The 144,179-nt window shown below is 29.1% G+C and overlaps 3 protein-coding genes across 3 annotated transcripts in view; 1 reads left to right on the plus strand and 2 right to left on the minus strand.

Moving 5' to 3' along the window:
• Positions 1 to 36,155: 36,155 nt before the first annotated feature.
• LOC119687568 lies at positions 36,156 to 38,845 on the minus strand. Its single transcript, XM_038101918.1, has 5 exons — positions 38,588 to 38,845; positions 38,409 to 38,524; positions 37,908 to 38,314; positions 36,485 to 36,667; positions 36,156 to 36,422 (listed from the first exon to the last, which is right to left on the minus strand). The coding sequence occupies exons 1-5, from the start codon at positions 38,791 to 38,793 to the stop codon at positions 36,381 to 36,383; spliced, it is 954 nt and encodes a 317-aa protein (XP_037957846.1). The 5' UTR covers positions 38,794 to 38,845; the 3' UTR covers positions 36,156 to 36,380.
• Positions 38,846 to 44,433: 5,588 nt separating this feature from the next.
• On the plus strand, positions 44,434 to 111,834 carry LOC119687570 (neuronal acetylcholine receptor subunit alpha-7-like). Its single transcript, XM_038101920.1, has 9 exons — positions 44,434 to 44,733; positions 46,643 to 46,718; positions 64,314 to 64,508; positions 78,904 to 78,990; positions 82,389 to 82,498; positions 109,871 to 110,022; positions 110,129 to 110,251; positions 110,344 to 110,482; positions 111,682 to 111,834. Exons 1-9 carry the CDS (start codon positions 44,455 to 44,457, stop codon positions 111,832 to 111,834), a joined length of 1,314 nt encoding a protein of 437 aa, XP_037957848.1. The 5' UTR covers positions 44,434 to 44,454.
• Positions 111,835 to 134,417: 22,583 nt separating this feature from the next.
• LOC119688433 overlaps positions 134,418 to 144,179 on the minus strand; it is a 9,994-nt gene continuing 232 nt past the window's right edge. Inside the window, exons 1-6 of the mRNA XM_038103114.1 lie at positions 144,072 to 144,179; positions 143,079 to 143,977; positions 142,744 to 143,020; positions 141,909 to 142,668; positions 139,292 to 141,835; positions 134,418 to 134,625 (exon numbers count right to left, since the gene is read on the minus strand). The exon at positions 144,072 to 144,179 is cut by the window's right edge and continues 232 nt beyond it. Coding sequence (XP_037959042.1) covers positions 134,418 to 134,625; positions 139,292 to 141,835; positions 141,909 to 142,668; positions 142,744 to 143,020; positions 143,079 to 143,977; positions 144,072 to 144,179 — 4,796 coding nt within the window. The remainder of the gene's footprint in view (positions 134,626 to 139,291; positions 141,836 to 141,908; positions 142,669 to 142,743; positions 143,021 to 143,078; positions 143,978 to 144,071) is intronic.

Consider the following 144,179-nt stretch of genomic DNA (forward strand, 5'->3'; position numbering starts at 1 on the left):
TGCAGATATCGTCTAATACCTGGTTGGTTGGTTGGTTGCAGTGGCAGGTCATAAGATAACTTCAAATGTACCTCAATTAGCGATTTTTCGCCGTTTTGTTACCACATTCCTCGCAAGAACCCTAGTATAGAAGAGTAGAGACTAAATCCATCCCACCGAATTTAGGTAATTTAACAGGTCTTTCATCCTTACCATTGAGCAGTCTGATAAACTATCACAAAAGTATTTTCCTAAGAACCTATATCTTCTGGATGCTAATACCTAGGTAAGATAATTTAAAACCCCGTGACATGTCGAATACGTTCCATATTCAGCATTCATAGCTCCACAGTTCTGGCTTTTGTTCGGATAGCATAAATTCTTTAACTTGTCTGCAGGCAATCAAATTATTCCAATCAGTCTGAGATGTTCTTTCCAGTCATACATTAATTTTAAGTTTAAAAAAGCTCTCTGAAGGACTGCAGAATGGTTGTGGCTCAATAAGATATGAGGCCGTCCCTAATGTCCTTTCGTTGTGTATATATGGCCTAAAGTCAATTGTAAATTGCACACTTAATGTAAGTAACACTTAAGTATTTGATATTGTGTGCCTTTTAGTCACACAATATCATTTTAGTAGCAATATAAGTCTTAAGCATGCACTGTAAAATTAGTCTCTAGTGAAATGGTGTCTTGTTCAAATATTTTTTGGCAAATCCTAAAGGATTGTCAATCATATAAATTATTTTAAGAGCAGTGGCGGGACTAGTTGCTTTCGTTAAATTATTTGACATAATTTTTTTTGTAATGCCTTAGGATTAATTAAAAATAGCAGAATAATAAATAAATAAAAATAATTAAAGTTTCATTGTTTAAACCACATTGGGTAAAATATTTCAGATTATTTTTTTTTTTGTGTACCAAGTTGTGTTGTGAAAATGCTCACTCGTTCCAGTGCAATGCAATTAATTTCTCAATGTTGTCTATTTTCGAGCTAAGATTTATTACAAATCAATGAACTCTCAAGCTGAAAAAAAGATATATTGAAAAAAGGATAATCGCACACACATTAAACTAATAAAACCAATTTACTTTTTCTACTACATTCATTAGAAGGATGCAACCGAAACAAAAAAAAAAGATCGTTATATTACAGCGAAGAAAAAATAAAGACTAGAGAGGATGGAGACGATGGTGGGGATGCTGAGGATGCTGAGGATGGAGAGAAGGATTAATACATACAGAAATACTTTTATTGGCAATTATTTAACGTTCTTCGTAATACTAAAAGTTTTGGTTTGAAAATTTATTGCTTCTAACCAATTTGTTGGTTACTGAAACTGGCTAAAACTTCGTTACAATTCAATTTGCAGTGCTCAAGTGGTGCACACTTTCCCGGTATATTTTTCTTTTAATTCTTGTTTATTCATGTGCGTACATATGCACTTGTGTGCCAGCGCGACTGTGTGTGTGTATCTATGTGTGTGCGATGTTACATTTTGGTGAATTTTTTTTATCATGTGATTCCCCAATTGTTTTTCCAACTTTAGTTATCGCGAGCGACAGTGTTGCCAACCAACCGACATTGCAGTGCAAGGGTTCTTTGTGAAAGTGCTTAAATGAATTCAAAAGGACGAAACTTTTGGGAGTACAAAAAAGTAATCAAATTCAAAAGTTCACCAGTGTTGCTCTATTTTCAAAAATTCCATTTGCATTAAATGGAATAAAAAATCTTTACAAGAAAAACCTAAACGAAAATAGAAAGAATTTTTTTAGTGGTCACAAAAAAGAAAAGACCGGAAAATTGAAACAAACAAAGAGGTTTAGTATGTTTTAGATACATGTAGTTATTGTTCCGTGTATGTAGATACAATGTTTTTTACTTGTTTCGAGCATAGTCGCAGCAGTGGCAAATTTGCCATAGGTCAGCTAGCAAAGAAATTGTATTCGAATTGAGAGAAACCATTACTTTTATCGAAACTATGAAAAAAGAAATCCGTTGGCTTAAAGACAATAAACAATTGATTCATTCCCAAAAAAAAAGCATAAATTTAAATATTTAGTAAAATAATAAATTGAAGAGGTTGAGCCTTCAAAAATGTCGTTTTTCTTAGGTTGAGCCTCCAGAAAACTGATTTTACCCATCACTGCAATACATATACACACGATATTATTTGCACGTGATTTCATTATAATATTGATAATAGTTTATAATAGTTTACGTACTGCCTCTCATTCGTTCTGTCTCTCGTACTATGATTGATATATATATAGAATTATTTATAATTAAATCCTCTCAATCATAGTAAAACAATAACAATAATACTTACATATTAACAATATATATATGCTATATATTACATATATACATATATATATATATGTACAGTCAAACTTTCATAACTCGAACTTCTATAACGCGAATTTCTCTATAACTCGAAAAAAACTTTGTTCCTTACCGATAGGAATATGGGAAAGTGCATTCTATAAGTCGAATTTTTGTTTTAAGTATAAATGCACTTTGCTGTTAGGGAATGTCCCTTCATCCTAACCAAATATTTAATTTTTTCTTTCTTATGTTGCTTCTTTATGCATATGACAGTCACTGGCAGCGTGGTTTAAAGTAAAAAGAATAACTTCTAATGTTACTCTTAATGATTATATTGAGCTTGACAGTGAAATTTGTACATCAGGCTTTCCTACAGATCACATTGATCATATTATTGTACTATAGCTCTAAATTACTGGATCCAATTCTAAATGCAATGGAAAGTGATGATGAGGATTGGATGAATTTATTCATTAACCTTCCAAGAATGAAGTAGAAGACTCATTCAATATTCTGAATTTATATTTGCAAACGAATGATATTACAACTGATGATCTCTATAAGACTTGGAATAAGTTGGAATCCTTTTTACTGAAAATAAGAAAAATAAATTGAAATCTTAAAAACTAATTTCTGAATGTTTCACTTCACTATAACTTCTGTGAACTATATGTTCACAGAACAAAAAACAAAATAAAAAATTCTCTAACTCGAAGTCTCCATAAGTCGAACCTTTTCTTTGCAAAATTGAACTTCGAGTTATGGGGAGTATATACAGTCATATATATGTTAGAATTGTTTATAAGTAAATACTCTCAATCATAGTAAAATAATAATTTTAATACTTTTATATTAACAATATATATATATATCATATACTTTATATATATTATTAATCAGTAGCGAGGCGTCCGCTTTTTGGCAAGGTGTTCACAATTTGATTAAAACAGAATTCCAACTATAATGTATTCCCCCTACTCCTGAGTTTTGTCCTTTCCACAAGCAAATAGCGTACAAGACCAACAAAACAATTTATTTAAATGTTAAATGTTCGCAGCGCGGTGCAGTTTTTATTTTGAACCTTAGTAACATATATTTTAAGAGGAATGTGTTTTCACTTTTATTAATTATAAGTAATGTTGGGTGTAACTAACATATGTATGTGTGATTTTGTTTGTATTGACGTTTTGTGTTTATGTTAATCTGTTCGGAAAAGCTATTATAAAAAATGTTAAGTAGAAAAATAGTGACATTATTTACCTAATAAAAAAAAAGATCTAAAAAGGAAGCTTTGTTAAGGTGTTCAGTGAACACTCTGGACCATTCCACGCCTCGCCTCTGTTATTAATATATAAATATAATCATTACTGCTTTATTATGATTGAGAGGATTTCATTATGAACAGTTCTTTACATTTTTTATATATACAATTTTCCTTACGTCGTTATCAAATTTGTTTAATTATTTTTAATATTTCTTATTAATATTAATACAAATTTATTAATTAAAAGCTTTTTCGTTATAAATGGCGGAATTTTTTGTTGCATTGCCAACAAATAAAACTAACTTCTTAATTTTCTATTGGTAATGAACTCTAGAAAATTTCTGTATAATTATTGCTTTTAATTGGAAATACTTTCTAATGTAGAATTGTGAAATAGTAAAGTCTCTTTATTACTTAAGCAATTAAAAAACTCAGTCATTTCCTCTAACAACATACTTCCTTCTAAATAAAGGACACAAGGTCACTAACATACTTTTCCTATTAATATCTATTCGTTGGACACATTTTCCAGGTGCAAAACTTAACACATTTCATCGTTGCTTTCGACACCTGTGCTACTCCTAACAATCTATCTAAGCAACGTATACCAACGTATAGTGTCCAATCCCCAACCATAGAAACAATTTTTCCTTCAGGACTAAATTTAACAAACGCACCACCGCATCCGCAATATAGCTTTTTTTCATTAATGTCGCATATGTAACATGTATGCACATGTATATGTCTGTGTATGTGTATATATGTGAGTATCTGTGTGTGAGTTTCAAAAGCGCATTGAAACAAAATAAAATTGTGGTTTTATTTAAATCTTTTATTTTCTGCTCTTTTATCTTAAACTTTTTTCGTTTCGAAGTGAGAATGAAAATGAATTCAGGACACACACGGAGCTCCCTTTGAAAAAAGGTAGTAAAAATGATATATTTGAGGTTCGCTTGTAAAAAGGATGACAAATTTTGCAATTGTCCTATTTTATAACTGAATGTGTTTACGTTTGATTGCTAAAGTTTGCATGTGAGTGTGAGTGTATATACTTGTATGTAGTTGTGTGTATCTGTGTCTCTGAATATGCATTTGAATTAAACGCACAGCAGTTACGAAAAAGTAGGTTATTTTGAAAATTGTGTTAAATTTGTAAATTATTTCTTTTGATACGAAATCAGAGCAGCTGATATATATATATATATATATATATATATATATATTATACACACCAACACTGAGAATAAATTGCAAACATATAGAATAAATAAAACGTACGGAAAAATGTTCATATATGTTGATGATGGGCTGACTGACGGAATATAGTATAAATGTATAAATGTATAAATGTTATGTAGGTCAGAAAAGGAAATTTTTAAATTTTAATGAACTGATTTACATTATAATTAATTTTGGCCTATAAAATTCAATTTACAATTTTTGTTTAATTTTAATTAATTGCATTAACGTGCCATATTTAAATACCACAAATTTTAGACACTCAGCTTACAAAACATTGTTGAATAAAAAAAAAAAAATTAAATAGGTTACCGTTCTTTATTGTGCTGGGAAATTAAAGACATGCCTAATGATGTGCATAAAAGTCTAACTGCTTCTTAATACTACCATAGCAACAATCTACAATTATTATTGAATTATATCACTGACTCTCTACAAAAACAAAGATAGAAGTAAAGTTGTAGCAGTTGTGGCAGTTGTTGCAACGCAACAGCATATAACTTTGGTGTTAACTTCACAGACGCCAGTGAACCATCACAATCTCATTATCGACAAGTTAAGTACATGCTTGACTGCCTGCTGCCTGTCTGATGCCTGCCTGCTTATCTTGTACTGACATCACAGGAATCCGAGTCAATTAATTTTCACTCAAGATTTACTGTTCAGATACGTTGAGATTGCAAACGATAGTTTAGTGGTGTTTCTTGCAGTAAGGTCAACGCTAGGTATCGGCCGTCCGCTCTAATGCATAGCACAGGCCATTGTCAATGCATCAAAATAGACAGAAACGTACACAATGTTAACTTGTTAAAAAGCCACTTAACTAATATTTAATCAATTTCAATCAATCGACTTTGGTTTAACTTTGTTTAACTTATTTTTTCTCTCAATTCGTTTATATTATTTTTATTATTTTTCCGTTTATCCTATTCTCTTTTCTCTTGTATCTTTTAAATTTTTACAAATTTAATGCAAAATAATTCAAGAAATTTATGAAATTAAGAACTGCAAATAAATTTAACTACATAGAGTTAAAGCAAGATTCAATAAAAAAATTATTTATGTATTAGACTAAAGACCATACAAGGAGATATATCAGATTCTACACATAACTGTCAATGGTGATGTGCTCAGCCACAATCCTATGCCCAATTATTTAAGAATAATTCTACTTATAAACCTGTCATTTAAAGAGCATACTGCATAGAGAAGAGTTAGCCACAATCCTATGCCCAATTACTTAAGAATAATTTTAGTTATAACCCCGTCATGTTAAGAGCATACCGCATAGAGAAGAGGTAGCCACAATACTATACCTAACCTTATACTTAAGAATAATTCTAGTTATAATCCTGTCACTTAAAGAGCAAACCGCATAGAGAAGAGCTAGCCACAATACTATACCTAACCTTATACTTAAGAATAATTCTAGTTATAATCCTGTCACTTAAAGAGCAAACCGCATAGAGAAGAGCTAGCCACAATCCTATACCCAAATACTTACGAATAGTTTTAGTTATAACCACAATCCTATACCCAATTACTTAAGAATAACTCTAGTTATAACCACAAACTGATAAAAACAAATCTATATAAAACACTCAAAGATAATGTACTTAGACACAATCCAACGACAAATTATATGGAAATTCTTCTTAAAAGAAACTCAGTTCTTTAAATATACTAACGTTGCAAACCAGTCAAAAAAAATAGATCCAAAAACAAAAATTGACAGTATAATCCTAAACCTGCCCGGGACTTCAGGATTAACATCATATTCGTGCGCTCTCAAACGACTCGGGTTACCTCTTTCATGGTTTTCAGTAAAAAAATTTCTTGACTTTAAAGTCCATTGTCTCAAAAACTTACTTACGTTGACATGTGGAGTAGTTAATTAAACTGTACCTGGTTTGTTCAACAGTTGTCACATTAAGTAATTTGCCACGTATCTCACACCACTCTTAACGACTTTGATAGACCAAAGTATCCACATCATGGTACCATGGTACATTAAGACGGATGACTTCCTCAGGGAGTTCAAGATTGATTCAATCCAAAAATACATAAAAGAGAGAGCCCTGAAATTATTTACGAAAACTGACAGGTTTACTAACATCGCGTTATAGAATCTCAGAACGGTTACAGGCTCCTCGAAAAGGTATACAGATCTGAGGTCAGTTATTGCTTAGTCTGAAGAAGTCATAAACAATAACCCAGTCAAGGCGTAGATAGGGGTTATGAAGCAACCTCACAGATGATAGAGAGTAAAAGTGCACTGTCTCAATAATACTCTTTATGGATCAGTGCATTGCAAGTGCAAGTGATTAGCTTGCAGCTATTTCGTTTAGTATTCTAATTGTTATGTGAATTTATTGCCAAGGAAAATGAAATCCTTTCAATTCATCCGCAATAGTGATATGAAAAATATAAAATTAACTTTTCCCACAAAAGAAAAAAAAACCAATTATAATATAAAGAGGCTAGAAGAATAAAGTGTGAAAGTGTGGTTGAAATATCCAACCGCCACAAGGGAAATACTTGCACTTAACTGCAGTAAGTGCTGCCAAGTTATATTGTTTTCGTTACACAGAGAGATCCTTCATATTGTGCTCTGCACTCCTTGCCCGTCTCACCAACCAAAATCAGCAGCAGCTTGCCAAGCGGATGAGTTTTCATTTTGATATTCCATTTCGTCTTTCTGGCAGCTTTGTCTCTTAATACGGTTCCTTTACGTACAGCTGCAGCAATTGTTGTTACTGGTCTTGCCAGACTTACTAAAAATAAAATCCATAAAAAACCAATAAAACTTACTGCAGTGCAGTGCGGGAAATTGTTTGCTTCGAGAAGCATTTGAAGCGTAAGTCAAATATTGACAATCGCTCGAGTATTAAAAGTTTTGAATGACAAATGTTGACAATTGCTAAGATGAAGTGATGCCAATGCGCTTGTTTCTTTCATGTCTGTGTGTATATATGTGCACATATGTGATAAGAAAATGTGTGCATGTGTGTGTGTGAGTTTTATTTGTTATAATATATTATTCTTATTATTATATGTTCTTTCAAGCAAATACTAGTAAAATATTTAGAGTTAGAATATGTAGCAAACAAAAAAAAAAGTTTTTTCTCAATTTCTGTTTTTAGTTTTTTTTCATTTAATAATTTCTTTCTATATCCTTTGCATTGATTTCCGACAAAGAAATGGATGACTTTATTGTTAGTAAAATATAATAAATTAAAAATATATTTGCACTTGTGCAGTTTCATCTGTCACAAATTTTCCAATAAAAAACTTATTCTCCATTGGCGTGACGTATTGGGAAACCACTGAAAGGTTACTGTTCAAATTTAAGTTCATTAAATTAATTCGATTACTAAAAGATGATACGAAATCATATTGAAATATTAAATAATGAAAAAAAATTAGTCGTAAGAAGTTTCAAAAATTAGCCAGTGCGATGGGTGGAACTCTGCAGAAACCCCACAGCTATCAAAGAGTAAAAGTGCCCAAATGCACTAACTCGGAAAAGCTTAACATAGAAGTGGTAATGGTTTCTAGTAATTAGAAGAGTTAACTATAATTTGTGTTGTAAATAATCAGGTCTAAATCTATAGACTTTTATAGATCTAAAGATATAATATATATAGATATAGATATGTATTATATATATACATATATATATGTCGATATAATATATCTGTCCGTACATATAATATATCCATCTATAGATATAATACATTTATCTGTAGATATAATATATTCATTTACAAATATATTACATTTATCTATAGATATATCTATCTATATTTATAATATATCGATCTATAGATATAATTCATTTAACTATAAATAGAATATATCTATCTATATATATAATATATCCATCTATAAATATAAAATATTTATCTACAGATAGAATATATCTATCTATATATATAATATGTCCATCTATAGATATAATATATCTATTTAAAGATGTAGTTTATTTATCTATAGATCTAATATATATATATCTCTTAATATAATACATCTATCTATACATATAATACATCTATCTATAAATATAATATATACACCTATAGATATGATATATCTATCATTTGATATAATATATCTATCTATAGATATAATAGGTTGTTTTATAAAGTCTAACAGTTTCAACAATAAAGTTTGTTTCCGAGAACAAGTTACTTTCGAGTAACTCGTTATTTTGTGCGTTACTATCTAGTTTCTTTGCCATACTTATTTAGTTTATATTTTATCAGAGTCTGACTGCCACTTATTCCTCGGGCAGTACGGACAAAGTCATTATCCCAATCGGGCATTAGATATTGGACATTGGGTATTGTTCATCAGTAATATGTAAAATTTTCAACAGGCATGAAGTTAGATCAATCACGCGTAACGTTAATTATTGTAAATAAATAGTGTTTGCCTCTCTTCCCTTGAGCGATGAAAAAGGTATAACTAACTGAGTGGCCAGTGTTACTTTCATTACAAGGTTGTTTTTTTTAAATGAGAAACACGTTATCTAGATATAAGTTTATTGTTGTATTGATTGCAAGAATAACATAAAGGTATTAATCAAAACGAGTAATGCTTCGGAACTGGAAATTATTGTTTATTACTCTTTATTATTAAGAGTATTATTAATTATTTATTAAGAGAGCTAAATTCCATTTCCCTAGCTCGTGTCAATGGCTTTGTGGCCAGTACTAAATGGTTATAGTGACAGGTGTCAAATTCATAAAGGCATCAGAATGGACTAAGTGTGTCTACGGACGGCCCCAGTAACCTAACCTAACCTAACCTACTCTTTATTAGTGTTGCACATTCATTTGACTCTCTTTCAATAGCAAATTTCAACTTTGGCTTAAAAACTCTATTAATAAATACTATAATCACATCGCAAATATAACAGCCCTTTTTTAAAAGTTATACAAATGGTACAAATACAATAGCTAGATCCATATTTTGAATAGTAAACAACAGTGTTTGCAGTGCTTTGAAGGCATTAAGGAATAAATTCAGTACCAATGGGATTTTAGTGCGCCTAAAATTACTTTATTAAAATGAAAACGATATTCAAAAAGTACACAAGCAATTGTTTACACACATTCACACATATGCATACATACATTCATCGATGTGTTCACATTACGCTATTATACATAAGCACAAAAGAAAGTACACAAACACACGTGCACATACTAATACTAATACAATTAGAAACTTAATAAAATTGCTCTTTTGTTATCATTGACATTTACTCTTAGAATTGCTGCAGTTAAAACAATTGAGGGCTATTTATACACACCTTCATACATTCATACACATGCATACAAACTCAATCCAAATGGATTTACGTTTTCATTTGGACACACATACATATGCACACACACACACACTCACATATATCTCAACTTGTAAAAGTTTGAACAAAGCCAAAGCTCCATTCAATACAAAATGGCTGCAATTAATTGGTATTGCTTTTGTCTTTGATTTTGGATTCTGCCTCCATTTGGTAAATATTGTAGTTCAGTTTTAGGCGGTTTTGGAAAACTAATAAAGCCTTGTTATATAAAAAACGCCTTGCGTATATAAGTTTCGTACAAAAACAACAAAAGTTGGAATTTGCTTTCTCAGTGTAGATTCGAGTCTGTTTAAGGTTGTTCTTCACCTAAATTGAATTGCCAGGACCTCGGCATACACACCTCCATGCCCCACACCCAGTAACGCAGAGAATCCATTCGATGCGTTACGTGCACTCAAACAAATAGATAATGTTTTTTGAATGGTATTTAGTGCAATTTAGGAAGGATTAAGTAATTTTAAACGAATTCGTTTTAATACGAATTTATGCCAGTTTTGTTCGTAGGTCTTTTGTTTTATTTAAAAATATCAGATTAAGATAACAATGAAAATTTGTTTATTGTGAAATTGCAATGAGAGATTCGAAATTAATTTTTATATGAACTGCTTTTAATAAAACTAGTTGTTCTTATATTCTATATAATCCACTTTATTTTGGTCTTTCATTTATTCTGTGGATTAAATAGTTGTTTATGTATGTATATATCCATACAAAATAATTAGATTTTAAGCTGTCAATTTTTAATTATTGCAATATTTATTTATTTATTTATTAATAGTGATAGTTTAGTTTATAAAAGTAATACTAACATGTTTAGATATAGGTAGCTCTGGCTACTGAGACCTTCAACTATGTATTATGACAAAGTCTTACAACATATTTAATACTAATTATTACAATAAGTTTTTTTATTCAACATTACTTTATATTATTATTATTTCAGTCTATATAGAATCCTCAGATTTTTACACGAACATAATTTTTTACTCGTTGGACTTTCAATAGAGAATTCCGTTTTTGAAAATGCATCAGGGGTTTTATAACGGGTATGAAGAGGAACCTTTTAAATATACAGCAACAATATTTTAATCGATTGTATATAACAGTGTGGTAATAAGTGCCTAAAATGGTTTAAGTTAACTCAACTTCGAACAATGAATCGAACTCTTATAATGTTAGAAGATACTCAAAAGTTCATCTGTTCACCCTTAGCCTTTTTGAGAACTTAAGGTCCTTGTTCCTAAAAAGTCCTTAAGGCAGCTTATAATTAAAATGTAATCATTACTATTACACCATATGCGAAAACGGACAGATTTACCAGCACCGCGTTATCGAATCTCAGAATGGTTACAGGCTCCTCGGCGAGGTATGGAAATCTAAGGTCAATTATTGCTTAATCTGCTGAAGTGATAAACGTTAATCCAGTCAAGGCGTAAAGAGGGATTTTAAAGATACCTCGAGTTAATAAAGAGTAAAAGTGCTCAAAAGCACTGGCTCAAATAGCTTCAACATAATATATTAGAAAGACATCAAATTTGTAATATTTGGTGTTGAAATTGAAAAAATCTCATATGAAATGAAATGAACATATATTGCTTATCTATTTTAAAACTTTTGGAATAATTTGATTGACTAAGTATATTTTTTTAAATATATAAGAATTTAATTATTGTCAATTATTTAAAGTACAAAAATTTGAAGTTGATTTCAATACAGTTGAAAGTATATGTAATTAAGATTATTAGGGGAAAAAAAATACAAACGATTTCTCTATAAATTACAATCACTATTCAAGAACTTAGTCTATTCGCATGTACTTTCCTATACTATAGCCTTATAGCCTTACATGTTAATGCTCTAGGCTCGCTAGGATCGCCATCAAATCTCCATTCCTATCCGATGCTGCTCTTGTGAATACTGAAAACATTTGAAAGTCAAATACAGTGGCTGATTAGACCAAAGTATCATATTTTGGTGGTAGGTTTGCTACCTTACATAAAGGTTGTTAGATCCTAGGCCTCCGAACCTGCCACAGTTTTCATGTGGCAATTGTGTTTTCTCCCAAGAAGCAGATGTTGTAGAACAGTTAGAGAAAAAAGTGTTGACGTAATCCCACTTATGTCTAACCAAGACATAAGACTCCTGCTAAGTTCAAGTGCACGCTTTCGAACGTAGTCTGTATCTTAAGATATCTTCTTAAAAATATTATAAGGTAATGAATAATTTTTAAATAATAATACGCACTCTGCACTGGGTAAGTTTTGAGAAAGAAAATTTATAGCATTCTTAACGAATAAAAACTATTATTTACCGATTATATATAATTCCACTAGTTATAAATTCCCGTGTGCTTAAATATTTTCTCTCCTTTATTTAAACTTCCTTTCAAATAAACTTAAACTCTAAAAGCGTACATAATCTTTAATAAATATTCTTAATGTAAGGCGGCGCTGAACTGGGTTGCATTTGGAGGTGCGCACGAATGTGCCGGTACTGGCATAGGAATAGATACATGCACGGTTGCTCGCAGCCCGCTTTCGTATAGACACTCACATTGAAATCCAAAATTTGCATACGAATTTCATAAATATTTCAATTTGTCGTACAACGTCGGACTCTTAAGTAAGTGCATAAATACATGCAAGTCCTCTGCATATATATGTGTATATATATATGCGTGAATTCCTTTAATGCCAAATTGTTGCAGCTGATAGGTGAATCTCTGTTTGAATCTGTAATGCATTTAATGCTCATCTGCACACCTACACAGCAATGTAAAAAGTTATGAGTATTTGCATGTGAAAGAATTTTTGTAAGGATTATTGCATACTACTACCGCTTTTATACGGATAAATGCTAAAAGCGATATAAATTGTTTATAAGTATGCGCCAGAATTTGCATATGAATCGTTTGGTTTGTTCGAAATTACCATAATACTTGAATTTATTACACTCCGTTCACAAGCTCCTGCCTGCTCTTGAGTTGGTTGAGTATCTTATTGAGTTCCAGGACGATTTTAAGACTTTTTGCTAATAAAGAAAGGTTAATGCACTGTGTGCCTTAGTCAAAAGCTAAACGTATTAAATGGAGAGATAATTTCATATTATTTATCAAACATAAAGAATATAATAAGAAAATGGATTTGCATTTAATGCTAATTAAGAAAATACAATAAAACGCTGCTACGTAGTTGTTAAGTGATAATACTTAATTTATATTAAAAAATAATTCATTTAAATTCAAATAATTATATGAGAACTAGCTTACGCATTTCTTTATCATAATGAAAGACTGCAACTGAAACGAAAGGTGACAATGAAAGGTGACATCTGATATGAGAATTTTGGCATCTGCCAGATTTTTATATAGAACACAGCAGTGATATACGTATAATATTACTATATATAAAGGATGCATAATTTAAAACCACTTAAATAACAACGATATCAAGACTTTTTAAACAATTTGAATGTGAAGATAAGCGTGAGTTATTCAGAAGATTCCTGCTTTCTTCATGTAGCATGTAACTCATGTTACCCACTAACTCATGTTACCCTCTAACTCATTTTACCCACTAATTCATGTTACCCTCTAACTCATTTTACCCACTAACTCATGTTACCCACTTACTTATGTTACCCACTAACACATGTTACTCACTAACTTATGTTACCCACTAACTCATGTTACCCACTAACTCATTTTACACACTAATTCAAGTTACCCACTAACTCATGTTACCCACTAACTCATGTTACCCACTAACTCATGTTACCCACTAATTTAAGTTACCCACTAACTCATGGTACCCACTAACTCATGTTACCCACTAACTCATGTTACTCACTAACTCATGGTACCCACTAACTCATGTTACCCACTAACTCGTGGTACCCACTTACTCATGTTACCAACTAACTCATGTTACTCACTAATTCAAGTTACCCACTAACTTATGTTACGCACTAACTCATGTTACCCACTAATTCAAGTTACCCACTAACTCATGTTACCCACTAATTCAAGTTACCCACTAACTCATGTTACCCACTAACTTATGTTACCCACTAACTCATGTTACCCACTAACTCATGTTACCCACTAACTCATGTTACCCACTAATTCGAGTTACCCACTAATTCAAGTTACCCACTAACTCATGTTACCCACTAACTCATGTTACCCACTAACTCATGTTACCCACTAATTCAAGTTACCCACTATTAGAACTTATTATTTAATATTAAAGCAACTCCATTTATCTTGAGATCTTTATTATGGAGATGAGTGTTCCTGACATGCATGTTGTTTTCAATGACTTAAACATTAACCCTCTAATGCCCAACTCTGCCTTTATATAAACGTCTATCAAAAGCTTATTTGGTGTTGTTTCTAATATTGTATTGATGTCAGAAGCTATATGAAGAGCCACAACATATATCATATCAATATATTGCAATACTCTGATTCTATTCATATTTATAACTGTGTGAGCTAAAAATCTGGCATTATAGGGCTGAATAAGTCAAAAGATTTCTGACTTCCTTGTACTTTACAGCAACTGTGCTGATCTTGAGTTCACTTTGGACTTCGGCTTTTCTGACAAGGCACAGAACAGAAACAACAAATGGAATGCTTTTAGAATAAACACAGGAGCAAAACAAGGGGACTCTCTATCGCTTAATGTTTTTTTCCATGGTATTCAACAAAGCTTTACCGAATGTCGATGAGATATACCATATAGACACAATTATAAACAAATCAAAGCAATTGTGTGGATATGCTGGTGATATAGTTTTGATCACACGCAAAAATAAAAAAAGCGCTGAAAAATGCAGCATCCGCGACAAAAGTCATTATAGGGTAGATCCAGTCTCATAGCATGCCTCCATATTATGCAGTGCAGCCCGTTAGCATCAATACCGTAATGCTGAAAAGGTTCCACCTTAGTTGAAGCAGCTAACTGGTATGTGACACATGGGTTAGCTTCAATAAATTATTTCTAAAAATGAATTAACCAATAATAAATAAATTGAGGAATTCAAAATCTCGTTGAAATGGATGAAGATGCTCTAGCGAAAAAGGAATTTTAATCAGCACTTGGAGAAAGATGGCGTAAATGTAGATCGTATCTACCTCACTTCGGTGTAGTGATCACGTTGAGGGAACACTAATCGGACATGATATACAAGACTGGAGAAGACGCGCTCGCAGCACAGTTGCTTGGAGAGGCATGGGTTGTTACGACGAAACAGGCAAGTAAGGAAGTATGAAAGTAAGTACGAGACTGGTGAAGCGGTGCACGAAGCACAAGCGCCTAAAGAGACATGCTACACCAGGTCGAAACCCGATAATGGGTTCTTATGGCCAAACAAATAAGTAAAAAAGTTTGAAATTGGAATATCATTCCTGGGTACTAATGATGTATACTAATAATGTATACTTGGCGATATTTGCAATAAGAATTAAAAAAATTTTTTTTTTTATTTTTTGAATTTTATTTGCTTTTTATTAAGTCTTCTACAAAATTAACTTAGAACTAACAAAAAATTATTGCTGCTAATTGCTAACTGCTCATTTATGTAGATAATTAATTGTCCTTAACCTAAGCTTCGTTCAATTTCGTTTCCATGTCGGGCATTATTCTTGAATAGCCGGGTTTATATAGTTTCTTTTGAGTCGCTGAATTCCAGTGCTTTGGATAAGATATTTTGCAAGTTGGTTTTGGTGGTTCTTGATTTTGAGTTTGTACGTTTGTTTGTGGCTGTCAATTTCATCTGGAGACTGTGTTAATTCGAAGATCTTTATAAATATTCGTACCAGGAGGCATCGGCTATTTTCCGAAGGATTTTTGTTTGAGTTCTTTGGAGTTTTTCAATGTCTGATGGAGAAGCAGAGCTCCAGAGTTCAATTGTATTGTAAAGTTGCACTTAATGTGTAAGATTAAGTTTAGAATATTTGTTTATAAGCCAGTTTAGTGCACGTTGCTTGAGTTTTAATTTGGGTTACTTTGGTTTCTATGCATTAATTGTAGAATTTTAATTATAAGAAGAATTCAATTAAAACAAAAAGAAGCAATTTCATAATGGATTTTCTTATTATACATCCCTTTCTATTGAAAAATAGTTTCTTTGTCACAATTTTAATTAAAATCTTTAATCCTTTTGCTATAAGAAAAAAAAAATTGTGTAAATTATAAATTTCTTGATTGAAGCACAAAAGTCAAGTAATAAGCAAATCCGCACAAATAGACAATATTAATTACCTACTTCCATTATTTTTAGAAATCCTTGATTATATTTAACACTCACGAAATCAAATAATTTTTTTTTTTTTTGTAATTATTTTCTCATAAAATCCAATAAATTTGAAGAAAAAAATAATAATAAACAAAAGATAACATAAAACGCAAACAAGAGGCGACGCAGAGCATGAGGAAAAAAAATTGTTAATTATATTTTAAATTGATTTCATTAAAAATTTCGTTAATATTGTAAGCGTGCTGTTTTCACCGCCGCCAACGCCGAGCCGAGGCGCGCACTGCCTGCTGTAATTTTAATGACAACAACAACAACAACGACCAACAACAACAACAGCAGCAGCGGCGGCGGCAACAAAAGAGGACGATGTAGCCCCTCTATCCTAGTGGAGTCCTTGTATTAACTTGAAAGGCAAGGCGAATCGTGGCATCGCTTCCATCGTTACCAACAGTGCGAGAAGTGCACATTGTTAAGAAAATTGCCAGGATATTGTATAAGTAATTAGGATCAACGTAAGAAATGTAAAATATGAAAATGAAACAAAAAAAAAAAAAGTTTTTTATTTAATAATGAAAAAATATGATTAATTAATGAAGCAATTCCGAGCGCGCAAAAGTTGGAAAGCAATTTGTGGCAGCAATTGTGGGCAAACATTATAAGTACTTTCATATAAAAGTATATATATATATCCATACTATAGATTTTAATTTATTTATATATACATATATATATATATATATATTCACGTATATCAGAAATATGTTTCGATTTTTGTCAGATTGAAAATAAAAAAATTTTTAATATGCAATACATAAAAACGGACGTACAATCAAATGAAATCACGTAATAAAAACATAAATTTTAAAAATCAATTAAAAAATAGCATTTTAATAAGTAATAATAGCTGTGGCATGGCACACGACACAATCACGAGTTGGAGGGGGCAAATATGCTATAATAAATGTTATTGTTTTTAATTCAAGTGCACATCACATCAATTTTCATTAATTTTGTATCTTTGTCTATTAATGCTGAATGTGGTATTTTTATTTTAATTTCTATTACTAAACTGTGAACAATCGATAGTTGCAAAAAGCCAAAAATAGTTCAATAGTACTTAATAAATCAAAAAATAAATGACGAATTATGCTTTTCTTTCTTTTACATTTAGAACTAAACCCTTCCATACAATAATAGCATTAGTTCATAATTTAATTAAAATCTTAATTTCATTATTATTATTATTATTTCCATACTCCATTAGGTGCCATTGCTCTTAGCTCGGTAAATGATTTGCCCGTCTCCTGCTGAACTGTCCTTCTCTAGTTCATAGCTGGTCTACCTTTTCGCCTAGTCCGCTGGGGGTTCCAAGTAATTGCAGCATGCGCGATATCTTCATAAGGCTTACGCAGTTTATGTTCAATCCAATCATATTTCTTTCTTCTAATCGTGCTTTCTTCTTTCTTAATTTCATACCACAACAAATATAGACAAAAACGGAAGAGACGGCTCCTCAAGGGGGCGTTGCAAATAATAGAAAAATAAACTTATCGCTAATTAAGTCAATTTTATTTTTAATCTTAATTTTATTTTATTTTATTTTTAAAAATTCAGTTTCATATTATTTTAATTAATTGAATTTTTGCCTAACCATACAATTGTTTCGAGTATTACGAAATACCCATCATCAAGTAGTCTTGTCAATAAATCTTCTATTTAATTATTCGTAAATAATTTTTTTTTTGTGACTGCAAGTACCAGGAGTTGAACTCGTGTCCTGCCACATTTGAACCTCAGAGTCAGCGCGCATTTTTTTCTGTAGTTTTTTTAATTTGCTATAAAAGTTTTATTAACAAATTCACTTGCTGTGCTTATATTAGAACGCAATCATATAGCCGCTGTAGAATAATTGAATTGATTATATATATTAATTATATAGAACCAAAATCAAGGAACGTAATACTGAGAAAGTCATGCTAATGTTACTTCACGATTCGCACGGGCAAGACCAATATTTTATGAATTTAAGTACCATAATTTAACGTCAAATTTTTCAGACAGAATTGACTATAATATTTAATGAAAACTAGCATAATAGTACCTCATAAAGAGGTACTTCGAACAGTAGTGAACTACAACAACAAAAATTCATTTTATTTTATTTTAATTTTTGGACATTTTACAAAAAATTGAGAAACATATAATTCCATACTCTTTTAAACAATAAAATGAAACAATATATGGATATAATATTGACACTTTAAAAGTTACTATAGTTTGATTTGGTTTATAGTTCTATTGGAACTATGTATAAAATAATTGTTCAACTTTTGAAATAATTTTCTGACACTGCGCCAAAAAAATTAATTAAAGAACTACATAAACTATGTTTGTGTTATTTCAATATCACAAAGAAGTTCTTTCCATAGAATCGGAATGCTTTAGACCAAATAATGAAGCATATGTCTCGCTTAGGAATTTGCGGCAAGTTGTGATTAATTCTTGCATGCCATAACAATAATTTATAACATTCCATTCATTGTTGGTGGGTTAGTCATTGTTGGTATTGCACAAAAACAACATCGCCAACAACATTTGTTGCTTCTGCTGTGGCATTTGTTATTGCTACTTTAAGTAACATTTCCTGTTTATTTATTTTTCGCTTTAGTTTAGTGATTTTTTTTTTCTCTCACCGCACATTTGTTTTTTTAATTCGTTTGTAAACTATAGTTTGCCTTTTCCGTACCGCCACAAGATATAAATTTTCCATCGCAGCTCAACAAAATTTATGCCTACTCCTGTACGACAGCATATGTGCGCTGTAACAACATTTAACAGCTGCAACACCACCAGCAAGTTCAACGGGCTGGACTACAACTTTGCATATGTACCAAGCCGTACTCGCATGTAACCGACCATAAGGTTGTGGACATATGCGATTTTCAAAATATGCGATTTACAACTGCGACTACGAATCTGAGTTCGCATTTATGCATGCACATCGTACTTCGACAAACATGTCATACATAAGGATATACAGACCATGCGATACTACATAGTTTTCCTTAAAAACTGATTAAAATCTCACGACGGACTAACACACACAGTTCCATATGCATAAATTAACATATATGTTATTACTTGCCTTGATATGACAGCGTATGTGTATTTAGTGTACCTACCTAGTATCCAGTGATGGATTCTGAAATTCGGGAAAAATATATAAAAGGCATTCAAATTAAATTTCATTTAAAAATTAATCTGATATTAAAAATGTCTGATAATAAATTGAGTTAATCGAAGAAAAAAAAATTTAATTAAGCTACCTTTATGATAATACATCGAAATAGTCCTACATAGTATTTGAGTACTCCTTGCTTACTCTAACATTTTATATCATATTAAGAGTAAAAGATAAAAGTCTATGTGAAAAACTAATAAACTTTCAAAAGTTTCGACACTTTAGTAATTTATCTATATATGTTTAGGTCCTGCCTTCAATATAATTTTCAATTCAATAAGAAAAGTGCAATTCGACATAACATCAAAATTAAAAAAAAAACACTCATACGCCACCGCACACCAATTTCTGTATATTGTGTTATTTAAAAAAATAAAAGTTTAAGGAACAAACTAATATAAAATATATTTTAAATAAAATAAATAAATTAAAAATAAATTAATATAAAGTAATTACGAATTAGTTCGATTGTTTTGCAAATATATATAAGTACATAGCGTCTGGAAGGGGTTCTTAGTATAACCCAACTTTTTTATATTATGAACAAACTTTAACAAAAAATATGTGACTGTGAAATCATCCAGTATATTTGCAGTCACATTTATTTTTAATAAATTTTTTTTTAGCCGACTTCATCACATCACAAGTATTGCACTCTGATTGTATTTTTTTCCGAAATTTATAATATAAATAAATCTGAATTAGATATATGCAGGAATAAAAATGTGAATGACTAACATCAGACGTAAATATATCAGCTTGTTTATTATTATTAAAAGTTTAGATGTGAAATCGCGCAACAGCCGGTACTGCGGCCCGAAGTGTCCTATTGTACCAGAAACATATCAGCTAAGTTGATTACGAATATTTTGAATAACTAAAAACTGACATTGCCAAAAGTAAACTTGGAAAAAGTGGATCAATTGGTATAGAATGATCGTCGTATAAAAATCATAAAACACCTCAAACAGCTACCGATTTAAGTCAATTTAGGCACTAAGACATCAACCTAATAATGTGTTCCAAATATTTACATTTCAAGTTAATTTTAAGATAGAAAGAAAGTAAAAGGCAAGTAACTTTCTAAACAGAAACAAAAATAATAAGAGAATAACATAATAATAGGAAATAATAGAGAATAGAGAATATTATAATAACAAAAATTTATTTCAATTAAGTAAATTCACTGAAAACGAATTGAAGACATCGAACTCAGAGATAGCAATAAATTAAATTAGAAATCAATTAATAATATTAACTTATGCTATATAAATAGACTATATTCATAGACTTAATTCATATTGATATGGAGGCCGGTTATATATACCATGTGCACTTTAAGGGTTATATATAATGCTTTGTCATTGACCAAATCTTTTTTTTTTGTTTTTTGATATTATTTATTTTAATTAATTCTGTTTGGAAGTGTTTCTGTCACTTTTTTGGCTTATCTGTATATTTCTGTAACAACAACAATGTATTTGTTTGGAACTCAAATTAATCAAGATAGCCAATAACAGCTATTAATTATGGAAATAAATTCGAAATCAGTTAACTTGTTTATATTTATGTTATAATGTGTTCGTATATTAGGATTTGCGAATGTTACAATGTGTGACCAGCATTACGATGTTTAAACATTACAACATTCGAGCATTATGACGTTCAAACATTACTCTGTTCAAACATCATAATGTTCAAGCAATTCAACATTCGTGCATTATGGTGTTTGAGCAATGTGATGCTTGAATATTAAGATATCTGAACATTTTGACGTTCGAACATTTTTCGCATTACAACATGCGAGCATTATGACGTTCGAACATTACTCTGTTCAAACATCGTGATGTTCAAGCAATACAATGTTCGAGCATTACAGTGCTTAAGCAATGCGATGCTTGAGTATAAATATATCTGAACATATTGACGTTCGAACATTTCTAACATTACAACATTCGAGCATTAGAATGTTCGATCATTACTTTGTAATATAACGATGCTCGAACATTACTTTGTTCGAAACTTCACGATGTTCAAGCAATACTATGTTCGAATATTACGTTGTTCTAGCATTACAAATGCGCATTCGAAATAATTTAAGGGAATACGATGTTTGATCATTTCAGTCTACTAATATCACGATATACTTAACATAATATTCGAATATTACGGTGAGTTATGACCGGTGTTCGGTCATAAATATGTTGGAGTATTACGATATTCAAATCAAATCGAATACGTTGAATGTTTAAAAATGTTTTAACTGCTCAAGTACACGAAATATATTTCATGTTCTTTTAATTATATTTCGCACAAATACATAACTTATTTTACACTCGGTAATGTTAGCCTCCAAAAAAAACCACGTATAGTATATATGTTATTCATACATCATATTCTAGAACAAAATATGTTTTTCAAACATTTTTAACCAATGCACTCTGCTTAAGCATACATAACATATTATGGCCGTGTGCGAGTTCGAGTAAATTGATGGTAAATTAAGGGTAAATAGTAAATTATGTCGGTATGGCAGCGAATGTTGGTATTAACGAGAATTTCGAGTTGAGTAAATTAAATAAAAATTGTGTAAATTTTGTAAATTGTTTAATAAATAAATAAAAAAATTTGAAAACTTTTAACTAAAAATAATAAATAAATGCAGTAAATAAATAAATAAATAAATATTTACATAAGTGCAGTGCAAAAAATCTCTATGCAATTTTAGTTTACTTTACCTCAATTTACTTGAACTCGCACATGGCCTATATTGAAGTTACTTATAATATATATAGTTTTATATATAATTATAATGCTTGAAGTTTCGAGCAGCTTGAATGATATTTATTCATAAGTTTAGAAGTAATTTTTATCGCTAAATTATAGTTTCACACAAACGATAGTCTCTCTTTTTAATAAAAACATTGAGATATACAACTTATTTTCAGCACACCATATAATTTACTGTTCTGTTCTTGTAGTTTCTGGAATATTACATTAATTATGTGCCCAATCTATGAGATCAATTATGCAACCAATTATGGGCCCAATAAATGTATATAATTCCAACTTCACTGCAACCGCAATGGTGAAACTTGCAGGTCACTCTAAACGTATGAGCACGAACCATATTCCATATTTTTAGTCAGAAATGAAATTAATGAAAATGATATATTTCGTCTAAACACATGCCAAATTACAAACATACGGAGAGGAAGGCTGAGTGCATTTAACTACATAACCACTGGAAGGATTAAAGGTATGCGCATATAACGGGTATTTGAAGAGAAAATAACACGCTTGTGTCCTAGCCGTGTTATGTGTGGTAACAAGGGTAGCAGGAAGCGAACAAATACTAAAAATTTTCCACACGAAAAAAGAAATTGTCTAAAAAGTTTGGACGTGAAATGCTATGCGAACGCTATTTGCGGAGAGTTTAAGCGCTGCACTGCTAAAATGTGCAAAACTGAAATTAAAATAATAAAAACACAATTATATTTCCTTTTTATTTAGCTGAGAGTGTACAAACAAACAAACAAACAAATAGATTGAAATTGTTTACACAGTTGGGCAAATATTGAAATATTCTCATATGCGAAAATTTTCAACTAAACCAATTCTCGCTGACCGACCCAACACACGAAAGTCAATGAACTCGCGCCTATTTTTCATGCGAAAAACACTTGCCACATAGAAACATTCAAACATTCAAACATTCAAATACTCGAAAGTAAAAAAAATGAAATATTTTTAAAAATATGTAAAGAATTTGTGGAAGTGCATATTTCACTATATTTTAATGCACATAAGCTTCATTTTATCGCCTACAAAAGCTTCAGACACAAACACATTCACGAGTTTACGTATGCATATGGCATATCGAAACTTAAGTTAACACATCGCAACTTAATTAGAATATTCAGCTGAAACGACTGCTGGAATACTAGAGACGACATGGCACTGCACTGCAAAGTTTGGATACAACACGTTCGCTCCCAAGTACTCTATTCCGAAGGCGTCGAAAGGCACATTTTAATTAAACTTATTATTTTTCAAGTTATAATTGCAAAGAAAATAATAATTAAAACGCACAAGAGTTTGATGCACTCAGCCAGCAATAGAGCGGGGGAGCAAGGGAAAAGGGGAATGCGGCAACGCAGCAACGCGAAAAGGTTCGACCGACAAGTTCACAAATTGGAAACCGTAACGCAATGGCGTCGGGTTTATAACATACAATTTCGTATGCAAAAAGAGCTGTGAAGTATATTATAAAGTTTCGATTATTTTGGTGGAAAAGGTGGCATCCTTCATTCTCATTTTACAATCTCACAGAATATATGCTCAAGCACAATCGCTATTCATTCTTAAATTATACTCAATTTAACATGCTTAAAACTAGGAGTGGCATGACTGCCATAAAGGAAGCTTTAACTTGTCTAGTATTAGATATGTCAATGGGGTTTTCTCAGATGAACTGAATATATTCTCTTACCATAGGCTTCCAAATCACTGTAGTGTTTTTCAAGCAGCAGTGACTGTCATAAGGAAAGCTTTAACTCGCCTAGACGTAGACAATATACTTGAAATAAATACAAACATACTATCGGATAGTCAAGCTGTCCTTGCATTCGGTACAATTTACAGCTAGGTAAGTCTCTGACTGCAACACATCTCTAAATAAAATGTCGACGCAGTTCAAAATTCTTTTAAACTGGGTTCCCGGTTATAGGCATATTTTTGGGAATTGCAAAGCAGACATCCTAACCAGACGGAGTGCTAAGCTTATTATTGATATCATGCAAACTGACATTTAGTTCTTCCTGTGCCGAACTTCTTAATAAAAAAATGAAAAGACTCAACGATATGCAAGCATCTGTTTGATATTTTGACCACGTTCTAATAAAAGAAAATCAAACTCTCTCATTAGAATACCACATAGAGATATTAGTCCTTTTAGTAGGTTTACTTACAGGTCATTGTACTTTAGGTAACCTACCACCGTTGTGGTGTGGACGATGAAAGTACATATCACCTGATTTACTTCTTTCCAGCACATGCGCAGCGTCGCTTTAAAACTTTAGAGACTTTATTTAGACCGTTCTGTCGCATGAAAATTGCCAGTACAGTCAAAAATAAAAAAAACTATAAGGTCTAAAAGTATACTGATTATTTTCATCGATTCCATCACGAGGGAATCATACATATTGCATTTTTCCAGAGAGTTATTGAACGCTAAGTACCATCTGGAAGTTTTATCACGGTTTTGGAGTGGAATTCAACGAGTTCAATTGGAATATGGGTTGCTATGGTGTTCGGTTCTGCTGCATGGATAAATATATTAATTTTTTAACCAAATAATAAAATCTACGAATCTACAATGATGGCTCAGAGATGCAATAATATAGACGCATTGGTAACTCTGCTAATAAAACGCTAATGCTATTGTCCCTCTTAAACTTGCAAGGTTCGTTTTAATCTAAAACATGTAGGATTAAAACGCAGCCAGATTAACATTAGTTGGTGTAATCTGTTTATAAAGATATTATAGTAAAAGTTATGAAAAAGTGGTGAGGAATATATCAAATACATATCAATTATCCATCGCATTATCTTGAATTGACTACATGCATATTTAAGCTATTTTTCCAATTGCAATTCACAAGGAAGGAAAATCGTTTCGAGGCCCTCCTAGTCATCCAATGACTTCTTTCCTACTAATTCTCTGTCTGAAAAGTTAATAAAATATTTCAAATAATTCATAGAAGAAGAATATTTTTTTTGTTACCCATCTGATTGGTTGAGTAATAGATTATATATTCTTCTTGTTTATCCCAAATCGTTTGTATCTTAAAGATTATAAAAATCTTCTGTAGTATGGTACATCACTTCTATTCAGAAAGACTATGTTCGCTTAAATGTCATATTAATTAAGCATTTGGTATAGTTTTAAATGCAGACTAAATAAAAACTTATATTAAATATTTACTCCATTAATTTTTTCTTTCCACGTTTAAAAGCTTAAAAAATAGACGTTATCAAGTGCCATCCATTGTCTACTTGTCTCTCTGAAATAACTGCAATAGTGAATGTTTATGCCATTTTCCATTATTCTGATAAAGATTAAATATTTCTGAATGACAGGCATTTCAAGAACATAAAACTTAATTTACATTTTCGACTGACCACAACTTTAAACACTTCTGCTCCGAAGTAAATGGAGAATGTTTTACAATCCTCTGGCAAGGATTAAAAGTGTCTTTACCAACTTATACATCTAAACGTCAGTGTCACACCCCGAAACACACTCTGGGCTTACTATCCTACACTATCCTGCACTAGTCTGCACTATCCTGCACTTGCCCGCTGCTGCACTTATTTATTAATAAAAATGTATGTAAAAGTGTGTTTTAACAAAATAACGAAAACAGAAGTAACAAGTCAGAGGGGATCGCAATTGCATATTCATTTCTTTCTGGTCATTTTGTTTTTTTGTGGCGTTTTCAACTAATTCTCTTCGTTTTTTATGGCTTTTTTTGAGTCCTCCTGCAAAAAACAGCAAAGGAGCAAAGGAGCAAAGGAGTTGGGTCCACCACACAAATGCTGTTGTGCATTTTTATATAAATTAATATCTTCCTCCTTGCTCAGTGCCAAAGCGCAGTGTTCTACGAGCACACAACATTGATAAAACACATTTCTGTTAACTAAAACATTGGGTTGTTGCTGCGTGGAGCGGTACAGTAGAGAGCGGTACGGTCGGATGCTGCTTATTTTGTGCAGAGACCATAAATTGCTTTCTTGGTTTGTTGCAAAAGTTATTTGCATAAAATTACTTAAGGTTCTTTTTAAAATGGAAAAAAGGCAAATAAAAATTAGCAAAATTAAAAAAGTTTACTGTGGAAAATTTTCAAACGAAAAATTTGCATATTTCTACACTATGACGAACATTAAATTAGATCGAAAAAAATATAAATAAAAAAAATCCATCCAAAAAAAACAACATAGAAAGTGTAGCGAATTTTTAGGACTCCAATTAAGGGTACAGTAACTTATTGGTCACGTCAGAATTGGCATAAAATTAATTTACTTTTTTAATGTTTTGAAATTAAATTTTGTTTAAAGTTTTGATTTTCAAAAATCCAAACATTCAAATAAAATATATAATTATGTTATATTGTATTATATTAAAAATATATTGATTATAAGCTACCTTTATGAGAACAAACTAAACTGGGGATTGGATGCTGTACGAAGGCAGCAATTGCTTGCTTTTTTTTATTTTTCTTGATATTAAGATATATAAAAAGAACTGTCAATATAACTTACGGATATAAAAGACAATAAATAAAATAGTAATAAGTACTAAAATCTTATACACAAACTTGATATTACTACTGCTTCATTATTCTCTTTAATAAAAGTCTTTGAATTGAACGCTCGTATGCGAAACTTTCATATATCAGTATGTAGATACTTATCATAAACAGATACATTATCTGGTTAAACACAAGTATGTAAAATTATATATCGCTCCTCATAGAGCATAGGGCAGCAACAAACTCCTTCCAGCTTTGTCGATTTTTGACTCTTTTTCTTATTTCCTGCTAAGACCCTGGATACCGATCGTAGTCAGGTTATAATTGAACTACTCGTTTTTTGCGACCCATGCGGGTTCTATTACAGTGCTATTTTGACTATGTCGTTGCTTGGTTTCCTCAAAACTAAAAACAGTAGCTTGATTCCAACATGGTATGTTCAAACACTATTAAAACCATCCAGACCCGCAAAAAGTTTGTAAGAATACCTTTTATCAATCAGCCAGAAGTTCTTTATTTGAAGTATAAAGAGATTGTAGTTCTTTAGCTGGCTGTGCTGCAAAAATATGACCCCAATAAGACAGATAAAAAACGTTCCGTTTTAGCACCAACTCGCTAACTCAACTCTGCGCTTTTTCTTCACCTTACAGGGAAGAATATTCCCGAAGTAAGGCGTGCCTGTCGTAAGAGATAACTAAATTTCCGGCACACTACCATGGAGTGTACATGGCAGTAATTGACATGGCACTAGTACCACTCAACCGAAGGTGTAAATCTGATACTATTGGGGTCAGGCCCCCACAGCTTCGGCTGTCCTGGTTAATTGAGATTTTCTGAGTCGTAGTAACTGTGATTAATATCTAAAACTAACACGGATACAATTATTAGGTATTTGTTTATCATTCATTCGGCATGAAATTGTGTATTCACCATCGAGTGCTGTGATCTAAAGATCAGCAAAGGTAGGAAAGAGGAGGATATTCGAAGAGGAAATTATGTCGAAAACACATAACTTCATTTGAAACCGGTGAAAATTTATTAGAATTTCCAATGGAGCGTTTTTAGCGCAATATATCTCTGTGTGTGTTAAGAGTACCGTGGTGTTATGCTTTCAAGACAGATACTCACGTAAATAATTATGGACTTCTGTGCAAGTCCTCTCTGAATATTTTTTTTTGAAAATAAATTATCTAAAAGCGCTTACTCTTTCATTTATCTGATAACAACCCGTTTTTCGAATTGTAAGCCCGCTTCCTTATCACCCACCATATTAGAGTTTTTATTTACACAAAAAATTCGAAATGAATACGTTATTGTATTTGCATATCTATTTCACTATAAGCTCAACAATTTTATTACTAATAAATTTCAAGGCAAGACAACATTACTTCGTTAAAATTAATGAAAAATTTCAAAAGTAATGAAATCAGTTTAAATACATATTTTAAAATTCATTACAAACCTAATGTTATTTGTTTTCTATTGAATTATATTTATTTATAAAATGATATCAGGAATTTCTTTTCTGAAAAGTTTATAGAATTTTTTAATTTATGCAAATTATTTTCAAACAAAATTATTTGATGAGAGAAAATATTTTCTGCAATTTGTCTATAAAATTATCAAAGCTAAGCAAAAGTGCTATGCAATTTCTTAAATTCCCTGCTTCTAAAATTGTTCACTAACAAACTGTAAATAACCAGAAATTTACAAAAAACAATGAACAAATATTCAAGGAATTGAACATTCAACTGAGACAAAGGAACTCCGAATGCAGGACACACAAACAACAAACAACAAATTTAAAATTTTCCAATATTTTACTTGATTACTGCACAAATAAACCCTGAACTGATGCTACTGCCGAAACTGTTACTAACACAAGTCATTTAATTGCTGTAGAAGTGTTTATGTTGCTAACAGTAACAGTAACAGTAGCAGTAACAGAAATTCCGAAGCTGAAATAAATGCTGTTGGTCATACTGTACAAATGCATTTGCAGAGGCTGTTAAATAATGCTGAAGGAATGTGGTGAAAAATGTTAGCACTGCTAACAATAATGGTTTTACTGCTGCGGAAACAGGGCTGCCAGTGCTTTTGCTGATGCCAACGTTGATGCCAATGTTGATGCTGTTTATTTCTACATTAGTGTGGTTAGAGGCCGCCAGTTCGAATGGATGCATAGGTCCTTCGTTGCTTGCATTCATAAAGAGTAAGAAGAAAAATAATTGCTTCAAAACACGAATGTAAAATTCATGCTTCCTTCTTGTGGATGAGTGCGGTCATTCGTGTTGAATGTACATTAAAAATAAAATAAATTTAATGAACAAATGAACAAATGAACAAACTGATATTGGAATGGACAATCTAGCTAATTGAATAACCATACAAATGTACATATCGTCCATGAACTACGTCAGTTACTTTACAATGTTTGTTTATTTATCTTTGGAAATAATTATTATTCGTTTTCGTAGTGAAAGCTTCTCATTTTATTTATCATTATTTTAATTTTTTTTTATTATTTTTATCTATATATATATATATGTTATATATTGAGCCTTTTCCGAGTTAGTGCATCTGGGTACTTTTACTCCATGATGACTAATTTGAGTATTCCTCATAATCTTCACTATTACTCAATGATTGATCTAAGATATACGTACCGCCCTGTACGGTTAGTGATTACTCTGAGATTAGATAGTGCTAACTAGGGGATCCTGTTGGTTTTCATGAATAGCTTCAGAGCTCTGTCACTTATGTATTTTTTGACCGGATCTATTCTGAGGTCTCTTAGCATGTCATTTGTGCGGATGTACCATGGCACTTTAAAGACTCTGTCTTTAATCAACTTATAGCTTTGCGATAGTAAAGTCAGCAGCTTTGCTATACGCGACACATCCATAAAGTAGTGCTGGTCCAATTATCTGGCTATAGATCAGCTAATTTATTGTAATTAATTCATTTACTCATATATTATCTTATTTAAACTATTTTGATTTATTTACATTATATTATAGTACATTATAAACATCTATTGAACAATATTTATATTTAAATTGATTAGTATTTTATATAGATTTATCGAATTATATTAATTATATTAATTTTATTTATATTTAAATCGATTAAAATAGTTATAATATGTGGGTAAATAAGATCATCCACATAGAAATTGGTAGGACTGAGTATAGTTAATATATACTTTTATATCTATATTTTCTCTGGAGCTCCTTTTGCCAGTGCTTAGCCACCACTGTGTCCGGGTATTATCATTGCACAATATACTGAGGCCATGACTTTGTTACCATGATTTGGTTATGAGGGCATGACAGTGATAGAACTCCAGTTTGGTTGAAAAACTGAAGGTTTGAGCACAATAAATAAATGTACACAATTTAAAGCATTAGGTTTGAGATATTTAGTGCTATATCACAGCACATATTTTTTGGTTAGAATTTTTCTCATAGCCTACGTTCTTGAAAATATTGATAATAGATCGCCCCGATACGATTCTTTTCACCTTTCTGATGACGAAATTCATGTTTTTCCGAAGTTAAAGCATATTCTTAAATATAAATCATTTTATTTACAAAATTAATTTTTATCGTATCTCTTATTCCAGTTGTTAAGTTGAAAATAGCATGAATTTTGTGACTTTTTTGTGTTTACTCCAATTAAATGTTCACTCGTTGCTTACAATACTTCCTGAATTAATCGAATCGAATCGATTGCAGCAACGAGTTGGCATTTTTTAGTCCTAAATGGTCCAACAAACCATTTAGTCCTTACTTTACACGTATGGGGTATACGTGTATATCCAGAAATTAGTGCTGTTCCGGTTATTGGCGGGCAGTGATGTCGGGTGGTGGTGCTTGTACCGGCTTTCATTGGTTATCTAACAGTGAATTTGACTTCATTTAAATGCAACACTCAAATAAAGCCCTTAATATGGTTAACGGAGTACTTCGACTTTGCATAGAACTGCAGATATATTTGTGCAATATGTTGTGGTTGCGGATGACTGTATCTGACGGAGTGTGCTACACCATGCCGAAATAGTTCGGTTAGTGAATTTCAAATATACTGCTGCGCTTACGAGTATTGCTGTGGTCTCTTGACCGGTGTGACAATATAAAAATATTTAGTATAAAATCGAATTTCTTATTTTTAATTCTTGTCAGTTCTATTTGTAACTCAATGAATACGTCACAGTAATATTATTACTTACTTTGTATACAAAAATTTTTTTTCTTCTTTTTATTTTAAATGGTATGAGAATTTGATTTAATTTTTAATGTTTTTCCCTCTCTTTTTAGGATGAGAAAAATCAGTTACTCGTCACAAATGTTTGGTTGAAATTGGTAAGTGGAAAAGTGTATTTCGTTAATTAAAATCATTTCAATTATGTGAAATAATATTTAAAAATGAAACTCTTATAATTTAATAAAATAAATTAAAATTTCATATTGCACATTCATGAGTATTTTTGAAATTTTTTCACAATCATAAAAACCGAATGGAAGATTCTTGGTTCGAGTTGTGTGCAGTAATAATTGACTCAAGTGCAGTTTTTAATTTTTTCAATTTAAAACAAAATAAAATTTTTGAAATATTACTTTATTGGAAAATATAAATGAAACAAAATTTTTTTTTAAATTTTTAAATAAATTAAAATCAGAATACATTGAAACTGAGTGCACAATTTTTGTTCAAATGGAAGAAAAACCCATTAGACTTTTACTGAATTGGGTGTCTTGTTGAGGATGTTGAGGAAAGAATTGAAAGAATTTAATTTGATTTTATGAGTATAAAAAAAATACAATAATGGTTCGAAGAGTATAAACATATTGTACTTAAAACCCTAGAATCGGATGGGTATGGAAAGGAATTGTCATAAATTCCTGAAATGATTTTTAATTTTTCCAATTAAAATGAAAAATTTGGAAAAGCACCTGCTGTTTACTAGGCAACGCGAAGAAAAGAAACAACTCAATTCAATACTAAAACAAATTAAATAAATGATAACATTTAATCAAACAAAAAGAATTGGAAGAGAACCTAAATACTTTAAAAACAGAGAATATTTGCTATTTAAAGTCAATTGAGACTCAAAACAGTCCAAAAAGTGAGTCCAACCCATTAAAGATACTAGTAAAGAATGGGCTAGAACAGATACATAGAAAAGTTCTTTTTTTGTCGATGTTTTGACAAACGTTTCTATACCACATATCTTAAAAACATCGAATTGAGAAAAGAAAACAACTTTAGTGCATTTCTGGAATCACTCAATCTCCTAGTTTGTCTTATTACCAACCTCACGCAAGTCCTAGTTATAAAAGAGTTTCTTAAGCTTAACGAAAATTAACCTACTGTATGTAAATTTTTAACCTTAAAACTTGCAAAAAATCGCCTGACATTGGTTATCAATACATTCCCTAGCTTAACTGATGCTCATATTTTCCTTGTGGAAAACTTCACATGTAATAATATTTCCCAATCAACCAAGGTATGATTAATCAAGAATCCTTATGACAATAGTCAACAAAAAACTATTTATTCGAAAATTGAAATCTATCACTAAGTAGATGAATCTCAAACTCAAACCACCAATTTGGCTTCAGAGACAGTTCTTTCACAATATAATCGAGTACACAGAATAATAGAAACTGCAAATGCAAAGCATAAAGTATGTACATCAGTTCTTTTGGATGTGACCCAAGGATTTGATAAAGTGTAGCAAATACTTCGGAATCCATACTACGAAGTATTATACTCTTACAACTTAGATCGACAATTCTTAGTTACATTCAGTAAAGAAAACACAGAAATATATTAATATGCCCTCGACAGTGTTTTGGTTTCTATCCAAAAGGTGATCTGCCGGAAAGAGAGAAAAATTGTTGCTTTTGTCAATGGCAATGTTTTACTCGAAAGTCATACTAAATCACTAAGAGCCTCCTTTTAAGTCCAAAATGATTTTTGTAGCTTAGAGAGTTTGTATTGTGGACTCTAGTTTAGAAAGAAAAACCACTTAGTCTACAATTTACAAAGCACAAATTAATAGACATGCGTTTAGATCTTCTTTTTGCTACAAACTCCTTTTTTTTATGAAGTCGTTCTAAAATAAATATAGCTCTGTGATGTTAAATTATGGGTCATACCCACTAAATCTAACGTTGCGATTATTGAACGATTCTCGTCAGTGGTTCTTTTGATTATAAAATGGGACATATATTATGTTCCTAATAAGACACTCTATTGCGACTTGAGGAGTTGTAATACAAAGCCTTCAGTCCTACCCGCACTCCCTCGCCAATGGAACTACTACAATCTTTAAAGGACTGGTGTGGGCTGAAATGGGCTTAGTTTTAGTATAATTTTTTGATATTATCTTAAACTAATAGTATGTTTAATAGACCAATAGGTGACAGGCTAACTGATTTCGTTAATATGTTGAAATTTTATGTATTCGAAAACAGTACTTAAGGTCTAAGGATAATAATTTTATGAAAGGAATTTAAAAGTTTTTGGAAAAGTTTTTGTGGAATACTTATTGTGGAACTGTAATTATTTTTCTTAATTAGACTTAGTTTAAAATAACTACTTTTTAGTATAAAGAACGTGGTCTTTCAACTACCTAATATACTCAGCAAAGAGAGATCAACAATTAATTTAGTTAATAGTTAACAATAGTAACTATTTTTAAGAAACTTTTAAGTGAATATGGAAGAAAGACATATTTTAACCAATGGATATTTTGGCCTCATACCGGTGGAATATTCTTCAGGTGTCGCATTTGATAGTCAATTGTGGATCTGAAGAAGTGTTTCGAAATAATATATGTGGAGAGATATTTTTGTCATGCTTCTAAGGTACATTCATTCGTCTGATTAAGGAACTTTTACTGTGCCCTATTGCACACTGACTGACGGCCTTAATATGAAAAATTTCTTAGGTACTCGTTTAAACTATTTGTTTGTGTTTTGATAAATATTCCTTCGTGCGGAATCCTTAAAATCCTTAAAAATAGACTAAAAAGAAAAACACTAAAACTTTTACTCTACTTCAGTGCAACAAAGCTTTGTTGTTACTTAAACTACTGATGCCCCAAGGAGACCAGTACTTGGCACTTTAATTGCTTACTGTAGTTTGTGGAATTGAGATTAAAGGTTTTTGTTGAGATTACGGTGCGGTAAACTTTGTCAAAAGTGTTTTTAGTTAAATTGATAAATAGCAGTAAATGCATGTTTGCATATTTATGGCTCACAAACTTAAAAATGAAAAATGTTTTCAACTCGTTATATACATATATATATAAATATATATATATACGAGTACTGCATACAACATATAAAGTATCACACATTTTTGTTTACACTTAATGCAATTTTTGTTACAAAAGTATCTACATGTGGTACTTTATGTACATAGTCCCTCCCAGATCCGATGGGAATACTCTCAAAAAAAAAAGAAAAAGAAGTGGCTCTTATTATTTACATTTTTTATTCTTGTTCATTCAAAATACTCTTCTTTCGAGTTTGCAGAGGAAAGTGTTCAATTCATTTTTTGAAGCATTTTTCTTCTTATATTTATCAGTGGATGACCGGATGATGTTGACGCGATTTCCTTACATCGTCAATTTCAGCCCGATTTCCGTGTATTTAGAAACAGCCAGAAGACGTACAAAGTCAAATTATAGATGATCGTTTGGAATGACACCTTTTTGGTTAATAATTCGTGTCGACAAAAAAAAAAATTAATAATATTCAGAGTCGACAAATCTGAAACACCACAAATACGTTGTTGTCAATTTAAATTTTATATAAAATTCTCCAATTTTTCATAAGTGCTGAACGAATTTCGTTGAATCAATAAATAATAAATGAGAATAGACGATAAATCCTTAAGACGATTTTAATTTTTATTTTACTCTTTAAAGAACCAAATGGTTTTTGACTACTTGCCTGATGTCTATGCCACATTTAGATATTTTTCTTTTCGACTTTTTATTTGGAAAGACCATAAGATGGATGGGAATGGGAAAATAATTTCATTTCACAAATTCCTGATATAAACTCATTTCTGAGTTTATACCAATAATTAAAAATATAGAAATAGTAATCTAATGCCTTATTTTCACTATGTCATTTTCAATGTCAAATGTTGTCAGTATAATAAAAGCGGTAGTCATATGATGTCATATAGTTGTTTTGTTGTTGTTGTGATTTAAGTTAGTGCTATTACGCACTTTTACTCTTATGTGGCATATGCATTCATGTTATTTTTGACAAGTGTTTTATATGTCAAATAATTTTCAATTTAAAACAGCAAAATTTCATTTGACAACTGATATGACAGAGAAAAGTAAATTGCCTTCAGGTTGGCAATTTGTTTCCATATGACAGTTGCTTGGTAGACTTTTTAAAAATATATTGAAAAATTTAACACAGTTTCTACAATTTTGTTTTAATTGTTGTAATGTATTGAAGAATGTGTTATGTGAAAATATAGTTATATATAGTCTGATTTAAATACTCTAAACCAAAGCACATCGCTACCAACTAGTCTTTCTGAAGTACGAGTTTTTAAAATGCAATATAACTGGACTGCGAAACAAATACAGAAGCTTGGAAATAAGCTTGGAAGATGGTAAAAAGAGAAGACACCTGAAATATTTTGTCAAAGGAATTTAAAGGCAAGAATATTCGGTTTTAAAGTTACCAATACTCACAACAAACAAACTCAAGTACTTCAGAACAAACTTCAACGCAACCATTTTTTCTCCTCATTGCATGGGAACAAGATTTTCAATTCTAAAGATATCACTTGGATGGAGATGATGATAATGCAGTTGTCTTGTAAACATCTCATAGCTATTAGGAAGTGAAATTGAAAGGAAACCAGCTACGATCAGAGTCCAATAAAACTTAATCATTAGACATAAAACTAATAAACTTGGCAAGTTATTCTCTGTATAGGATGTCGTATATGATATTGTAAATGTTGAAAGCTGAGAGAGATAAGCTGAGATAAGCTTGATTGAACACAAGATTACATACAAGATTAGACAGGAATACTTATGTACAAACTTTAAGCTCTTGTCAATAGTAAGACTTGACAAGATAATAAAAAATAACATAAAGATATTTTTATTCAATGTGCGGCACTATTATAAAAATATATTTATTTTCTGCAAAAGTTAGTATGCGATTAGATATGCAAGTAAATAATTGTTTTTGTATAAGATTAATAAATGGGAAGAAAATTTAGTCGCCAAGACTTTGTTTTCAAATATTAAACTACATACTGGACCTTCTTTCTTCAATTAAACTACATACAGGACTTTCATTCTTCAATTGTAGTACTTTAAATTTAGTTTATTCTTTCGGCTTAGGCTTCGGTATGCCATTTGGAAAATGCTGCAAAAGTGTTCTATTATATGTAGTTTCACTTAAAATAAATATTATTTTTTAATTATTACCTCAGCCAAGAATTTATTGTACCATGCTTCGCGCCTAGTCCTACGTTCTTCGACTGCCCACAGGTAAGTTTTTAATCTATTACTTGTGTGTTCGAGATTCCTCGAGACTTGAGACAAGGTCCTTTCTGCATATTGAAAAGAACTGCAAGCTTTAGTTTGAAGATCCTCAAGTACTTCACTTTCCTTAAAGTAAAAGTGTTATAATATTATTAGAATACAATCAAGATAAGTAAATGTAATATAAATTCTAAATAATTAATTGATGTAAAGGCCTAAGTCTTACAATTTTATTAAAATACATTTCAATTATATACGATTTATAAATTTTTCGAATATATTCATCACGATACAAGCATATCATATAAAGACACTTCATGAAATTATTGAAACTATAATAAAGCATATCACTCCATTGCTTTTTTTTCTTTTTTGACAATTATCTTTATAACATTATTAATTTTTTCCATCAGTTAAGTATTAGTATTAGTTTACTGATGTGATTGATAAATTTTCAATTCTTAAGCAATTCTTAATCCTCTCTAGATTAAGACTCAATTTAATGTCAATTTACTTAGTTTGGTATTGAATTCGTTATGTTCCAGCTATAAATCACACCTAAGGATTAGTACTAGTAAACATAAGTACTTGAAGTACAATAGGCCCATTCTTCAAACTATGAGTTAGTACTAGTACTAGTGTTAGTACTAGTTTTCTTATCCTATCATTGAATTTTAAGTTTTTAGACTGTGAACTTAGTCTTAATGCTGATTTCCTTGTCTTAGTATCCTATATTCTTAATTTTTGGATTACGAATTATAACTTCATATTAAATATTTAGTCTTATAAAACTCATTTTTCTTATCGCTGTACTACATTACTTCTAGGACCTAGTATTATTTGCCTATTACTTCTACTATATTCGTAATCTTCAGACTTTTAATATTAATCAATAATTCCTAACCTGCAAGCGTAGATTAAATTTTAGTATTAGTTCGCCAATTTGGATCCTATTGTAATAAAAACAGGGTGCTGCTTTCGGACATAACGAGGCACAAAACAGCATATTTCGTATGTCATATATATTCAAAATAAAATACCAATATAAATATATATATATACATTTCGCTTGATATAAAATAAGCAAAATATATTGATTGGCTAAATTGTATGCAATACCAACTTATAATTTTGTTAATGTCCGCTAACATTCTGTTTCATCCCAACATTCAGATTGTATATTAAATCTTAGTACTGGTTACTTAATTTTATAATCAAATTCCTAATCTGTAAATTGTGTCTGTAATATTGAAGTTCAACAAATCAGGAGGACGCAAACCTAATAGATTTGTTGTATGGAAATCCAAATTTTTATTTTAACGTGTGAAACTTTAAGTAATATCTGAGAAATATTTTGAGATCTCACCTCTGTTAGCAATTTTTTCCAGTGAGTTTCTTCAGCTTGAGGTTCCAAACCACAAATTTTTGGGGTTAGTCCACAATATTTTTTGGCGACATCTTTGAATTCTTCAAACGGTTTGTTTGAGAATGTAATGTGCTCTGGTCCTTTGAAGTATTCATACATTATGTTATAGTTTAAAATATTGTTTCCTTTGTTATTTTTCATTTTCTGCTCAGCAATCTTAAGGTCTAAAAGATCCTGAAATTTCAAAGTCTTGTCATCCTTGGGAAAAAAACGCACTGCCTTCTCCAGTGCAATGTTTGAAACGGATTGCATCTTCGGAGTATCAAACTCCACTTCAACTGCGGTAGGATTTAATACATTTGGAACCTCTGAACTTTGTGCACGATTGACCTCTACTGGTACCTCAGCTTAATTAGGGATTAAGGTTTCATATTAAATAAAAGCAAATATTATATAAAAAGTCTGTTTATAATGTATAATGATATTACGGAGGTAACTTACCATTCTTGGAAACAACAGTCTGATGTGTAAAATTTTTCATTTCATTTAGGAGTTTCGCGTCCTTAAACATTGCATTGGCAATATCGCCAAAAATACTTATCTGTTTCGCTAATAATCTAAAAAGAATACAAGAATTTGTCATTATGCATCACATAATTTCACTGTCGATTGTTTAATACTTAGAAATAATACTGGCATCATAATTTTGAGATACTTTTTCATCTTTCGCAAGGGCCGCAAAATATTTATACAATTCCTCAAAATGTACATTGAGTTTATAGCTTCCCAAATTATTAATGTTGCATTCAACACTGAAAAGAGTCACAGTGTCAGAGTCAGTAGACTCAGATGACTCATTCTCAAGCTCAAATCCAGACTTCTCCATTATACAAGCAACAAAAATTATATATACCAAAAAGATGTAAATTTCCTAACTTTAATCAAAATTTTTATGTAACCATATAGATTTTTCCTGTCAAAAGTATTATTACATTTTTCTGAATTGTTGATAATGCAGTTTACTCAAAGAAACATAGATCTAAAAAAAATAACATTACTAATAAATACTATATATGGTATGTTGTTGTTGTTGTGATTTAAGTTAGTGCTATTGCGCACTTTCACTCTATTGTGGCTGGGAGGGAGAAGCCCCCCACACTAAACTTTAACTATACTAGAATCATTATCATTTATTTACTTTCTAACTGATGACGGGCCGTAGATCAGCATATCTTCCTATGCGTCCTGAGGTGGACTTAAGATTTGTTAGAGCGGGGTTGAGCAACGTATCAACTTTTGTGAATAATTTTAGGGCTCTGAACATAATGCGCGCAGTTAAGAAGTGAAACTAGGTGAATACATGAATACATCTAAATCGAATTTTTAACACAACCGAATCATAGAAATATGTGAACCGATAAAACCGGTGGACTCTTTATTTAACCAGAGTAATCCTATGTCCAGAGTAATGACACTACAGTCCAGTGTGAACCTTGGCCTCGTTCACTGAGGGAGGGTTGCTGGCCTTGTGATTAACCCCCAACCAGGAGGGTCAGATCTCCTTATTTGCTAACTTTGAGAAAGGATTGGTGTTTAGTAGATAGAGAATTTCAGCTCAACTAAATATTTTTAGGTTATATCACCTGTACTCGGTTGCTCGGTGTATACTCGGTGTATGTAAAAAAAAAATTCCGAAACAGAAAGGTAAGGTCAAACTAATTCAAATGCACAACTAGTTATTTGACAAATAAATTATTACTCATTTTATTTCACATTTTAAGTTTTAATTTAATGCTATAGATAATTATAGTTCTCAAGTTGTTTGAAATTTTTTTACTAGAAATAAGGAAATGAAAGTAGTTGAAAAATGTCAATATTAGATTAATACAGCAATAGCATTCAAGTTTTGCATAACACATTTATTCCCAAACAAAATAATACCTAGGTTCTGCTTTATAATAAAACACAAAAATAAATTCCTAGATATAAAATATAGTGATGAGTTTTCATCCAAATAAATCTTCCTGGATATACACTATGATTGCTCTGCTGGATTGGAATAATAAAACTAGTGGTGGTACCCTATGTGAACAGCGGTTAGAGTTTTACCAACAGCCAATTGGGATAGCGGAAATGGTTCAATATATTTTCAAATGCGGGTCTAATAAAATAAAAATATCCATATCTTCTGAAAGATATGGACTCATGGGATTTTGAGATGTCTGATTTGTTACTAAATTTTCAGTGCTGTTAGTGAGCACAATATTTTGTAGTTGAAGTGTGAATAAGTTTATTTCGCAAGCGATTTTAATTTAATTTAATTTAATTAAATGTGACAATTTATGAGATGCATTATTTGATTACTTTATTTAGTAAATGATGTTATAGATTTTTTATTAAGAAATAAAAAATTTATCTAATTACGGTCAAATCTCTCTATAGCGAACATTCCTACAATGAATTTTTCTCTATAACGAAGTTTTGTTGAAGACACCACGGTTGCCACTTGAAAATTTTTTCCTGTACCAAAATTGGTTTAAAAAGGTACCATTTCTGTAAAAAAAGGTCCATTTTTTTTTTGTTCTGTGTTTTTCATAGTGTTATAAATGACCAAAATATAAAATAGTGCAAAGTTGCATTTATAAAAAAAATTTATTTGAAACATCCACAATAAAGTTGGGTCGTCAAAAATGTACCATTTTTTGAACATGAGTACCAAACGTAAAAAAAAGTACCAATTTTGGTACTAAAGTACCATAAGTGGCAACCGTGGAAGACACAGCGATTTTCATATATTTGAACCTCTCCATAGCGAATCTCTCTATAACGAACCTCTCTATAGCGAATTCCTCTCTATAACAAAGTTTTTTGCCGACAACAACGACTTCGCTATATAAAGAGTTTTGACTGTAATTTAACCAGCATGTATTTATGTTTTTTTTTTAGAGTATTACTTTTTTGATGGTTTCTCAGACTGTTCTTCTGTAGAAACGAAGGATCTATTAAATGAACTATCTTTATTATAAACTAACTAAATTCAACGGTTCAACGATTCAACGGTATTTGGTTTTTGTCCTTTTTTATCTTAAGGAATCTTGCGACAAATATGGCAGTAAATCACTAATTATTGTTAGGAGAAATAAGTTTGTCCTATACGATGAATGCAAGATAGATGAAGAATTGAACTAAATCTTGATTTTTTGATATTCTTGATACTTGATTTAACCAAATTTGTTGATTTTGAATGGGCAGTGTCCAGGTTATAATATATGGGAAAGATACCTGCTGACCTGCCACAGCAACCAACCAATCATATCTTGTAGCTGTTCGAAACCCAGGTTTATCGCTTAAAACTCTAACTACAGCTGTGAGATCTTGAGACAGTCATAATAATTTCGTAGTTTCAATTCCTATTCATGAGCTTTTAGGTAGTCTTTTTTTTTTGGATTTTTTAAGGACTTTCAAATATAATTATCCATTACATGCAACGGGTAATTCTGCTTTTAATCAACTAATTACGCGGGCAATTATCAGTGAAATCTGCAATGCGATTTTTGCAGTTTTTTGCGGACTTCGCACATATTCTGCAACTTCTTCCGCTATAGAATTAAGGATCCTTTTTTGATAGTTGGGCTAATTTGTGAGCAAGTGTGCATCGCTGCCCATATGACTAAAATAAAAGGATACAATACAAGGATGCACATTTCCGTTTCAATTTGCAGCATTTTATACAGTTTTTTTTCATTGTTGTTGCTTGCAATATTGCTGGTGTTATTGTTGCTGTTGCTGCTGCTGCTGCTGTTGTTGCTGCAACGATAGTTGGTTATTGGTTTTGTTGGTAAACATAAATTATTTTGATTTTTTATAAAAAATTTTTAAACTTTTTTGCTTTTCGATTGTTTTAAATTCGATTTGTGGCGGCATCCTTTTGTGAGACCGGGTTTTGTTAAGCGTTTTTGTTGGGTGCTCTCAATTTTTTAACCGCTTACATTTTTCTCATCTTTATTGAAACATTCTATTTATTTGCATTTATATTTGCACAATGAAGAGAGAGCAATAAAAATTAAAACTTTAAAAATGAAACAATAAAAGAAATTAAAATTTTTAAATTGCGAATGATACAAAATTTATTTTTATTGAATTAATTTCGCACCCAAAAAAGTATTAATTGTGTTAATTTTTTATTGGCATAAAGATGGCATGTATCATATTTTTTTAAATAAAACATATGAATAGATTTTATTAAATTTTTTGCAAAATATTGTACAATCTGAAGTTTTTTTGAAATATACGAATCCGATTATTTTTCGAAAGAATCACCATTTGCTAAAGTAAGAAAGTCATCATATATAAAACATATTTCACTGCACATAAAGTGTCATATTAAACTATATTTAAATGAGTATCAACCTCACATTAAACGAGTTAACTTTCATTATTTGCTCAATCTTCTAAACTGTTACTGTTGTATATGCGTTTGTTGTTTCCAGACTCTCTTCCGATCTTTTTTCGCAAGGAAGCAGGGAACGCATAAGTGCCATCTAACGCTTTCAACGTTTTTACTTAACAAGTTTTAATTTTCTCCTTTCTATTCACTCACATAGCAGTAGTTTCATTGCAGGAACTCTAACATTATTGATACATTGACCCAGTTGCCTATCATTATTGATATGCTCTCTCTGGAGAAATATATAGGGTGGCTGATGGAAATTGCAACAAATTTTGCACCGATCTAGCTGAAACAACAATAATGACAGAAAGCTCAAAATTAATTAATTTGACAATTAGACAATTAATTAATTTTATGCAAAAAATACCAAAAACACACAAAATCATACAAAGCAATTTATGTTTATTTGTGTTTGCATTTTGTGCTCTCCCTCTAACTTTTGCTCACGAAATCTCCGTATAAGTTCACTGCGAATAATAATTTAAAGACTCCGGGTTTTCAAAAAAATCCATTTCATTTTCAACTCTGGAGATTTTATTGAAATTCGATCAATCGGATTCTCCAGATACTTCATGAAACCGAATACGAACAGTAGTAGTCTGTAGCAGCACAAGAGATCAACTATGATTGCGATGCTCCGCTTTGTTAGGAGCCGGTATCCTGTTTATTTCTATTCTTTTTAATTCTAAAGCCATTGAATTTGAAGAAAGTACATAATCTCACCGATGAACAGAAAAGAGTTAGAGTCGAAAGTGTCAAAGTATTGGTTCGTTTGGCTGAATGTGATGGGTTGCCGAATTTGGTTTTTTTTCTAATAAGTCACCTTTCGTACTTCAGCAGTACATAAACAAGTAAAATGATCGAAACAAGTAAAATGAGAGATTAGCTGAATATTTAAACATACGAATGACCAACAGAAAGCAGGCGCCACCGTTGGTGACGGTATGGGCAACCATAACAGCCAATGATCGTTCTACGATAGAGTTCATCCATTGTGTGGTAAATATAAATACCTAAATCTATCGGGAAATTATTTTAGTGTCAACCAAGAATGACTGAAAAACAACGTTTCGTGCTTTATTTCATCAACACAGTGGCCACCGTGTTCACCTAATACAAACCCTTTAGATTTCTTGGTTTGAGGTATTTTTAAAAGTAGAGTTGACATATAAAGCAAGCGCTAGGCCGAGAATGGGCTAAAATATCGCAGAGCCATTTGCGGACAGTTTGCAATATTGGCTGTTTGAAGTCCACAATTCATGCTAGGGATGGCCATACTGAACCAGAAAAAATTAATTCATACTTATCTTTCATTAAATGTAACAAAAATAAACAAAATAGAACATCTTACTTTATTGCAATTTTCGTCAGCCACCCTATAGAATATACATATAGAACTTTAGACCATTTCTGTAAGGAATCTGTAGTTTGGAGTGTGAAGATCATAAAAAAATAAATATTCCCAGATTAACTGCTTAAATATATAGAAAAAAAATTTCTAATCAACATTGTAAAGTTAAAAAAAATAGAGGGATTTCGAACAGTACTAAATTAAAATAACAAAAAATTCTGTTGGACTTCTGTTTTTGCTACTACCCATCAGTTGGTTGACCTTCGGTTTATTTAATGTCACATCTCTAATCAAGTTTGCTCACAGGCATTCTCGGTCTTTTGTTCCGTAGTCTATCCAGGGATATTTCTATCCCAGTTCCCCAGAAATATCCTTAACGGCGTTGAGTATATGGGTCCACTAAAACCCTTGTATCCTCTAAACTAAACGTCAAATGGTAGTCAAACTTTAAATATAATTATTTTAAGTTAATCACTTTTAAAAGAGATATGTTTTTTTATAGCGCCACCATCCATATGTCAACCTTGGTATTTTTTAGCCTGTAGTGTGTATGCACATTATAATAACTCCTATTTTATTAACTCAAAAATTTTAATATTCTCATCTCGGTTTAAGGTTGTATACTTTTTGAATGTACGTGCAGTTTCGTATAGATTTTTATTATTAATACAATAGTACTTTTTTTCTACGTATAAAAATTTTAATAATTTTTTTTCACCCTCTTCCTTGTACAGGAATGGAACGATATGAATCTACGTTGGAATACTTCCGATTATGGCGGTGTAAAAGATTTACGTATACCGCCGCATCGGATATGGAAACCGGATGTGCTTATGTACAATAGCGCCGATGAAGGTTTCGATGGCACATATCAAACGAATGTAGTCGTACGCAATAATGGTTCGTGCCTGTATGTGCCGCCGGGCATTTTCAAGTCAACATGCAAAATCGACATTACGTGGTTTCCTTTCGATGATCAACGCTGCGAAATGAAATTTGGCAGCTGGACTTATGATGGATTTCAGGTTTGAAAGAAAAAAAATCCCTTTAATAATAAAAATAAATAACAATGTAACGAAGCGGTACGAGAAGGGAGTCAAAACCAGAAATAAGTTTTTTTTTTCTTATAAAGAACTTAATTTTCTCTATTAAATTTATTGATTTTTTATATTATTTTTAAATATTTTATATGTTATTAAATCCATTGATTATTTTATATTCAAAATATATGTCTACTGATTAGAACAATTGATTGAGAGCTATGAAATTCAGATAAAAAACTTAAGTAGTTAAAACGAACTTATCCTTAGGTCCAAAATCCTTCATATTTATGATACAGCTTTCACGTACCATGTGAATATTATGTATATGTACACGTCACAAAAGGTATTTCCTTTCATTATGTCATTAATTAACGAATTGACTTCTTGCTTGGAAAAATTAGAAACATCATTCGAAACAACGGACTGTTCTTAGTACGCATATAATATAATACCTTAGCGAGATAATGTAATATGCATTACGATTATTACTTCTTAATTACCTCTAAACAGTCGTAATGTCAGTCTAAGAATATCAGTGCACCATTATATCTAAAACAATGTGAACGAAATGGGCTGATTTGCTTAAGTTTAGAATAGCTTCAGCCTTTACATTTTCAGGGATAATGAGCCATTTTGACTCATGCCTTCTTGGGCTCTCCAGAAGTCAGTTATGTTTCCTTTTCCGCAGTAGGGTTGCGGGCCTACGAAATGTGTTTCTGTTCCCTTTTTGATCAGAATATCCGTCCTTTCATTACCTTCGTGCCCCTCATGTGACGGTATCAATAGCAGAGTTATATATTCTAAAGAATTTCTTGTAAAATTCAAATATTTCTTACATAGACTTAAATAGTAACTCCCTGGATTAAATTAAATTAGATTAGATTTTAAACGGGTTAGGAACTTGTGACCACGTTACTGTATTCTTCAAGGATTATTGTGACAAACCCACTTTAGTTCCATAAACGTTATTAGTAGTTAAAAACGGCATTATGTCCTTTGGAGAGATGTTGCCTAAGTCCGTCATAAGTGTATAAGCTGTTGATAAGTACCTAAGTCTGAGTCTGGCGGGACTATCACAGTAAGACAGAATGTGTTCTACTATTTTCTCTTCTTCGTAACAACGTCTGCAGCTACCATCTCTTGTTACTACCTAGGTTAGTAACTCCCTATAAATGCTTTGAAATGTTATAATTCTAGTAAATTTTCTCAGTAGAAACTTTTTTGTTTTTCTACTTCTTCTCTTTTATTGAGTAAAAAATATTAAACTTTACTATGAATCATTAGGGTTCTGGATCAACAAGTAATGAACTTTGCTCTTCTTTTTTCCTAGCATATATATGCTAGCATATATTTGATTGTTTTCGATCCCAATATATGCTTCGGTGTCTGTTGAATCCCATACAATAGATTATATTGACCCAGAAAATAAAATTTATTGAGATTAGTAAAACTTTATAAGTATATGTATATTTATTATCATCTTTACGCCTCAAAAGGGTTCTACATCAACAAGTCACGAATTTTCCTTTTTTTTTGCTAGCATATATGGCTTTTCATTGTTTTCGATCCCAATATATGCCTCAGTATCTGTGGAATCCACACAATAGATTATATTGACGCAGTATATTCAGAAAAATATTTTCTTTTTCTACATTTCTTAAAAAACATAACTTAAAATAGAAAGATTTATGCAGATTAGTTAAACTTTATAAATATATATATGTGTATATATATAATTTTTTTTATTCTTTGTTTATGTTTTTTTATTGTAAATATTTTTTTTTTATTTTTTGTTGATTATATTTTATTGTGTATCATTTCTTAATCTTCATTGTTTATTTGATTGAAAGCAAGTTTAAAGAAAAAGATTATAACTCGAACCTTTCGACAGCTGGATTTGCAATTACAAGATGAAACTGGCGGTGATATCAGCAGTTACGTGCTCAACGGCGAGTGGGAACTACTGGGTGAGTACGCAATTAGTAGTAAATCTGCTACGTTTGCTAAGAGATGTTAATCATAGCAATAGAAAGCAAAATAAATAACAACAGATTATATATAAAAACAAAATGTAAAAGATATAATAAAACCAAAATAACAGAAAAAAATGTTAAAATTGAAAAGTGGAAAAATATTAAAGTAGAAAAATACAAAAATAGAAAAATACAAAAATAGAAAAATACAAAAATAGAAAAACACAAAAATAGAGAAATAAAAAATAGAAAAATGCGACAAATTATATTAAATTGCAAACAATTTTTTGCCATTAAACGAAAACAAGACAAAAATTAACAAATTATCAAAGGTTGCAAATGACTTGACAACTTCAGAAACAAAATAAAAATTATCAACAAAAAATATCTAAAAATTATAAACAAAATAGAAGCGGAAACGGAAGTAACTGCGTTTTTAAAGCCATTCACGTTTCCGGCGCACTTTTTCAACATTTGACATTTTTTTCGTTAACTTAAAAGTAAAAAATAAAAAACAAAAACCAAAAACCAGTAACCGAAAAACGAACAATATATAAGTGTATGTATGTATGTACGACACGACTCTATAGATACTCCTCACATATGTATCTATTACTTTGTTGTGTGTTTCAAATAGTTTAAGTTTTATTTTTTTTTGTTTTTTTTTTCTGGTAGGTAGTTTTCATAGAGAAGTATTTTCGTAGTTTTATAGAAAAGTTAGTGTTTTGTGTTTGCAGTTCAACAAGTACGTGTGTTGGTATCCGTGCACTTAAATTAAGGAAATACACGCAGGAAGTAATGAAAAAGGTAGCACTACAGCCCGATCGTACTTCTCTTCCCTTCCATACCTGTCCCTCTTCCCTTCCCTGCCATTCCCGCACAAACTGTTATGCATTAAGTTTAGTTTTATGTTAGGAGCAACATAAAAAGTTTTTCGTTTATTTGAAGATAGGAAAAGTTCAATTTGAGAAGATTTACACATGCAGATAGACAACGCACACGGTTTTCCAGATTTTTTACCATAAAGTATGTTTAGTATTTTTTTTTCCTTAACATTGGCTTATAGTTACATTTGACTAAAAAGAACTTAAGACTTTGTAGAGAGTTCAAACAAAGTTCATTTTTATGCAAAAAAATTTCAAATACTAACGAGCTTTTGTAGATAAAACAAAATTTAAGTAGGTAAATATGGCTGACAAAGACCACACATCATAGACCTAACAGATTAGAAATTATACCAAATAAGAATGCTTTAAGAAATTTTTTATATAAACACAACACTTAAAATATGTGCTTTAGATTAGTGCTTTAGAGTATTCGAGCATCGAACTGCAAGGGCTTGATTTTGAGTGTACTTGATTTTGGTTATGTAGCTCAAACCCTTCAAGTATTCAGAAGACATTATACTCTAACAACAAATTAACTTTATATCCTATTTCCTAGAGAAAACGACGAAATGTAAATAACTAAACGTGATTGACCAAACCCACACATAGACCTTACAGATTAGTAATGATGCTAGATCAGAGTAATTTAAGAAGATAATTCAGTAAATATAACACTTAAGAAACATCTATGTTGTCTTTAGGTATTCAGAGCGACTACTTCAAGTGTGTTTAGAAATGCTCGAGCTATGCTACGCACTTCAACAATAAATCTACATATAGACCTAACAGATTAGTAATGATGCCAGGTCATAGTAATTTAAGAAGTTGATTCAGTAAATAAAACACTTAAGAAATATCTATGTTAATGCTTAAAAATCTTCGAGCATCGAATTGACAGAGCAGCACGAGTGTACTTAAATTTGGGTATTCAGAGCGAACACTTCAAGAGTGTTTAGAAATGCAACAACTACACAACATAATGAAATGTTTTACTTCCTATAAGTTAGTGCTTAATTGTTGTAATTAGCACAATTTTTAATTTTGGAAATAATCAAAAGTCACTTATGTTTAATAAGAAATATAACTTTTTTAGGTTAACACCTGATGATCCCTAATATCCTAATAGCCTTATACAATGGTGCTCACATATTAATATTTCAGAGTGATCACTAACCGCACGGGGCAGTACGCAGAACTTAGATCAATTATTGTATAATCACAATGCTTATGAGGAACACACAAATTAGTCAGTGAGATGGGTGGACGTCTGCTTAAACTCCGCAGCTATCAAAGAGTAAGAGTGCCTAGATGTACTAATTCGGAAATGGCTCAATATTAGACATATTAATATTTAAGTCGAATTTATCAAACCCCTGTGAATTGTGCAATTAAAATTTTGCGTTCATCGTCAGGGTGTTTGAAATGTAGTCACTAGTCAATATTGTTTTAATTTTACGTACACCTTCAATGTGTTATTATAAATTTGAAGTCACACTCCGACGTTACATTTTCGATTCGAATTGAAAACATTAGATATCTTTATCAATTATTATACAACAGCTGATATATTTGATGAGTTCCTTTGATATATGGTTTTCATGTTTTGGCAATGTTCATTGTTCCAATCCCTACGGTCGTTCATCAGACTGTATTAAACAAAGCGTGCATAGACCACATATTAAAAACAACACCTGATATATTCTATGAGTTCTTTTGATATATATTTTTTTCATGTCTGGGCAATGTTCATCATTCCAGTCCGGACAATATCATCCAATACAGTGTATTAAACAAAGCATGTATAGAACACATATTTGGTTTGTGGACTTTGTACATTTATGTACAGCCTATTTAAGAAATAGGCTATATTTTTCGTTATTCTAGTTTACTCGTTAAAAGCTCTCGCAACACACAACAAAATTATAGTTTGCTTTCTCCCACTTTGGTACTCGTGATACTTGGTACTTAGACCAATGCTTTACGGTGTTCATGTTCGTCACTAAATAGGCCAAATCTACATAACAACAATTGCGGGGGATATTCATTAGTTCTCGTACACATTCTGCAGAATGTTGTATATTTTATATTCCATACTCCATTCTATAAGTATATTCCATACTTTTCAATCGATATATATTAAACCCAGTCACTGCGAAATCTACAGCGAGTTTGATCAAATTTTTATGCTAAATGATAAGGTAAATACCATTATTCACGATGAGCAAAGTACTTTTCCGTTACTAGTGTCACCGTTTCTGCAGCAGACCGATGGATATAATGATTAAGAAATGCTATTCAGATATTTGAAATAATCTCAAACTGCAGAGTGAAGAGGTAGCATGAGTTGACAGATTACTTATTTATTAAGTAGAAAATAAATCAAAAGTTGAACTACAAAGGAAGAAGCAGCTAGACGACTTGTCCAGATCATTGGTTTGAGTTGGCTACTTAATTATCAGTTCTTCGCCTGAAAAACCTATATGTATTATTTTATTATTATTGAAAAATTCAATTATTTTTTTTTTAATGTAATTTTATTACAATACTTTTGAATAAATATCTAAACTTATAGCATTTCTTTATTAATTTATAAAAAGTGGTCACAACTACCATTAAAGTTATGAGCACGAATTTTGAGTTTTGGCCTTTTTCCCATTGAAATAGAATTGAACGTTCCAGTGGGGCCAGTACGATGTCTTTTGAACTTAGTACAACCTTTTAACCATACAAAGTAAATAAGTTTATTTAACAAAATGGCCACACATATACCGAATGTATCTACAAACCGACACTTGGCCATAATCCATGAGTGCGATTTTTAACCATAACGTGAAATATGGACTATTTTTGCCATTTTCGGCGCTTAAGTACCTTAGACCATTTTATACGCATTAAAAAAAAAAATATATATATATATATATATAATAACTGAAAGTGTAAAAAATATATGTAAAAAGTATAAAAATAAAAATGAAATGTAGAACAGGAGCGAAATCGCAAATAATGTGAGCATAAATCAGGCTGTCGCTGCGGTTTTGCACGACGTTACTTTCGACGTATCCTTGGCGCTGAGTGTTAAGTACATTTGGTGTAAATTTCACATGCACAGGACTCCATGAATGTTTGCAAAAAAAAAAAATATATATATATATATATAAAAAATACATTTAAAAAAAAAATAAAATTCAAAACTGTATGAAGCGCATAAACTGAATCAGGAATATCGTTAAAGTCGAACTATATGAGTTTCAGTTGCCATATATTTTTATGTTTTAAGGTTTTCCACTAGCATAGAGAAAAAAAACTGCATATAAATCCCGCAGGAACATAATTTTGTTCAACATTTCAGTATATTTAATGCTCAAGACACGTATTCGCCCAAGAAGGCAAAAGCTGCAGAAAAATACAAGCTCGAAACCAAAAAAAAAAAGTGCACTTGATATATATTATAAGGATCACAAAAAAAATTTAGTATGAGGTTCGCTAAGATGCATTGAAGTTTAAAGACTGAGCTTTTGTTATGCATATTTAGTTTTGAGCCACACTGAGCAGAAGAAATTAATTTTAAAAATATATAAGTAGATATTAAAAAATAAAAATAAAATAGAGTGCATAAAATTCTGAAGCCAATAAACTTCAGGTGTGCATATCCCCGCTTCAGCTTATATGGGGTTTATCCACACTATAAGCTTATATAGGTATATATAGCTTCTATTATAACTTATTTATTTTGCATAAAAAGCCAACGTTTTTTTTATATTTTCCTACCCGCAGAAACAAATATGCAAAATATATTATTTCTTAATCTATAAATATATACTACATCTTTGAATATTATTTTTAAAAATACTTTAAAATTTTGTTTCTATATCTTATATATATAATTCTTCTGTACGTGTGTTGACAGTGAACTCCTCCTAAACGGCTAAACCGATTTTGATGAAATTTTTTGTGTGTGTTCAAGTGGATTCAAGGAAGGTTTAGATTCACAATTTGGCCCACTGGATAATGTCTTTTTAATCAATTTTTTATTTTTTGGTATCCATATACATTTATATTAGAAATTTAAAATTTATTCATGCTTACTTTGATTTGTTTAAAAACTTCAAAAACTCTAAAATGAATCGTAAAACTGCCGTTGCATAGCTTAAGTGCATTTAAATTCCGCAGCATAATTATAGATGAGCCAATTTTTAATCTTAAGTTATGTGGTGGTATTCCTGGTAAATCCAGCGAATTCAAAAATTCAACACACAAAAAAGAAAAATTATATATATAAAGACATAAATATCGTACAAAAAACAATGCCACGTCTTCGTGGACGAGGAGGAAATATTGGTCGACGGACTCGGAATTCACAATTACTCCAGAACCGTCGGTTAAATAGATCGGCAGAAAACAATGAAGATGTAAGAAACCAGGATACAATCACATGTGCTAATGAAAGTCAAGAGCAACGCAACGAACGCCAGGAAAATTAATTGCAAGGGGAAACAACGTTCGCCGGGTCAGCTAGTTAGATTATAAAAATTATCTCAAATGCTAATGTAAAGAAAAAAATTTTTTGTTAAAGTTAAGTACTGTACAATTCAACTTTTCATATCTAATTAAAATAACAATAAAGATAGATAAGTGAAGAACAGAAGACCACCCTACTTTCAGTCTTAGTAACAATCCCTATGTGAGAAACCTCGAACTAAAAACTGTCTCTGGCTAAGTGTCAACACAATCAAACCTGTCCCTTGGGATTGCCAAATCATTATTAGTATCAATGAGATAAATAAAAAAAAAATTTCAAATCCTCTCACAATTCCGATTAGAGTCAAAACAAAGGCAATGTATAAATCGCTGAGATCAGATATTTAAGAAAAAACTACTCTCTTAAATATTGTTACATGAAAGCATAGATATTCTGATCAATAGGTAATAAACTTGGAACGAAAATATCATTATAGTATTAGCAGACGGCAATGAAAACCATGTACTTTAGTAGTAAGTTAAAGCTAAACTGTAAAAGCTAAGTGTAGTTCCCATCAAACAGTTTTAATGATTTTAACGAAGCTCCAATTTATGGATCTCATTTTATGACTCCTTTAAAAATTGAGTCATATATGAGTCAATATGGAAATTGTTTTACACACAGATTTTTTTTACTGTAGTGTTTCTTACCAACAGCTTTATCATCGAAAGATGACTCATTGATCATTAAAAAACGAAAAAAATTGTATCCATAATAGATCTATTTTGCATCCATATGTATACCCAGTCCTGTAAGATGGTATTTTGTTTTACAGTGCTCTTTGTGATGAATTCCTGTGATGAATCCAAGTTTTTCTATTGATAAGTTCATACAATTCTGTTATCTCTTATTGTTATAGGTACCAATAAGTGATTTGGATTGTGTTAACGCTGACATATTATTACAGTAACCCTTTTCAATCTGGTTCTCCTTTATTATTATGACAGAAAGGAGCATACTATGTCCACAGAAAGGTTCCGGCCCAATCAATGGTATGGGTGCTCCTTTCCATGACTTGTCAATTTGTCCAGGTACACAGAGAATCAGCAACTGATTTGATTCGCCAAGCAGATTGAGCTTATCAGGATAGTCTTGCACCAGTCTTGAGATCACCTGATGCGAAGTTTATGTATATATATATCTCAACTTATAGGATAGTTTTGCACCAGTCTTGAGGTCATATATATATATATATATATACATATACTATATTATATATGTATGTATATTAATAAAGCGATTTATATTAATTTCTTCTTTTTATTCATTTTACTTATTATTAATTATATTATTTGGGCCCTTATTTTTTCTTTAGTTATGTTCTTATTTAAATATCTATATCCAATATTCTTGTTAATACACGTATGTCGACTAATGTTAGTGTCTTTGTTTTGTTATTAATTCATCAGATTTTTTTCTGTATAATTCCAAGTAATATTATATAACTTAGTGCCAATAATTTTATATTTCAATAAAGAGGAACAGTTTTCCAGCTATCACCACTACGATAACTATGACTACAACTACTACTACTATTACTAATAAAACATTGTAGGTAATATCAGAACCAGTGTACACAGAGAGTCATGGTCACGTCAAATTTGAGAAAATTTTGCCTCGACAAGCCAGTCAAAACAGTGTTGTTTATTAATAAATGTTAATATTTGCGACTTTTAGGAGAAAATGTATAAGTATATCTTAAGTAATCAAAAAAGTAATCATCTTTTAAATTTAGTTAAAAAAAAAACGTTCCAAAATAGTAATAAAGGTAGATAATTGACAACTGCGATATGATTTTCTGCATAATATGCTTTGTGTTTATTATCAAAAAGATTGTCTGTATATATATGAGCTCCTCGGGAAGGTATGCAGATCTGCGGTCACTTATGGCTTAGTCTAATGAAATGAATAACAATAATCCAATCAAGACGTAGAGAGTGGTTTTGAGGAAACCTCGCAGTTAATAGAGAGTAAAAGTGCTCAAGTGCACTGACTCAACTAGCTTCAACATAGATAATATATAGCATCACTCTTAATAATACTACAACAAATACTACTACCACTTTAAATTAGTTAAAAAATCATATTCCTACCAACAGTATTTATTAGTTCTGGATGGATGAAAAATGCATTAATTAATTAAAAATATACTTTAACAAAAGAAACATATACCATAGTATATGGAAATTATTGAATGATAAATCATACATACATAAATACATACATACACATCTGTATATTGTTCAAAAATCAATAAATAAATAAATATTAATTATGTGTCTAAAATATAATCACCAACTATGATAAGTTTTGTGTTTTCATCACCAACACATAAGCTTTTGCTGTCATAAATGTTATCATTGTGCCCTTACTTCTTCCACTAATAATCACTACTATGTATAACAACTGTTTCTACTATTATAATACTATTATATCTGCTGTTAATACCACCACTTCGCTGTAATTTTACTACTAATACTACTATTATTACTACTAATACTACTATTACTACTACTATTACTACTACTACTACTATTACTACTAAATCGAAATGTAACTACACAGCTTATCCAGTGTTCTCACCTCCCACAAAAAAATCGCTGTTAACATAACATTTGATACACTTATGTACATATAATATATATATTTATATATATATGTATAAAAAAAAATTAAACTACACCAATAAAAATAATTATTAAATAAACAAAAAAAAAATAGAAAAAAAATTAAATAGTAAAGAAAAATAAAAATGGGCGCTATAACTTTTCAAGTCCGAAATAGCCGCGTAAATGTTTCGCTTTGTAAATTAATGCCAACAAGAAAGTCATATTTTTGCTTAAAATTTTTTTAATTTTTTTTAATTTTTCTTAATTTTTTTTAATTTTTTTAATTATTTTTTTAATAATTTATTTTTATTTTTAATTATTTAGAATTTTCACTTAAGACTTTATTAATAATAAATATGCAAAAATATCAACTTTCTTGTTTCAAAACAAATAAAAGAAATTTTGTTTGGTTTGCATAAAATTTTATGTAAGCTTAAAGGTAAGAAAATGCATTTTGAAATTTTCAATTTAAATTTCTAATGTAAATAAAATTTTTTTAAATAATTTTCACATTTGCTTACGAAACTGTCATTGAATACTGTGGCAGGCTTTTTACATAAATAAATTTAAATTAAAATGCATCGAAAGAATTTTTGAACGAAGCGAAAATATATTTTACTGCCTTAATAATAGTTTATGAATGACATGCATATATTATCTACAGCCACATACATACAGAAATTTTATTAATATTCTATATATTAACTATGTGATGTATAAAGTAGCTATTTTTTTTAAAAATAATTCGAAAAGTTTTTCTTTACTAAATAAATAATCCATAAATAAAATGCAATTACCATTAAAATATTTAACAAAAATTTATTTTGCTTATTTTGCTCATAGAGCAATAAATACATATATGATAATCATTTCAACACAAACAATACTATAAATATAATAAAGTTAATCACGATCTTGAATAACGATTAACATATATTAGGTCTGTTCCACGAGCTACTCGTAGTAAAACTCAAGTAAAACACAAGTAGAGTACAAACTGAGAACGTAACCCAAATAAAGTAGCAAATTACGCTCTTTACACAGATTGGAACAGCTTTATGTAAAGCCTGGTGAGAACACCAATGCCTCGCAAATAAACAATACAAACATTAATATTCAAACCATAACAGCTGATTTACACATCACACAAATTTTACTCGAAACAAAATGTATGAGTAAAGTCTGTGTAGCATTTTTAAATTTGAACAGGGATGTTACGCTCTCTCAGATGCTCTCAATTACTCGAAAATTTGCTGATGGAGCGCACTTATGTATACACAGTGTTACTCAAAGTTACTACGAGCAGCTCGCAGAACAGATCTATTTTATATATGCTCGAAAAGTATTTTGTTGGCACCTAACATTGTTGCTATGTTACTCGATTACCGAACTCGTTACGCGAGATCGTGAATACCCCCTAATACATTTTTATGAATATTCACAAATTTTTATTATTATGCATAATATACTATACTACCATTTTTATTATTTTCTTAATTATTCTATATATTATAGTTATATTTAAGAGTGCTCAATTTGAATTATTGATAAATGAACTAGATCAGCCCTAAGGCCAGTTATTTTTACTATTATTCTTATGACATGAAAGCCCAACTACATACTAGAGATTCTAGAAACTTGGATCAAACTCATAGTATATACATAAAATTATAGTTAAATTTAAATCAGATTCTACTCTCTGAAGGAAGTCAAGCAACATACTAGAGATTCTATCAATACATTAGAAACTTGGATTAAACTTGGATAGTATGGACATGCAATTATAATTAAATTTAAATCAGATTCTACTCTCTGAAGAAAGCCAAACTGCAGACACCAATAAGCAATGTCCATAATACTAAATCATCGATTTTTTTTATTTTGCTTTTTGATTAAAACTCAAGGTTCTATATTCACGCACATCACGTAAATTCAATTAACAAATTAAAAGACAAAATACTTATGCAAAAACCAAATACGAATGCGAAAGTTTCGCACTTAAAATACGTAAGTCGTAAATGACAAACGTAAACGTAAAAGTTAAGCAAAACAAAATACGTAAACGTAAACGTAAACGCTGTCATAATCGCATTGCCACTGCGCCTGATTGTATGCAATAAACTATTTCCATAAACGTAAACAGCTACGGAGGCGGTAAAGTTAAGAGTTCAAAGATTTTCCTTTATTTTGACTTTGTTTATTGTTATTCATTCCCAATGTTTTCTTTTATATACCAACGAGTATTCGACAATCGTTCGAAATATAAAACAAAGCAAAATATTAAGTCAGAAAAAAAAAAAAAAAAAAAAAAAAAAAAAAAAAAAAGAAAAAAAAATAAAATAACAGAAAAATGCTCTAAGTATACAGAATACGATTTTCTGTTTGGTGAGGTATTTGCATTGTTTTTCATTGTTCTTTCTTCCTATGCCATAGTCTTTTTTTTTTCATCCATTCATTTTTTCCTTCGATTTCTGTTTATTTCGAACATTTTTTATTCGCCAAACAAAAATGTACAATGTTCTGGTATTCCTGCAATTCACTTGCTTTCAGCAGTACTCCGTACTTCGTATAAAGTTTATGCAAATGACAAAGTAATTTAGTTTTGTTTTGCTTTCTTTTATTTTATTTTATTTTATTTTGCTTTGTTTTGTTTTCTTTTGCTTTGTTTTGCTTTGTTTTTAGTTTCAATTTGTTTATTTGGATTTTCTAGCAGAGCTCCGTCGTCTTCGCCTTTTGCGAAATGGCGAGTGACTGCGACTAAGTGTTCCACGTTGCCATTGTTTCCACGGAATACTTGCAATAAATAATAACGTTGCTACGATTTTGTACTGATTTTCAAAAACACTTCGGATTCTATTTTTTTCCCTCTTTGTACTTGATTTGCTTTATATATAAAATATGGAAAATAAGCAGAAAATCTTTGCAAACAACAATAATAAACGAAAAAGCAAATCTTTCATTAAATGCAGTTCGAAAATTTGTTACGCCTATTCGCTGTTATCACGATATGAAATATGTGCTCAGTAGGATTAGAACTTGGCTTCCGGTCGCAGCAGTAGGTATATGGAACAAATTTCGATAGAATGGGTTTACTAAAATGAGTAGTAAGATTTTGAGGTTTTTTAATTATATTACATCTTAGGTTTTTATACAAGCATTTTCGATTTAATAACATTGTTTTCGCAAAACTCTTAATTTCATCTTCGTTTTAGTGAAATTAAGTTATTTTTTCCATACAAAATTAAGTTTTGAGATTAGAACGAAGTTAAGAAAATTTCGCTTAATTAATTAAGATTAATTTCGTAGAAACGTAGACTGAAATTAAGGGACATTTCGAATGCAACTAAGCGTAAGATAATTTTAAGCGAGAGATAAAGTTGAGATAATAAAAAAGGGAAATTTTTTTTAAATAATTTGGGGCAGTATGAACACTTTCGAAATTAGCTTAATTTAGTTTTCACGAAATTAAGGAAATTTGGCTGTCTAAACATAATATTAGTTTAGAAACTGTTAATCTTAGAATGTGTTTAATCTTTTTTTAATTTCTGGCAAAAAATATTAGATGTGTTTAGTTAAAAATAAAAATATTTTAGCTAGAAGTATGAAATGAAGAATTATTTGTACATATATATAAGTTCATTATTAATGCATTATGGCATAATTGAATAGTGAACAAAAGTATAGTCGATACAGCATAATCCAGTATGAGAAACTTTCATTAGTTATCCCTTCTCAAGTATATATCTGGTTAGAGGTCTGGTTGATCACTTCATCATAACATTATAACAACATTTTCCCTGGAATTATTTTGTGATGTTTTTAAAATTATATGCAACTGGAAACATCTTTCACATAGTGTGTTCATGTCATGTAAAACCAAGGATTAGTCGATTGATTATATTTGTTAAATTCTTTAGCAAAACCTATGATACCTTGCGTTATACAAATTATAAATTTAGAATACTCTTTAGATAGAATATATTAATCTCACGAATATATGTTAATCTCAAGTCGAAATAGGCGCAGGACTTTAATGTCAAAAAATGTAGGTAATTCTTTAGCTTCTTGCAAACTGACTATGAATAGCACATAACATTTAACACTAAAGCGCTCGATTCCGATTTTAGGGGAGTACTAAATCACCTGATCAATATGATAAGACGCCTTTACGATAAAAATGAAGCGAAAATTAGCGTGAACCAAAAAACATCTAATATGTTCAAAGCTGAAGCTGGCACTAGGCAGGCTACATTCATTATGAGACTAGTACTTGAAAATTGGATTGGAGGTATATCTATAGAAGGAAGAAAAATTAATAACTTGCGTTATGCACACTACACACTCAATTTGGGATCCAATGAAAGTGAGCTCATCTTACTGATGCAGAAATTGACATTCATAAGTCAGCACTATGGATCTCTAGTCAACACTTCCAAAACAAAAATTATGATAGTTGAAAGGCAAAAGAACAAATAGCCAAATGTAACGACAGGTGCAGACTTCTAAAAAGTAGATAAATTTAACTACTTGAAATCCCTCATAACTGATACTGGCGGTGAAAAAATTAACTGTCGTATGAGAATGACAAGATCTGCAATAAAAAACTTATAAAAATATGAGAAGATAGAACTATAATAAAATCTTCAAAGCTACGTCTTGTAAACGTCTTATTGTTTCCTATCGTTACCTATGTAGCCGAAACTTGAATCATAAAAATATTGGACTAACAGAAGATTGTGAAGACTGAAGATGACTGTATATCTATAGAATAGTGTGAAGAATTCCATGGACTGCCCACCGAATTAACGTCTCTATACTCAAAGAATTAAATGTAAAGACCAAGCTTACGAAAATGACTTTCAACTCATATTTAATGTAGCAAGACGATCAGGAACTCTGAAACAACTGGTTAGAGAAGGAAAAGTAAGCGGAAGCAGACGACGAGGACGGTCGCCTACATGTTGGGTGGATCAATTACAACCTCTTCTTGGAAAAACGCTAAATGAAATGATACACACTGCGCACTGAAACAAAAAATGTACATTTCTAATACGCCACCAAGCTGTGTCAAGAGCATAGGATTGAGAAAGAAGGATATTATATAGATATTTGTTATATTTATATATTATAAATTTTATTTAATGCACAAATCTGCGGAAGTAGTCGCTTAAACGGTGCATCACTGTTCCATGTTGCATATCTCTTTCACCGCTCAAGCGACAGTAACGCGGCACCGTGCGTTTTTTACCGTTTGTATTCACTGGATCTCAACTGTTTGGCACATGCATAAATCACTTTAATATCAATGTCTGAGTATTTGAATTTTAGATATATTTCAATCGTTGATTTGTCTCATGATTTTCTTTTGAAAGTGTTCCTATAGCAAACTTCAGGCATGTATATATGTACATATAGTATGTGAACTATGTTGCAGAGGCTAGTAGAGTGAGACATTCATATAATTGTCTGTCCGTCCGTAGTACTTAAGTTATCCGGCAGAGTCTCATATGGTCTGGCGTATACAAATAAAAATATATGTAATATTAAAATCATTTTATTTAAAAAAATAATTTTTTTTTTATTCTTGCCGGTGCTATTTCGCTTATGGTTATACTCGTATTTTTGCACAACTGACGTTACTTATACGTGCGGATAATATGCGAATTCAAGGCTTTAACTTTGTTGAATGTAATTTGTCTTCTGATATGTAAGTGCATGCAACACAAGTGCTAGTAGCTCCCACGTCATTACCCTTCCGACAGAATAATTTCTCTTCAATATATATTTCTCTACTATATCTATTCATATATATAGCGTACATCTGTACACGATATATGTCTGTATGAAATATATGTTTGTATAAAATATATGTTTGTATGATATATATCTATATATGCTTAAACGTACACTAACAGATATTTAGATATGTGATATATGAGTGTAGTTCAGGAGGCGGAAATACGGCAAAATAGAAAATTATTCGGAAATATGTTGGGCGTTTATTAATATGCGAATTTAATTTGGGCAGCAAACTAATGCCACCGCGACCAACACGCAGAAGTGCAGTATAAATTTATACGCAAAAACGTATTTTCGCAAATGCCAGCAAAAAAAAATAGATGAAAAGGATGTTGAAGGATGAAAAGGATGTTAAAATATAAAGGAAAAAAAAATATTAAAAAAAATAACCGCTCAAAAACACACTTTTCAATGCAAATGAAAATTCAATGTTTCAACGGTTTGCAGTGTTATAATTGAATATTCGTATAAATTTTCAATTTTCAGTTAGGATGCGAAATCGTGTGTATATGGATTTGTTTTGTAAGTTCAGGAATAGTTATTGGCGTTAGAATGGCTATTGGTATTGGTATTGGAAGCGGCATTGGCAAACACTCATATATGTCGGAATTCATTAGTTCGCAACAATTTGATACTGACACACAACGACTGCACCGGATCATTCAATTTTTCATTAAATTACATTGAAACTTCACTTATTTATGCATACACTTCAATAGCAATCTTCAGTTTTAAAGTGTAGTCCTGCAAAATTGTCAAAAACAATGCAAAATTAATATGAGTAAATTAATTTTAAATACACTGAATTTTTAATTAGTTTCATTTATTGCATTTAGCTCAACAATTACACAGCAACAAGTTCTATGAGAAACATAATATTCTACGTTTAAAAGCCTAAATGAATCATCAATAATTTCAATTATAATTGCTGAATTTGTTGAAATCCAGCTTAAATAATAATGAATTCATTCAATATTAATTTGGAAAATTTTTTGATATGCGATTTGACAATGTGATGAACAATATTGAACTTTTTTCTACAAAATTGTTTTAATTAGAATTCACAAAATTAAATTAATTAAAATAAAATAAACTTCAGTCATATTAGAATAAATAATGGATTAGGTATGAGATTTGATACAAAAAAAAAATAATAACATCCCAACAAAGCCAGTGCTTTGAAATCTACAGGTCACTAGAAAACAAGAAAGCTTAAAATTACTTCAAAAAAAATAAATGAAATATTAAGAAAAAAAACATACCAGTAAAAGGTTGCTTAAATTTCTATTTAAAATGATAACTACATTTTAACAACAGTCGAGACAGATGGACAAAGCATATTTCTAATAAAAAGTGTAGTACACATGACATTTTTCTGTCAAACTTTTCTGTCAAATTTTTCTGTCAAACTTTTTTGTCATCGCGTGCTATTAAGCGCGTATTTTACATTTTATTTTATTTTACAGTTAACATTATTTTGAACATGTCCCAGCAAAAAACACAACAAATATACTATAAAATAAAATCATGCATGCATTTAAACAATGTTTTCGCTTCCATCACTTAAAATGAATGAAATTTTGTATATGCGTCGACAGAAATCTGTTTGTTTATGAAAAAACACAAGTAATTTTAAGAAAAAATCAAAATGATTTGATTTACATCAAACTTTTTTTTCAAAAATTCCAATATTGTTATTAAGCGCGTATTACACATCAAAATTTTTTGTCAAACTTTTTTGTCATCGTTTGCTATTACACATTAAAACAGTTGACTTTAAAAAAAAACAGCAAATATATTACAAAATCATGCATGCAAACGATATTTTCGCTTCAAACCCTTCAAATGAATGAAAATCATGCATTTTGTCAAACGATAAAAATCCGATTGCATACGAAAAAACACGAACAATTTTAAGGAAAAATCAAAATTTTTTGATATCCAACTTTTTTGTCAAATCTTCAAATGTGACAAACTTGCTTATATACAAAACCACTGTGCTAAAAGCAGGACTCGTCACTAAGAACTGAAACTCTCTACTTATTAAGTACTGATTTTGGAACTGAATTTCAACAATTCGTCAATATTTTTTGAGTATACGTATATAACGTAGAAATCTAAGTACCTCGGTTATTTGGTGCTTTATAAGGTTGCCATAAATTTTCTTTATATTATAATCTGATCGACTAATTCAGATTAGTCTGTCTATTGCTTTCTTGCATTATTGAAGTTCGTCTATTTACAAAACCATTAAGGTAAAAGTGGATCTTATCGCTGGGAACTTGAAGATTTTAAGTACTTTCTTATTGAGCACTGATTTTAGAACTGAGTATCCAAAATTTATCAATATTAACAAAATTTAGTTTTGCACGGATATATCTTTGCATGATAATAAATATATTTAGAAATCATATCTCAAATATTTATAAAAATTATTTTATTTATAGGTGATAGATTTTCAGTGATGATCTTTAGCGCACAAAGAGATCGAAAATATATAAAAATTAATAAAAATTGGAAAATAATTTTGCCTCTCCCGGCAAAATCTTTGTGGGCATCACAATGGGTAATATATGTCTCTGAGTAGATGTGCTGATAATTGTTAGCTCACGCCTTCTTAACCTAACCTAACTCAATAAAAATTAATAGAAATTAAAATAATTTTCACACCCACTGGTATATAAGCATATTAAGAAATTAATTAAACGTTTTTATATAAACAAAAAACAATGTCTGACGTGAGCTTTTCGATGAAGTTATGCTTTTAAGTAATTTGTTGTACTTTTGATAGTGATAATATTTTTAAAAGAGGTTTTCAGTATAATTTTTCTATTGCTTGGAGTAACAAAACTCTTGCCAAATTGATCTATTTTATATAAAGAGGACTTGTATTTGATAAGTATCATATGAGTCTATAAAATTGAGCACTTTTTTTCATTTTTTAACTTATTTCTATGGTTTGAAACTTAAAAAGAATGTATATTTTTTTTTTCATAAAATTATAGTACATTAAATTTATAATTCCGCACTTTTCACACAAACCGCGCACTTTTCATACAAACATTTAAACTTATTCCTTTTAGCATTGTACTCGTATATACCTGACATACCCTAGAGATTAAGATACAAAACACATACCATAGTTACAAAATTTACTACAAATCATATTTTTATCTATAACATGCACTTTAAACTATTTTCAAACTATTTTAAAGACTACTATTGCTATGCTATTCTCTACTATATTGCTCTTTATACTTCTATCATATGCTTTATATATATAATTTCAGCTCTTCATATATGCATATAATATAATATATTTTTTGATACTTTATTTTTAATTTACTATATAACAATACAACAATATTAAAGGCTTATGTGGTATTTATACTGAATAAATAGTTTTTTACTTACTCATAACTTTTTCTTACAATAAAATATTTTTATTATTAATTTTAAGTTTTACATAAATCATATAAATGCAATGTTATATGCAAAGACTTAGATACTTTACATACTCTGCTTTATATGTATCTGCAAAGCAAATACATACTCGTATACTCTCTACCTATATTTGCATATAAATATTAACATATATAATAATGAAACAGAGCATATAATTTAACTTACATAGTTTTTTCTACAAACAAATATATATGTGTAAATATGTAAATTTATAAGTCAACAAAGATACTTAAATAAATTAATAAATTCCTTTCAATTGGAAACTAATCGAAATCCTTTGTGTTTCACATATGAAATGTATCGCCTGCAGGTGTTCCTGGTAAACGTAATGAAATTTATTATAATTGCTGCCCCGAGCCTTACATTGATATCACCTTCGCTATCATCATAAGACGACGGACATTGTATTATTTTTTTAATTTGATTATTCCGTGCGTATTGATTGCATCGATGGCATTATTAGGCTTCACACTACCACCGGATTCGGGAGAAAAATTGTCATTGGGTAAGTGTATTTTTTAAATTTTAAAGATATTTTACTATTAGAAATTATTAAGATATTTAATATACATTATCACCACTTCTAAAAATAATAAATGTAAAGAAAAAGGACTTCAACCCAGGATTATGAAAACTAGTCTCCACGATTTCAAGCAACTAACTTATATAAATCTTACTCACTTACTTATTTGGCTATAATAACCCGTTATCGGGTTTTGGCCTGACGCTCTGCTGCATGCACGCTTTCTTCATTCTCGTACATCAAGTCCGGGTAGGGCTCCATCAACTCGAACACACCACCGGAGACACGAACTATCTTTACGAAATACGTTTTTTGCTGAAGAATCTTCCTCCTTTCTCACGACATGACCAAGTCAAACCAGTGCAGCCGCTGGATGTTAATTCGTTGAGTTATATCAATTTCATGCTAAGGCGCTAATATATATCCGAGCAGTGTTTCATACCGTTCTTGTTCTACGGTTCGAACAAACTCGACTTATTATATTTGCCCCTGTGCCTACTACAAGTAATAAGTATACATAAAAGTGGACCCAGTTCATTAACAACTAATGTATTCAATCTAACCCATATTTGGATTGTAAAATTGTAGTGCTCGCTAAATGTTAATAACAATAGAGAATTATTGCAATAAAAAGTTAAAAAGGAACTATTTAAGGACCTCAATTGCCATATGTTGACATATATGCATATAATAAGATCTATATTGTGCTATACCACAAGAATCATCAGTTACAGTTACAGTGTTATACTACCCAATTTTTTATACATATATTAAATATAAATTTTTTTCTATGTTATTTAAACAAAGTGTAGAGTATAAATTAACAACAATTAGTCATATTGCCTAACAAAAGGTTTTTTAATTAATAATACTAGTAATGTTACTTATCTAAGGTGAATACATAGATCTTAGCTAGTCATCTCCCTGCTGGTTAAAGCACCTCAAAAGGTAATTTGGTTTAAAGCGACATAGTCCTATTTAATTGTTGACTCAGCCTGTCATAATGTGTTGTAGCAGTCTTCTATATTTCTTGGTTGAGAGTAGGTATTTCAAGGTCGAGAAGTAGATCAGCATTTCGCACCTACCACGGAGCGTTAACTGCATCTCTGAGTGCTTTGTTTTGGAACCTTTGTATCATATCTATTAAATTTTTTTTTGCACAACCCCAAATTTGAACACTATAGAACCGTACTGGCTTGAAGACTTGTTGGTAGATCATAAGTTTAATTTGCTGAGATACTTTAGATCTCCTTCCAATAAGCCAAATTAACTTTTTATATCTAATATTTAGCTTAGTTAATTATTTTCATTGCAGCTTGGCATCTAGGCTTACACCCAAATATTTTGCAAAATTAGCCACTGGAATTTTAACGCTATTTAGAAATAATAGAATTTGATTATCTCTTTTGTAAGTGAAGTCTAAGTGGTTAGATTTTGAACTTTTTACTGTCAATTTCCATTTATTTGCCCATTCTTCAATTTCTTGAAGAGCGATTTGTAGCTTGGTGGTAGACACCTTGTTTTTTGGACCTGTCGCCATTATTACCGTGTCATCTTCAAAAGTTCCGACAATACACTTTGAGTTCACTGCCAATATTAATTATTTAAAATAACTTCAATAAAAATTTTCTTTTAACAAAAATAAGTGTATTTTTAGTATTATAACTTTAATCTCTTATGTTTAAGTATCTCACAAAGTATACCACACAAATTTAAATTTAATGCATTATGGATTTTTTTATAACATTTTGAATTGCTTATTTAGAGTCGAGTTCTCATATATGTGTTTAAGTTTTCCATTTTCAAAATTCATCAAATTGTGTAATTTCAATAAAGAAAATTGAGTTGCAGCATTGAGCAAACAAGCTAATGCATATCACAAATATACAAACATCACTAAATCATAAAATGATGTATTTGGACAGCAAGGAATATGAGAGCATCCACTTTTCTGGGTTACGAAATTAAAGCAGAGTTTGTGGCGTTTTAAAATATCATACATTAAATCATGTAATGATGTGCATATCCCTTATTTATTGGTCTTAAAATAAAGTATGCACAGAGAATTTTCATTTATTTGTATTTATTTTGGAATTTTAAATATTCTTTGGATCAACATACAGTGGGATCCAAACTACATTATACAAATGTTAACTAAATAAATCAGTTGCTGAACTATTCATCTTTACTTGAACAGTCACTAAACAGCACTAAATTACTTTAATATAAATACGAATAATTCCAAAACTATAGAAAATTGAGCTGCATTTCTTAGTAAGTTGAATTAAGAATCATCAATTTATCTTGACCTAGTAGAGATATGTAATATAATAACAAAAACAAAGCAAACCAAGTTATGTGTATCAACCAAGTACAGCACTGCACTGAAGCAACACCCTAAAATAACTTACTCCATACTTATATAAAAAATTTTTATCATTATATCACTATAATGCTGTTATGAACCATTTAAATGCTTTTATTAAGTACTTTGAAATTTATTTTTTGAAACGTAACATACTATTTTGCCTGCGTTATGAAATAGGTTAATTTTATTAATTAATTTTTAATAATATTTAAAAGCTTAATTAATATCGGCAACATTCTGTTTATTTCCTGAAAAAAATGTAGCTACCTATTAGGGCTTACTATATACGCTCAAGTAAAACTTATGATTTGCAGTATCACTTTATCTTGAGATACTTTTGTTTTTTGTTTGTGGCTTTAAAAAACACTGTAGTGAGGTACTTTTGAAAGGTTTACTTTAGCGAAATATTTGTATCCTTGCAAAAATTAGTTTATACTAAAGTTGTGCAGAACGGATCGTTTTGTAAACCTTCGCCATACATATTATTGTGGACTTATTGTTAAAGAATTATGTTATATTCAATCTCTTAAGAATATTAGACTTACATTTTAATAGTTGATATGCAGCTGTGTTGGAGAAAAGTGAAATACTTAGTATATCTTACTTGAATTTAAGTTCCTGAATAGAAAAGTAAATAATTAACTAAAATAAAAATTTAACTTTCTTTAGAGCTTAAATTAATATACCCAATTAGGATAAGCTTCTTAAACTTCTTGAGAACGCTATCGTAAATTATCCCCCAATTAATAAATACGGCATAATTTAATTTATATTAATCCAGATTTATTTGTTACTAATTTATTACATGTGTTAATGACTTTTAAATCAATTGAAGAGTATAGGTCTCAGTAACAGATTTTTATTTATTTTTATCTTTGCGATTATTCAGCGCTTTTAAAGTTTCTGCTACGCCTTATACATCCGTACCGTATTCTCCTTGTGAAACCTCACGAGCATATATTATCTAATATACATACTTTTCTCATTATCATTTGAAATTATAAAATAACACATAAATAACAGTAAAAAAGTAAAGACTAGTATGTCTATTTTGCTTATATTGCAATGCACTATATATTCACGTAAGTGTAGGTAAAACAATTGAAAATTAACATATCGTGTGAATGCATATTTAATCTTGATACTAGTATCACGATTTGCCAATGACTGCATACACCTAGTGTTGTTTCCATGAATTACTCATGCACTCATACTGAGCTCAGGGACTACCGGACTCTTTGACGCTGTTATTTACTTTTCACTTATTTTCTCTTATTAACTTTTCAAAATAAGCAATTAAATAGAATTAATCATTATTAAATTTAATAGTAAACATTTAGAAAAACTCTTAGAAGTTTAGAAAAATTATCATCCGATATATATTTTAATTCAGAAAAAGGCATGCAACTAATTATTTGTGTAAACCAAGCGTAACTACTTTCCAACAGAAACCTTACTTTTAAGCATTAAAAAAATAAAAAATTGAAAAATAAAAATATTCAACGCACAAAAAAAAACTACAAAAAAGCATAGTAATTTTGCGGTACTAAAATGCAGCTTGCAGCATATTTGCCTAATGCTATGTGTAAACTCTGCTTTTTTTTTTATTTTTGGCGTCTTACGAATGCAAAGTAAAAATGTTGCATTAACATAGCAGCATATGTAGACTTTTATGGTATACTTGTATGTGTGTACATACACGAAGCTAATACATGTTATTAAATGCTGCAATACGTACTGTACTGTACTGTTATGGTTGAGAATCTGAGTGTGCATTGACATTAAGCACGACAAAAACAAACAAACAAACTATAACAACATTAATTTAAATCCACTTGCCAAGCGCAAATACAAGCAGCAGCGGCAAAGGAACACAACCACAATAATTTACATACATACACACCAACAACATAGTTTATGTTGGAGTGAAAAAAGTCAAAAACAAATACTGTTCGTCAACGCTAACACAAATGCGCGATATACCCACTCAACACACACATGCTAGGCAGTTACCCAGCGGCACCATTATGCCAGCGCTGAAAAAGTAAGCGAGGAGGTAATAGCTCTTCGTTTTTATTTTTCTTTGTTTTCGACATTTGTGTTTGACATAGGCAATTTCGGGGTTGAAATTATAAAAGAATGAAGAAGAAAAGCATATGAGTTAAGAATTTCTTGTTTTGCCTACATTGTATACATTTAGTCTGCTTTTGATTTTAGTGAAGTGCGAACAGTGAACAATTTTTAATTTTTAAAATCAAATAAAAAACAAAAATATAAATAAAATATAATTTGTAATTTCACATAAACTCACTGTAAGTATATGCAAAATTAAGTAAATATATTTAAAATGATAATTGTAATTTTTGTTTTGTATTATGTAGAAGCTACTGCGTCAAGAACGATTAATTGACCAATGTGCTGCGAATGCAGTCATTCTAAAGCAAGAGGTAATCAGCTGTAGTCATGTAGTCAGCTGTTTCAATTGGAAAATTTTACAATTCAAACTGAGGAGGATTTAATTCAATTTAATGAAGAAATCACTGCCGTTGAAGTAGTTGTAAGTTAAATTATATTTGTTTTTTACTTTCAATGTCAACTTATTAATATATTCACATGTAACAATTTTACTAATTCATACATTTCTTTTCATCTATTACGTTATTTATAGACTGCATCAATGAGACGCGTTATTAAAAAACAATCAATTACGCGAAAAATTTCCTGGAATTTTGGAGAATGGTACCCAAGGCAAGAAGTTCTTAAGAGCATTAGAGAATGTGACAGCAGCACTTTTTGGTATGGTATATTGTACATAATTAACTTTAGCGTATACAATAACATACTTTTGTATTTACAGATGCTTTAAGTACAGATGGTAAGCCGGAACAAGTGATCGAGTCGAGTCTGGAAATCTCTTCAAGGTGTTAGTAACAATTTCCAGAAAAATATTCATCTATATAAGTATGTTACATTTTTTTATGTAAATATTAATATTTTAATTGTATAAAACATAAATATAAAATATAATTTATTCAAAAAAATTTATAGTATTTTATTTAAAAATCAATAGCATAGGTAAAATTGAAAATTTAAGCGAACATATCAGCGCTGATATGTTGCATTACAAATTCGAAAAGGTAAGCTAACATGTCAGCGCTGATATGTTGCATTACAAATTCGAAAAAGTAAGCGAACATGTCAGCGCTGATATGTTGCATTACAAATTCGAAAAGGTAATCGAACGATTCAGCGCTTGCCCGCAATGACATGCACGTGTTAAAGTAATTAGGAGTTTCATTTGAATAATCAGCGCTAGGCATTACCATTCAGCGCTGAGGGAATCGATTCCCTCAGCGCTGAAAGTCCCGCTGGGTAAGTACACCCACACACTAACACATACATGCGCACGTATACCCTTTGTTCGACAGCATACAGCAAATTTTCTTAACACAAACAACTTAAGTGGCACTCTGCAAAAGTATTTGCTAAGAACTTCTAAATGCTGTGCGGCTCTTGACGTTGCAATATTTAAAATTTCGCTGTCATTTTTACCAAAAACAACCACAAGAACTACAACAACAACAAAAACAACAACAACAACGGCAGTAACAGCCCAGCGGCACCATTATGCCAGCGCTGAAAAAGTAAGCGAGGAGGTAATAGCTCTTCGTTTTTATTTTTCTTTGTTTTCGACATTTGTGTTCGACATAGGCAATTTCGGGGTTGAAATTATAAAAGAATGAAGAAGAAAAGCAAAGGAGTATTAAGAATTTCTTGTTTTGCCTACATTGTATACATTTAGTCTGCTTTTGATTTTAGTGAAGTGCGTGCAGTGAACAATTTTTAATTTTTAAAATCAAAATAAAATCTAAAAATATAAATAAAATATAATTTGTGAATTTATCATAAACTCACTGTAAGTATATACAAAATTAAGTAAATATATTTAAAATGATAATTGAAATTTTTGTTTTGTATTATGTAGATGCTACTGCGTCAAGAACGAGTCATTCTAAAGCAAGGGGTAAAATGTAGTCAGCTGTTTCAATTGGAAAATTTTATAATTCAAACTGAGGAGGATTTAATTCAATTTAATGAAGAAATCACTGCCGTTGAAGTAGTTGTAAGTTAAATTATATATGTTTCTTACTTTCAATTTCAACTTATTAATATATTCACATGTAACAATTTTATTAATTCATACATTTCTTTTCATCTATTACGTTATTTATAGACTGCATCAATGAGACGCGTTATTAAAAAACAACCAATTACGCGAAAGATTTCGTGGAATTTTGGAGAATGGTACCCAAGGCAAGAAGTCCTTAAGAGCGTTAGAGAATGTGACAGCAGCACTTTTTGGTATGGTATATTGTACATAATTAACTTTAGCGTATACAATAACATACTTTTGTATTTACAGATGCTTTAAGTACAGATGGTAAGCCGGAACAAGTGATCGAGTCGAGTCTGGAAATCTCTTCAAGGTTTTAGTAACAATTTCACAGAAAAATATTCATATATATATGTTATATTTTTTTATGTAAATATTAATATTTTAATTTTATAAAACATAAATATAAAATATAATTTATCCAAAAAAATTTATAGTATTTTATTTAAAAATCAATAACATAGGTAAAATTTAAAAGGTAAGCGAACATGTCAGCGCTGATATGTTGCATTACAAATTCGAAAAGGTAAGCTAACATGTCAGCGCTGATATGTTGCATTACAAATTCGAAAAAGTAAGCGAACATGTCAGCGCTGAAATGTTGCATTACAAATTTGAAAAGGTAATCGAACGATTCAGCGCTTGCCCGCAATGACATGCACGTGTTAAAGTAATTAGGAGTTTCATTTGAATAATCAGCGCTAGGCATTACCATTCAGCGCTGAGGGAATCGATTCCCTCAGCGCTGAAAGTCCCGCTGGGAGTTTAAAGAAACCAACACTAACACTAATGCAGCAAAAGCTTTGATCGAAAAAACAAAAAAATGTAAGAATTAAAAAAATTTCTTGCTGCTGTTGATGACGCTGTTGCTGCCGCTGTCGGCGACGACGTTTAAAATGTCGATAATAATCGCTGTTGAGGAAGTGAACTATGCGAAACGCATTTTTGCTTTTGATTGTAATTTTTTTTTGTTTCTTTTTTTTTGATATTTTTTGTGGGGTTTTTGTTTAGCATTTCGTTTTCTCATTTTTTAGTACTTAGCCAAAATGGTTGCTTCTCACTTTTTCACTAAGTAATTTTCCCAGATATTTATCGTAAACTTTTTGTGCCTTTCCCAAGCATAACGGCGTAGCAGCGTAACAGCGTATAGACAAGCTGCTGCATTGATGTTACTGCAGTTCTCAGTGAACATTTTTTCTATAATTTGTGTGGAAGGAACGCACACTCACACTCACAAACTGCGTTCTGTTGCTTGCATTTTCAAGTTAAATGGAAGTTGGAACTTGGATAAAAAGTTGCGGTGGGTGGGGAAAATTTTGTTGATTGAATTCCGCTTTCAAAAACAATTTTCAAGTGTGCAATTTTCATAAAAGTGTTCAAAGTCAGTGCCAGTAGCTGCGCCAGTAGTTGTGGTAGCAGCAGCAAAGACGAGTGTTTATGCAAATTTTTGCTAAGTTCCAGAAGTCGTTAAACAAAATATTGTTTCACTCAGTTATTCACCCTACAACCCTACAACCCTACAAACAGAACAAATAATTATGACTCAAGAAATATCCAACACAAAAAAAAAAAAAATGTATTAAATTTCATGAAAATCCTGTTAAGCATTACGATTTGCTTGAGTGTCCTTACGTCTCAAAGAATTTCCCTAAGTTTTCTGCAGTAAATGGATCTGAAATAAATTTTATTCAACTAGAAAACAAATATTTGTATAAAGTTTTCAGAGGAAATAAAAAAAATAGAAAAGAATAATTTAAGTTATAATTAACAAAAAAAAAGCCTCGCCACTAAACTAACTTTAAACATTGAAGTTTATATTTTTATATTTTATCATTAAAAATATTAATTATGTACGCACAGGAAATGTCCAGAATTTAAACATTTCCGTCATTTAAAAATGCTCGACTATATATATTTATTAGTTTACAGAGAAAAACCTTAACCTTAAAAAACATCCGTGTGGTTTTTTTTTATTCCCAATTAGGGACATAAAAGAAACCTCAATGAGGGTTTCTAATACCACCTTTTCGGAATGCAAAATTTTAGCTATAAGCCCGTTAAGGTCCGAAACTGAAACCCTATTTTAGTTATCAAGAGAAATGCAGACATTACAATACAGAAGGCTTAGTATTTAGACAAGAAATTAATCTAAGCCAAATTTGTAAATAAGTGAAGGAAAGAAAGTATGATGCTCTGGTTAGGTAGTAATAATTGACTCCAAGTAAACTCTATGCAAGGGGTTGTTGTAATCACATTATAATGTAATGTTATAGTTTATGGGTTAGGCTAAGGCCTTTCTGTCTTGCGACCAGTTTGATCTAATGTGTACCAACCACATTGTACACAAATGTATCACATGCAAAATGCGGACAATGTCGTCTAGATAGAGGCACAGGAATTGTGCAACATATTATTAAGTAGATCGATGGAAAATTGCATTGTGTAAATAATATTAGCCGGAAGATTATGACGCTTATTAAAATAACTTCGTGTTAGGAATAACAAAAAGTCATCTTAATACTCGAAGTGGGAAGACTTGAGGTTATCAGAGTTGGATGTGCGCTTCTAGTAGATGCAGTTCTGGAACAGATTCCATTTAAATGCACGAAAGCATTCCATTTGAGTGGATGAGTTTCCGGTTCAAATGGGTAATAAGTATACAAAGAATGGTCGAATTAGTTACTTGTAACAAGGCAGTTTGATTTGTATGTTAAGCATATTGTGTCTCTGCGCAGACACACAAGTTCAAACTTACATTTTTAAACTAGAGAAACAAATTCCTTTAAAGCCAAGTATTAATCATTAATATATATAAAAAGTATTAAACGAAAATCATCTAATATAAAGTAAAACATTTTATTAGTTTATTCACTAAAATCTCGTTTAACTCAGAAATAATTTCCTCAAAATTCCAATTTAATTGCATTGAAATGGCTGGTATTAAAGACTGCACCCAAATCGCATTCATTATTGCACCATGCACTGAGTGCCGTAGCATGTTTATCTATTAGATCCTTTAGCCTTAATTGCACATTCGACCGTTTATTACAGGTTATTTGTTATTGAAATTCTCAGTTAAAATGTGAGAAATTAATTACAATGCTGTTTCCATTTCAACGGACTAATTGACAATTGTTTGTTACTAATTATTGTTTTCGTACGTTATGAATATTACCTTTATTGTTTGCGTATAAGTACTTTGCTCCTCAAGTCCTTCGCATTTGCTTAATGTAAATTTTGTTACAATATATATAATAGGTTTATTAATCCTCTACAGTTTGTAATAGTACCGTAATAAGCAAGCCACTGGCCTTCTTGACATATTACATATGTGAACTTCAGCATTCATATTTCGATTGTTTGTGGCTGATTGTGTACGTGAGTATCTAGAGAATCTAAGGACACAACTTCACAATTTATCCTGTGCGTTAAATTCACAAGTTATTGCAAATCTAAAATTCACAAGGCATGTATATATGCAAAATAGCACTGGTTATCAAGGCATCATATTTAGGTTTGTCCACTTGAGTTTCAAAGCTTTGTTTGGAATAAGCCAAAGGCGACATATTACTACAGATGATGGCATAAAATAATTACAATGGATTTTAGATTTAAGTGTTGATAGGATAATTTCATTCATTTCAAGTAGAACATTACAAAGTTTGCTCGTACTAACTAATCTTCTTAGAACACAAACATAAAGTTTTAAGACATTTCCGATTAACAAATTACTATTATATATAAAATTCTATACATAATTGCATTAGGAAATTTTTTTTAGAAAATTTGCAAAATAAGGAAATTATCTCAAAATTATAATATTACTAAGCGTAGTAGTGTCATAAATGTTTTTATAATATTATTATATTGTTTTCATCAATAATAATATTTTAAGGAATAAATTCCATTATAGATCTAAGAAAAATCATTTCCATAACCTCAAGCATTCTTCCTACGGTTTCATTCGTATTATGTATTGAAATTCAGTTAAGAAAAGCTTTGTTTTTAACTTCAATAAAACCACTATTGATAGACAAAATGGATTCACTAAAAAGAAGGGTGATGAAATTGATTAACCCAAAAGTTATAAACACCTCTTTGTTTGAGGAGTTTCATTACAACACTCTGGAGATGAAACACCGCTGAGTCTAATAGACATCTAACTGTTGATCAATAGTTGAAAGCAACTCTGAGTTCATGTCGAGATCGAAGCTTATTTTATATTAATATTTTATAACAAATTATTTTTATGTAAACTTATAATAGGAGAAATGCAATAATTTCAGTAGAAATGCAAACACTTGATGTAAATCCTTTTCTTTCAATGACATTGGCAACACTGATTTTCATAAATGATTTTACTTTCTACTGATGAGCATCTATTTAATATAGTTACCTTAAATTTCTTATTCAGTTTTCATTTAAATTAATATCGATTTGTTTAGATATGAACATCATATAAAAAATTTTCTTCAAACACACACTTCAGTTTTTTGCTCTGGCATATACCCAGCTCTAGTGTAGAAAGTTTTAAATTTGAGTAATAAGTTTTAATTTTCTAATTTAATAGTTAAATTACCTTAATTATTGTAGAAGATGGCTCTATATATGGTTGCGTAGCGTTAAGCAAAGCTTCAAACACTACTATTCGCCAGCTAGAAAATGCACAAAGTCAGGCTCTGAGAAGACTTTTCAAAGTTCCATGGTACATTAGGATGAATGACATCCTCAGGAACTACAAGATTGATCCCATCAAAAAATACATAAAGGATAGAGCCCTGAAATTATTTGCGAATACTGACAGACTAACCAACACCGCGTTGTCAAATCTCCGAATGGTTATAGGCTCCTTGGGGAGGTATGCAGATCTGAAGTTAATTATTGCTTAGTCTGATGAAGTAATAAACAATAATCCAGTCAAGGCGAAAAGAGGGGTTTTGAAAATACCTCGAGTTAAGAAAGTGTAAAAGTGCTCAAGTGCACGGGCTCAAATAGAAATATATAAATAATATAATAAAATTCTATTTCTCTTTTGACTAAGAATTTTTTTTCAAATGTGGAACTCTCTGGCTTCTATTATTTTTTTAATTTCTCGTCCTCTTAAGTATATAAACATGTTTTAAATACGTTCTTAAAAAAGAATTCTTAAAAATTCTTTTATATTTCAGGTAAATTTTTTAAAATTTATAAATATTTTCATTTTAAATGCTTCAAGTACATGAAGGAGTAGTCATGCAAATATACGAAGGAGTTACTTTTAAATTTACTTACAAATACATTTCTAGACCACAATGTAGTCGCCTTTAGTGCAACACACGCCTATGTTAGAAACACTTCCTGCAATACAAGTCCACAAATAGTAAATTCTGAGGACACAAAAGGATAAAATATGAATTTAATTGAATTAAAATAAATAAAATTGAATTTTTGTGCCACAGAATCGCATTGAATTCATTGTATTTGCAAAGCTTACACAATCTGAATGAAGGTCCATGGTAGCACAATGACTGCAGACCTTGCCCACTACAACAATTTTAACTGCAAATTCTACTAGAGAACTGCAATACTCCTTCTACTTCGCATACATATTGTATGTACCATTAAGAGTAGCTGCCAGTAGCGCCAATAGAACCAACAGGACCAATAGGACTAATAGTGCTAGCAGTGCTCGTAGTGCTCGTAGTGCTCGTAATGCTACTCGAAACCCACTAGCAATTGATCTGATGTGAAATTATACGTGTTTGCAGGGAAACTTGGTTTACAAGGACATTGTGGTTAATTTGCTCAGTACCAATTCAAAGTCAATTGTTAAAATGCATTTAGTTTGTATTATTAAGTATTTGAGAAGTGCACCGTGTACACTGTACAGCCCATGCAATTAAATAAGTGGTTTGCATACAATTTTAATTTAACTAAGTTAATTACGATAGTCGAAACTTATTTCTACTGTTTTACTGTTTAATAATTGTTCTGTTCGGCTGTGAAACAATAAACAATCAAATATTTCGCAAAATAGTAAAATAATATTTGTTTAGCTTTATTGTGTGGCAATAAAGGCCACCATTCAATGGTTCAATTAGTGACATCATCAAGTTGCAATTAAAATAATTGAATTTCAAAAAAAAAAAACAAAAAAAAAAATCCAACCACAATTTATAAAAACTATTTTCACCATTTTACACTTTAAATACATAAAACACTCTTTAACCTCAAATAAATGGTAAATAAATGCAACTAATTAAATCGTATATAAGCGACGTAGGAAATTAGTTATTGTATTCCGAGATATAGCTAAGTTTGATGTCACCCAGTTTGGTGAACATTTTATGCTACCACCCGCCTATCCACCATAGATATTTTTCAACACAATTAAAATTTAATAAAATTTGAAAAAAAAAACAGATAAATTAATTAAAGGCCAGATAGCAAATATACCATACTCAGAAATTAAACTCCATTTTCCAATACTGCTGTTAAATGGGGTTCAGAATTGTAAATTTTTGGAATTGTGACTGAAATTTATTTAGCTAAAGTATATAAATTATCTTCTCCAAATGCTAATACCCCGCCCCCCCCCCCCCTCCCCTAGGTTATACAATAACAGACACGCAGAGTTTCTGACTTTTAATTCAGCCATTACAGCGTTTAATCTAGTGAAGCAAGGCAGAAGAAGCTTTACGACTTTGAGCGAATGCTATAATATCACACCTACTAGTTTCCCGACACATTAGAAAACGGGATCTACTTTACAATGAGCACTTGTAAAACGGGTTTCCGCATCACTAAACGTGGCTAATACCAATGTTTCCACTGCTTACTTTGTAAGTTACTTAAGTAATTTACTAGAATTTGTCGTTTCCATTGACTTAAGTTACTTAATAAATGTGAAAGAGCTTTTAGTGTGCTTTTGAAAGCTTTTGAAAGTTTTAAGAGAGCTTTTAGAAAAATGTTGCTCAATAATATATCACACAAAAAATTACATATAGAGTTGATTCAAAGCATTACCGGATTACAACCTTAAAAGACAGTTATTAATAGGGCGAATACTCTTAGGATATGCGCGTGACAAAATAATTGGAAGAGATCATTCACTCCAATATTCTTAGTCCGTACTGGTTGCTGCATATAATTTTTATTGATTATTTGATAGAGCCAGATAGAAACATAAGAGATATTTTGCTTTAGTTATTTTTTAATGATAAGTTCATTGAATATCCGGCATTCGTCCTGCAAATAGAATATATATTTTTGAACATCATTGCAGGGACTTATTATATACTTAAGCTACGCATCTTCTACTTTAACATGCATTCGTCAATTTGTCTTAGTGTGATGGTTAGGCAGACCTTTTATTTATTTTATTTATTTATTTAAGTAATAGGCTATTGAAGCACCCCGACCTGAAAGATCTATTGTGCGCCTAAAGGCCCAACTAGGAGAATTTTAAACTATCGAACTCATGACTTGCCAAATTTGAAGTTCAGAGTCAGCGCTCCTTAACCAACTGACCCCAAGCCGTACTGGACTTATATATTCGCATTTTTTTTTTTTGGGAGCTTTATTAAGAAATTCATTTGCTGTATTTTTAAATTTAATTTTAAATTTATTATTAAGTGTAATGTTTCAAATAAAGTAGGCTCTATACTGCTTTTTATTGACGCAACAGAGCTCGGAGACCTACTCTAAACGCAGGAGAGAGCACAATAGAGCCGACGTTCGCAGTGTCATATTTCAACTATGTTTGTTGATCATCTTCATATTCTTATATATGCTTTATTGATTATTTCAGAGTTTCACTAAATTATTTCATATATATTTCTTTATCTTTCTTCCAGGCGTTACGATTTTGCTTTCGTTGACTGTCTTTCTAAACATGGTGGCAGAAACAATGCCGGCCACATCCGATGCAGTACCTCTTTTAGGTAAGTCGATCGTGTTTGCCAAGTTGATGTTATATTTGTGTATTTTTGATGTGTTTAAATAAAAGTAATTGTTTAGATGTGATTGATGAACAATTTCATATAAATATATTAAATTTAAAATTATGTATGACTAGCCGTTGTAGTTTAGCGTTAAAAGTTATAAACAAAATCATTTTTCATGAATTATTTTGTTTAAGAACAAAGCTTTAATTATGTTACATTTAAAATTTAAAAAAAATATATATTCTTAAATCCCTATTGCTAAAGCAATTTGCAAAATTTAACATCATAAAATAAGAATAAGAATAAAAAAAAAAATCACATTCATTCATCATCTCCAACATCTGACATCTCTCATCGGCATTCTTGCTTTGCCATACGCATTTCGATCTGTGCCACCACACAGACCCCATCAATAATTAAAAATTAATCATTTGTAGAAATAAATAAACAAAAAAATGCATTTCAAATAAAGTTGATGATTTTATGATATTAAAACTTTGACACTTAAAAAAAATACATACACCAGTTGATTTTTTCGAAAGCGTGGCAAATTTCAGGCTTTCTCCTAAACCAAGTTAGACTTAAATTTGCGCGCCTTGCCTCACTGGTCTCCTAAAAAACTCAATAAAAAATTCCAATCTCAAATAGTTGTTATATGCACCGTAAGAGTCGAAAGTTGAATTTATCTATAACTAATAAATGATATATATATATACCTAATTTCTTGATTATTGTAAGGATTTGGACTAAAATGCGAACGAGCTACGTATCGTTTAATCGGTTTAATTAACAAAAAAAAGTTGCTGTTTTTATAAAATTTTAATTAAAATTAAATTAAAATTAAATTAAAGTTTTTTTCAAAATTTAAATTCCAATTTTTTTCCTACTACGACTGTGAGTTTTTGTTTCCATTGCACAATTAAAAACTTTTGCACGAACAATTTTATTAAATTGAATAATATTTGCTTTGATTAAAATAATACCTAAACATTATTGTAGAATGCAATAGAAAAACATCCTTAAAGTAATAGAATATTTTAGATACTAGTTTAAAAATGCTGACATCTGATTTTATAATAACGAAAACAAAAATATTAAATATAATTTATTTCATTTTTTCTTTTATTCTTTACTATAGACATTAAAATATATTATAAGTTTAATAGTAATAAAAATCTATAAGAATCCTAAGAATATAAATACAAGTCTGTAATCGTATATCTACACATCTACACAACAGTTCGTTTAATAAAAGGTTTATTTTAAGATAACCTAATATTATTTCCCAACCCCAACCATAACCACCTCCTATAATCCAATTAAATATATTTTATGTTTTCTGCGATCCTTTAAGGATGGCTTTATCCCAATGACCGTTAATGATCTGCGGTACTTTGACCCATTCTCGGCTTATTACTTGCTTTTAGTGCGAACCTTACCTTTCAAAATAACCAAGTGCTTTAGTGCTTTCTCTAAAATAATAAGCAGGCAACACTTCTATTTATCAATTTACCCTATTTCACAATTCTGCGAATTTTTAAAATTTAATTCATCGAACTATGCTTTTTAACAATTTATTCATTAACCCATTCTATTTACCAGATTATACCTTCAACTATTCTTATATTATAGAGACACGAGGCAAATAGCTAATACTTTATTATCTCTTAGCTATTATATACAAAATGCATATGAAATGTTATATAGAAATAATATAATCTTAATATAAACTTAATCTATTACACAGTGAATTCAGCGAACTATTATATGTCACTTATCAATTTATTTGCATAATTATTATATTTATAAATTTATTCACCAGACTATACTATTTAAGAATTTTTTTCTCCATACTATCCTGTTTACCAATTAATATATCAAATCATTCAACCTACTCAATGAATATATATATATATATATATTATTCTGTCTCACAAATTTATTATCAAACTATATTATAAAACAATCCGTTCTCAAAACTATTTTATTTAAAACATTTTTCACCACATTAACCTATTTAACAATTCATATCTAAAAAATTTGAATAGGAAAGTTCTATCCTTCTTGCAAAAGTAAATTACCGAACTTATCTTTAGAACAATTTATTTATTAAACTATTTAGAGTCCCATAATATATTCACCAAACTCAACCATATAAAAATTTATTACCAAACTAGTTTTTATAACAGTTTATTCTATTTAAAAATTAATTATTTAAGCTATTAATTTTTTTAAAAATTCATTTATTGAACAATTCTTAACAATTTAATGAATAAATATTAAATTAATTAGTTTAATAATTTATTCACCAAACTCTACTTCACAAAGAATTAATTACCAAACTTGTTTTTATAACAGTTTATTCTATTTAAAAATTAATTATTTAAGCTATCCATTTTTTAAAAATTCATTTATTGAACATTTCTTAACAATTTAATGAATAAATATTAAATTAATTAGTTTAATAATTTATTCACCAAACTCTAATTTACAAAAAATTATTCACCAAACTATTCTTTATAAGTGTTTATTCACCAAACTTTGTGTTTTTCAACTCCAGCCTTAATGGAGACATCATATTGAAGATAGTTTTCTCTTCTTTTCAGTCAGTTATTCTAGTTGAACAAATAAATTATATTAAAAATTCAGATGTCAGTGCATTAAATAAATATTTTTAAATAAAAATTATTTAAAAAATTTAAAATATAATTTATAGAAGAAAAAAAAAAACAATATTTAAAGTAAAAAATAAACTTTTTCATATTAAATTAAATTTTATATAAATATTTTCTCAAGCAAAAATTATTACAAAAATCACAATATTTTCTTAAGTTAAATTGTTTGCAAAATAAAAGTAAAACTAATTTTAACAATTCTTATTGTTATACATATATACTCGTATTATGTGTGCTATATAAATTTGTTTTAATATTTAACTTAAAAATATTATTAACACAATTTTGATAAATTTTTGAAACTAATGTAAAATTTGTATATATTTTACCTTTTCTTTCTATTTTTACTTGTGCTCCCCAAACACGCTATGCTTTTCAATAAAAAAAAAACAAAAACAATTACAAAAAAACTTACACGAAACTTGCAAAAAATAATCACAATTTTATAATAAAAAATTTTTTTGGGAACTTAAAAAAAAAAAAAAATAACATTTATAATATTATTTAAATCTTGTAATCTTCACACGATATCAATACAAAAACAATATAACAAAAAAAAAAAAACAAACGAGCAAAACCTTTTTCATTACAAAAAAAAAAAAAAAAAAAAAAAAAAAAAAAAAAAAAAAACAAAAAAAAAACAAAAAAAAAATAAAACAAAATAATAATACAACAAAAAATCTGATAAATATGAAATTTACACGCCCAACCAACCAACAGGTACATATTTCAATTGCATAATGTTTATGGTAGCTTCATCCGTTGTGTCAACGATTTTAATATTAAATTATCATCATCGAAATGCTGATACGCACGAAATGTCCGAATGGGTAAGTCTATTAGCGTTTGTTACTGACAACAAAAACAAAAAAAAAGCAAAAAAAAAAAAGACAATAGAAAAAATTAAAAAATGCAATTAGAAAATTTTCTACCAAATTTTCCTAACCAAATGTTAAGAAAATTTAAATAATTCAGAAAAAAAAAATAAAAGAATTTGTATTTTTTGATTTTTTACGGTTGTTGTTGTTGTTTAGTTTTGTGTTGTATTTGTATTTGTGTTTGTGTTTGCGTTCGTATTTGTGTTGTGTTTCATTTCCAAATGTTGTCATCGTCATTAGAGTTTTCAAATTTTCATTTTCATAAAAATATCACAAACAATATATTTTTCAACAAAAAAAAAAAAAAAATATGAAAAAAAGAAAATAATACTAAATTCACCACAGCAACAACAAACAGAAACATAGTAAACTATGAATATGAGGTGTAATTTTTTACAGCCTACCTTAAGGCGCGTATTTATTTATGTATGTGTATTTACTTCAGTGGTGCTAATAGCGAAGCTACATGCAATTTATTTAAATAAATGTTCTGATTTATTTAATTTCAATTTCAATTTATAATTTATAATTTATTGTTTATTAAAATAAAAGTAAAAAAAAAAGAAAAAAATAAATACTTTTGAAATGTGTTGTAACATCGTCTACTACCGCTAAATCTACTATAAAAATATTTATGTAATGAAAAATATCGTAATGTTGATGTTGGGCCCTAGTAATGTTTTATACTCGTTTAATGGATGATGATGTTATTTGAACTCAGCAGTTAAGCAATTAAGGTGCGCTGACTAATATGATTAATATGACTAATATTCAAATTAAAAATAATAATAAATATATTACAACATAATATTTCCACGTATGCAAAAAAAACTTTTTATGTATATATAAAAGCGTTAATTAATTTTTTGTATTACTATGTTCTAAAGTACTTGCTCACTTCTATTAAGCCCATTATTCTTTTTTTTTCATGTATCTCCATTGTTACTTATTTATCACTATTTACATTAACTAAAGCTTCTCGTTCAATATTTACGATTTTAAAATATGTTTTGCATTGAAATAAACATTATTTTTGTTTTTTTTTTTCATTTTTAATTACTCATTAATTAAGTTTATATATAAGCACACATTCAGATTTTTATGGAATCGTTACGCATATAATTATTTACACTTATTAAAATATTCTAACCACAAAGAGTAAACTATAATATGTTAAAAATAAAATACATCATATATCAATTTTAAATTATGTATTTAAATTTGTTTTAGTTACGTTTAAAGATAATCAATTGAAGAGGAATGAATTGAACACCTTTTACAGGGCACTCAAATTATGCGTGTATGTAATTTGTTGTCCTGTGCTTCAAATAGTAGTCAAGTGAACAGTTACATAAAAATATCTATGTATATAAAGTGTATATATTTACTCAAATTGATAGAAACTAAAAAATATATTGGTTCTTTCAGTACACATAAATAACTTATTTGCATATTTAACTAAAATAATTGTAATAAAATAATTATTTAAAATATTAATAATGGTAATTAAAGTTATACATGCAAACAATAATTTAATATGATAATTTATTAAATAATTTTTGAACTAAATTAATTGAGTGTTAATGTTGGAATCAGTTCATTAATTATCCAAACTAATTTATTAACAATTTTCATGGAATTGGAAAAAAGCAGGGCTTAGAACATTACATTGTCAGGAATACGTTGAAGGTTTCGGAATTTATGAAGTTCGAAGAAGTCTCAAAAATAAAACGGCAAGCATTCCTAAAGCTTATATATATCATTCACATCTTAAATATTGCCTACTACCTATTTGCTTTAGGGTTAGCTGTTTACGACTAACCAGCTTAACCTCGATTTTAGATCTATTATGCGTGCATAAAATAATGATAATCACTAAAGTAATTGCTATCGTTTCTAATATTATCATTAATATAAGCTTTTGCAATAACTATAAAATGTATACTCTCCATACATAACTTTCAACTCAGCATTCCCAAAATTAGGAGTGAAATAAATTACTCTTTTGAAAACAAACTATTATGTCTTATTTTGATGAATATCTAAATTTATCCAAACAAACTATGCGGAAGCTAGAAATTGCTCAAAGTTAGGCTTTCCGAAGACTCGTCAAAATGCTATGGCACATTCGCACGAATGATATGCTAAGAGGCCTCAGAATAAACCCGATCAGAAAATACATAAGAGACATGTATATGCAAAAACTGACAGCCTGCCCTACGTAGCACTATCTAATCTCTAATCTAATCACTAGCCGTACAGGGCAATATGCAGATCTTAGATCAGTCATGGAATAATCACAAAGTTTGTAAGGAATACATAAATTAGTTAGTGAGAAAAGTGGGACTCTGCAGAAACCACCCAGCTTAGAAGGAGTAAAAGTGACCAGTTGCATTAACTCCGAAAGTCAATATAAGACTAAATAAGAAAACTAACACTAATTACTTGGTCTTCAGTCTAACTGTACTTTTACAAAGAGAAATATTGTAAAAGAATAAATTTACTAAGTAAAATATTCATTTAAAAATGATTTGGCAAAGTACAAATGCCAAAGATTGGCTATAAGATTCCGCAAGCCATCCAAGACTCATCGCATTGTGTAGAGAAAATTTAAAAATTCTTATAAAGTTACTGGCAGACCATTATTGCCTGAGGTGTTATGATATTATGGATATTGTTATATCGGAATAAATTTTCGGCGTATGCACAAGCTTGAGCTGTTGTAAGTATATTTATCGTGGGGACGGACTCTATCCCCTATACAATTGATATAATAAACTAAAACTGAACGAAGTATTGACGTTCATTTAAAGCCTAAGTAGAGTTTAAGATAATGGCAGTTAGTAAAAACAAACCAATCCAAGTTGTGATATATAGTATTCCCCACCTACTAATAAAAACAATGATAATCCATGGCAAGTTCATATCCACTTCTCTCTTCTTTGATAGAGTCATAAACTTATACTGCTATTTTTATTTCTCATCGGTGTATTTAATGTCAAAAACTATTTTATTAACTAAAAATTGTGAATATCGTACAAAAGTTCGTTGGTTAAATTACAAACTCTCTTCTGCATAAGTGCACACCAAAGCTGCATTGATGCAATTTTTGCACGGTGGACGAATCTCGCATATGTTCACGATGACACAACTTTGATGGCATAAATGTGAGCTGTTTTCGTTTACAAATAAACTTTGAAATTCCACGCTTCAACAGAAACTGAAAACTATGAACTGTGAACTGCAAACTGCAAACTGCAAACAGAAAACAGAAAACTGAATTTATCAGCAAATGCCTCAGATGACAAACGAAGTTAATGCATTCGCTCGTTTTGACAAATCCCCCAAATTGTTATTCACAGTGTAGCAGTAAGCATAACCCAAATAGAGACGAAATTTAATATTCACCAACGAACGAAATTAAAATTTGAATATTTCTGTTTCTGGAATTCAGTTTGCAGCCCCAAGATGTGTAACCACTAAAACGGAAATAGAAATTGAAATCAGAGGTCCATGCATAATCCTAGTATAATTATTTTGGAAATATGTCCTAAGGTGCGTACAGGTACGATAAGTTGCTATGGCATATGTTGTAAGTAAACACAACAGCAAACAGTATTTGTTCATATCGCATAATTCATATTAATATAGATTATTTATTGAATACTCCTCGTACATCGTAAATACACACAACTATGTCAATTTATTAGGTATCATCAAATGCTGAATTTAATCGAAATTAAACGTTAAGCTAAGTACTTCTTATTGGGTGTTTGCAATCTCGCCATTAGCATTTTAATAGTGGTTTATTATGCATATAGATGTGATGAAAAATTTTTAATTACGCGTGAAAACTTTTAAAAAACTTCAATTAGACGTTCCAAAGTACCCAGGATAGGTTGAGACAGAAACAACTGTCTGCACTGTTACTCTGAGACAGCCTACCCTGTGGTTCCTCTTGTAATGCATGTCTACCAGCTCTTGAGGAAATGACACCAGAACACCTAATGTGTCGTTGTCCAGGTTTGGCCAGAACTAGGCATAAGTTTCTAGGGGCCCTCTTCTTCAATTCACTTGACGATATCTCCAACATTATCATTAGCCAGATTCTTGCCTTTGTTAATGCCGCTGGCTAATTCTAGTTTGACCTTCTACCTACTATCCACTATTACGAGGTTTTTGCGAACTTAAAACGGCTTTTTAGTTAATTGAGAAGGACTAGTCCTCCAACCACATCAACTAACTAACTACTCTGAGACATCTGTTACCAATTGTGAATGTCCTCAGAGTTGCTTGGGTTATCTTCGTGTAGTATACTTGTTAAACTTACTTCCAATATATCTGTCAAAGAAAAAATAGTCTCTAGGACATACAAGTAACTTCGTCTTTAGTTGTAATCAAAAATATTTAAAGTGATTAATGGATTTTTTCATCATATACAATACACCACCATTGGAGCACCGATGTTATGGTACAGTGCTCCGTTGATACTCCAGTGAATACACCCACTGTGGGATATATAATATATAGCAATATATATATAACAATATATATAATAAATTCGAACAATTTCCTGTACTTATTAGGAGCATGAGAGACCGTTGGTCGTCTGTATGGAGTGAATACAATCGGTTTTAGACCCCGACGCTCTTAGAAACTATCTAAGATCCTTTTACTTCACAACTCATTGTATACGTTTTGCTAGTATCTTATGCGTTTGCTGATCAGGTCACTGTAGATCACAATACAGCCTTGATCACCTAAATCAGGCACATAAAAATATCAATAAAACTAATTGGAATAACTTTAAAGGATAAGTGTTAATAAAAGTTGAATTGTGATGTTCCCAAAGAAATATATGGGCTATATTGTATACAAAAATTTAGTGGCATAAAAAATTAAATAAATAGATTTGATATTTCGTCTATATTCGAAATTATGGTCTATTTCTCTTCGGAAAATCTTCAGATCACATTATTATTTTTATATCAGATCACATTATTATTTATAATAATCATAACAGATCACAATTTGTTATTAAGATATAGGTGAAGTTTAAGCATTTATATACTGTTTCCACTTCAATTATAATTCCTTCAGTTGTACTTTAATCGGTTCACAAAGTCCTTACAACAACATATGGATTATGAGTTCTTATAAACAAATTTGAGTACAATATAGATTTTTCGGATTTTGGAAGTGTGGTTTATTAATCTATTTCTTTTCTATCATTAATCATTTCTACAGCGATTTAGGTTATAAGTTCTTGTAAGCAATTTTGACTATGATAAATATTTCCGGATTTCGCCAATATAGTTTTCTTTATTTCTGCATTTCATTCTTCTTTCTGAACTTAATATGTTAATTGATTTCCATTCTCTTCGTTTTAGATTATAAGTTCCTATACGGAACTTTGAATATGATATATCATCGAATTTTCTTTCGATTTGTTTATCTTTCTGAATAAACAAATAAATTTTTCATTTCTAGGTAACAAAAAGTAACAAATACAGATGTTCCTTCAAAACCTCTCACTACGCCTTGACTGAATTATTGTTTATCACTTCATCAGACTAAGGAATAGTTGACCTGAGATCCGTATAACTCCCCGACAAGCCTGCAACCATTCTGAGATTCGATAACGTGGTGTTGGTAAACCCATCAATGAATAATGTAAGAGCTCTATTATGGATGTCATTCGTCCTAATGTACCATGGTACCTTGAAAAGTCTTTTCAGAATCTGGCTTTGTGATTGTGAAATTTCTAGCTGACGTATAGTAGTGTTTGAGACTTTACTAAAGGCTACACATCCATATATAATTATTTCATAAAATTGAATAAATAGGGAATAATATTCTGTCATTACTCCTGTCTTAAAAGTCGTCATGTTTTTGACACACAAACATATTAAAGCAATTTTTTTACTCAATATTTTGTGTAAATAAAGGAATAATTGTTTATTTATGTGGTTAAGTCATTATACGTGGCGGACAGAACTATTATTGGTATGAAGACGGGTGCTCGAATATTTAATTTAATATTGCTTTATTCACAAAGAAATAAAGAAAACAAATTTTTTCATGAAAAGCTGAAATGCTCTATAGGTTAACATAAGCGCTTGATGCACCGTTATAAGCGAGTAACTGGGATATGTTAAAGGATAAGTGGTTGTATTATATATGAACACTTATTCCATTTATGACACACATAACGTGTATTTCGGTATTTAACAGTAAATCCGTAAATTTGTCATCCATCGATTTTTAGTTAACTGTATTGTCTGGCAATTGATGATGCTGCAAGTAGCAATATTTTATAGCCTGCCGCAGCATTTCATTGCTGCAACATGCCACACAGAGCAAATACACACTTCTGACTTTTTTGTTGGATACAATTTCGCTGGCAACAGACTTAATTCGCGGATTTAGTGCAATTTCATATCAAGCGAAATGCAATTGAGTCAACCGCCGGGTGCGGATTCATGGCAAAATAAGTGCCACATTAAAGGTTGGAGAAATATGTGCATGGAAAATCCGTCGTCTGCTTTTGAATAGTTTTGGGCTACGTTTCCATTATTTGTGTACATTTAAAAAATAAGGCTTTTTTCCAGCGTTCTTTGGTAAATTTGCATTGCCAATTTAAATGATCATTAAAATGGATTCATAATTGCATGTTGTGTTGGTGTTGTGTTGGTGTTGCTTTGGTCAACACAACTTTTTCCAACTTTTCAGCTTTTCAGCTTTTCCGCTTTTCCATTATGTGGGCACTGCGGAATTTCCATGCAATTTTGTTCAAAAATAAATAAATTTCATGTGATAAAAAAAATTGTTTGTAATGAAAAGAGAATCTTAAATCAATCTAATGAAAAGCATATTTTATAAAATATTGGATAAAATGAGTCCAGAGATAGCCTGGGCTTTTATACGCAAGCGTTTGTATGCTGATATGGCACAGCAACTGATTTTCAATGGCGTTTATTGACAATCAACATTTAATATTAACAGGATTTCTGGATTAATAAATTTTCGACAAATAAAGATTTCAAAGTTCCATGTTTTTTAATTAAATTACTAAATTCAATCCTTTGTGTGTATTACGATTGAGTAACGATTGAGTGATATAAAAATTGTTTTTAAGGTTCGAGTAATAAAGTTTAAAGATTAGTTTATATTACTATATAGTCATCCATATAAATATCGTCGACATTTCGAAGTTTCTCTAACTTCTTCTACAAGGCAAGGTATTACGTTAAGTTAGCATATACCGGCGATCCAAAACGATTCCCTTAGGCCTATAGGCCCATTGCGCTGCCATATTATAAAAAGCTCAAGGATTAAAACCACTTAAAACCTTTAGCAAAGCTTATAAATCTATTCAAAGGGAGGTCCTAAAGTTCACCAAGATCCTTAAAAAAGAAAGCCCCTAAAAGTATTAAGGCACCGCCGCGCATATGCCGAACAGAAGCAAGGCAGGTTTAAGGCACTTTCATCATTCTTACCACAACTGCGTCAGGTATGGTTGAAAAGGAGATTAAGTCTTCAAACATGGTTACCTAAAATACAGTAAGTACCTATAAGTAAACATACTACAAGACTGATATCTCTACGGTGCATCTCAAGAAGAGAGTTTGATTTTCTTTTAGTGGAACGTGGCCCAATAACATACAGATGCCTGCATATCATTGAGTCTTCCCATCTTTTATTAAAAACTTCGACACAGAAAGAGCACACTGCCAGTTTGGACGATGTCAACGATACACTCAGTTTGTTTCGGTAGTCCGAGTGGTTTCCTGAACCACCCCATCTGGCTAGCTCGTCTGCTTTGCAATTGTGAAAATATTCCAACAACCAGAATAGAGAAGTATTAAACTGCATTGACATCTCATTTAAAAATGAGTGAAGCCATTAAAGATTCTCCTAGTTGTGAATTGGACTGTACTCAAAGGCTTTAAAGCGGCTTGACTATCCGACAGTATGTCTGTATTCATTTCAAGTATATTATCTACCTCTAGGCAAGCTAAAGCATCCTTTATGGTAGTCGCTTCTGCCTGGAAAACACTGGAATATGAAATGAAATGTAAGAATAATTTATACATATATATACATTCATTCAAGATACAATCCTAAATGTATCTGAAGAATACGATTATAAGTCTGCTCCTGATGAGGCATTCTGATTAAGCTTGTCTCAGGAAAATACTCATAGCATCTTCTCTGACTTTTTTCTAATAATTTAATCTTAATCGGTTCTAATTAGAATCCGATCGATTAATATTCAGGTCAAGCCAGGTCGTTAAATTCAACGTTGATAATGACGTTGCTTTGAATAACGTGATAGAATGCTCCGTATTCAACGTAAAAAGCGTTGGCAAGGGCTGAATTTTAATTTTTTAATTAATTATTTAAGTAAAATATTTTAAAGTCAGAGAGCCCAAAACTTTAATGGCTATCTGACTGTCTGACATAAGAATTATTACTCTGTATCTAGATTTTCTAATAGTAAATATCTATCACAGATATTTTTGGTATAGAATTTGATTTGAAATACTGTGAGCACATTGCACCCAGACTGACTTCAATTCGGTTCTCTGGGTTGTAGATTCGTCATCCCGATCTCTGTTCAGTTGTGGAGTATCTGTGTGCCAGACAATACAGACAGACAATTAATTTAGATTAGTTCAGATATGTACATCATATAAAAAATTTTCTTCAAACACACATTTCAGTTTTTTGCTCTGGCATATATTCAGCCCTAGTGTGGAAAATTTTAAATGTAAGTAACAAGTCTCAAGTTTTAAGTTGTAATTTTCTAATTTAATAGTTAAATTACCTTAATTACTGTAGAAGATGGCTCCTAACAAAACTAAACCAAAGCGTGGGCATCGCAATGCAGTTCAACGCCATAAATTCATTAACTCAGAAAAGCGTCTCAGTAGGATTCAAAACACTTCTTGCATCGCAAAAGTAGCTTCCAGAAAAGACTTTTTAGGGAAGCTTCAAGATTCTGTTGTTGATGGCTTCATAAGCTGTGTTCACTGGTTGATGAACTGTTTTATTGAAACCAAATCAAACCAAGACACTGCTTTAAATGAAATTACATTCGAAACCAATATCCAGAAAGAAAAAGACAAGCTGGAACGATTTTTGTTGGGCTTAGGAAAGAAGTATAACATAATTACATTTGGAAGCAGAGTGTTGAGGAAGTATAGAGGTTTCAAAAACTTTGAAGTAAGCAATCTATTAGGGATCCCAAAAATAGATTTGGCGAATTGGTACACACCGTATAGTCCCTCCAATAAAGATGTCCTCATATTTTACTATTCGCTTTCAGGAGATGATAACAAGTATCATATTATAGAAGCCAACAGGCTTCTAAAAGTAGGTGGATTTATGCTCATTTTAGAAGAAAAAGTTTCTCACGAAAGAACCGGTTTTAAGTTTGTTCGGAAGACTAACTGCGAAAATAAAAGCTACGTCCTGCAGTTTATAAAGGCTCGACATAAAAGTAAAATTTATGGAGCACCGAAATTTTGGCTGAAATCGGCTGCATTGAGGAAATTCTAAATTTTTAGTTTCAAGACAATATCATCCTATTTATTAGTACTGATAATGCCATGAAAATATGAAAAATGCTACAAAATAACGATGAAAAATTTTTTCTCAATCTACGGAAATATAAATAATTTTATATCTAAGTATAAAATGTGTGCTATTTATACTTATTTGAAAGACCCTGATCTTAAAAACACTAAGTTTGAACATATTTTTAAAATTTTCTGTAAATCACGACATGCAAATAAATATTCAACATCTGTGCGTAATTTATATATATATATATTCATATATGTGTTCAACTTTTTACATAATATTTATTTTACCTTCTGGTACAAAATTGAAATTTTTCGGTACACTCAGTTGCATGTATTGGAAATATTTTGGAACTAATCTATCTATATTTCTAATATTAGATGCTGTCTAATATTACCACTTACAGAACATAATATTGGTATTGTATTAAAAGAATTTTTCGCAATGTGTTTAGTTGCGTATATGGGAAATGTTTTAAACCTTCTCATAATAAATTTCGAATGACTTGAGTTGAAAAAGATAAATGGATCTTAAAAACATTCAATATCGAACAAGTAGGACTTATTAGGAAAAAAATATTTAAACATAAATATGAGTCAACCAGCTCGTTTCATACATGAACCCTTCTATTCTATATTGAATTTCATATATCTTTTAGTGATTCTATTGATTTTCATATTATTTGCAACTAATTCATAAGATAAGTCGTGGTGTTTTTATTTAAAATCTTTTTCCTTATATATATTATAGGATAAATTCTATTTTTTGGGAAAAAATTTCGATTTGGCTTGCTGACTTTACGATCTTTTAACAATCATGGTTTTTTGTTATTGTGAACAATTTGATATGATTTAAAGACAATAGCATACTGTGAATAGATCAATTTTGCTCTTCCTAAAAAGAGTCTCCTAAGTTAACCTGGATAAATTAGGACTATTTGCAAACCTAAGTCTCTTAAAATAGCCCAGACCAAAAATAACTAAAATCATGCAATAAATAATGCCTCTACGAAGGAATAGTGCTAAAATTTAACAATTAACATTTAACGAAAATTAAAAATAAAATATAATTAAATAATTCAATTATTCTACAGCTGGTTCATGATTTCATTATATTATAACACAGCAAGTAAATTTGTTAACGAACTTTCACAGCAATTAAACAAAGCTCTAGAAAAAAGTGTGAACATATAGCCAAGTATTGTATTCGTTTATAGTCATTCGATGTGGAGTTCCATTTTCCAACCGCGTACTGTAACCCAAAGATCAACAGAGGTGTTAGCTAGGGCTTGCTCTTCACAAAGGGGGAAGTTATGCCCCAAACACATAATTTCAATTGGTACCGGCGGAATTCTTCAGAGTTCCAATAGAGCGTTCATCGGCACAGATTGCCGATGCGTGTGTAAAGAACACCGTGGCCATGAAGGCTTATCATGGCAGGTTTACACATAAAATTCTGAACCTGCTTTAAAAGTCAAGTACGACTTTGGCTAATGAACACTGCCTCTGAGTTTCAAATTTGGCAGGAAAATTCATGGTACTTACAGTCTCAAAAAAATTATTTACAAATAATTAAATACGAAAAATTATTCCATATCGATTAATATGGATAATTGACAATACTCGAAACAGCTATATGGTCAGTGAAAAATTCAACTAATTACAATAAAATGAAAAGAATTTTTGTTGTTGTAGTTCACTACTTTTCGAAACCTCGCTGTTATAATATAATATTATTAGTATAATATTTATTGTACGTTAGACCATCAACATAGTATATTAAGCTCTTAGCTTTTTAATCTATTTTTTTCGATGCTAAGTTCCAGTGGTTAGCCAACACTGTGTTCGGGTATTGTCATTGTACAATATACTGAGACCATGGCTTTGTAAACATGATTTGGTTATGAGGACATGATAGTTTAGTTTAGTTAAGAAACTGGAGGTTTAAACAGAATAAATAAATATACAAATTTGTTAATAAACTTTCACAGCAAATTAACAAGCAATCAGAAAAATGTGCAAACATAAAAGTCAAGTACGGCTTTGACTCAGTTGGCTAATGTACGTTGACTCTGAGCTTCAAATTTGGCAGCGCACGAGTTGAATTCCTGGTACTTGCAGTCTCAAAAAATTATTTACATGACTGATGATAATGTATATTTAGCAATACTGAAGAGAGCGGTGTAGTTAACAAAAAATTCAATTAATTAAAATAATATAAAAATAATTTTTGTTCTTGTAATTCACTACTTTTTGAAAATTCTCTTGTTTTCAATTTAGTTAAAAAAATTTTATACTAAATTTAATTTCGATTTCTTTACATAAAAGTTTATACCTAAAAAAAATTCTTTAAGTATTCTTGCAGATACATTTCTTTTTTTGTTTTTTTGTTGTGATTTTGAGGTATGAGTGTGTGTGTGTATTATATATTTATTGCTCGTAAATTGACAATGTCGTTATCGTTATCTCAAAAAACCAAAAAAATAACAACAAACCAAAAATAAAGGAAAGAACTTAAAAACGAGTATTTTTTAGCGCATAAAGTTTGAGAAACAAATAATCCAATTCTGTTGGAATTCAAGTTAAATGTAAGAAAATAATAACGGCAGGACCAGCATCATCGCCGGCAACCGGAGCAGTAAAGGCAGTCAGCTTCGACAGTCAACGGCAAGCAGCAGCCTCGGCAATACTATTCACAATGTCCAACAAGCCGGAAAAGTGCTTGGCAAAGCAATTTTTTATGATTAATCAAAATGAAAACCGAAAATGAAAATTTTGACATAAAAAATAATTTTTATTAAATTTTCAATATGAGGGAGCAGATACGGGTGTGCACATAAACGTATTTTGACTCGTTTGAGAAGTCGTGGAAATCGTAGAAATCGGATAAGAGGAATTGCGATACGTACAAATAAGAAATGAAATGTTCATTGTGCGCCATGCCCACATTTCAGGGCAGGGGGCAGCACTTTTCTATGCACGTTAAGCGTTAATACTTGCATGCCACACCATTCATGCATGAACCAATTGAAACATGCACAAAACTACTTTTGCCGCCAACAATGATAACATATCAATTTCCACAATTTTCACAATTTTCACAATTTTCACAATTTTCTGAATTTTCTGAATTTTCAATGTAAAAATTTTCAAGAAGAATACGAATATCAAATGAAAATTTCACACAAAAACACTAGTAAAAGAAAATTCCATAATAGAATAATCAAAAAGGCGACCAACGCAAAGCACAATGAATCCATGGCGAAACGCTGAAGACGTTGGTACCTTGAAACTTCAAGGTACCAACTTCAAGTGTACCTTCTCTATTTGCGGAGAGCATGTAAAGAAAGTACTAAAAGTAGTAAAAGTAGTAATAAAAGTAATAAAATGTTTGTAGTTGAAGTTGAAATAATGCCATTAGCAGAGCAAAATGTAGGATAAGCAGCATTTTGTAAACCAAACGGAAAAGGAAATACCAAATGAAAATCATTTTTTTCCCTAACTTTTGCTATCATAATTTTATTTCATTTTTTTGTTTTTTATTTTTTTTCATTTTTTTTTAATATTTTTTTTTATTATTTTTTGTACTTGTTACATTCCCCAACTTTGGAGTTTAGTTCTGTAACTGTGGTTAGTGGATTTTCATGTTCATGTGCAATTGTTATACTTCTCATAATAGCGGGATTGCCAACAACAAGCAGGGCAGCATAAGTAAGAGATATGAAAGTTAGTGCGGGGAATATAATAATGAAAACAAGAGTAGAAGCAGGAGCTGGAACTGTAGCTATGTCAGTGCTTGGTAGTACCAGCAAACAACCAAGTAACTAACCAAGCAAGCAAGCAAGCAAGCCAGCCAGCATTTCACTGAACAAGCAAACAAGCAAGGAAGCAAGGAAGCAAGGAAGCAAGTGCAGCAAGTGCAGCAGTAATGCAATATCCTCATGGTACTTTCAGTTCATTGTTATCATAAAATAACAAGTGAAGAAATGATTTCAAAATTGCAATTTATCGATTTGCAGAATGAATAAATTTATCGTGCATTCAGGTATATACAGGTACTCGTATCTAGATAAATGCACACTCGTACACATATTCTTGCACACATGTTGCTTAGATTATTAGCAGTGCCAGCACATTCCTGTGAGTGAGCACAGAAACTGTTCATAAAAAAACTGTTCATTTTCAGAATGATTGAAAAAGAAAATAACCAGGACGTAGTAGGACCAGTATATCTAAGCAATTTTCATTATGAACTTAATATAATGTATAAATTCACGTTTCAACTTACATGCAACTTACATACGCGGGTGGTGATAAAAATTCTCATTATCGAACACAAGTGGGTGATATGCACGTGCAAATTATGTGCATATCAAATATTCTTTGTGTTATTGAGCATTTATTGAATTTAGTCACTTTGGAAATATTTCAACGAGATGATTATACGAATTATGTATGATAATATATTCCAAAAAAAAAAAAAACTGTCATCATTTTATAACATACACATAGAATAGAAGAAGTCTTCATACCACTTGTCCTATTTAAGTGAGTAATGAATAAATTCTTAAAGAAGTGATATGAACGATTTTTCATTTAAGACTAATTAATGCCAATTAAGCATACAAAGATGATTATTATAGATCACAAAATTTAAAACACCAGCAGAAAACTTTCACCCAAATCCTGAAAACTGCATCGGATGGTGGTCATAGATTTTCATGACGGATTCAAGTTAGTGATGAAAAAAATCTTAAAGAAGTAATATAAATGATTTTTCATTTAAGACTAATTAATGCCAATTAAGCATATAAAGATGATTATTATAGATCACAAAATTTAAAACACCAGCAGAAAACTTTCACCCAAATCCTGAAAACTGCATCGGATGGTGGTCATAGATTTTCATGACGGATTCAAGTTAGTGATGAAAAAAATCTTAAAGAAGTGATATGAATGTGATTCGTTTGGGATTGATAAATCAGAAAATAAGCCGCTAAAACCTCCCTGTTAAGTCTTGAAAACACCAACGGATGATGATCGTCATTTATCCGTTGACGATCCAGAATTCAAATTAACACAATTTGTGTTGCGTGACTATTTTTTGTCTACGAATTGCTTAATTTATTTAATTTTTACATAAGTAAAAACAGTTTTCATCAATTGATTGCCGACTTATCAAACATAGTGTTTTGTTTAAACATCGGAGGCGTTTTGTCCGTTTGAAACTTGTGAAACTTCAGTTTGAACTCATTTTTGATTGTACGTGATATAGTTATCTTTGATAATCGGATCTAAGCGGTCATTCACGGGTGTGATTTCATTTAATCTAAGTTTTACTTTCCAAAAACTTTACTCTGAGTTTATTTTTTGAACATATCTGCAAAATTTTATCTTAAAGTCTACCCCTAAAAGCTACCCCAGTAGCTTTTTCTTGTTCTGTATGGATGAATTTGGTACTACTCGATTAAGGACATTCACCAAAAATGTATTCGGAGGTTTTAACATCTACTTCAGAAAACTTAGTAACTAAGTTATGGAATATGAAAGTTGCAACAAGGATTTTGTTTTAATTATTAGTCATCAATTATAGACAATTGATGATGAGACAAATCGATGAAGTCTTCATTTTCAGGTTCCGAAAGATATATGAAATTATAAACGAATTTTTTGAAAGAATGGATGAATTAATCAGTCAAACAAATTTATTAAAAATGATGTTCTTTAACAATATAACTTTGAGCGTCTAATGGAACTTTTTACATTGTGAATCTGTAAACAATAAAATCGATAAAGCACTAAGTTAGTAACCGCATTGTACAGTACTCCGTTACATTTTCATACATGTCCATCATATTTGATAGCTTTTCTTCACTTAGGTTCTTACCGAAATAATAGAAAGATTTTATTTAAGTCGCTCAACTATATTTATATTTACCAAGCGGTTGTAATTAGCAAATGTCACAAATATTACTGAACTATATAGAAAAATATAAAAGAAGACTCGAAACCAAATCACTGAAACTGTCTCATCAGCAACCTATCCAGTTACCTGGATAATAAAAAAAAAGCCATCGACATCATTCTCATCTGGGTTCCTGTATATAGGAACATCGAAGAAAACGAGAAAGCTGACAGTTTAGCGCGCTTTATATACCCTAGAGATTTGTATTTACCTAGAGACCATTAAGAAAAGTACCTACTTCTACTTTTTGCAACTTACCAATTACAGATGAAAAACATTTAAGTCATATATAAATTCCAGGTTAAAATGGTCCACCTATAATAAAATTAGATTTTCGAAACTCATCAAAAAAGACCGCGTGAACACTGCAAAACTTACTGCAGTTTTTTCTGGTCATTTGTGTATAGGAAACCATGCAGAAAAACTGCGTATTTCTCATTTTCCTTACTGAAGAAGTTGTGGTAGCCCGCATGATAAAAAATCCACAATACATTTTCTCTGTGAATGCCAGACTTTGGCGTTTAAGAGAAATGGATTTTTAGGAAGATATTTCTTTGACAGTTTATCGGACTTTTCATCGGTGAAGACAAGATAATTATTAAATAATCTGAATTGGACTATATACTATATTAGGGGTTCTTGCTAATAATATGCTATCAAAATGGCGAAAAATCGCTAATTGAGGTGCTTAGAAACTGCAACCAACTAACCAACATTCACCGGAGTTTTTGGATGTTCACAGCTTCAGTATAATATTCAAATCTTTTTGCTATATGTCTTGCTATTAATCAAACAGAAAAATACTGGCGTCAATTACGGAAGTTGCTCGACTTCTTGTTTATTTACCATAATGTCTAAATTTTTTGTGATCTATTTTTTGAAGTAGAGTAAAATTGAACAATGTTTCCATTACAAATAGCTCAATAATGATATTTCACATATTAGAGAAAGTGACAATTAGTATTGACTGGTGTGTCAAATGCGTTTTCATTATATGACAAGAGTGCAAATATGACATCATATGACTACCCGTTTACATTATACTGACAATATTTGACAATGAAAATGACATAGCGAAAACGAAGCATAATACGACCACCAGTAGTTTTGTCCATATATATTTTAAGTTTTAATTCTTTTGAATAATCGTTTGAAGAATTTAAACTCAACTGCAAAACACGTACCAGTAGAAACGCAACCTTCAATTACTTTTGAATGACCCAGGAATTTTCTATTTATACAGATTAATAATTGCATTTGCTCCATGCCGTGTTATGGAGACATTTTCCGGCTCTAACTGGGGTGTAGGTCAGATTGCAGAAACGAAACTTGACAGAATTTCCAAACGAAATGAAATTTGCTTTAAAACACTTTGAAGAATACTTGCACAAGCGTTTTTATTATTCTTGCAAATGGAATTTAAATATTTTGAAAATCAAATTAAAAATAAAACATATTTCATAATCAATTCACAGAAATTAGATTCAGGTCAGATGCATCCAGTTAAATTGAATTCCTTCTAAACATAAAATTGCAGTAAAATGTTTGTTGAATAAAATTTCTCAAGAAAAATTTAATAACATTGAATGCCAGAAATTCTTTCAAACAATCAAATTTATAAAATGTGATTAAAAAATATTTATTTCAAAAATAATTGTGATTACTGACAAAAATGTTTATTTGTAAAAATAACAAGCAAAATTATGAAAATCCCAATGGAGAAAATATATTTAAGAATTTACCAAAAACGTAGGAAATAAAGTAGTAAACACCAAGAAGAAAAAAACCAAAAACAACTATAAAAAAATAGACAATTTAAGTAAAAAAATATTTACCATATCTCTAAAATAACTAAAACAAAATTAATAATATATAATAAAATCAAAAATATTCGAAGTTTTGAAGTCAAAATTAAAAACAGTTTTTTAAGTTTAAAAAAATTTTATAGATTAATATATTAATTAATTAATTAAGATAATTAATTAATATGCTAATTATTAAATTAATTAATAATTAATATTTTAATTATTAATTTTAAAATTTTAAAATATTTTTTTTATTTTAAAATATTAATTAATAATTACTATTTTAATTATTAATTTCATAGATTAATATATTGACTAATTAATTAAGATAACTTATTAAAGTTATAATTTATACAGTAACTAATTAATTAAGATAATTAATTAATATAATAATTAATGTATAAATTAATAATTAATATATTAATTATTATTTTAATAGATTAATATATTAACTAATTAATTCAGATAATTTATTAATATAATTTATATATTAACTAATTAATTAAGATAATTAATTTTTATAATAATTAATGTGTAAATTAATAATTAATATATTAATTATTAATTTCATAGATTAATATATTGACTAATTAATTAAGATAATTTATTAATGTAATAATTTATACAGTAACTAATTAATTAAGATATTTAATTAATACAATAATTAATGTATAAATTAATAATTAAAATATTAATTATTATTTTAATAGATTAATATATTAACTAATTAATTCAGATAATTTATTAGTATAATAATTTATATATTAAGATAATTAATTATTATAATAATTAATGTATAAATTAATAATTAATATATTAATTAATATATTAATTAATTAATATATTAATTATTAATTTCATAGATTAATATATTGACTAATTAATTAAGATAATTTATTAATGTATTAGTGTTGCTGTTAAGCTAGACTTACTTTGTATAGGGACAAAGAAGCTTTATTAAATTTTTAGAAGGGTTTTCGAATAACAAAGAAAGAAATAAAGGACAAACACAAAAATTTATTTTTAACTTTATTGAAATTTGGCTGACCATACAACGCTGTTTCGAGTATTGCCAAGTACTCTTCATCAGTGGTCTTTGGGAATAATCGAATTTTTTATTTAATTAGTTTATAGTCCGTATATAATTTGTTTGGACTGCAAGTGCCAGGCTTAGAACTCGTGCCTGTCAAATTAGAAGCGATGACTAATCGTGTTTATCCACAAGAAGCCAAGGCTGCACAAACTTTCAATGCTCAAGTTCCAGGTTTTATTGTCACTTATTTTTATTTAATTAGTGACAACAACCAAAGCACTTGCCGTGCTTTAAATTAGAACGATGGTCAGCCAAATTTCAATAAAATTAAAAATAAAATTTTTGTGTTTGTCCTTTATTTCTTTCTTTGTTATTCGAAAACCCTTCTAATAATTTATTAATGTAATAATTTATATATTAACTAATTAATTAAGATAATTAATTAATATAATCATTAATATAATAAATAATTAATTATCATGCCATGTAGTAATGCATATGTCTCTAATTTCACATCTGAAACAATTATTCATTTTTAATATACTTTCAAATATTTGTCGGATACCTCTTTTGAGATCACTTTAAGCTAGTTAAAAAAGTATTGTAGAGTTAGAAAGATAAAAGAATTTGACTTTTTAACTTCTAAAATACACGAGAGTTCAAATTTGAAGACGAACACTTCAAATTTTTACAAATCTCGAGATGATACTCATCGTTTGGTTAGATTAGGTGAAGTGGGTGGAGGAAGAAATTCCTCCATCACTTCTCAATTAGCTAAGAATACCGTGTTGATTCCACAATTCCTCGTAATAGTGGATAGAAAAAGAGTAATATTAGAACCAATAGAACCAGAAGCATTGATTAATGCGACTGTCTGGCCAATGCTAATACTGGAAATATCAGTGCATATATTCAGGAAGTGGGGGCACCATTCTATCAATATCTTATAATTCAATATCTGAACTATACTACAGATAAAAACAATTTCTTTATGACGTGTTTGTGGAAATTCATTTTACAAGCATTTATTTAGTTTATGTTTGGAGTTCACCTTGGTATACTGGTTTATACTGGCTCTGAGGATGAGGAAGAGATCGTGCTCCATCTCATGTGTCAGTGTTTTTTCTTAGCTAGAAGAAGATTAAAAATCTTCATATCCTCCTTTCTCACCGATCTGACTGAGCTGTCATCCTGTAATGTTAGGTAAGTAGGTAGGTTGGAGTGGCACCCTTGTTTACCAAGAAAGCCCACTTGAGCACAAATAATGACCCATTGTGGTACCACAAGGAAAAAGCGATGTTCGTATATAGATAAGGTGATCAGTATACGACCAACGCCCAACAGAGAAGCAACGACTCCCCCATTAGATGAAGGAGAACCAACCCGACAGTTCTATGAATCTAGCTAGGTGCCTCACATTGTAGGATGACAGCTCAATCAGATCGGTCAGAAAAGCGGCCACTAAGATTTTTGATCTTCTTCTGGCTAAAGTTAAACACTGACACATGAGATGTAACACAGTTTCCTCCTCGTCCTCAGAGCCACAACCGCAACAAAGGTTATTATAAGGAAGACCTAGTCTCATAGCATGCCTCCCTATTAAGCAATGGCCCGTCAGCACCGATATCGTATTACTGAGCAGATCTCTCTTTAGTTGGAACAGCTGACTTGTACGGTTTTTATCCAAGTAAGACCAAATCGACCTAGAAATATGACAACTGGGCTCACCTATTGTTGCTGAGCAATGCTTAGATATTTTTTAACAGTTTAGCTGTTGCAAGTGGAACGCCAATTTCTAATAAATGAATATCAGGGAGAAGAGCCCCAGTCTTGGCAAGCTCATCCGCCCTACAGTTACCTGCAATATCCCTATGACCAGGAACCCAGATAAGTTGAACGTTAGCGCACATAGCTAGGGCATTGAGTGAAGCACGGCAATTTTGAGTAATAATTGTTGAGGCTAAGGTGCTTACCAGTGATTTAATGGCAACCTGGCTGTCCGAGAAAATTGAATAACTTTCTTCGGAGGTACGATTGTCAAGGATCCATTTTACAACATAATGGATAGCCATTACTTCTGCTTGGAAGACACTACAGTAGTTAGGTAGTCGAAGCGAGACACTAAGACCTAATCTTTCGGAGAAAATGCCACAACCGACTCGTTTGTCTATTTTCGAGCGATCTGTGTAGATATCTATTATATTGGGGGTGATAAGTTCTTGTGGTGATTCCTTTGAAAACAAATTACCAGTAATATTGGTAATCGTTTCTATATATAGGAGTGGTCTGATATTCTGGTAATGTCTTTTCGATTTCTTAAAATATTTCTGCAGCTAATCAACTCGTTAGGCAAGACGATTAATTACTGCCAAAATGGTATAAAGTTAAAAAATTAGCATTGAAACCATATAACGCATAATAATTAAAAATATTATTTGATTCTTTCAGTTTCTTTCAGTTTCTTAGTTCCTCAATTTCACAGAGTAATTAAAGGAATTAATTCAATCGAAAGATTAGCTAAATAGCATGAGGTGGCAGTATTCATATTTTTAGAATTGCCAATTAAATTATTAAGGAGAGTAGAGGAAACACACTTCTAATAAATATTGAAATTTAATATTTTATTAGCAGAGTGAAGGCAGGCAACTTTATGCTGCAGGATCTTTCCTTCATTCATACAACTAATGAACTGCCAATTTCAACTTTTTTGCTCCTTTTTCTTTTTGCATTATAAATTTCTACAATTTTTCTTTTGGGCAAATAAAAAAGGTAATAAGAAAATGCTAATATTAACTCATAATTCTCATAGCAACAGAAAGTAACAAATTTGTTAATTTAACTTTCTCTACTTTCTCTACTTTCTCTACTGTGTCTAATGCTTGATGGTCTGTGTACTTATGTATTTGCATGAGGGTTATGGCAAAAAGGACATCATTAAAAATTATGCAATTAAAAGTTTCAAATGTTGAAAGCTGGCTACATTCATAGTATCTTTTTTTGTGTTTTTGTTGATTCTTACTAATTTAGCCAAAAAAAAAAAAAAAAAAAAAAAAAATTTCTCCTTTTTTTACTTGTCCAAGTTTCTTTTTACTTTCTTAAAGTATCTATTTCACAAGAGATAATATAAAAGTTTCAGAAAAACATAAAAATCTGTTATAAAATTCATAGTCCTTTCTAACGAAATATCCACTTAATTTTAAATAAAACGGAAATGTGTGAACGTTGCTGAGACAACTGTAAATTGAACATTTCACGGTTGTTGTTGTTGTTGTTGTTGTTGTAGTTGTTGCAGTTGTTGTCGTTATCCTTAGCACATTCTTTATGGAGATGGAGATACATTCTCCTATGGAGATATATGTGTATCCTTGTTGATATATATTTATGTTATAAAGACTATATACCTATATATGCCTGTATAAATATTGTTTTTTGTTGAGCTCAAACAAAATTTATTTAAAAAATTAATCTAATCTTCTTTCAAGCTCTGTTTTTAATTTTTTCATTTCAAATTGAAATTTTTTCTTATTTTCTCTATAATTTGGTTTCCTTTTACTATGGTGGTTAACTTCTCGCTGCTCTGTACTCTTAAGCCAATCCTTTTTGTTGGTTTTTATTTTCCATTTCTGCTTTTTTTTTTTTTGCTCTTTCGCTGGCTGCAATACTTTTCACTTTTAACCTTTTACCGAGGAGCAACCCGCTTTAGTCATTTGTTAATTTAACGCTTCACTCATTTGACACCTGCCTCCGTTTACCATTTACAATTTACAGTACATGCATCGCACACAGACCCACATACAAATATACCATACAAATAGGTACACTGAATCTAGCACTTATAGCGCAGTGGCTATCTGTAACTGTTTTAACTTTCTTACGTCTACAACCGTCGGCGACCGACTACGACCGTCTGCAACCGTCCTGCAGTAGTGGACGTAGTTGAGTGTGGCTACGCTCCACTACGAATAGTTTAATTTATCACTGTTCAACAGGAAACAGTAAACCGTGGCTTTTAATTTTTTTTAATTAAAAGCAGCTGGAGCAGTTCACTCTTAGTCCAGTTTTCTATTTCTGCTACTGCAACATTCAGGCTGCCGCTGTATGTTTCTCTTAAGCTAACGCTGTTATGTGTTATGTGTTATGTGACCAAGACACAGACTCAAGCTGATACCACCTTCACCGAAACTGAATTAAAAAAAAAAGAAACAGTGGCCAATACTTGCCTTACTAACGCTAGCCTCATTGAGCTTTGCAACTTCTTCTGGGTTTAATGTATGGCCGGTGTTTGAAAAGTCGCCGTTGATGCTTTTAATACTGTTGCTGATGATGCCACAGCTCTTGGTAATTAAAGTTGTGCATATTGGAGTATTGCAACAAGGAAAGGAAAGGAAACTCCGATTGCGTAATTAATACTGACATATTCCCAACGGTGTACTTAGCAGCACATTAACCGTGGGTGCATAACTCTTATGTGATTGTGTGCGGTTTTAAATACCATTAAATATGTAACGGCACACATATGTATATAGTGTATGTGTATATTAAAGATTTATAGTATATGGACCTAGTAGTACCGTATGCCATTGTGCACAAATGAGTAGAAGTACGTAAGTTGGCCAGCTCGAGCTCGAGTACGGCATCAGTATTAATATTTATTACTCCGTTAAAGGATTAACAGGCACCTTTTTATTTTTATTTTCATTTTCTTTTTTATTTTTTATTTTTGTTTTTATAATTTAATTAAGCCCTAAATGAATTGCAAAGTTTTAAGAAAAAAAGACAGTAATAAATTAAAAAAACGCTTAATAATTATATCCTTAAAATATTTTTAACACGAGTAAATTCAAGAAGTCCTTACTGACGCGACACTAATACTGAAGAGATGGATCGTATATAAAATTACGCTAGCACATACATTTGCGATATAACAGAATTAAAATAGTTGAAACTAATGGATTATTGCTGAATTCTTAGATTACATATACGAATGGTTAACCTTACTTATATCTATTGAACGGAAATAGTTTTACATTCTGCTTATTATATTAAAAAAAAAATCTGCATATGTTAAGTAAATACGAAATTAGTGACATTATAATAATCCTACAGTCAACATGACATGCATTATTATCTTAACAATATGGATCTGTCTGATAAAATAGAATATCGACTCTACTTGGAAGCGGATGACAGACTAGCCACATTCTTTGTGACTGTCCTGCTTTGAGCTGGAACTAGTTTATTGTGTCGGAAGTTCCAACCCAAGTCTGATATTTGGCTGTCCTCAACAGCTGATAGTTTGCCTTTAATTCGAAGTACGGAGTATCTTTTCTTTAGTTCGAAGCGATTAGCAATATAAAAAATCAGACATGGTCTTAGTCTTCTGCTTCGCTATAAGCCAGCAGCTTGTTCTATATATATATATTGAATCTTTCGGTTCTTAACTAAGTAAAGTTTGGTTAAATTTATATTAAATCATGATTTGAAGGATCATGTACACATAGTTTAATAAGTAAGTTCACTAAATAGATATGAAAAAGTGGATGTGGACATATATATATATAAAAATGATTTCATTTATAAGCTTAATCTTCGTCAGATTCAATATAAATATTTCAAGAACTTTTTTAATATATATATTTCATTACTGTAGTGATTTTCTATGATAGTAGAATTCTGAAAAATGTTTTCCTTGAAATACTTTCTTCAGTTGTGAGGAAGTTAAAAAATCAAAATCGACTTATAGGTACTTCACTGGTTTAGTGAGAAAATGTTATGTAAATGTAATTGCCCAAGAATGTTCTTTTTGGAATATAAAAATAAGGTATATTGCTCTTAGACCCCTTTTTTTAAAGAAAAGTTTCCAAACCAGTGATTTCCAACATGCTTAGTGTATAATTAACTTCTATTTGAGTATTTTAATATCGACAATATCTCACATGTTATCTATAGATCTGTATTTAGGAGTATGTTACGCCACCATATTTCTAATATGCTGTGTTCACATCTATTTACGTGATTTATTGTTTAAGCCATATTATCATATTAGCCATATTTTATATACATATAGCCATACAAGTAAATCGTTCGATTTTGTTTTCTCACATTAATTTTTGGATAGGAGTCAGTTAGACTAATGAAACCATACAGTTAGAAGAGAGCATATTCTGTGCTACAATCATACTACCCAGTTAAATGAATTGATCTGTAGGTTTCAGGTTTCTGTTGTCGAACGTAGAATGTTTTGTACTTGATATATTTATTTTCATTACTCCGATCTTATCAAAAAAAATGAAGACATAGATATAGTCTATATCTCTATCTCATAGGTATAGATATTGTCATAATCTCCAGTTAAATGTACGTCTCGTCTTCTCTGTTGGAACAGTCTTGTTCAAGAATAAGTAATAGTTTTTGCGCTAATAGCAAATATGTACAACATCTTTTTACTGTAGTATAACCCAAAAACTATTAAACTATTAGCAAGAGTATAAAATTGATGGCTCCCTGTATTTAATGCTTTCTTGGTCATGACCAAAAAGAGCCTAAAATACCCATCATCGTTCGTCACATTACTATCTACATAACACAGCTCTAAGGAATAAATCATATAATTTAGAATATAAAGCATATACCTACATGGTTGGTTGTAGTAGGTGGGCCCAGTTAATTAATAGAAAAAAAACATGTTTCTTGATGTTTAAGTTAAAAATCATTGAAAATCAACTTAGTTTAAAGAGATTTGCTTACATCACTTTCTAATGATTATATAGTGTAAGTGACCCCTTTAACCTCAAATATCGTAATAAACATATTTTATACAAACATTTTCGCACGTATTTGCCGATCAACATTTTTTGATATCAAGCGACCGTGGAACAATAGCTTTAAAATTTGGAATCTCGACCTCTTGTTGAAACCAACAGTGCTGTACACCATTTTCATGAACAATTAGCATCACTGTCCATTGGTAATCATAGCCTAATAACGCACTAGCTGAACGGTTGTTGTTGAACGGTTTGCCGCAAACGTCTTCGAATAAATGTGTTCAGAAGATCGAATAACACTACAAAAATTTTTGGAAGTAAAGATCTATTCTTCGTCAACTTCGGATTGACGAAGAATGGTCTTTGCGTAGAATCAACAATTTTTTTGTTAGAGGTTCTGTTAACCATAAAATATACCTCATCATTCATACCGATTATTTACGAATATCATTCTGTACTCCAGCGCATTTGAATACCAGTCAAATTGCTCTAATGAATATATTTTATAGGACTGTTGTTTCAAAAACGTGCGATCATGAGTCATTCTTACCTTATTTGTCAAGATACAGTGTTACCAAATGGATGCATACAATATAGCCCTGTATTAACTATACCTATAAAATAATCTCTAATTTACTATGTTAGGTTAGGTTAAGTTCTGGGGCCGTTCAAAGAGGCACTTAGACCATGAGGACTATTGTGATACCCTTAAGAATTTAACACCTGCCACTATAACCATTTAGTACTGGCCACAAAGCCATTGACACGAGCTCTCTCAGTGGTGGTTCCTCTTCGTCATTCTCCATGCAATGTCTACAGTGCAAGGAGTTCCTAATATTTAGCCTCATGGCATGTCTTTCCAACGGGCAGAGTTCCGTAATAATTTCCACTATCTTAGATCAATTTGGTCGGGATAGGTTGATTAGTTCTCCTGATTTTTTCTGGCTAAAATTTCTTAGTTTTAATGCAATTGGTCACTGTTGTCCATTTTCTCGTAAACATCAGGTGTACCCATAATATTATTCGATGCCGCCAGGAAGCAAGTGGTGTACCCACACTTCCTTTTTCTAGAAGAAAATTCACTAATAAATAATCATAATACTTATTAAGAAGAATTATTCAATGTCTGGACGATTCGAAACTGCCATAAATGTAAACTAAATTTATATGTTTTATATTAGTATATTATATTTTCTTATATACGTATATAATTCATTATAATTAAGAGCTGCTATTATCATGATTAAAGAACTAATGTAATTAAACTAAATTCGACTATATATATATATATATATATATATATATATATATATATACATTTATTTTTGGTATAAAGGTTATTAGAGATGCTGAAAATAATCCATTACAATAGGTAATTAATAATAATTGTATATTATTATTTTTTATTGTTTCCTTTGTGTATTTACAATGTATTTATATATTATACTTTGGGTACAGTCACCACTCGTAGTAAGAGCAAAGGGTGGAAATAATAATTGTACAATAGTAAAAGTATTAAAAAAAATTGTTTCGATGTATATATATATATAGTTTTCAATGGTTAACAATAGTATTTATGTAAACATATACATAAATTACTTTTTTATTTATAAATTTTAATATGAAATTTTAGTCAGCGCGCCTAGAAAAGCTTCCAAATTAAGTGTTTTAAAAATTGCATGTGAATTAATTTAATTAAGTGCTTTATCTGCTACAAAAAGGTATATTAATTTATATTCAATCATCCACATAATATATGTGTTTCTTATTAATAATGTTCAAAATGCTTAAAAATTTTATTTATACATATATATTACTATATATTTATATACTTTATATACATATACATATATATATTTTACTTGTATTTTAATTATTTTTTAATTTAGCAGAGTTCTGCAAATTTTTAAGATGTTTAAATGTTTGCAATTACAATCAACTCATACCTTCACTTATCTTTATATATATTATATACTATAATATATATAATATATATATTATTATATTTATATATTATATATTACATGTATATTTTATATATATGTAATAAATTATAATTTTTTTACCAAAACATTTTTCATAATATTTTAATCAATGTCTTTTGATGCTAACAAACTCACAACTTAAACTTAAAATAAAAATTAATCAACTGTACAAAATCTGCCAACAGATACGGATCGTATTTTTATGCTGGCTACCATGGTTACTGCGTATGAGTCGTCCTGGTAGACCACTTATATTGGAGTTTCCCACAACACCGTGTTCGGACACTTCATCAGAACGAAAACATCAAATTTTGTCAGATGTAGAATTGAAAGAAAGGTATATACAATTGTAGAACATATTGTCATTTACTTAATACATACCATATATATATTTAACAATATGATTTAATGAATTTTTCCAAATAAACTATATACGCATATAGGTCATCAAAATCATTGCTAGCCAATGTACTCGATATCGATGATGATTTTCGACACAGTTGTCGCCCGATGACACCAGGCGGCACGCTACCACATAATCCAGCATTTTATCGCACTGTTTATGGGTAACACATATAAATGCAAACAAAATTAATTTTTTTTTATATACATTTTTAATGGGATTTATTTAACTAATTGATTTAATTTTAACTTATAGTCAAGGAGATGACGGCAGTATCGGACCAATTGGAAGCACACGTATGCCCGATGCCGTCACACATCACACATGTATAAAATCATCAACGGAATATGAATTAGGTTTAATATTAAAGGAAATTCGCTTTATAACCGATCAGGTAAGATCAAACTTATGAGAGATATGCATATATATTTATACATACATAAAATTTTATTAATACCAATATATAGAAATATTTAGTTTTAAGAAGTTTAATTATTACTACTGTTTTATTTATTATTTATTATAAGTATTTTTATTCTTGATATTTTTATAATATAAAGTTTGACCATTAAATTTTTTCTATGTCATTTATTAATATACTTAACTATTTAGATCTATTAAGTTAGTATATAAGATTAGTGAAATATTTTTATTTTATTATATATTATTCATATATTATTTATTTTATTTATTATTATTTCTTCATATATTTATATATTATTTATTTTAAATATTATTATTTGTTTATATATTTATATATTATACATATTGTTCATATTTTATATATATTAATATTAATAATAATACATATATGTATATTATTATATTATATATATTATTTATATATTATTTATTTTATGTATTTTTATTTATATGTTTATGTATTATTATATTATTTATATATTATTTATTTCATATATTATTATTTATATATATTTATATTTTTTTATATAATATATAATATTTATATATTATTTATTTATATATTTATTAATTTTTTTTGTCTTCCATTTTTAACCTACATATATCACTTAACCTATATCGCTTTATAGTTAAGATACAATACAACTTATGTACAATACGTTATTTTTTTTTTTGTGCTTCATATAAGTATTTACTTCATAATATAAATTATAATTATACAGTTCTTGTATGTTTTATATTTAGATACCAAGTATTTTCAAATTAATCAAATTTTTATATTATTATGAACAGGGTTAATTAATTTAACATATTTATAAATGTTTTAAGTGAATATGTTATAAAAAACCTTACTTAAATATCTAAGAATACTTTTTATAATATTTAAAAAATTTTTTTAAACCTGTAATTATAAGATGTATGTATATAAAAATTTAATAAAATTAACAATTGAAAAAATTCAATTATATCGAAGCAAGTATATTAAAAACAAAAACTCTATTCTCTCCTTATTTCAATTATTTCTTTTTTAATATAATATTCGCAAATATATATATATAATAATAATAACTTTTACAAAAACACATTTTATGCTAAATATTGGTGAAAAAAATTATACGTAATTAATTAATTGTAATTAAAATGAAAAAATGAAAAAATGAAATCGAGTAGCTACGTAAAGAAGACGAGGAGAATGACATTGCCAATGATTGGAAATTTGCAGCTATGGTCGTTGACAGACTGTGCCTTATCATATTCACAATGTTCACAATATTAGCCACAATAGCTGTACTACTATCAGCACCACATATTATTGTCTCGTAGCCATATGAGCGAGGTTATTGTTATTGGTTTTATTATAAAATCAATTTGTTAATTATTAAATTAATAACGAAAATTTTTAAGTAAACAATTTAAAAACCAACAAAAAATTGCAAAAGAATGATAACACTACCAAAAAAACAAAAAAAACAACACATTAATAATTTCTTTAATATTGAAAGTATTTAACACAATAATTTAAAGAAATATGAAATAAAAAATTTAATTCGATTGCATTCATTCATAATCGGACAACTTAAATTTAATATTAATATCAAAACATAATTATATAAAAAAAATTTAAAAAAATAGTAAAAACTTTTAAATAAAAGTCTGCAAAAAAAATTATATATTAATATATATATAAATATATTAATTATATATAAATAAACTTTTTTGTTTATAAAATTTTTCTTCCTATAATTCTTCAAAAAATTACAAAATAAACAAATTTTTAATTATTAATAAACAATATAAAAAACACCTAAATAAAGCAATCAAAAATTTAAAAAACACTTTAATAAAAATAATAATAAAAAAAATAAACCCAAGTACATCCCTAAAAATCAGTTTCTTCCATTTATTTTTTTAATTAAATCGCCAAAATTTTTATTTTAATTTATTATTATTTTCGTAAATGTTAAATATAAACTTTTTATAAATTTTTATATTAATCCATAAGAAAAAGACTTTATAAGTGCTTAAAAAACTAGACACTTCTCGTCATATTATAAAACATGATTTATTTTTGTTTTATTTCATATATATATATATATATATATATATATATATATAAAATTAATTTAATTATATCTTGACACTTGTGAATGTTTTTTTATAATGGAATTTTATTATATTGGTATTTAGTATTTTTTGGTTCAAAATTTTTATTAAAGTTTAAGTAAATAAACAATATTAATTTCTTATTAAATTAATATTCTTATTTCTTATTAAACATATTATAAATTCTTAAACATAAAATGTTTACTAGCTTTTTTTATATCAATTGTTATATTTTCAACTAAATTTAATTTAGGTATTAAAATGTCTTTATTATTTAACATTTTTTTAATAGTTATAGTGTTAAACAAGTTTTAATTATGTAATTTAATTTTTAAAATATTTTTATTTAATAACTTAGTAAAAAAAATTATTAAATTTTAGCTCGGAACATTGGCAACAGAAGTCTTCTCTTTAATAAATCAATTAAAAAATTGTTTTGGCGCATATTGAGACTAACTTGTTCTTTATCTATTTAACTACTTAAAAAAAAATATGTAGTTATATATAAATAAATATACACATTTATAAATATATATATATAAATATATATATATATATAAATAAATATATACATATAAATATATTTATATATTTATACATATGTATTTATATATACACAGATATATATATAGACTACATACTATTTATTATTTATATAGATTTTTTGTCACATGATATGAAATAAATTTAATTTCAATTTTTAAAATATTAAAAATATGTTTATTGAATATAAACATAATACAAAAAATAATTCTTTGTTTTTTTTTTTAACTGGAAATGAAACAACCTTAATAATTATTAATAAATATTAAAGGAATTCTTTATTAAATATTTATAATTTTCTGTAAATATTATTTTTATTTTTAAAAAAATTAAAAATATTGTTAAAATTAAATTAAAGATGAAGCTCTATCCAGTCATTTTAATTTATTAATTTTATTTTAATAATATTAAGTTTTAATTTTCTAATTTAACTTATAAACTATATATTTATATAAACTATATATTAATTTTTTTATATAAACATTTTTTTTGCTATTTATTTATCTTGCTTTGATTTTACATTCTATTTTTTAATATATATAAGCAAACTAAAGAATTTTATGTTGTAGGACAAGAAATCTGTTTCAATTAGAGGAGGGAGAAGAGGTTAATTTTAGTGACTAACAAAATTAAAATCTATTAAATTTGACAGTATTCAAAAAAAAAAAAAAATTTTGGGGTTTTATTTTAAATATTTTTATTTACGTTTACAATCCGCCAGTATATTTTGATTACATTATGCAATAACTATATTATATTATGCATAGAGCAAATAGAATATAGATATACTGTATTCTTGAAAATTTTAATATACTCTTAAGAGTAACACTTTATTCCTCAGAATATTCATTTATACTTTAGAATATTCATGTATTCTTTAGAATATTAGTTTATACCTTGGAATATGCGTGTGTCCTTTAGAATATTCGTTTGTACTTTAGAATATTCGTATGTTCTTTAGAATATTCATTTATACTTTAGAATATTCGCATATACTTTAGAATATTCGTTAATACTTTAGAATATTCGTATGCTCTTTAGAATATTAGTTCATAACTTGGAATATTCGTGTGTCCTTTAGAATATTCGTTTATACTTTAGAATATTCGTATGTTCTTTAGAATATATATATATGTATATAATATATATTCTTTAGTTTATTCGTATATTCTTTATATTATTCATTTTATCTTTGGACTATTTGTATATTGTTTTGAACATTACTATAGTCTATTAATAGATAGAATCCAATATACACACTTTTAATAGAGCATTAGCAACTTATGTTAAGAGAAGATTTCATCTATTTGTTGCCAAATGAAAGCTAAAATAATAATTTTTTTGCAATGTTTTTGATAAAAGGTTCCTGTGATTTTAAAAAATCAAACTTTTTTAATGTAGTTAAAACATTTATAATGTTTTAATTTAATGTGTATACTTAACAAAATACTTAACGTGAATATGATTTATTTCTTAATTTTATTCAATTTGATTGTATTTCTTTAAAAGTTTATAAAATAGAGCAATCAAATTAAATACTTCCATTAATAACCGCTAATTTATGTTTCTCTTAAGTTGTTTAACAAAAATATTATCTTTTAATTATTTTTTAAAAGAAACCTATAATAAATTTTTTTAATATTCCTTTTAATCCCTCTGCCATTGACTCACATAAAAATTAAAAGTAATAATCAATATTTTATTTCTAAATGTTTTTTTTCTCCATCTTTCTTATAAAGCATAATGAATCGTTACTTTTTTATATTGAAAGTATTACTGAGCTTAACTATAATAAATTTAGATTCATTATACTCAATAAGAATGTAGGTTTTTGTATTAAAAAGGTTTCCACATAAATACAAAAAAATTGCATGTTATTAAATAAATAAAATAAAATTAATTAAATAAATAAGCACGCAAACAATAAACGAAAACTGCCATTAAAATATAAATTTTAAAACAACATTTAACTAAAGTTAAAATGAAATAAAAACAATTGACTTTTAAATTAAATTAAAAACAAAAAGATAAAAAAAGCCCTAGATATCCATCCACTAGCTCAAATCCGAAGTTGTCGTTTTTGAAAACGCAATAATTCCCATTCCCTAACGAGATCCGTGAAGAGAGAGAGCATCAAACAGCTCTACTCACTCCCAAATCCTTATAAATATTGTAATAGAATGGTGTTGTAGTGAAATACAAACCATTGATTAAATAAACGAAACCAATGAAAATAACCAACATAAGAACCAAATAAAAAGCAAAATCGGTGATGTATAAGAGCAAAAATTAAACGCCACAACAAACAAAATAAAAAGCTAAAAGCAGAAGCTCAAAAAATAAAAAAAAAGAAAGAAGTTAGTTTCAAAATAGATCTCAAGATCCATAACCCGCACTAGCGTCTAACTACGAAATGCTGGCCAGGCTTGCATTTTGTGTTTGGCATGCTACCTCAGGATATATGAATCCAGATGGTGCTGATCTCATATGCCTGTGTATGTTTTGATCCTTATTTCCACGAAAGGTTGAAATAAAGAAATGGTTGCGAGCAATAATATTTGCGTGTTGATGAATTGCATAATTTTGGTGAAATGCGCAATGATCGATCGATTTATTGTTTGGATTTATAGTATATATAGGCACGATAGGTAGTTATAGTATATAAGTCCAGAGTTATTGCAGCATGTTTATTGTTACATTGATACATTGAATATTTACTTAGATGTATATATTTAATGCTTTAGTGTTATGTGCATAAAATCAAGGGAACATAATGATAGTATTGACAACTGATTTAAATATAAAATCAATTTACTTAATTGATATCTGGGCCATGTACATTCAATAAATGAAATACACTCTTCACGCTTTAAATAATCTTAAATGCGGTTCCCTGCCGTTTAATCGCTGGGGCAGTTGCATATTTCACACTAAGAATATGACGACCCCTATTATATACATTATGGATTTACATATTTAATTTTATTATTTAATATTTTTATTTTTTTTTTTTTTTGTAAGCAAAGTAAGGTGTAACAATCCGTCGACCGGAAAGTGATACAATTTATTTTAATATTTAAGAAATAATGACAATTATATGATCTGCGTGTAAAAAAAAAATAATACATGGGTGAAATATGTCAGCAAAAATTTGTAGTTTTTTATTATACTCAATCTAAATCTAAATTTTAGAAAAAAAACCTAAAAAAGTCAATTAAGATGTATTTTTTCATATTTTAAATAGTACCCATTAAGTACTATACAATTATGTTAGCGTTTGATCCAATCCTCCACACATTTTTACTAGACTCACTGAGGTATGGCCTTTAACTAGTTTTTTGGTTTGTTTTATGCCCACAACCAACTGGAGATACCTTTCTCAGAGTGATAATTTTAGCTTCGGGAAGAGAAAAAACCAAAAGGGACAATGACTAGATGAGTACAGGGCTAGCTCAACCACAAACGTTTAGTCTTTTCTCAAAAACTCTTGCGAAACACGATATTATCAACGCATTTTTTTTTTAATTAGTAGTTCTCGATACGTAGCAAAAAAATCAGTTACTGTTACTTGTTAGATTTTGGGCTACATATAAACCTTTTGAAATTTGTATAAATTCGATAATGTAACTAATACCACGTCCCTTATCCAACGCCTAATGACCTTTGTAACAGTTTAGTTCTGAACAATATCCAAAGCTTAAATCTAATTTAGTTTATCATGCAGTACGGATTGACTAAATGGTTTATACTATAGTCGGATGTTAGTGGATCAAAAAAGACTATTGTGCTTTGCAGACCTGACGCAGATTCACACAAACCCAATTGACTTGTCAATTTATTTGAAGACAAGTCTAGCTTCTTAAGTTGAAATTGTTTATAGTCCAATTCTCTTACTATATGACGTTGTATAAAACCATAAAATATATTTTATTTCAAAATATTATTTAGTATATATTATAAAAATGAAATCAGCTTTCTACCGCTTATCAACATTTGTTAGCAACCATATATGTGAATAAACCCTTAACATATATTAAGGATATTAGGGATGGCCCTTAACAAAATTAATATATTTCATAAAAATTTTAAAGGATTAGAATCCTAAACGCGCTTATTGTTGGGAAATTGTAAGTACTAACTTCTTACAAAAAACATTATTAATATTTCCGATTCGATATAAATTTTGGGTTGTGTAGTAATGCTCGAGCACAAACATATTCCAATGTCAAAATTTTCGAAGCTTAAAACAGCTCAAATACTATATATATAAACACAAGCTTATATTATTAAAGGCTAAGCAAAACTATAAAAATGTATAATTAAGCACATGCGACTTTTTTATCGCATGCTAGAAAAACTTGACAAATTCTCAGAGGCAATGCTATCAATTATGTTCTCCCTTGTACTAAGCACATAGCAATATGGTTAGTTAGCCGAACAAGAAATCGCTCGTTCATTTAAGATTACAGCGAACATTTTTGGTATTTTTTATTTTTATTTAATACATATAAAAAATAATAATTAATATATGTTTAAAACATCAAATAATTAATAATGACTTAAAATGAAATTCATTAAAGAAACATTAAAAAAATACCTAAAAATTTAATAAAAAAAAAAGCAAAAACCACAGACACCAAAAGCAACACAACACTGAAATAAAACAGATTTCCAAAAATAAAAATTAACAATACTATTATAAATTTTGTGCTTAACAAGCAAAAAGAAAACACAATATGACACACAGAATTGGTAAAGAACACAAAATCACACACCAAACTTTTCCAATACACAGTAAAAATACTTACAACCCCATTTTATATCAATTACTCACTAACTCCATTCCAAATTTTAAATGATTCTCATTTAAAATCTTTTTGTGGTATATAGTAACTACTGTTATATATACAAACAATGATTGTTTCTAAACAATGACCCAAACATATTCCCAAGCATGTTCCTCAACATAGTCCCAAACATATTCCCAAATATATTCCCAAACGTATTGTTAAACATATTCTCAAACATTTTCCCAAAAATATGCCAAACATATTTTTAAACGTATTCCCATAAATATTCCCAAACATATTCTTAAACATTTTCCAAAAGATATTCCCAAACGTATTCCCAAATATATTCCCAAACATATTCCCAAACATATTCTTAAACGTATTCCCATAAATATTCCCAAACGTATTATCAAACATATTCTTAAACATTTTCTCAAACATATTCTCAAACATATTCCCAAACATATTCCCAAACATATTCTTAAACGTATTCCCATAAATATTCCCAAACATATTCTTAAACATTTTCCAAAAGATATTCCCAAACATATTATCAAACATATTCTCAAACATATTCTTAAACATATTCTCAAACATATTCCCAAACATATTCCCAAACGTATTATCAAACATATTCCTAAACATATTCCTAAACATATTCTCAAACATATTCCCAAACATATTCCCAAACGTATTCCCATAAATATTCCCAAACATATTCATAAACATATTCTCAAACATATTCCCAAACATATTCTCAGATATCCAAAATGTCCTAAAATGTCCCATAATCCAAACTTTGGATGTGGAATACATCCAAAGCAATGACACTATCACAAGACCACTTACAAAGCACATAATTTATAAAAACCGTTTAAATAAAACTTAAAAATTTTAATTAAATTTTATTTTAACTAAAATAAAAATTTAAACTAAAATGAATACACAATAAAATTTTTAAATTTTAAGTTACAGTTATTCTGCTTTTAATTGTAAATCTTGTGCAATTGATACAATCAGAATTTTCTTTGAATATAAAAAACGCATAATGCATAATGTAATAAAATCAATATAAAATTGATTGAATTGAATCTTATTAATGAAAAAATAATAAAATAATAAATAAAAATAGAAATAGAAAAAAAAGTTTTAAAATTGTATAAATTATAGACCAGATGCATTGAAATTATGACGTAGACATTTTTAAAAAATTGATAACATGGAAATTTTTTTAAAAAAATATTATAAAAACAACAATGCATTTTATAATTTTTAATTTAACAAAATTTATTATTAAAATTAAAAACAAAAAAAAACAATAGTATTGCAAAAAAAAAAACAGTTTTGTTTATAATGGTGAAGACATTTTATGTAAAAGCTAATAATAATAATAATTATATGATAATACATAACACTATGTATGCATGTATGTATGAACTTAAGTAAAAATAAGAAAAATTTATTCAACAAATTTTATTTAGCAAAATTTTCTAATTTTTTTATAAAATTTTATTTATATATAACTTTATTTATTTCTATAAAATATGTGTTTTTTTACACAAAACGGTTGTTTTTTTATAAGAAATATTTTTTTTCTATTGAGATATATAAACAAAATAACAGTTATAAAATAGTAATATAATAACAAAAGAAGTGAGGCTACTTTTTAGTATTTTTTTAAAAATTTTTTATAAAATTTTATATGAATTATTTGCACTATAATTGCTAACACAATATATAATAATTTCTCATTTAAATTTTTTAAAACAGCATAACAAATTTAATAGAAAAAAAGAAAAAAATTAAAGATTTATATGTATTACAATATCAATAAGAAAAGAATATGAAATTGTTATGCAAATGAAAAAGAAAATAAACAAAAAAAATAAAAAATATAAATATTTAGAAAATATGAAAGAAATTAAAAAATAATTTAGCTGGCAACTTCAATAGTTCATGGATGCAGTCTGTCGTTTAAAAAATACATTATCCGATACAGCATAACACATAAATAATAAAATTAAAATATTAATATATAAAAATTGGATTAATTAAAAAAAAAATTATGAAATTAGCAATTTCAAATAATTTTTTTCAATACAAACTTTATTCAATTTCTGAACTAAGATTTAAGACTTACGCAAATATCCAAAATAGACATTTAAACTTTAAATTAACAAAATTGATTTATTTTTAAAAAATTTTTTAAAATATTATTTTGTTTTCTTATATGATTATTTTATTTATTGAATTTTTGAACTAATACTTAAGACTTACACAAATATTTATAACAGACATTTAAACTTTAAATTAACAAAATTGATTTATTCTTAAAAAATTTTTTAAAATATTATTTTCTTTTCAAATATGATTATTTCATTAATTAAATTTTTGAATTAACATTTAAGACTTACGCAAATATTTTAAATAGACATTTAAACTTTAAATTAACAATATTGATTTATTTTTACAAATTTTTTAAAATATTATTTTGTTTTCAAATATGATTATTTCATTAATTAAATTTTTGAATTAAGATTTAAAACTTACGCAAATATTTATAACAGACATTTAAACTTTAAATTAACAAAAAGGATTTATTTTTAAAAAATTTTTTTAAATATTATTTTCTTTTCAAATATGATTATTATTTACTTTATTTTGTTTTGCTTATTTTAATTAAACACTAACTCAAACTGTGACTTAAATAGTATTTTAATATAAATTTAATTGCATTATTTAAAAAAAAATAAAAAGTTTTTAATTTTTTTCTTATTTATTATTTCTTTTACCTCATTGCAACTATATAGAGTAATACATATAAGCATACTTTTTATTTTTTATTTAATTTAAATTTTTTATTTAATTTAAATTTTTAAATTTATATTCTTAAAATAATTTTTTTTTTTAATTTTATTAAATAATTTCTATAACACATTTAAATAAAACTATACAAATAAATACAAATATTCATTTACATCGAAATGATGCCTTGCAAATATTTTTTTTAACAAAACTTAATTAGAATAACTTCATAAGCTAATTTTGTAAAAATGCTCTGATCCTCGCATTAAAAGCTGTATTTGAATAAAACTAAATTGCTTAATATAACATATCAGTCATATTAATTTAATATATAAAATTACATATATTTCTCACTTTTTGGCTTGTATTTATTATTGCATAAATTCTTATTTATTTCTTATACAATTTATGTTTAATATATTTCAATTATTATTTAAAGCTATCAAATTATCTAACTCTTTGTAGTAATTAATAAAATGATAATTCATTATATTCTTGTAAAATTTTATATATTCATTATTATTTTTAATATTAGAAAAATGAATTTATATATTCACAAAAAGTTTTCCTATTATTTCTAATATTACATTAGTTTTTAGTTTTTTAATTTATTATTTATTTATTTATTATTATCTTTAAAATTTACTTTTTTATAGATTTCATATAATATTTAAATAACAAAAAATTATATTCATTAGAGAAAGACCCACCCCTACAGATATCTGTAGGATATAAATAATTTATTATTAGTATTTTTTTTTTTTTGCTGTCGAAGTCAATTCTTTATTAATATTTTTCAATTGTCAACACATAGTACTCAAATAATGAAGAAAATAATAAATGTCACTCTTTACATGTATAGATATCAGACTAAGTTTTTATTAATTTTAATTTTATTTATTTTTAAAAGAAGTTTTTCGAAAAATTATGAATTAAAACAACAAAAATTCTTTTTTTTTATTATTTTAACTAATTGAATTCTTGGCTGACCATACAGATGTTTTTAGTAATGTCAAAAAAAAAAATTTTTTTCTGAGACAAGGACGTACCAGGAAACGAACTCGTGCCCTACCAAATTTAAAGCTCAGAGTCAGCGCTTCTAAACCAACTGACCCAAAGCCGTAATTAACTTTTATGTTTGCACATTTTTCTGGAGTTTTTGTTAATTTGCTGTGAAAATTTTATTAACAATTATTATTTCTTTTTAATATTTTTAAACAATTTTATAATAATTTAAATTTTTTTTTTGCTCAATATACATGAATAAAAAGTAATTTTATATTTTTTTAAATATAATTTTCTTCAAAATTAATACTGTTTAAAACGAATACAATTTTTTTCAATAATGATAAATATTAAAACATTACTTAACATAAAAATTTCAGTAAATATTTGGAAAAGCAATTTAAGAAAGTTGTTTTATTTATTTTAATAATTTTGCTGTCTTAATTTTTATATAATTATTATTCAATTTGATATCCAAAAAAATTTATAAATAATAATAAAAACAATTATTTTTAATTTTTATTAAAAATTAAACAAATAGTCCTTAAATGAAATAAAACTGCATACACATACATACCACCAAACAATCGATGGGTACTAAAGCTCTATGGGTTAGTTTAAACGCAATGCCTATAATTATTTTTACCAGTTTTTTAAATTCTATGGAATAACAATAACCCTAAAATTCGTACATATAAAAATTTAACTTTGGTTTTACAATTTTTTGAATTCTCAATGAAAAAATGCTTAAATATATTAAGGCTTGACTGTTATACTTATATAAAAATTATTAATTATTAAAGAAGAAGGTTTTATAAATTCTGCATAAAAAGCAAAGTATAAAAAAATTTAAATAATTTTTAAAATAATTTTATAGTAAGTTTTATATATTTTCATTTGATGTTTATTTTGTTATAAAATTTTTTTGAACTAAGAATTATATATATAAACTGCCAGTCAGCATGAATAATTAAAAACAATAAGAAAATACTTTAAATATATTCAATTAAATAATATTTATAATAAATCCTTTATGAAACTGAATCATACAAGATTTTCTAAACAAAACAGAAAACAGAAAATTTTATAAAAATTTTTATAGTCAAAAACTAAAATATTTAAAATATTACCAAAAATAAAAACAAAACCAAACAAAATAAAATAAAAATAAATTTATAGCCTTTTTTAAAAGCAGAAATAAATAAGATTATTACATAAAATAGAAAACATGAGAAAAACTACATAAAATTCATTATAATTGCTATATAGCATAAATTAATAAGAAATACGAAAATCGTTGACAAAATATTACTGAAAACAAAAATACAAAAAAAAAAAAAAAAACAAAAAAAAAAAAAATAGAAATAAATTTAAGCAATTTTAATTGTAAAAATTTATGGAAGAAACAATGAAAATTTTTAAACAACAGAATTACAGAATTATAATATTAATTCAAAAAATCAGTAAACAATATTTAAATCATAACACACAGTTTTTAAGCAAAATTATAGAATTTAAATTTCATTGAATCTACAAACCATTAAAGAAAAAAACAAAACAAAAAATTATACATAATAAAAAAAAATATTTCGAATAGAAATAATAACTACAAAACTTTTTTTTATAAAATTTAAAAAGTAAATAAAAGCTTTCCCTTTAATAAGAAAAACTAGTTACATTTATATAAATTTAAAATTGAAATTTTTAATAAATGTGCTAATAGCTAATATTTATTAAATAAAGTAATTTAAAGTATTATAAAAAAGTTTATAACAGAAATCTTTCTCTATTTACCACATAAATAAAATTAAAAACTATAATTAGAAAATTCAAATTAGTTAAATTGAAATTAAAAATATAATAAAAAATAAAACTTACGTAAATTTAAAGTTAAAACTTAAAAAGCGCTGATTTTTTTATGTCGTTATAGCATTTAAATACAATTTAAATTAAAAATAAACAAAAAATTATAGAAAAATCAGTCATTTTGACTTTAATAGTAAATTTAAATATATATATATATATATATATATATATATATATATATTTATATATATATACAATATAATGTAAATTTTTATTAAAAAATTAATAATAGTCTAATTTTAAAATAATTTAAACTTAACAACCAAAGAAAAGAAAAAAAAAAAACAAAAAGAAAACAAAAATGTCAAACAAGTTTGAGAATGTATGGAAAACTTAAACTTGTGAAAATAATTGATAATATATTTATTAGTCTTTGCAAAATAAAAAAGAAAATAAAATTAATATAAACTGCATTAAGAAATATTGAGATGAGACAAATTAATTTAGTGAACTCATTCAAACTGAAACGACATCATCAACAACAACAACAACAACAAAAACATTATAACAAAATCATACGTCAAAAAACTGCAAATACTTAAATAAAGTTGAAATAAAAAATTATAAAAAAAAATTACATAAAAGAATTCAAATTCAATTTTTTTTTGTGAAAAAAATTAATAAAGTTTTCGAAATATTTTTAAAAATAATTTTATCAAGAATTGTTTTATTTATTCAAAAAGGATTAGCTATAGCTTAATTTTAATCATTATGTATACCATATATAACTCAATACACCCTACACGGCACTCGTATGTTTATATATATATATGAGTGCATATGAATATAATGTTAATGATACTATAATTTGAAAATTTGATCTAATATATATATTACTAATACAATATTATTAGAAACTAATAAATACTATAATTATTATTCTAATAATAATAATAATATTAAAAATTATTTCTAATATTAAAAAATATACAAACGGAACTTTACTAATTATTAACTAATTAACTAGTAACAGATATATACATGTAATATTATTTATATATATATAAATACATATATGTAAATATTTTATACATATATATTTTTATATATATAATTATTATTTATTGATAAAAAAACTGCACTAAAGCACTTACACAATAATAATAAATAAACAATAAATAAACATAAATAATTAGTAAATATCCGTTAGTAGATTTTTTAACATTGGAAATGATTTTTAATATTAGTATTATTAGAATAATTATTATAGTATTTATTAGTGTCTTATATATTGTATTATAAATGTACATATTAAACTAAATTTATCATTAAACTGTATATCACTAATATTATATTCATGCTTTTTAGTTAATAATTTTTATTAAATAATTGCTTATAACTTTATATGGAAATTATTTTTAATAACATGATTTTTAGTATAATAATTATGGTTTTTATATATGTATATAGTAGTATTATTAATAGTGTTATAAGCTTTATTTTTACTTCTTTTTAAATTTGTTGTATTACATAAAAATGAATAACAATTATATTATATATTTTAAGCTTAAAGCTATGGCATTTTAGCCGTCTGTATACATATATGATTCAATACCATAATAAATGCCTTTCCATATAAAATTATAATTAATTATTTAATGGTACATTTATGATAGATTTATATATATATGTTATATGTATTTATCCCTATATTTACAAACAAATTTAGCAGTTACTTTTATTAAATATTGTTTTGTTTTTGTTTAAACCTAAAAATATAACTATTTTTGTTAACGATTTTAAAAATATTATATATATCATAAATCATTTAAATTTTAATTTACCTTTTAAACATTAACATTTATTTAAAAGATATTTAAATGATTTATGATATATGATAGTTATGGTGTTTTTAAAATTCTTAACAAAAACAGTTATATTTTCACTTTTTATTTTTAATATTTTTAATAAAAATAAAAATTAATTAATAAATTGTTTATTAATTAAACATTGAATTATTAAAATTCAAGTAATTCCTTGAAATGAAATTAAAAATATTATAAAAAAGATATAAAAAATTTGTAACTTTATATAAAAATAAATATAATACTTAATATAATATATATTATAATACTTAAGTTATAAATATCTGTTACAACAAAATCTTTTAAATCGGTCTAACTTTTAAATAATTTCTTTCGTCATAAAAAGACACGCCATTATCGGCAAGAAAAAATTTACCTTAAAAATCTTTTAAAATTTATTAAATATATATTTCTAATTACTTAGGTTATTTTTGTTTAATAATTCATTTAAAATTTACAACGAATTGACAGATAAAGTATTTAATGCTATATAATAAAGTATTAAAATATTTTGTACAAAAAATTTTAGAACAATATTATATAAAAAATAATTAATTAAAAACCACTACAAGACGACTGGAGTATTTATGGACAACATTTCATTTTTTAATAATTTAAATTAAGATTTATGTATATTATATATAATTTTTCACATCAGCTTTAATACCATATAGATATTACTTTAATTGCATATTGCTTAATTACAAAATAGTTTATTTCAAAATAGTTGTAATTATTTTTTTTCTACAACACAACAAAAATTTAGTGATATGATATAATCATATATATATCACATATATTACAGATAACTTGTATATAGATATGTCTACTAATATTATAAAAATTATAAAAATTTGATAAAAATGATCACATATAAAAAATATTAATATCTAATATATAATGAACAATAAATTATATTCAAAGTCGTAAAACTTTTTTAAAGTAATATACGATTATTTTATCATAATATATAAATATTTTTAAATTCAAAACAATTCACATTCAAAGAGAGTTTTACGTAAAATTCTGATGCCTTCTCAGTTTGTCAACAACCGACTTTTTTTTCAAAACTAAATCTAAATATTTTTTAAAAATTTTAGCATAAAAATTGTGTTTATAACAAAAACTTAACAACAAATAACAAAAAAAAACAAAATAGCCCACAGGAGTGTCACATTTAAAGGATTTAAAATTTTTCCGGAAACCGTATGTATATGCATTTAAATTAAAATGGCACTCAAAATATTATTTACATGATTTATTTTATGTCTTTACTATTATATTTTTAAACAATTACATTTTTATTTATATTCTAATAATATTTATAACACACATATATATGCTATATGTATAACTTAGTAATAATTATGTTATAAGCATACTACATATATAAGAATTAATTCAGGTACAATCAAAGTTCACAATTTGTTATAAATTTATTATAAATTTTATTTTTATATTGCTTAAGGATGTCCCAAAAAATTTAATTCTTAATAATATAAGTCATTTATTTTATTATTAACTGAATTATTTTATATATAACACAACTATTAATTAAATACTAGAACTTAAAATTGGAGAAACCAATTAATTTACCAACGGAATTTTAATTTAATTTACGCAATGGTGCCGAAATCACAAAAAATCAGGGATGGCATTAATTCCAACCTGAATGAGTTAATTCTAAAATGAATTGATAAGTTATAACAAAGTGTTCATTCAAAGAAAATACTCTAATAAAGGAGTAAAAAAGGATACTACAATATATGACAAGACAATACAAATTTAATCGAATATTACTAGTAGTAGAAGTAGTCAATACGCATTCAAAATTAATATCGCTCTTACTTTATTGTAGACAAACAAAGCCCTACAGGGATCAGTGAACTAGTGCTAACATATATTATAATTAGAAAAAATATAAGCTCCCTTTTCAACCTGCTGTGCAATGGGATGACAACATCTAGTCTATTTCCTAACTAAGAAGAAAGAACGAACTAATGTTATAAAGCCCACAACTCAAAAGACCCATATTGAATTTCAGAATCCAATATACATTTTACTGTAAATACAAAGAGAGATTGTCATTGTCAAATGTCTAGTTATATTCAGGGCTTAAAAATTAGAAATCTTAAAAGAAAAACTAATGTAAAACTATTATAAAGGATTTCGATTCGAGAACATAATTTGTATTTTATAAGAAAAAAAACTTATAAACTTCACAAGAATCACAGTATATTTGCAAAGTTGTTTTCAAGCTCCTTCCTTTGCAGTAGGACAAGATTTTAAAAACGAGTTGGGAACTATAATTCATATAAGATTTTCCTTTATTTTTACATATGTCTGTATAATATTTGAAAAGTAAATATGTATAGTAAACCATAAATGAAATATGATATTAAATGTAATCATATATAATATTATTTATTTTTAATATTTTATTCAAGAAACTAATAAAGTATTTTATTTTATATAACAATGGCCATTACGACAATCATTGGTGAAATGACGAGTTGATGTGAAATGGAATGGTGACGGATAAAAAGTAAATATAAATTCAAATATATTGACATTATTCATATAACTAAATATTTACACCGTTTTCTCTTTCTATATAATGGATTGGGCAAAAAGTATTCGGCGTTTTTCTATTCGTTCCATCTTGTAGTGTAATAATTTTTAAATAGTTGGTTACGATTAACAGTTTTGTTTTTATTTAATAAAGAATGAATTAATTAATTATTAATGAATAATTAAGCAGCTTGAGCGCTTTGTGTTAAAACTTATTAAATATAGTTTTTAGAAAAAAATTTACATTTTATTATTTTAAAAGTATAAGCCCCAGAATAGACACAGCCACAAGAAGAGATGTGTATTTTTTATATTGAAAATACTCCATTATTCCAATTAACAATAACAAAATGATTCCTTCATTTTCGTCAAAAAAAATTCAAGAGAGTATACTACTCCTGCTAATAGTTGATCGAAAAATTCGATGAAATTATGGAACAGCTGTAAGAAGAACATCGATATGGATAAAATATATTATTTACAAAACAATAATCGGTATTTGGGTACTTCAAGAAGCCAGTGAAAAAAAAATTAATTTAACGCACTTTCAACTGCAAATGGCTGAGAGATGCCAATAAAGCCACTTTGAAAGCACATTCATATACTATAAGTAAAAATGCAAATAAAAGAAACCAAAACATATAATAAGAAGGATAGAGTTGTCATTGATATTGATTAAAATGAAGACAATGCTATGAGATTACAAGAGCATCATCTATAACAACTACAAAAGCATGTGCGAACGATTGATTCGACCAGTCATTATCAAAAATGTTTACGGTACTGGCACATTTTAACGTCAGTCCCCGTACATTTAAAGACATATACCAAAAATTTAGAAATATTGAAAGTCTGGATGCATGTGACGTATAAGTTTGACATTGTAGCCAGGTTTTTTCCACACTCTTTTGCTGGCATAAAATTAATTTTAAGTGTTAATTGTAGAAGCAAATATACAAGGTTTCCAAATATAAAACCCTGGAATTCTACAAAAAAAAGAATGATGTGTTAATGTGGAAGAAACCACAAAACAATAGCTGTAATTTTTTGTAAACCTAACTCTAAAGATTTTAAGAGCATTGTTTAGCAATAGCAACAGTAGACGCTTTCGGCAGCTTATATGTGTGGCAAAAAACAGCAAGTTGCTCGCTTAAAGTTGCTTATTTGTAAGCAAAACAACAACACTAGTTTCTCTATCTAAGCACCTAGTTGTGAAGTGACCAAACATTTAAGCGACTGCAAAAAAAAAAAATTGGTGGATTAGTGGTTTCAACGAATATTATCACAAAAGCCATATGTATTTTGCACTTTTAATATATTTGTATAGTTTTCTATCGCACCTCGCTTATTTGGTACTCATCGAAAACGTTGGGTTTTTGCCAATATTATCAGATTTTCTGCGTTCCTCCATAGTCTAAAGACCAGGAGGCCAATATAAACACGACATGATTCTGGCATAATTTATTCATAGCTTTCTCATGGCACTTACTAGAATTTTTATTAGAAAAATTACTTAACATTTTTTGGAATACTATGTCTTTTTCTAAAACTTTCTAAATATTTATTTAATAAACTTTAAAAAATATAATATATTCTATTTATTCAATAACAAATAATAAGTTTTCTTCCTTATAGAATTTGCAAACATAACCGTTCTGGAAAAATCGTTGTGCTATTATTGAGCAGAAGATATGTCAACACAATCATTACTATAACGGATATCGGGTCCTTTAATAATTAAAAGCTGTATTATATATAAGATATTATAATGTATCTAAAAATATGTTTTTAAAAATTTTATAATCATAAAAATTAATATTTTATGCGTATACATTAATAATTTTTATTACTTTATTAAAAACTGTAATTATTTATATACTGTAATAATTTTTAAGAAAGTTTTATAATATTTAGATTTAATTTTTATGAAGTAATTTCAAATTGTTTTTAATGTATTATTAATAATTATTGTATATCTATTAAATACACATTATATATATTTTTGTAATCCTGTAAATAAGAATAATGTTCAATATAAAAATTATAATTAAAATTAATTAGTAAAACAAAAAATAAAACTAACATATTTATATAAAAATTTAAACAAATTTTTTTATAATAAATATTTATATTAAAGTATAATAAATAAAAATTTGAATCTATAATCAATAGTTCCTAAATGTTTAAATTAATATTTAGATTAGATTACTATATGGTATACTACATATATAAGGAGTACTATTTCAAAACAGCATGTGTATGTGTTTCGTTAAGACGATTTCTTGATCCAATGATTAAAAATCTCTAACAAATTAGATCCATACACTTTAAACATTGACATAGATAAAGATAAATGCAACTTAGATAGACAAAAATGTAAACTACTTTAAAACAAATGTCTAACTTATAACATGTTTTGTCATAATATCACAACATCTTGAAATTATAGATACCCGAAGTACATTTTAAAATATGCAGTCAAGACGTTTTATTTGAACTGGAGAAAATGGATGAATTATTGCTACTTCTCTATTTCATTCGATGTGTAAATATTTTGGTTAAGAAATTATTGTTACGACATTAGAAATCAGTTTAATATATGTATATAGATTATAAGACCTTAACGGATTTTAGATATTGTATGAATTTAGTGCTCCTAGTCATACGTGTTAAAAATATATTAAAGTATATTCAAGTACATTCAAAAAGCCACGTTATTAAGTACGATTGTAATCAATATTCATATTACTTTTAATAAAAATATTTTCGAATATTAAAGATCTTTCTCACAGTACACACGATATGCACTCTGTGTACTCAATATATTTACTCAATATTCCATATATATGGTATTTTAATGCGCCAATCGAAGTATGGTCTCCAACTCGTTTATCGAGTTTTCTTTTATGGCCATAATTAAGACTTAAATTGTCTATCTTTTTCAAATCAGTGATTAAAGCTTCGAAAGCAGTTGATAAGATCAGTTGAAATTGTTAAGAAAGTATAAGAGTTTATCAATGAAGCATCTAAATTAAATTTTAAATAATACTTGAATATTAAGTTTAATACAAGTATAAATGAAATAATTATTAAGAAGATAAAAGGTGTATTTTTATTTACTTTGCTTTATTGTTTATTAATTAATTATATTAATTAATAACTGCTGATTCAAATTAAATAATCTATGTATATTGGTTCTCTATAAAGTCCTATATAAGTTAATATCTCATAAAGCGTGCCTCCACAAAAAAAGGTATACGTAGAAAACATAGTTAATGAAATCCTGAACCTGATGTAGGTGCGCAAATAATCCTGATTTATTATGTTAAATCTCATTCTTTAAATCTGAAAATGAACAATAAATAAACACAGTGTTTTAGAAGATAACTTCTAAAAAAAACTTTTGTTTTTTATTATACAATAATATTTATTAGCACTTATTGTGAAACATAGAAATATAGAAACATATAGACTGCAAAATAAAGTTCTTCAAAGTATTGTTCACGTCTCATGGTACATGTATATATATGTATATAATTAATCATTCATATAATTAACGAGACCTTAACACCTCAACAGTTGCTGAGGAAATTAAACAATAATCGGAAGCTCATTTTATGCAGCTTCCGAGGCATATTAATAATAGAGCTAGTAGGCTTCAAAATACCACAGGCCAGCACTGACGACTTCCTCGAAACAACCCACATGGTTTAATTGTTTTTTAATTTAAAGTAGTAATCTTATTAATTTCTTATTAATAATTAAGACGGACTTAACTGATCTAATCAACAAATTTAAAGATTATAGTTAAGTTTAATATTTGATTTGCAATTAAAAAAATATTACTTTTGAAATCTAACTTACCAGAATATGAAGTGATAAAACACATTCAGTTTCAACCTAAAATTTGGTAACTTTACCCTTATTTTCCATTATTAATTAAAACTAAAATAGAGGTCTATTATTGTTAATAATAAAATTGAATAAAATTCAAATCAAAGAAATATAATAAACAAAAAAAATCTGATATCCTTTTTTTATTGGTTAAATTCTATTTATATTTCAATTTATTTATTAGTTTAATAAAAACATTATACTGTCATTGTAAAAATAAATATATTTTATTTATAAATTACTGAATTTAATTCACTAATATATCAAATATTTAAAGATAAATTTATCACTTTACAACTTCAATATAATACTGTAATTATAGGCTATTTAAATATCAAATAATAAAAAATGTTAATACAAAAAAAAAGAATAAATTGATTATATTTTGAATAATTTGATAAATTTTTATGCAAATAAAGGCCTCCAAAAAACTCAGAGATGAAATATTTTATATCAATTTTCACCTAAAAATAAAAAATTATAAATTAACCCATAAGTCATAATATTAGGCATAAACCATATAGAACCACAAAAAATTGAAATAAAATAATTTTATGAAGATTTTTTGCAAAAATATAAAGAAATTTTTGAAATGTAATATCCTAAAAATTCCCCCAATTCACATACAAATAAAGACAACATTTTTAATATTATAGGCAGACAAATTATTGCAGGTGTTATAAATAATAATCAGTTTTTATTCCCTCTCCAATAATTCTTATAAATAATAACTCTAAAATTCCTTTTAATAATGGTTTTTATATATGTTTTTATCCGGCTATATAGGACACCTTTTATTAAATAATTCAACGTTTGTTTAATATTTTTTAATATATTCTATATTTAGACTCTACTTGAGAGTCATCATCAGGAACACGATCTAACATAAATTAATATTAATAAAACTCTATCTAAGTCATCCTCTTTATTTTATTGTCTATATTGCACTCCTTATAATATAACTCAACTGTTAACTCTTATGTTAATATATTTAAACTAAAAAAATTAAAGTTTTCAATTAACCAATAGTAAATGAATTAACGAATTGAATATCTAAAAGTTAATCCCGTATAACAAAAAAAAAAAAAATATATTGATATAACTTAAAGACACGATTTCTAAAATTATATCTTTAGAATAAAATCAAATTAAAAAACGTATACCAAATAAAGCCAAATTTGCAATATTAAATCATCCACAAGCAAAAGGTATATAAATTCTTAAACCTCCTATTTAACGAATATCCTTTCAATAATATATATTATAAATAATTGTATATTTATTTATATAATGAAAAATAAAAATTAATGAAAAAATGGGAATTTTTAAAATCATATTGATAAAATTCTTATTATTAATCGTAATTCACTTAATGTTGGGAACGAAATCTCCCAGTGTAGAATTGGGCCTCCACCAACCTTTTGTACCAGATGCTGTCACTTGATTCTCGGCAGATGTCATTCTACGAATAATTGGCTTTTCTTAGCTCTTCTTCAATTGTGCTTCTTCTAGGAGGACGGCTGCCTTGAGGATTCCATCTCAGAGCTTGGCGTGCAATGTTTTTATTGGGTCTGCGAAGATTGTGGCCTATCCAACGCCTACATATATGCGTCTACATACCTCAAATTTATAATACCAGCTAAAACAATTCCTAAATGAGCAATAGAAGAATAAGCAATTAATGTATTTAAATCAACTTGACGTAGACAATTTAATCTAACTAAAATTCCTGCAATTAATGAAATTCTATTAAAAATATAATCAAATTTCAAACAAAAAAATTAAATAAAAGAAAATACCCGTAAAAGTCCATATCCCCCTAATTGTAGTATAATACCAGCTACAGTTATTGAACCAGAAATTGGCGCCTCTATATACCAAAGCCTTTGGCAGTCATAAATGAACTATAAACATAGATATTCTAAAAAAAATTATATATATTTTTTTTTAAATAAATGTACTGAAAAATGTAAAGTGAAATTAATACTTAATATAAAGAATTATCTATTTATATATTTATTTATAAAATACACAAAAATCTGGAAAAACAAAAACTCATTGCAAAATTTCAACGATTTTTTTTTAATGAATTGCCTGGTTAACGATTGTTTTGCTAAATTAAGTGGTTCACCATATTCATTACCATACTCATTTTTTATATAACTATATTTATTAGAATTAAACTAAATGATTCCTAAAAAGAACCAAAATATATTATGTATTAACATAATATTTATAATTCTCATATTGTTTAATTAAAATCAACTCTATGTAGTTTACATTTTCTAAGTGGCAATGTTTTCTGTTAATACATAATATATATCAACGCTACATCATTTCTACGTGCTTTATTTTGGTTAGTTTAAGATTTGCAACTTTAGATAAATTTTGGATAGATTCTTTGGAATTTATATTGTACATAACTCTCTTTTCATCATTCCACATTCAACGAATTTAATAATATAATGCAATATTTGTAAACATTATTTGAATTGCTATTAGAAAGACCTCAGTAAAACAATATTCAGGTTTTCTCCCCCTGAGATACGTCAAATATATCGTCATTTAGTAATATGGAATCTTCAGATTTCAATATTATAAAATTTTTTGCTGAAAATATATTATCAAATGCATGACCATAGATACCACTAATTATATGATCTATATTATCGAATATGTGTGTATGATCTCCAACGGTATGATCAACAAACAGAAGATAACTTGTTAAATTACTGTTACCAAAATAATTTAAAAATTAGACAAATTCTCATATTTTGTCTTAAAGTAATTAAATAAGTTTAATTTATTCCAACTACAAATTTATACACTTTCTAATCGGAATAGATCGTGTTTTGCGTGAAACAATAAATAAAAATAAAACCAAATGGTGTTTTCTATTTTAATCGCTCCACTTTATAAATGCCTTAAAAACATATCGTTGACTTCAAATACATTAAAAATACGTATTACCACTTTATCAATGAGTATCAATTACACTATAAAAATAGTTAACGGAGATGTATACTGTTCTGTTTAATATATGGAACAGAACTATCCAACGTTGGAGTTGTCAAATTAAAATGACTATATCATTCTACCACTAATTAGAAAACTGCCCAGAAGCGACTTATGATGTGATTATGATTTCCTCATATTTATTAATTCGAAAAACTATGCAATTAGTTAGTAGTAGTTAAAGGCAAAAAGTAATGGAAATCCATATCTAGAACAGTGGTTCCCAACCGGTGGTCCGCGAGATGGTTAAAAATGAGCAGTAAAATTCACCTTTTTATTTATTTTCTTTGAGCAGTCAAGTTTGGTTGACAAAATCAAAACTGATCATTAATTTATTATAAAACTAAATTATTTTGTGTAAAATTCTGATCAACAAAATTTATTTTTCAACAAACAGAACAACCTTTGTTATTTAAAGAGGAGAAAAAAGCTAACCCCCACCGAGTTCTATACCCAAGGGGACATACTTGGTGAACTTTAACTAAAGTCAAAAGTGTTTTCTAACAACAGACAAAGTCTTTTATAAGAATCAATGAGATATCTTTTGAGATACTTTCTACAAATCAAACCTTATTTGAATACCATATAAATGGGAGGCTTGTAAACCAGCGTCTTTACTAAAAATTTAGTTCTATTGAGGACTTAATTATTCACAAAAATGTCAAAACCGTTAGTGATAATTCTTAACACAAACTTTGAAATATATTAAAACGAAAATATGAAAATATATATGAAAATAAAAAATAAACTAGAAATGTATTTAGAACTCATCTTCATGTGTTATCTGTCACACCATATCATGGTTGTATATAACCCAGTATTTAATTATATCGATTTGTACTTGAAACGCAGACTTTGTGTCGTCGTGTTCAATGACTTCCAATATATCTGACTCTACATTACGGATGTCCTCATATACATACTAAACTCTATTTAAATTGCATAAGGAAAGCATGCCAAATATCAGAGACAATTTTGGAGAAGACCGGTCTTAACAAGTAGTATTATATACTACATTATGGTTTTGCTATTTTTTCTTCTACAAAACTATTTTTAAAATTGTGGTAAATATTTTCCGCTGAAGTTTTTAATTCTTTTAAAATAAACAAAAACGATTATTTTAAAATTGAACACTTTTTTGCCGTCCTAAAAATAGTTGCCACCTCAACTGCATTAATCGGTGAAAATAGTAATCAAGGGCTGAAGGTGCATATTGCTTGCATGTCTTCAGACATTAAAAATTATGAGTGAAAACACTGCAATTATTTTGTGTAGAAATTAAAGCGGGGTGAGGGAAAGCAAACGAAATGAAATCGTTAGGGTTTTATAAACTTGCGGCCGTGAAATGTATTAAAACTGAAACGCCTTTCCGTTCGCAGGTGTTGTGGTACTAAATCAAGCAAAACAGATTTAAAACAACTCTTTCGGTTCATTGAGGTGATATAGACTCACTGGTTTTCGAGAAAGTGAAAGTAAAAGTGAATGGTTTGGGAACAAAGTGTAGTTAGCAGGAGTTCATAATCAGATTGAAACAAAATGTTGTCTTAAGGGCAGGGCGAATCATTGAGTGGCACTCTTTTCGGCAATGACAATTCTTATTGGAGCCTTGAAAATACTCCAGTCGTTTTTTTCTGCTGAGGTGGTTATTAGAGCGTATTTAACTATTACACCAATATTTTTATAAAGACCAAAATCAATCAGACGGCTTTCAATACCGATTAAACAAAGTAAAATGCTTTTGTTTTTAAAATATTTGTAATTCATTTATGTTCAGAATATGTATATATAAAATAAGTATCCATAGACTTAATGGGAAGACATGCTATGTAGCTAGGTCCACCATATAATGATTTGTGTTGTAGTTGCGGTTCTGCGGATGAGAATAAAACTGTGCTCCAACTCATGTGTCAGTGTCCATTTTTGCGTAGGAGAAGATCTTGAATTTTTGGGGCCCTTTTTCTCACCAACTTGACCTTGCTGTCATTCTGCAGAATTAGAGCTTTAGCTGTAGTAGACTTTTGACCGCCACTTCAACTTAATTTAACTTATCCATAAACCCACAATGTGATACAAATAACTCATGTTTTATTTTCAAAGTAATAGAATTAATTACTTACCCTATTCTAGTAATATCATCAAGTTTATATAGCCAATACAGAGTCAGAACTATGTGGCAAATTGGTTTATTCACAAATTTAGAGAGCGACACAAAGCACTTAACTAAATAATTTGAAGTCCGGATTTATAACACTAAAGGAGTTTATTTTTATTTGAAGTCAAGGGACCATGGCATTTGGGTCAATAATTTGAAGTAAGAACTCAGTTGTACTATGTTAACATATATATTTGAACTAAGATGTCTATGCCACTAAATTAAACCACCATTTTTTGTGTTGTTGATTAATTATTACTTGTTTTTATTATTGATTAATTTTTTTGAAAAACCGCTAAAGATAATACCTTAGTAAATTTAATTAACTTATCTGAATTAATATTAAAACTTCGCTATGTACTAAGTTCCCAAAAAAGGATCAATACAAAAGAAATAACAATATAGAAATATGCCATTAAAATGTCTCCACAAAATTAATTGTACTAAAACTTATAATTAAAAATAACTTAATTAATTCATATTTTCTATAACTGGTCTGTGATTAACACTAACAATATAGTTGGCTAATTGATAATATATCTGAACTTCATGTTTAGCCCTTAGTACTCACAGTCCAAAACAATTATTTACGAATAATTAATTACATGAAATATTTGTATCTTATCTTAGTACCCTGAAGATGACTATAGAATATAGCCAAAATATTGGTTTAAATAAAAAATTTTTTTAAAACTAAATTTTTTTAAATTTTGCCCGGTTTCCAAAAAAATATTTATGAATATTTTAAATAAAATATTTCCGGATGGTGGGTATTTGACAATATTCGAAGCAGTTGTATGGTCCAAAAATTTCATTATTTAAAAACGAAAGGTTCTGTTGTAATTTATTACTGTTCCAATACCTCTCTGGTAAAATCGTTTTTATTCGTATTAAGAAAATAGATTTTTTAAAATCAAAAAAATCAAGAATTAAATATGTGTTGGTATGTATTATGATTTTTCATTGAACGCATATATATATATATCTATATATATATATATATATATATATTATTATATATATTATTATATATATATATATACATATATATTTATTTATTTATATATACATATATCTCAAACACATGAGCTTCTTCAAAAAAGCTGTTCACAAAGTATATTGATTTTTGCAAAAAATATAATAAAAATACGAATTAAATATAAGAAAATAAATGTTAAATTTAATTTAACTGATATATATGTACGTGGTGGTTATTAAATTATTTTTTTAAAAACTTTTCCAAAATTAAAAAAATTTTCTTGATGAAAATTTCTTTTTTGAGAGAATATTTCTGCCAACCAAGCATCCTTTGCGATAGGCCTAATGCGCTGCTTGAAGTTCAAATACACCTATTATCAATTATGACATCGTATGAGCAATATCGTGGGACTTGAACTTATTTTGAAGGTTTTACAACAGGTCTTGTAACTCAATTAGATCCTTAGATCTAAACTATATAATAAAAAAGCAAGTGTAAAGCACATTAAATGAAATATTTAATCCCTTAGTATAGCTATATAAGTATAGTCATATAACAGTATAGCTTTTCTGAATATATTCGATTGTTAATCTCTATAATCCATGGGACTTATATATCTATTTCCGAACAAATAACTGCATATCATTTATTATTCTTATAATATAGAAGAATTTTAACAATTGTTTATGTGACACTAGGTGTAAATTATAAGCGTTTTTATAATTGGGTTTTATGATCTTTATTTCAATTTCTTTAACACAATGTAAATTATAAACGTTTTTATAATTGGGTTTTGATTTCATTTAATTTATACAATTGAATTTATACAATTTCGGTTATTGATTGTTTAATCACTTTTTTATGTGTACCCGTGTGTTGACACGTTCGCGATCGAAAAAAAAGAGACAGAATCAAACCAACGGAGTTTACTTGCAGCCAAAAAATATAACAATAAAATTTGCTCATCTCGAGCGCAAAAAACAAAAGGCAATAAAACAAGACTTAGAACCGTTGGTTTGATTACATCTTATACAGGGTTAGTTAGATAAATTAATTAACCATATATTAACCATATAAAATATTATATATATATATGAATTATATAATATATTAATTATAATAATTTAATTATACAATATGATTTACAATAGATTAAAATATAATAAATTATAATATATAAATCATATAACACATCAATTAATAATTCTACAGATTCCTACAATATTAACAATTTGACTTTAACCGCTCTAACATCCCGCCCCCCTTGAAAGGATTTTCAATTGGTAATAGTGCGAGTTTGTGGATTGGACGGCGTATTACTCCTTTTGGGGTTTGCACATCAACAACACGAACCAAATTATCTGGACCCCTGATGCAATGCACGATTCGGCCCATCAACCAGCGTTGTGGAGGCATATTGTCTTCATGGATTAAAACCAGAGCCCCCTCGGTGATGTTAGATTGTTCTTCTGTCCATTTGGTGCGTATCTGCAGCTCATTCAGATAGTCTCTAGACCATCTGCGCCAGAAGTGATGTTTGACTGCGGTTATACGAGACCATTTATCAATTAATGAAGCAGATTCATACTGAGGACTTGGTTCAGATAAAGTTTTGAGCGGCCCACCGATAAGAAAATGTGCTGGCGTTAGCGCTTCATAATCGCTCGGGTCACAAGAATGAGGTGTGATTGGTCGCGAATTTAAGATAGCTTCGATTTCAATCAGTGCTGTTCCAAGCTCCTCAAAGGTGAATCGAGTATTTGATAGTGTTCGATACAGATGGCCTTTCGCGCTTTTTACAGCCGCTTCCCATAGACCTCCAAAGTGAGGTGCTCGGGGCGGTATAAAATTGAAATTTATGAATTGGTTGCTGCAAAAGGTCTGCAGCATCACTTGATTAGACTTCTCGAAAAACATTCTTTTTAACTCTGCTAGTTTGTTGTTAGCCCCAACGAAGTTCGTGGCGTTGTCGCAATAGATGTCTGATGGTAACCCTCGTCTACCGATTAACCTTTTCAGTGCTGCAATAAATGCCTCCGTAGATAAGTCTGACACGGCTTCTAGATGAGCTGCCTTTGTAGACAAACAAACGAACACGGCTATATAGGTCTTATATGGAACCCGTCCCCGAATTCGGAGATACGTTAATATCGGACCGCAAAAATCTACCGCAGTACGCGCGAAAGGACGACTTGGAGTGAGGCGTTCGATTGGGAGATTACCCATCATTTGATTAAGTAGTTTGGGTTTATAACGCACGCAGTGAATACACGAGTGCACGACTCGGCGTGCAATTTCTCGAATATTAATTATCCAGAAGTTTAGTCGAGTAAGGGCAATTAGTGCTTTTGCGCCTGCATGATAGTTGCACAAGTGTATATGCCGAACATAAAGTTCCACAAAATAACAGCCCTTCGGCAACAAAATAGGGTGACGTTGGCCTACTGAGATGTCACTCAGCTCGAGGCGACCTCCCACCTTTAGTAATTGATAACCGAATACATTGTCCAGGAAGGGATTTAGATGCTTTAATGTACCTTTGGCTGGGTTCCCTCGTTGTAGGCGTTGTATATCAATTTCGAAGAATTGCTGTTGGATGACCCAAATAATACAGTGCAATGCCTTTTGTAGCTGAATAGGTTGGAGGGTACATTCTCCGTTCTTCAATTTATTCTTGGTTACATGATAAAAACGCTGTACCTGCGCTATTACTCGTAGCATCTTAGTGTATGAACTATATCTTGACAATACCTGTAATACGTAGTTGTCTTCATTTGTGTTAACGAATACAACCTTTCGCGTCTCTTTATTGACTTCTTCCATATCCAGGTTGTGACATTTCAAATGCGGCCAGTATTTATCAGCGAGTAACAAAAATTCCGGCCCCGTAAACCAACAAGACTCTGATAATTGGCGGATGTTACAGCCGCGCGACACAACATCTGCCGGGTTGGATTGGGTAGGAACGTGTCTCCATTGCCCATTTGCGGTAATATCTTGAATTTCCGCTACTCGATTGCCAACGAATGCAGACAGGGTTGATGAGTGCTGCTTCAACCAATGTAATACAATCTGTGAATCAGTCCAAAAAAACGTTTCACCCTTAAATTGCGCAAATATTGGTTGGACCTTCTGATACAGTTTGGCAAGAAGTAAGGCACCACAGAGTTCTAGTTTAGGTAGCGACTTCCGCTTTATAGGTGCCACACGGGATTTTGCAGTGAATAGCCTGACCGTTACCTTACCTGATGTGTTTTGTGATCGGAGAAATATACAGCAACCATATGCGCGTATTGAAGCGTCACAGAAACCGTGTACATCAACCTGTTGATAGTTTATGGATAGGCAGTACCTCGGCACCTTAACCGATGAAAGCGTTGTAAGATCTTGAATAAATGTTTTCCAAGCTGAGTGAAGATTTTGAGGGACTGACTCGTCCCAATCCACACGCAAAAGCCACAATTCTTGCATCATAATTTTGGCTACGAGTATGATCGGTGCTAGTAATCCAAGCGGGTCGAATAATGAAGACGCAAGGGATAAGATGGTGCGTTTTGTTACAATATGACCTGGTTGTGCATTAAACGAAAATAGGAAAACATCTTGCATTTGGTGCCACTTGATGCCTAGAGCGCTGGTGACTGTATCTGTATCAAGATTCAAACTCTTTGTTGTAGTATCGCTGATGAAGTCATGATGGTTTGAATGCCATTTGTCAAGATCGAAGCAACCCTTCTGTAGAATGGCCGTTAACTGATGTCTGATATTGGTGAGTTGACCAATGGAATCTCTCAACCTAAGAAGTCGTCCGACAAAGAAATGATAATGAGTGCAAGCGCCTATGATTGTTTAAAATGCCGCCAAATAACAAACTCCTGTTGCTAGGAAAGGCTGATGCAGTACCATAAGTGACTGTATTCAACTCGTAAGTACTAACAGGATCGGACTCCGTATCTCGCCAAAAAATATATTGGAATTTTCGATCTGGTTCATCTATCAGTATCTGTCGGTACATCTTAACAATGTCAGCCGTCAAGGCATATCGGTGCAAACGAAATTGAAGTAGCAACAAATATAACTCCGACTGAATTGTCGGGCCGACCAGTAGAATATCATTTAATGAACGTTGCGAAGTTGTTGGACATGACGCATCAAAAACCACCCTCAGCTTGGTCGAAGTGCTCGACGGTTTTAAAACACAATGATGAGGGATATAATAATGAGGTTCGTTGGTTTTCGGAGTCTCAACACGCGTCATGTGTCCGAGCTCTCGATATTGTTTCATGAATTCTTGATAGTCTTGCTTCAGTGCACGATTAGATGACAATCGCCGTTCTACAGAATAAAAACGGCGCAAGGCGATATTGTGTGTCAAACCAAGACAATCTGGTGAATCTTTGAATGGTAACCGAACGACAATTCTTCCCATCGCATTTTGGTGAACCGTTTCACGATATAATGACTCACACGCAACATGTGCTGGTGACCATGACTTTGAAGCCGATTGCACTTCCTCTATCTTCCACATCATTTCTAATTGATCGGAGACTGTATCTTCAACTGATAATAGGCATTTTGCTGCTGGTGATGCAAATGGCTGACCCTTGTACTTGCCAGATACAATCCATCCTAATAGTGTTTTTTGAAGTACTGGAAGATTTTCACCTAGTTTGATTTGACCGACAGACAAAATATCAAAGAAACTTTCAGCTCCAAGCAAAAGATCAACGCGCTTGGATTTAAAGAATTGCTCATCGGCGAGAGGTGTATTTGGTGGAACCTTCCACGACGATATATCGATTTCAGAACTTGGTTGATATGCGATGTGATTCGTAATACCAAAGTTTAAAGCAAGTTCAAAATTTGAATGACGAGATTTGATTGATGTGAGCGTCTGATACTTAATGTTGGTCAACGAACTACCAAGGACAGCAACCGTTATTGCTAAATAAGCTCTTGAAAAACCTCCGTTAGAAGTGACCTGAAAGCATGAACAAGTAGCCTACCACTGATAATTCCCGAGAATCCTTCACTAAAACCAATGCAGTGGCTAGAATTATTTGCTCGGCCGATGACATATTAAGATGGGAATGGCTGGCAACGTTGTCGTTGGGCATAGCAGCGTGTTCTGTGCGTCGTGATGATCCCGCGCTCTTAATATTCGTTGGCAATTGCGAATGATGCAAGAGAGTGTGATGTGGCTTTGCGCAAACCTTACATTTAAACGTTGATGTACAATTAACCACATGATGGCGTGGCGATAAGCAGTTTATGCAGAGTTTTAGGCTCTTCACCTTTTCAAACCTTTGAACCACCTCCAGTGCCTTAAAACGATGACAATTCTGTATTAGGTGTTCATTGCTAGAACAAAATGAGCAAGAATTGCTAGATGTAGATGCAACAAATGCGTATTGTTTTGAGCGTCTGTTAGTCTTGGAGTTAAGACTATTAGGTTTACGTTGTGATGATGACTGATTGCCGTTTCCACTGTCAAGTGATTCGAGAAACTGGCAATGTCTATCCAACAATTTTGAGCAATCTTCCCAACTGGGTAATGTGTCAAAGTTACGCGATTCATTCCATTTCCTACGTGTAATTGCGTCCGTTTTTTGCATGATTAACGAGATAAGTAGAGCCTCACATATTTGTTTCTCTGTACCTAGCGAACAGAGTGAACCATACAAAGCGGATGCATTGTTTACCAGACTACGGAGTTGTTGGCTTGACTGACCCGATACTGCTGGTAGATCAAATAGTGTCGCGATATTTTCGGCGAAGATTAGGCTATTATTGTCATAGCGCGATTTAAGCCTATCCAGAGCCTTTGGATAGTTTTCATTCGAAATAGGAAATGCCTGTACTGTCTCTAGAGCTTGACCAGTAAGGCAGTTCAGCAAGTGATTAAATTTTTCAATATTTGTGAGGTATATTTCGCGATCTATGTATGATTTGGAGAAACGAATTAATAAAATTGTTATAATCCGAGTACTTACCACTGAATGTAGGTAATTTTAACAGTGGTAATTTTTTACTTGAGGTGGGCATCATTGCTGTTACGTCTAGCACTGATGCATTGTGGGCCTCTTCCTGCAGTTGAGACATGATTAATACTTTGGTGGAAACGTATAGGTCTTCTAATT

This window comes from Teleopsis dalmanni, chromosome X (genome assembly GCF_002237135.1).
Source record: "Teleopsis dalmanni isolate 2A chromosome X, ASM223713v2, whole genome shotgun sequence".
Lineage (NCBI taxonomy): Eukaryota > Metazoa > Arthropoda > Insecta > Diptera > Diopsidae > Teleopsis > Teleopsis dalmanni.

Excerpts from the sequence above, each read along its gene's own strand:
- LOC119687568 (XM_038101918.1), bottom strand. The coding sequence starts at position 38,793 with ATGGAGAAGTCTGGATTTGAGCTTGAGAATGAGTCATCTGAGTCTACT. Across the intron at positions 38,525-38,587 it reads GATGCCAGTATTATTTCTAA|ATTATTAGCGAAACAGATAA; the intron begins GTATTAAACAAT and ends TATTCTTTTTAG. Across the intron at positions 36,668-37,907 it reads GGAAAAAATTGCTAACAGAG|GAAAGTGAAGTACTTGAGGA; the intron begins GTGAGATCTCAA and ends TTTTACTTTAAG.
- LOC119687570 (XM_038101920.1), top strand. The coding sequence starts at position 44,455 with ATGAATCTACGTTGGAATACTTCCGATTATGGCGGTGTAAAAGATTTA. Across the intron at positions 44,734-46,642 it reads GGACTTATGATGGATTTCAG|CTGGATTTGCAATTACAAGA; the intron begins GTTTGAAAGAAA and ends ACCTTTCGACAG. Across the intron at positions 78,991-82,388 it reads CGATGCAGTACCTCTTTTAG|GTACATATTTCAATTGCATA; the intron begins GTAAGTCGATCG and ends ACCAACCAACAG.